The following is a 144,179-nucleotide window of genomic DNA, read 5'->3' as shown; positions in this document are numbered from 1 at the left end:
ATTGTTCCAGCAGTGAGGGTGTTTGGTTAGCTCTGTTAGCTAGATGGCTCATTTGTCATGCACAGGGATGCCAACAGTGTGGGTTCAATTCCTGCACTGGCTGACGTTACCAGGAAGGACTCACCTTCTCAACCACTCCCTGCACCTAAGGTTGGTGATCCTGTGGTTAAACTCATCTCCAATCCTCTCTGAGAGGACAGTCCTTATGGTCTGGTAAGACCACAGCAACTAAATCAGCAGAGGCTCACAAAAATAACTCAGTTGGGAGAATGTCAGACTGAAGATCTAGAAGTTGAGAGTGTGGTGCTGGAAAAGCAGGTCAGGCAGCATCCAAGGAGCAAGAGGATTGATGTTTAACGCATTAGCCCTTCATCAGGAAGTCCTTGTTTCCATCTGGGGTTTCAGTGGAATAAGCAAGGTGTTTCCATTCCAGAGTCTCATTAAGTAGGGGTCTTGTGGTGCAGTGGTTATGGTCCCACCTCTGAGCCAGGAGACCCCTGCTGTCCCAGAATTGTGTAAAAACATCCTGGTAGATTGGAAAATATCTGACTCAGCCATGAAGATACACATCACATGGAGAATGTAATGACAGGCTCGCAAACCAGTGTACAAAGTCACTGCCATCGTGATTATGTTCAGCCCATTTTGTGTAAAAGGGTGGAGATGCAAGGAATTAATCTAAACAAAAGTAGTGAAACATTCACTTGGCAGTAGCCAGAAGTGGCATCAGTGAATTGGTCGTTTCCCTGGATGAAATCTCAGCCACTGTGTAAACTCGGCTATACCTCTGCCAACACCCATTTAACAGCATTGCCAAGTGTCAAGTATCAGATACAAATTGAATACCCCAGACTGAGCTGAGATTTAGTGAAATAGTCTGAAAAACACTCTGAAAGTATAAGAAAAAAAGGATCATGTATCACGCCCTCTGTCTGCTGTTATACAGAGGCACTAATCTGTTTCAAATCCCAGTTAATACTTGCATTAAAATACCAGTTAGATGAGCCCAGTATGAAAGCATTAGCCTTTGCAATCTGGAACCCTTTGAACCAGGCCAACCTACCGATATATTTTTCTTTTATTCCTTGAATTGCCTTTAATGTATCCCTTCCAGTTTTAGAAGTGACCACTGGCCATTACAGGTTAACACAATGACAGATCTTTCACACAAAGTTGCCTGTGAATATTAAAACAGTGTGTATGAAAATGCTATCAGAATCAAAGAGCTGAAGGCGTGAAGTGGGCAGTGAATTAGAACCCTGACTACAATTTTAACTCTCAGTGTGACTCTGTCGGAACAGACAGTAGTGAATCCGTGGAACTTTCTTTTTATTAATTCACGGATGTGGGCATCTCTGGCCAGGTCAGCATTTATCGTCCTTCCCTAATTGCCCAGAGGTCAACTAAGGATCAACCAAATTGCTGTGGATCTGGAGTCACATGTCGACCAGACCAGGTAAGGATGCGGTTTCCTTCTCTAAAGGACATTAGTGAACTGGATGGGTTTTTCCAACAACTGATGATGGATTCATGGTCATCACTGGACTCTTGATTCCAAATTTTTATTGTATTCAAATTCCAACATCTGCTGTGATGGGATTCGAACCCTGGTTCCCAAAGCATTACCAGGGTTTCTGGATTAACAGTCCAGCAATAATACTGCTGAGCCGCTGCCTCCCCTAAAACAGAGGGCTATTAAGGCTGGGTCAATGAATATATTCAAAGCTGATGTTGACAGATGCTTAATCAGTAAGGGAATCAATAGGTATGGGAAAAATGTAAGAAAGTGAATTTGAGGATTATCAAATCAGCTGGGATCTCATTGAATGGTGCAGCAGATACAATGGGTTGAATAGCTGCTCCTACTCCTATAGGTTATAACCTTGAGGTAAAGTCGATGTACTACAACTCAAGTGGGTCCCATTTTTGGTCAGGCCTAATCCCTAATCAGAAAATCAAGCTTCTTGCATTGTAACTACTTTTATAGTATTTCTCAATAAATCTTTGAAACACTTGTACTCTCACAAGATGTAAAATACTGTGCTTCATGTCATGTGACTTTGTTCAAAGAGCTCCCAACTTTGTTAGTATCCTTCAAGCAGAGGTGTCGTCAATGGTTTGGCATATCTGCAGAAAGGAGATGGTTAAATAAATGTTAGGATTATTGTATGATGAGCTGGAGCTAGAGAAACAGTGAGACAGCCTACGCTCTGCTTGCAAACATGACATGGAGGACTCAAGCATCAATGACTGTACTGGGGAATCCCTAGCTGACAACAGAGGAAGATGGCAATAGCTCCTTGAGCTGGTGTGCATTCCCCATGATGACCATTCACCACACCAGCTTGGCAACAGATGCCAAAGACAAAAACAACCCACAACTGCACTTGATAGCTTCACTTGTGACAGAATCTGCCTCTCAAGATGTAACTTCTTCAACCATCCAAAAGATGCAGTAGCCACTGCATTTGAAATGGGTTTTGTTTCTCTGTTGATGGCAGAATCCTAAATATTTGTGTGTTTTGCTAAGTGTAACTAAACCAGCCTTGCTAAAAGTGCATCTACTTTCCCAATGATCTAAATTGAGAGGAGACCAGTCTTTGCTCTTCTCTGTGCAAATAACTTCTTTCTGTTGCTGATACTCCTTGCGAGAAGTGTGTCTGCATATTATTCCTGCTTGTGTGAATGTGTGCTTATTACAAATAAATGTGACGTGAGAAGGACAATGGTTCAAAAGCAATAAATGTGTTGTAGTTCCTAGCTGTAAATAATTACTGAATTTAAGGCCAAAACTAAACCCAATTTCAAAGAAGACTGGATCTGTTACCCAACAGATATTTCAGACAATGGAGCTCTCTGGGGAATGAGGAGTTCCATGTGCCTCTCAGAAAGGCTAAACACTCAGTCCAAAATGACTGAACTGTGTTCATGCCTTGTAAATTCTCAAGCGATGAACATTGAGTCTGTGAGCTAAGAATCCTGTTTCCCGTGACAACCGTACACACCAAACTGAAAAGCATCTTCCAAACCATCACTTCAGTCCCTTTCCCAACTTATGAAGCTTTCAAGTACCAGATTTGAAGGGTGAAGTTGCAGAGTCATTTTCCCAATAGGTGTTCTGCCATGTAAATACACAGCAAGAAACTATTTTCAATAAATGATCTGCAAACTATACAGCATTTTCCACTGAAAGGAATTATTAGACAATTCTCATGGTGTTTCCATGTGGAATTGATTACAACTTCATTACGGGACTGGCTAGAGTCCATCTGCTTGGCCTGTGTTTTCTGCTGTGTTTCTGAAGGAGGAAATCATTAAATATAATATCATGTTGGATACAAATGATATGTAAAGGTTGTGTTTGTGTGAGGCAATAAGAGACAACAATTAGCATTCACTATTTATGCAGCAAATCCTGACAGTGTGAATAAGACATTGGACTGCTGGCAATTTCCTGCCGGTCACAACGCTTTAATTCTATTGCTGTGTCCACCACAAGATGGACCTGAAGCAGCTGTAAAATACTTATTTTCATGAAACACCGAATGTCACCATGACAATCGAACTGGGATAGGTGGCTGTGTGGGCTCAACATCTTTAAATCTGACTGGTCAAATAAAAAAGTGTAAGGTTGTTTTATGTGTGCTCCTTCCTCCACAACCTCCATGTTCCAATGGCAGCACAATATAATTTGGTGTCACAGTTTTTGAACGTTTCACTTTATTGTTGCTTGCTTGCTAATATGCTGTTAATTCATGAACAATGACTTGTTAATTCAATCAGTGTAACAACAGTTCTATTTTACTTCTTTCCCCAATTTTTTAGCTCCATCTCCTGAAATTTCTGATTCGTGTGATCACTGTCAATTGATGCCTCATCCTTCATCCAAGTGTGTGCACAGAATCTGGAAACCAACAGACCATTCAGCCAAACTGAATATGTCCTCATCCACAATCCCACTCAATGGTATGACGTAACATCTCAAGGAGAATCTCTAAAGTCTCCTCGACCTCTTCACTTTTATGAGGGACTTCACAACACGTCACTCGGATATCCAGATGGAAGACTTAAGAGCTCCCTAACCCCAGTTCCTTGTGATTAGATTGCTTACAGTGTGGAAACAGGCCCTTCGGCCCAGCAATTCCACACCGACCCTCCCAAGAGACCCTAACACTATGGGAAATTTAGCATGGCCAATTCACCTAACCTGCATATTTTTGGACTGTGGGAGCAAACCGGAGCACCCAGAGCAAACCTCTGCAGACACAGGGAGAATGTGCAAACTCCACACAGACAGTTGCCTGAGGTGCTGTGAGGCAGCAGTGCTAGCCATTGTGCCACCGTGCCGCCCAAAGTCCTTGGATGATCCTAGTTCATTCTCAGGCTGTTCATTTTTCCTCCTGATGGTCAGTCCAATCTATAATGTGTAGATAAATCAACAGGAAAGCTCATGGATTACAACAATAACAAGGTCCACATGTCCTTTTTACTAAATAGGGGCTGTCCTTCAGACCATGAAAGAAATTGACATTGATGTCTGCAGATGCAGGATCTTAACATCCTCCTGCACAACTTCCAAGAGTTTTACTTCACTGGTGAAGAAAAAGGCAGGAACTTACTCCAGCTTCTTGGCACAAGTGCCAAGCGTTTTACTGTATTGACTTTCGAGTTGACACAGCAAGGTTCTGACTTTATGTTCTTGTGAGTGAGTTGTAGGCTTTGTCCAAGACTCAAGATTATCCCCCACGGTCCCAGTTATGAACTTTTACCCACCACCACTCCCCATTTTCGACTGAGCTCCTTTACATAATTAATAATGGCCTCCTTTTACCCCCACAGCCCATGGCTTTGCAAATGCCCATGACCTGGATGATCCTACACATTCCTCATGAACAGAGCAGGACCCCACCCCTGCCTCCACCAATAGCTCCCAATCCCCTCCTGTGGTCTGGGGTCTTGCCCCCTTTCACTCTCACCATTCCTTCAGCAAACCAGTGCCATGAACCCCAGCCCCAGGTGTGATTTGCCCTCTGTCCTCAAGATTTCATGGATTGCTCCCTAATAAGCCCGCAGACCATTATTGAGCAAACTCCCAGGACTGACCGAACCTAACCCCCAAACTGACTGGCAGTACAGCCCCCACTGAGTGTAGTCCAAGCCTCCTCAGCACCAGACTCACCAACCTGTAGTTGCTAGACTAGTCGTACTCAATGTTCTGGAATATGATTGTGATTGGTCCTCAGACTCTGGAAGGACGTGAATGACTGTGGCCAATGCCAGACAGGAATCAGATGAGCCCTTGTAAAGGTAATCTTGGATAGACTGTAGTCCCCTTTACCTCAGTAAGGACAGTGAGGTAGCATTCATTTGTCTTTCAGACATGGTCATTTGTTTGAAACCGATGCGGCAAACATGGTGTATGCTGCAGGGTGATGGTGAAATAGCACACTGCCATGTTAATGATGGTCTGTTAAGGTTTGGCGGTTGATTGAAGGGAAGAATCGGAGGTGTTAGGGATGATCTTGGTGAGATGCTCATTGTCATTGGTGACATGTTGAAGGCTGCGAAGACCATAACATAGTCTCTCCGCTCTGGAAGTACTAGATGACAAAGGGTACTCTATCGGCCGTATCCTGTGTCTGTCTACTGAGGAGGTTGTTGCTGTTTTTCGTTGTTGCATGTTGGAACTGGTGATCGATGAGTTGAGCACCATATCCTGTTCTTATGAGGGCGTCCTTCAAAATCTTTAGGAGGCCTCAGATGGACACAGACTCCACTCACACCAATTGTATGATTTGTTGAGCTCTCTGCATATAAATTCTGTCCTGTGTGCTTCCCTTTCACTTCACCTCATGAAGGGGTAATGCTTCAAAAGCTTGTGATTTTGAATAAGCCTGTTAGACTATAACCTGGTGTCGTGTGACTTTTGACTTTCTGCACTAGAAATAAAATGTAAACCATAGAGGCTGGCTGTCTCCAAGCACAAACAAAGTGACTGGCATTAAGAGCCATGAACAAAAGTATATTAAACTTAGAAGGATTAGAATTAGGTTTTATTGTGGAAGAAGAAGGCTTATGTTAGGATGAGATGCGAAGGCTCAGTCTGGGTGCTTAAGAGTTACAGGTTAGCCAGGCAAGGCCTAAAGAGAGCTAAGAAGAGGAAGGAGAGGACATGAGAAATCATTGACAGATAGGATCAAAGAAAACCCTAAAGCTTTCTATAGGTATATCAGGAATAAAAAAATGACTCGAGGAAGATTAGGGCCAGTCAAGGACAATAGTGGGAAGTGTGCATGGAGTCCGAGGAGATAGGGGAAGCATAAATGAATATTTTTCATCACTATTCGCACTGGAAAAAGACAATGTTGTTGAGGAGAATACTGAGATTCAGATTACTAGACTAGACGGGATTGAGATTCACAAGGATGAGGTGTTAGCAATTTTGGAAAGTGTGAAAGTATATAAGTCTCCTGGGCCAGTTGGGACCTATCCTAGGATTCTCTGGGAAGCCAGGGAGAAGATTGCAGGCCCTTAGCTTTGATCTTTATGTGGTCATTGTCTACAGGAATAGTGCCAGAAGACTGGAGGACAGCAAGTGTTGTTCTCTTTGTTCAAGAAGGGGAGTAGAGACAACCCTGGTAATTACATACACTGAGCCTTACTTCGGTTATGGGTAAAATGTTGGAAAAAGTTATAACAGATAGGATTTCTAATCATCTAGAAAGGAATAAGTTGATTAGGGATAGTCAAGACGGCTTTATGAAGGGTAAGTTGTGCCTCAAAAACCTTATTGAGTTCTTTGAGATGGTGACCAAACAGGTGGATGAGGGTAAAGCGGTTTAAGTGGTGTATATGGGTTTTGGTAAGGCATTTGATAAGATTCCCTATGGTAGGCTATTACACAAAATACGGAGGCATGGGATTGAGGGTGATTTAGCAATTTAGAACAAATTGGCTCGCTGAAAGGAGACAGAGGGTGGTGGTTGATGGGAATTGTTCATCCTGGAATTCAGTTACTAGTGTGTACCGCAAGAATCTGTTTTGAGGCCACTGCTGTTTGTCATTTTAATAAATGACCTGGATGAGGCTTGGAAGGATGGGGAGTAAATTTGCAGATAACACTAAGGTCGGTGGAGTTGTGGATAGTGGTGAAGGATGTTGCCGGTTACAGAGCGAGACATAGATAAGCTGCAGTGCTGGGCCAAGAGGTGGCAAATGGAATTTAATGCAGAAAAATGTGAGGTGATTCACTTTGGAAGGAGTAACAGGAATAAAGAAAGCAACAAGAATAGTGGGTTAATGATAAGATTCTTGGTAGTGTAGATGAGCAGCGAGATCTCGGTGTCCATGTACATAGATCCCTGAAAGTTGCCACCCAGGTTGATAGGGTTGTTCAGAAGGCATACAGTGTATTAGCTTTTATTGGTAGAGGGATTGAATTTCGGAACCATGAGGTCATGCTACACCTATACAAAATTCTAGTGCAGCCACACTTGGAGTATTGCGTACAGTCACCGCTTTGGAAAGTGTGTAGAGGAGATTTACTTGGATGTTGCCTAGTAGGGAGGGAAGGTCTTATGAGGAAAGGCTGAGGGGCTTGAGGCTGTTTCCGTTAGAAAAGGTGACATAATTGAGACATATAAGATAATCAGAGGGTTAGATAGGGTGGACAGTGAGAGCCTTTTTGTTCAGATGGTGATGGCTAGCACAAGGGGACATAGCTTTAAATTGAGGGCTGATAGATATAGGACAGATGTCAAAGGTAGTTTTTTTACTCAGAGAGTAGTAGGGGTGTGGAACACGCTGCCTCCAACTGTGGTAGGCTTGCCAAATTTAAGGGCATTTAAATGATCATCGGATAAACATATGGATGAAAATGGAATAGTGCGGGTTAGATGGGCTTCAGATTGGTTCCACATGTTAGCGTAACATCGAGGGCCAAAGGGCCTGTACTGCGCTGTAATGTTCTACATTCTATGTTCTATGTTCTATTGTCATTGTGTACTCAAGTACTGAAGTATGAGTACAGTGAAAAGTTACAATGTTGTCATTCCTGGTGCTATCTTAGGTATAAAAGTACCTAGGTACAAAGTCTTAGGTATCAGTCTGTTCTTCTGTAACAAGATGGTTGTTTTCTTGTGCAACCTCGTGTTATAGAAACAGCGCTTAAAGTGTTGCCGATATAATCACGTTACAGCCAACACACGTTTTAAAAGTTCGCACTTTAGAAACAGTGTCCCCAATTTGTCAATTGCATTACAGCAAATTTGCTTTGACAAAACGTGCGTTTCAGCAAAATGACCTGTACGACGTACAAAAAATAAAGAAACAAAGTTAAAAGTTAAACATTTCAGTAATTTTTAATATAAAGTTAAAAAAAAGTAATTAAGTTAAAATTTCAACAGTCTTTCTTAAGTGCTTAGCCGTGCTGGGCTCACACTCCCTATAAAGACTTGATCTCCTCTGCTTTTTCCTCTCTCCAAGAGACCTCTGGCTGCCTGCTTTCACTGCCATCGCAGATGCAGATATATCTTAGAGTCAAAGAGTCATAGAGATGTACAGCATGGAAACAGACCCTTCGGTCCAACCCGTCCATGCCGACCAGATATCCCAACCCAATCTAGTCCCACTTGCCAGCACCTGGCCCATATCCCTCCAAACCCTTCCTATTCATATACCTATCCAAATGCCTTTTAAATGTTGCAATTGTACTAGCCTCCACCACTTCCTCTGGCAGTTCATTCCATACACGTACCACCTTCTGTGTGAAAAAGTTGCCCCGTAGGTCTCTTTTATATCTTTCCCCTCTCACCCTAAACCTATGCTCTCTAGTTCTGGACTCCCCGACCCCAGGGAAAAGACTTTGCCTATTTACCCTATCCATGCCCCTCATAATTTTGTAAACCTCTATAATGTCACCCTGCATGATGTACATGGCTGTATTGGCACGTAAAGCAATCTGACAAGCAAGTCGTAGGTGTCCCTTAGCTCCAAATAAAATGCTGATGCTCATCACCAAGTTGTGAAGGCCAATTCGGGATGAGTAATAAATGCTAGCCCAGCCAGTGAAACCCACATCCCCAAATGAATGAAAAACCACATGGTATATGAGTTGGTCTGAAAGCAGGCATGTTCGCGTAGTGAGGCTGGTGGTTTGCTGTTCCTGACTTGTGTAGATGAAGAATAAAGGAGGAGTGTGGCCATGGAACATGCTGAGATGTTCTGGTGAAGACACGTTTGGATGATTGCTGGGATCAGTAATCAGTGAGCTGAAACTGCCAGGAACCTCCTCTGACTTACACATCAGGAATTTGCAGCTTCGACTTTCTTGGAGAACATGAGGTGATTTGGAAATGGTGTATCAATAAGGTGACTTAGGGCATTAATGATTCATTCTATGATGCATATACACCATTCACTCCATGGAAACTATAACTGAGGTCCAAAGATAAATGTTTTAACATTTACAAAGTCCAGGTTTGAAAATACTTTACATTTATGGCAGTAAAAACAAAGGATTTTCATCATTAATATAAATCTCCACTGAGGGTTAGCATTATGGCAACCGACCAATTGTTGCAGAGAAAAGCGAAGAATATAGTTTTCAGTATGGAGCTCAACCAGTGGAGGTTAGTCCAATCAAATAAATATTCATTGCAATTTCATTTTGGAAGAGTTTGGAAGTCGCGATCTTCAGAGTAAAGCATTTATAAATCATTTTACCAGAATTATACAAGAGAGGTGAGCTAAGAAGTTAAGGATTGCGCAGAGATTTAGCACTGGGTCCCAAAGCAATCAGAGGATACTGAGCAGAGCTAGAAATTGGGCGTGATCAACAAACCACAGAACACACAGAACCATTAAAAAAAGAAAATTAATGTAAAGCAGCAAGTAATTATAAGAGTAAAAGGTATGAGTTACTGAGTGTGAGAGAAGGAGCAAATGATAGGGACTGTTAATCTGGTCCAAACAGAGAGCCCCGGTTGACAGATAACGGCTCAGATTTAAAGAAATAAACAGGAGTGTCAGAGGCTCTTAAAAAAAAAGGCTCAGATTTGGTCATAGAAATAATTGTCAATCCAACAGTGCTCACCATTATTAAAGTGTCACTCAGCCAGCAGATTTTGGTGACTAAGGGACAATCAGGAAGTTTCCTCTGCAAAACCCTGCTCCTCCAGAACCTGTGCTATCATGGTGCTTCACTGAGAGAACTACTATTGAAAAGTACAGAATCCTTTATCTATGGGTGGAGAAAAAATTCATCACACTGGATTAGTCTGGATTCAGATAGATCCCAGTGCTGATAGGAGAGTGTCAATACACTATGAGTCATCCTTGTCCATTCAAGTATAAGTGAATATTTGATATTTCTTTCCATCATAAGGTCAAAAATGGGGATGTTTTCTGATGTTTGTAACTTTTCAGATACTGAAGCAGTCCATGTCCAAATGCAGAAAGAGCAGGCCAATATCCAGGTTTGGACTGACAAGTGGCAAGTAACGTTCATGCCACACAAGTGCCAGGCAATAACCATCTCCAAGAAGAGAGAATCTAACCATTGCTCCTTGATTCTCAATAGCATTACCATCACTGAATCACTCTCAGCATCCTGGAGGTTACCATTTATCTGATACTTGACTGGACTCGCCATATGAACACCGTGGCTACATGAGTAGGTCAGAGACTAGGAATCCTACAGTGAGTAAATTACTTCTTGGCTCCTCAAACCCTGTCCACCATTTTCAAGGTACAGGTTAGGAGTGTGAATGGAATATTTCCCACTTGCCTGGGTGAATGAAGCTCCAACAGCATCCAAGAAAGTTGACGTCAGATGAAATAACTCCACCAATGCTCATACCCCGTCACCAAGTCACCCTTTATTTACACATGGAAAGTTATTGGCACTGGTTCGGCGACCTCAGAGCCAGCTGTAAGAGTGTCAGATTGTCTAATACTCCTCTTTTTATCTGTCAATCGGTGGGGGGTGGGGGGAGCTCTCTGATTGGACCAGATTAACAGTCCCTATCATGAAACTCATATACTAATATATCCACCTGCTGGACATTACAAACACTACACCTGGCCAAAGCAGCCTGCTTGATTCACCACACGACACCACATTCACAAACACCCACTCTCGCCATCACCTATGTTCAGGTTTCTTGCAAACCAATAAACTTCACAGTTATGCTTGTTACTCAGGCATGTAATCTGTCACACGACCAAAAATAACATGAGACAATTACAATATTGATGTCTCATTAGAAAGCTAGACCAGTACCTCGGTGGGATGCAGGCTTTCCATTGTGAGGTGAATCAATCTTCATCTTTGCCCATGTCCTGTGATTATGTCCCTTGTCAATACAAACATACTCCCCTTTGCAGCAATGATCCCTCTGTGATATTTAGCAAGTTTGGTTTACCACATTATTGTGGTTAATTCTCTTTGTGTAATGAAAAGGTTCATGATTCCTGTAGGTTTTTGCAGTTCGGAATTAGGCTTAGATTCAATATGTCTCAGCAAAGAATCACCTCTACCCCAAGATCCTAACCTGCTTTATACCTCCAAGGCTTTTGCCAGCAGCCTAACTAAGTTATGTATTTATGAAAATGAACTTGAACAAGTGAAATCTCATTCTTTCAGATTTTAATTATGTTTGAGATATAAAAATAATTCCTAAAGTTGATACTTTGTATTTCTGTCTCTTTACTTTTCTGGGGACTTTCTGTTTCTAAGTGTTGCTTTTCTTTTCCACTCTTTATTTGGCTTTTTGTACTTCATTAATGAAGACCGTGTGGCACAGTGGGTGGCCTCACTGCTACTGAGCCAAATTCTCCAGGTTCCATTCCCACCTCAGGACTTGACAGCTAAAAGAGAGCACCGTAAAAGTGGGAAAGATGCCAGCTCAGGCAGACAATGGAAAGAAATTGGAACCTCTACCATCACTATTCATAGCTCACAACACATGTAAAGGTCTATGCTGTCACAGCAGTGTGGAGTTGGTCGGCCAGTGTGGATCAGATTGATGTCAACAGCATGAGCTTTAAGCTGGAAATGTGTTGCTTTTCCAGCAACACATTTCCAGCTCTGATCTCCAGCATCTGCAGACCTCACTTTCTCCTCCAGCATGAGCTTTAATCCTTGGGATTGGCATTTGACCCTTTAACCTGCCCATGGTGGAGGCAGTAGCTCTGTGGGCCAGATCTGCCTTCAGGTACAGAACTGAAGAACTACTTAATTTGAAATTAACTTTACTAATTTGCATTCATCGACTATAAAAAGCATTCCTCAATCGGATTGGTTAGGGAGGTGTATTTGCTTGTCCTGTGCACACAGTTCCCAGGTTCCCCATGGAGAGACATGATGTGGAGGTGCCAGTGTTGGACTGGAGTGGGCAAAGTTAAAAATCATACAATACCAGATTTATTTGGAATTACATGCTTTTGGAGCACTGCTCCTTCGTCAAGTCACTGGAGATTCTGGCTCAGAAGCAGTGATGCCACTAACTACCTGATAAAGGAGCAGCACTCTGAAAGCTTGTACTTCCAAATAAACCTGTTGGACTATAACCTGATGTTGTGTGATTTTTAATGTTCCACATGGAGAGAGCAATGATATTTTAGATTTTTGAACAAAGTCACAAGTCATAGTGCAAAAACAGCTTCAGAAAGCTTGTGGGTGGATACCATCTTGTTTTTGATGACTCATTTGCTTCGTCTCCTACGCTGGTTACAGCTCACTGACTAGAAAGGTGAGATGCTGAGAATTTTGCATAATTTCAAAGCTCTTCATTCACTAATGATGTCCTCTGATTTGTATTTGGGAGAAAATAATGCATATTCAAAACCCAAAGCCACGCCAAATGCTGCCAAGTCCCTACCTGAAGCTTGTACAGACCACTGAGTATGAGACTTCACTGCATGAGAAGCTAGTTTCTGAGTGAACATGAGAATTGTAAACTGAAAATAGCATTGGTGCTTTAATATCTTTTAAAATTATTTAGATTGTTTACTTTCATGTTACCTATCTTTTATTAGCTTATAAACTATTCTTATCTTACATACTTGTCATAAATGGATTAAAAACCATACTGTTTTGCTGTTTAATAGAGGATTAAAAATAAATCATTAAGTCAACCAGCAATGATGGGGACTGTAGTCACATAATGGGACTTTGCATTGACCTTCCAGAAGCTTCTCAGAAGTCAATCTCAGTTGGGCAATCAATCTTTATGTACCTTCTGCTGGGACTGGAAAGCTAACATTGTGTTGTAAGCTGCCACAGAGACTGATTGCTCCCAGAAATCCTGCACAAGTTAGAATTGCAAGTTACCCCTATTCTGTGAGAAGGTTTGTTGATGACTTTCTGATCTTGGCCATAGGCAGTTCGTCATCTGCAATGCGAGCCTATGTCTCAACAGTAACAGTTTCCATTTTCCTTCCCCAAAGAACCCAAACCTGATTCGCACAGTTCTGAACGCCTGACCCTTTCCACTCCTCCACTACCGACTCTGCCTACGTCCCAAGCCCAGGCTGACTCAGCCCTGCAGTAAGAGACAGACCCTGATTCTGGCTGCTAATAGCCTGGATGCATCCTGGTCCCATAAGATCAAACACTGTTTCCCTTTCGAGCACTGCAAACCACTTAACCCAGCCTAACCCTGCTTGAGCGAACAACTCAAGCTTCATGCTCCCTTCCCCTGACCAGACTGGTACAGACAAACCTCTGCCCCTGCTCCCTGCCCTGCATCACCACCCAGGCTCAGTTTGACCTGATCATGTTAGAACCAAGACCTGTACCCTTCTCCCCCGACTAGACCTTCCCTAAGCACTTAGCCAACTCCATGGCACCTTACCCACTCATGCCCTAGCCCCCTCATCCACTTGGCACCCTATCCACCTGGCACACCAAGCCATTACCTACCCACCTACCATAATACCTCCTCAATTATCTTACATACGCACCTTTCCCCAGTTGCTGTGAAAGTGCTTTTGGGACGTTTAATTCCTGAAAGACAGCAGCAAGTGTGGCTGTCCTGGCCTGCAATGCTAAACCTGTGCCTAGTGGATTTCTCACTGCCCAGCTCTGATTGACACAGATGGAACAGTCCTGACTTGGAATCTTGGCTAGAAAAATCACTAAAAGGAAAGTGGAAATTTTAAATCGAATTACCATTGATTGATTCTGTTCCAATGGAAATTGGAATATCTGGCCCATTATCTATTAAAATGTCAGGGTATCACTCCAACCCTTTCCATGGGATCCTTGCAAGACAAATGAACAGCTAGGAAATGCATGAGAATGATTTTTTCCTTGATGAAAATTCAAATATTTGTCATACTGCAAAAATCTCACAAGTTACCAAGATTAAAACACTGCAAGAAAGTGTGGATATTATTAGTCCCAATGATATTTGTAATTTACATCGCATTGGCCTTCTGCTACATTCCTCTATGTGCTATGTGAATGGATTTCTCTTTTTACTTTAACTTGACTGACATAAGTGTTAACATAATGCTCACATGAAAGACTCACATGAAAGTGATGAACGACTTGTTACCAATGTGAAGATAATTTCACCCTGTTTATGTTTAAAAGCAGATGATCATAAAAATAAAAGTTTTGCCAACATGACCATGGAACTTGAATTGAAGACGGAACCTCTAATACTCCCCATTCTGGATTAGTGATGCTGGAAGAGCACAGCAGTTCAGGCAGCATCCAAAGAGCTTCGAAATCGATGTTTTGGGCAAAAGCCCTTCATCTATTCCTGATAAAGGGCTTTTGCCCGAAACGTCGATTTCGAAGCTCCTTAGATGCTGCCTGAATTGCTGTGCTCTTCCAGCATCACTAATCCAGAATCTGGTTTCCAGAATCTGCAGTCATTGTTTTTACCTCTAACACTCCTCAGTCTAGTTTTTGAGGTAACTTCATTGGACAGTGTTTTCAAACATAAAAAGCAATAGGACCAACAAAGAAGCAGAAAGTAAGGGCCATCATGTTCATAATATTTTAACAATATTCCTAAGGATAGGTGAAGTGACAAAACTTCTCTGGAGTATCCAGGAATTGAAGATTAGTCTCTTGCGCGTTGCTGAGAACAACCTCTGAGAAAACTAAGATTTTAAACATTTCTTTGACTGTTTAATTTGTTAGTCATAAAGTTATTGCCATTGTGAAAGTTCTAGGTGGGCAATTGGAGGAAAGAATCAACATGGAATATGTATCTCTTGGGAATATATATCGCTTCAGAGTTGGTAACACTGTACGTGAGCTAGCTGGATCTAGGAACACAGACACGATTGCTCCATTGGTCTTTATATTTGTTACTTTACTCTATTTGAATTGGAGCAACTTGGAGATAGTGAGGACTGCAGATGCTGGACAGTCAGAGATGATAAAGTGTGGCATTCGAAAAACTGCAGAAGGTCAGGCCGGAAACACCCACTCTACTGCTCCTTGGATGCTGACTGATCTGCTGTGCTTTCTTCCAGCACCACACTTTGTCGACTCAATTTGAGTTGCAGACTTTTTAAAAAGTCAATCTGTCCGGATAAGTTATAGCACATCTCTGGAGCAGGTGGCAGTTGAAACTTGGTCTCCTGGATTAGAGATAAGGACACTGCACAGCCCTATGAAACTAGTGATTCCAGCAGGGACTATAACCTACAATCTCCTGCTAACATCACGACTCACACAAGAGTCAGACACCTGTGCACCTGGAACTTCAGCGTGGGTTAGGGCATAGTTTACCCTGCTGCTGCTTGTAGCTACTCCTGCGAAGAGATGCCCTGGCATGCCACACTCATCTGTCTTGTGCCATGCTCACACATCTAACAGAGCTCCTCTGCTGGCTTGTTCATATTTAAATCCTAAACTGTATGACATAATGCCAAGGTCTGTGGATTACAACGACTTGAGACATGTGCAAATGAATGTAAGAACAGATTAGAAATTTGCATAGTATGCAGTAATGAAATAGAAAAACATCTCTGATCAAGGCAATAAAACAAGTAAACAAGAAGACAGCTTGGATTTCCAGATCCGTTTAACCTTAGTTGACCTCTGCCTGTTTAACTGGATCAGTTGTCTATCATTCTCCAGTTAATTGTGGAAGTAAAGTCTGTAGCATGGATGAACACTTTCAGATCCACTCCAGATATTTTTTTTACAGGCATGGATTTGAAGTTCCTGGCAAACTCAATGGACTCTTTAAAAGATGTCTGACTGGAAGTGATTATGGCTCTGCTGGAGTTTGGACTGAGGGCACATCACACATTTCGGTGTTTTTAACGTTTTTGCCCACTGCTGCGCCAAACTGTAACAGACATTGTTTGCAATACAAATGGCTTTAGAGTTTTTTTTTGTATTGCCACCTTTCTCTGTGAAGATGAATACAATTTGGTGTCCAATGATTCACCCACAGGTGTGTTACTATTCTTTATATCTGAATGAAGATAGTGAATGTTCATTCTTGGAGTTGTTATAGCTGAGCCTGAAAGTGGCCCCATGCACTATCCACATTAATGGATTTTTCAGCATGGAACTGTGGTTAATCAGGAATACTGAAGCCAATTCCTGCACGACAATCTTCCTGTACTGTATCATTTTGAAGAATGTCAGACAGGGCAAATAATGCGAAATTGTAAGAGGATCTATTGCTCTTATATTATAGCTTCATGCTGCTACAATGTTACTTGATGTATATTACTGCTAAAGAATTAAAGGTCATGTATTTAAATAGCATCATTTCGCAAACTGTGAGGAGGATAATGTAGAACTTCAAAAAGACATTGGTGAGTTGGTAAAATGGTCAGATAAGTGGCACGTGAACTTGCTGAACAAAGCGATCTTGGAGTCCAGGTTCATAGCTCCTTGAAAGTAGAGTTGCAGGTAGATAGAATAGTGAAGAAGGAGTTTAGTATGCTTTCATTTATTGGTTAGAGTATTGAGTACAGGAGTTGGGAGGTCATGTTGCAGCTGTACAGGATGTTGGTTCGGCCACTGTTGGAATATTGTGTGCAATTCTGGTCTCCCTCCTATTGGAAGGACGTTGTGAAACTTGAAAGGGTTCAGAAAAGATTTACAAGGATGTTGCCAGAGTTGGTGGATTTGGGCTACAGGGAGAGGCTGAATAGGCTGGGGCTGTTTTCCCTGGAGTGTCGGAGGCTGAGATGTGACGTTATGGAGATTTATAAAAGCATGGATAGGGTAAATAGGTCTTTTTCCCTGGAGTGGGGGAGTCCAGAACTAAGGGCATAGGTTTAGGGTGAGGGGGAAAGATATAAAAGGGACCTAAGGGGCAACATTTTCACACAGAGGGTGGTACGTGTATGGAATGTGCTGCCAGAGGAAGTGGCGACGACTGGTACAATTACAGCATTTAAAAGGCTTCTGGATGGATATATAAATAGGAAGGGTTTAGAGGGATACCAGCCAAGTGATGGCAAATGGGACTAGATTAGGTTAGGATATCTGGTCGGCATGGATGAGTTGGACCGAAGTGTCTGTTACCATGCTGTACATCTCTATGACTGACTCTAAGTGTGAGGTGATTCACTTTGAAAGGAGGACACAGAGAGACAATATAAGATAAGAGTTATGTGGTGATTGAACAAGGTCAGCCCAGTGGACCTTATAGAATATGAGTTCCCTGATTGAGGCTGTTAATTTGGTCCAATCAGGGAGCCCTGGCTGACAGACAAGAACAGGAGTGTCAGGGGTTATGTTCATACTGAGAGCTGGCTGTGAGGAAGCTGGGTCAATGTCCAGGACACTGCACATGTAAAGAAAGTGTGAGTTGGTGACGGGATACAGTCTGTTCTGATATAGCGTGATAGTTCCATCCTATGAGATCCCACTTTGTAGGAAAATCACGTAATAGCAGCACCATTTAAACCAATGGGACCGGAGTTGCATTACAGCCAATACAGATAGGGAAAGTTCATATTCTACAAATAATAGTCTAAATTCTTCAATCACATTATAGCCAATTCACGTCGAATAAATGCACATTATAGCAAACTGACGGTACTGGCCTCTGTGGAGTTATTTCAAGGTACAACACAAAAGGGGGTTCAGGAACAAAGACACCTAGGTATATATTATCTTGTTAAAAGTGGCAGCACAAATGAAGGCAGAGATCCATTCATAAAGCAGATGGTATCCTAAGCTTCATCAATAGGAGCACAGAATACAAAAACAAAGTGATTCTGTTTGTAGTTGATTCATTCTGCATTCCATGGAGTACTGTGTCCAGTTCTGGGAGCTAAACTTTATAAAGATATGAAAGTATTGGAAAGAGTGCGGAGAATATTTGAGAATGAGAAACCTCTGTTACAATGCTAGTTTGGAGAAATTGTGACTATTCTCCCTGGAGGAGACAAGGCTGAAGGGGAAATCTGATTGAAGTACTCAAAATTATGAAGGTTCTGAACAGAGAAAATAGGGACACATGATTATCACAGCTGAAAGGATTGAAAATGAAACAATGCCGATTTAGCATTATTGAAATGGACATAATTTAAAGTGATAGGCAAATAAAGCAAGAGCGATATGAAAAATTTCACACAGCAAGTTATTGAGGTCTGGATCATCTCAATGGTGTCGATCCCACTTTCCCTTTTACTGATGCCAGTAGCCCATGAACCAGGACTCATTTCCCCTACACTGTTCTTTCAGCCATGCACTCATTTCTCTAATCTTATTTGCCCTATGCCAATTTGCTTGTGTCAGGTAATACTCCAGAGATTGTTATCCTTGACATTCAGATTTTGAATCTGGAGCCTAGCTCCTCATACTAACAAATAAGATAAAAGATTAGATTTCTGTTGTTGGTGAACAAGAGAATAAATATGGAACAGGAACTTTCCGATGATTTTCTCTGAATCTTATTGGGCTCTAGCCTGTAAAAATGATGGCTGCAGTGGTATTTCTTTCTCATTCTCTCATGGTATGGAGGTGTCGGTGACTAGACCAATGTTCTTACCCAGCCCTAATTACCTTGAGAATAGTTAAGAGCCAAGAGTTGTTGAGGTTTGAAGTCACATGTAAAATGTTGTATTAGCAGTTTTCCAATCTTCTGGAAGATTACAGTGCATCTTATATCTAGCTAGTTATTTCCTTTTATTTTATTCATTCACAGGCTGAGGGCATTGCCTATCCTAGGAGGCAGTTAAGAGTCAACCACATTGTTATGGGTCTGGAGTCACATGTAGTCCAGGCCAAGTGAGGATGGCAGTTTCTTTCCCGAAAGGTCATTATTACCCTGAGATGGAATATAGGAGGCTGGGACTTATTAGCCTTTAGCCCATAAATCTCCCTTGTACGTTTTGTACTAGACTGTGACTAGCCTCCATGTTGCGCAGCACCAAATAGCATATTAAGGCATGATTCCTGGCACTCGTCACATGCAGTCATTGTGCATGCACTTTGGCATCTGATGTTTGCCAATCCTTCACAACCATCTCTCCAATACACTTGCAGTTCACTTAGGAAGCAGAGATTTACATTGCAGGATAACCGATAACCAGCATTGAAAGAATGCAGCAAAGACCCTTTACATGCAGGGACAGGCACTAGTTAACAGATTACACTAGACTGCATTTCAGGGTTGTTCACTTGCTTACTTAATGCCTGCTCACATAGAGCCTACTTGCATGCTCATAGCACCCATGTCATGCCTTGGCTTGCCATGCTTTGCCTTACCATGCCTGTATGCACATAGGTGTTTCAACCAGAGCCAAACGCTCTCAGTGTTATTATATTGACATATTCTTTGTGCAGTCATGCAGATGAACTGATTGTCAGTCAGGACCTGTCTATGGTGGAAAGAACACTTTAAGGTATGGCACATCAAAGCGTCAATCTAACACCTCAACTGGCATCTAGTGCAGCAAACACAGTGCACGTTTATTTCACCAAATGGCCATATTAGAAAGTGGATGGGGACTAGCCCTGAGCACAGTGAAGTGGAGGCTGCTGTCGGTCAAGGGTTCATGGTACCTGTCATTCAGGGGTGCACTCTGCACACGACCCAGGGCCTTGGCTACAATAACTTATCCCCTGAAGGTGCGTGCCCCAAGCTGTGGGAAAGTGAGTACCAGTCTATCCTGTAGGCCAGCAGCAGTCGTCAGGGGAATTGTTTACTCTCAGTCCAGGAGCTGCGAAGACAGCAGTCAGGGCTCTGGCCAGACGCGTTTCAGGGTTGGTTGTCGAAGTTGGTCAATGGCCTGGGATGAATGTGGTACAGGAGCCTGTTCATTAATCATTAAGGATTATGCAAGGCAGAGTCTGTTGGGCCAATGGGCAGGTCATTGTCAGGACAGGTGGGAGAATCAAGGCTGGGATTGGGGAAAGCAGAGGCATTCGTGAAGGTGGTTGGTGACGAGGGAAATCTCACATCTTCTTGTGGTGAATATGTGATGGGTATACAACACTGGAAGACAGCGTAGGCTGCAGGAGGGGGTTATTGGCAGTGACTATCATATATGTGATGGGAATCATTAACATGTTCATGTTAGGATTCATGGGGCAGGGAGGACAGTTCATTGTGGTGAGTCTCCACTTGGGGGGGGTTTGGATTGAAATGGGCTGCTTGGACAATGCAAGGCAAAAAGAGACATGGAATCTCTGTGGTGGAGGAGAACCTGCTGACCAAGCTGGCAGGGGCTTGCTGTGCCCACCATGAACTATGTTCCCTGCTATCACTTGCTATTCATGAGACGCGAAATACAACAGGAAAGTGGCTTGGGCAATGCCCAGTGTGGGTGGAATCAGGTTCATTTTGAATGGTGAAAGTATGGGATCTATGTCGGCTGGGTGCTGGGGCATTGAAGGGGAAAATACGTGAAGCAGGCATTTGCAAACTCCAGCTGCATTTCATTGGCAAATTTTTTTTCACATAAATACAATGCAAATGAAGTGAATGTGCTGATGGATTAAATATTATCCAAAGGTGGATTATACATGTCATTGCAACTAACATTACTATCTCAGTGATGCATAAGTTTGGGCCAATAGCTTACTTGGAGGCAAATGCTGGCCCATCATTTGTGGAAGGACATTAGGAACCAGATGAGTTTTTCCAACAATTGGCTTCATGGTTATCATTAGACTCTTAATTCCAGATTTACCTTCACGATTGAGATTAGGCTGACCTGTATTTTCTGCTTTATCCCTTCCTCCATTTTCAAAATAGTGGAAAAATATTAGCGTTATTGATGCTGCAGTGATTTCTCCAAAGACTTGGGTGATGCCCAGCCATTGTCCAACCTCCAGGCAGGAAGCAACAGTGTGGCCACAGGGACTAAAGTACATAACATTCAATTCCATATAGTGCTTTCACAGCTTCCCATTGATGCTGGCTGCTGAGTCAATTCCCATTCTCATCTCCTGGATGTAGCATCATTCCTACTGGCTTCCTGCAAGGTACCAATACTTCTGATTGTTCAAATGTGTCACATCAGTTAATCACAATCAAACTAATTTCCTTCATAATGTCCATGCATATATCCTGTGAAAAAAAGCGATGGTGAGGCGTGTTCTCTCGGACAGGTCTCCTCAAGATATAACAATACCATAAAAAGAAAATGCTCACTGTGGAAAATACTGAAATTGGGCAATATTTAAGTTCATAACTGTGGAAGGCAGAAAAGATACAAATGGATTTCCATGGATATAGCTTATATCCATATGCATGGTTTAAGGCATGCAAGAATATTTTTGACAACAGAATTCCTGTTATATTGAATTGCTTTTCCATTTTACTGCTGAGCAGCTTATTGCTTTAACAGGAATGAATAGTAAAGTTCAACTGTGAAATTAATTTCTCTGTTTCCCCCATCTACTGAACTCCCAAAAGTTTGATGTAATTCAACAACTTGAAATATATTCTTCATACGCATTCTTTATGTCCAAACTTTCCAATAAAAATGTCAGTTTCCTGATTCAGGATTGGCTGTCTAATTGCTGTAGTTTGAAAGAGAGTTGCATCTTTTTAGTGTGTAGGAGAGTCACACATATTGTTATTTCCCTTTGCCCATACACAGAGTATTTGCATATATTTATGCACAGTGTAACACCCACAAGTTGTCAGCTTACCCATTGGCAGTACAACTTCTCTATCTGAAGTTTATGGGTGCAAGCTGTACTTCAAAAGCTCAGCTGAATTGAGTAAATTTGTCGATAAAGTCTTGGTTGTAAAGGAAGGTAGGGAGGTATGAAATCTGTAGCAGACCATGTCAGCAGCAGCACCAGGTATTCCTAAAAATGAGGTGTCAAGCTGATGATGTTGTAACACAGGACTACATGCACACACACACACACACACACAAAATGCAGGAATACAAGAAATAAAATCTAAAATCCCTGGCAAATGTAATAATTACAAACGTTTCCTGGGGTTTCTGGGAAAAAAATGTTTAAACTGCAGAACCTTTCCAACAGCAACACATTTCTTTGAATAGCAATTGTCAAAATACCAAGAACCATAAGGTGATGAGGTGGTTGGGAATTGAGTTTATTAGTGGTTTGCTGTCAAAAAACAAGCGCTCATGTTTATACAGTGCCTTTGATGGAGAAATTCTGAAGCATGTGTTGTATAAGGTATTGGTTCTGAAGGGCTTAAAGTTCATGTTACATTGGTTTCACACATTCTACTGATGTCACACACTCGGAGGGAGGAGGTAATGAGTTATACTTGAGCTTTCATAGAGAGTATACATATAATGTACTAGCTCTTCAATGTCTGCTAATTAACCATGATTAAATATAGTTCTAAACATTGTTATCATGCAGCTAACCTGCTTGTTATCTGAGAACATGCCTCTCCTGTCCATATTCTATGGTAGTGTAACCTCTACCACTAATAACTAGATAGACCCAAGGCAGTAAAGACAAAGGAGGATGAATGGCAATGGACTATCTCAAATGACTCTTACCCACTATGACCTACTGGTAGAGATGGAAAGTACTTCAAGGTGCCAGCCATAGTTATCTAAAAATGTACCACAGCAGGCCGTGAACAATCCACCTGATGGAACTCCTACTTAATCAATCTCTCCGTCACAGATACATCTTTTTTTTAGATTACTTACAGACTACTGCGACCCTTAGGACTCATAACGGCACACAAACCAACAGCCACGCTCAGACAACAACTCACCAGAACGAAGGACCCGATACCCAACATGAGCAAAACGAATGTAGTGTACAAAATACCATGCAAGGACTGCACAAAACACTATATAGGACAAACAGGAAGACAGCTAACAATCCGCATACATGAACATCAACTAGCCACGAAACGACACGACCAGCTATCCTTAGTAGCCACACACGCAGACAACAAGCAACATGAATTCGACTGGGACAACACTACTATCATAGGGCAAGCCAGACAGAGAACAGCCAGGGAATTCCTAGAGGCATGGCATTCATCCACAAACTCCATCAACAAACACATCGACCTGGACCCAATTATACCAACCACTACAGCGGACAGCTGAAACTGACAACCGGAAGCGGCAGGGACAGACCACTATAAACACCGGAGGAAACATCAAAGAAGCGCTTCGCAGGAGGCTCCCAAGCACTGATGATGTCGCCTAGCCAGGGGACGAAACGTTTGCAACAAAAACTTCCAGCTCGGCGAACAGAACCACAACAATGAAACAGATTGTTGAACCATCAGCAGTAACAGAATTGCATTCCATCATCTTCTGAAACTTCTTGGGTTGGTATATCTTCCATTCTACCATTCCCATCAAGCCAAGGGATTAAACTGGTTCAATGAACTCTTGAGGAGATCACGTCAGGAACGGCATAGGCTGCACCTAAAAATGATGTGCTAAGCTGATGATGTCAAAACATACGACCACACACAGGCTAAACACAAGATTCAAGAGGAGAACACCATTCAGCCTATTGACTCTCCTCAGTCTTTCAAGGCAATCGGGGGTGTTCTCAGGCCTTGACTCCACTTTCTCACCCACTCCCCATATCCCCTGATTTTTCTGGGACAGCAACAGGTAACTTGCTGGAGATTAAGTCAGCCTGTAGTCAGGTCAAATCAAACCTCTTCAGTCCTGATCCATCATAACTCAATATTGATCCTTGGAATTTCATGCATTAGAAACATACATTACAATTACATGCATTACACTTGATTCCCAGCCAAATGATACTGCCTTAGTGGATGTAATTGGTAATGTGCTCACACCATTACTGTGTTGCACCATTACTTTCAAAAAGGGAGGAACAAGTAATGATCTAACTAATGCATTCAGGCTCAGAAGTAACACACTGCTCCCTTTTCGGCAAATGAGGGGCTGTTTTTGCCAACATTATTGCAGTTTCTCTGAATCAAAGCATTCTGCCACCAAGAGGTCAATCCTTGTTTAACTCGCTTGCAAACTGGCTTAATGTCTGAGTGAATGCAGTGAAGTTAAACATCCAACATTATTATAATGCTGCATTACATATCAGCCCACATAGCAGGGGAAGACTTTTATTTTTGAGCAGGAGTAAAGGAAGCCTAAGACATAAGGTGAAAGGGCACCCAACCCTTGCACAGTTAAAACTAGTCATGCAGACAGCATATTGAAAAGAAGCTCCTAATTATCTGTGTACAGATTTACAGGAGTCATTACAAAATGTGCCTTCAAAGTCCATTAAGTCTATGTTATATACCACCTCATATAAGCATTGCTTTAATTCAACAGAGTGCCCATTGAGTACCAATCAAATTACAAGGAATGTAATGTTGCTTCGTGTGGACATTTAGGCCAATCCACTTTGAACTCTGACTTTTTCTGAAGATAAACAAAATGGGAAGGGAGCAGAAATAGCACTGGGCTTTTACAGTTACTGCCCTTGAGCCATGCAAAGAGCTGGGTTTTTTTTATGAGGTACACAGAGCACTAAAGTCTTGCAAAATCTTCATCCGGTTTTGATTATACAATGTCTAGCCTTAGAAAACATTGTTAATATGTATTATGTTTTAAAGATTGATTGTTTTTAGTTTATTTCCCCCTTCCTGCCAGCACCCTACAGGCACAGACGCAGCTGCTATTCAGTGCACATGGAATCTAATCTTCGAACTCACTCCAACGCATTTTCTCTCTGACTTGGTAGTTACCTGGTGCCTAAGATTTATTTACTCTGCATTCATCTGCTGAAAAATAATCGAGTTAAATCTTACTAATTTACAATATGTTAGAGTGCCACATCTCTTCAAACTTGTTGTTACCAAAACAACAGCTACATGCTGTCCACTAATCTTTAGTTAAAGATTGATACATTGTTTCCACAAACTATAGACATGGCCACCTTCAGAGGAACATACAATATGATGCTACTTATATCCATGATTTGTTTAATACCACTTCCCTATACTATCACGATTACCTGGAGTTAGCCACTAGTTTCCAGTTTAGAAATCAAAATATAAGAGACAATAACATGTGTTCCTATTCAATATCTCCCTAGTCACTTACCTGTGAAGTGTGCAACTTTTGTATCCTTTCCTCAATATGACAGTCCGCCAAATCATGTGCAACGCCTCCTTTACCTCATTGTCAATGGTTGCGCTATTCAGTCTTTAAATCCCTCAGTTCACCACTTGTCATTTAAAAACTATCTAAAATAAAATTTTAGTCACCTCTCCTAACTTACCTTTTTGATAAATATCCATTCTGCTTGCGAATACTTTATTAAATAGCTTGAAAACATTACATATTTTAAAAGTGCTACAGAAATGCTTGTCTTCATCTCATCTCATCTTCTGGATTACAACCAGCGGAATCAAATGGTCCCAGACACTGGCTCAATGAGGCTATCTTGGCAAGGCACACTATCACTGGTTTTGATCTGAAATCAATATCTCGGCTCACCTACAACTCTAACTAAAGAAGAAAGAAATAACGTTCATTAATATAGTGACTTTCATGATCTCAGGATGTCCTCTATAGTCAATGAGATACTTTTGAAATGTGGTTACTGTCAGAAGAACTCAATTATTACAAAATTACATGATGCACCATAAACAATTTAACATAGCAAATCCTGAATATATAGATTGTAATGTAATGGTCAGCATCAATTCTCTTTCAGATACGGACAGGTCTCCCATGTATTTCCCACTCTTATGTGTATCAACTGCATTCAAGTAAAATCAGTACTTGGAGAAAATGCCTTTGATGCCATTTTATTCAATTGTGGTCTGAAATATCACTATCCCAAGTAAAAAGATAATTTTGATTTTAGAATCAAGAGATATATAAAAGGCAGCTGAATCAAGATTGCCAGTTTTATGTCTTTACCCAAGGTGAAAATTATTCCAATAATTTCAATTTCTAAATCCATTTAGGAAGATAATTTGTTCATAGCTGTGGCATACATTTTTCAATGCTATTTGATTTTATGCATATGTTCTTGGTTTGTAAGGTATGGAAGGCTCAAATTGTTTCTTTCAAATGTTTATGTGTTCTAAAAAGTAAAAGATCCAATAATTAAGTAAAGCAAGTGAAAGTTTTACAGATTTTTGCATTTTTTTCATGTTATTAACGCTTTGATTATTTTTCAGCAAATGTATCAGACCTCAACTCTCTACAAGCATTTCCATTATGTCAATGCGTCACATTGAAGATATGTTGTTATTTTCAAATAGAGGCACCTATCTAAAGTAAAGCACTTGTCAAAATATCTTATTTAAAGAAGAAGAAAAACCTATTCAGCACAAAGATTTGTTTCTAGAAAAAAAATGTTGAAAATTGTAACATTGCACATTGAAATTTCTCCATCTAACCTATTTGGCATCAATTCCTTATATGTTTTTTTATTTCCTTAAAAATCTTACTTCCCAAATAAGAATCCTTTCTCTTTGAACACATAAATTGACTTTGCCTCTGTTTCCTTGTGAAATTTGATGTAAACCCAAACTAAGTTGATGAGGTTTTAGGCTTGGCTTATTAGCAACATTGGTGAGGTTTTAGGCTTGGCTTATTAGCGAAGTTGACATCTTGATTCACATGTTTGTTCTGGTTACCTGTACTCATACCTAGCCACAACATAATGATGCAATTGAAAGGAGATAACAAGAGGGTTCTTTTCACCCTCAGGGATATAGTGCCACTGAAACTCATACTTAGGATAAAACTATGTAGTTCACTCCTATTATTCCTTCCTTATTTAAAAAAGATAGAGTGTCAGCACTTTCTTTCCCTAGAAAGTTTGTAGACTAGCCCTGATTCTTTAAATAGGTTCTTCTGCAGTATCTGTTGTAATTCTGTAATTTCCAGCATTTCGATGTTTGCTCAGATTTGATGGTTGAGGGATTGGTGGAGGCTCAGTGATAATACCCTTAAGCTGAAAATGTGTTGCTGGAAAAGCGCAGCAGGTCAGGCAGCATCCAAGGAGTAGGAGAATCGACGTTTTGGGCATGAGCCCTTCCTGAAGAAGGGCTCATGCCCGAAACGTCGATTCTCCTGTTCCTTGGATGCTGCCTGACCTGCTGCACTTTTCCAGCAACACATTTTCAGCTCTGATCTCCAGCATCTGCAGTCCTCACTTTCTCCTAGAAGATAATACCCCTAAGCTTGCTATCGAGAGCCACAGGCTAATGTTCTGAGAACATGGCTTCAAATTCCACTATGACTGATAGTGAAATTTCTGTTTAATTAAAAGTTGGCTTAGTAATGATTAGGTAACCACTTTAAACTGTAAAAAATAAACCATCTGATTCACTATTATCCTTTAGGGATGGAAATTTGCCATCTTGGTAGTATAGAACATAAATACTGCTGAAAGGAAACTAGAAATTGAAACCTTTCAACTTGCTCTCATCAGAAGTAGAGTCAAAGTTGAAAACAGAAACTGCATTTCACATAGTATGAGAGGAGGGTCCTTATTGGTTGAGCTATAATTGGTATGGAGATGCAGCAAGGACAGTCAACTGTCAATTTTAATTCTCATACCAGGCTCCTTTTAAGGGCACCATGTATATATCAATTCTTTTTGCTTACATAAAACAGGGCTCTGAGTATTTATTTTTGTAGATAATGGAATTGCATTACACTGTAAGTCCGCCTAATGATCCTATGTAAGTCTGTAGGTGAATCACCTCAGACCTTGAGCAGACCTCTACCACAGTTAACCTTGTGTCACTGAGGTAACATTCTACTGAGGTAAAAGACCAGGAGCGAGTGCAACAATATTTGTGGGTCCATAAGGCAAACATAGTGAGAAGTAATTGTGGAAATGGTGTATGGATTTGCTGACATACTTAGGTGAATGTCACTTTAGAAAGTAAACAGGCTCTGACCATAAACATCAGAGTTCTTTTCTGTATATCCTAGCAATTATGATGTGTAAAATTTATGTTTCTGTCCCATAAAATAAACAGGCAGCAAGGCTTGACAATGGGACATTTTGTGAGGGTGGGTGAGAGAAAAGGCAAGCAATAAATGATTTTACAACACAATACTGACTACACTTCAGAAACAGTTTTTGATTGTAAAGTTTTGTGGCGTATCATGCGGTAGTGACAGGTGCCTCATAGATACCCATCAGATTCTTTTATTCCTTGGTGTCAATCATAGGAGTTAAGGTAAGTTTCTGAAGAGAGAAATTATTTTTAATTTTGTGCAAACCCTTCAAAAGGTATCCTCTGCAGTGTCCATCGCTTCTTCATTACGTTGCTTTGATTATTGAAAGGTTGGAAACCATGGGTCATGTAGAACATGTAGAACAGGGCAGTAGGACACACATCTACCTTAGCTGTTCTGTTACCATTCTTCTGAGCAATATGCCAATCATCTAGACAACCGAGTCCCTGTCAATGCTGCTTTGTGAAACCAATTATACATCCAATCTGCTCACTAAGGTATTCTTTGACAGTAAGTCTTTCAGTCAGGATCGTGATTGTCTGTTTCTATGGGCGACAGCTTTACTCTCAGGTCACCATGCCCTTCTCATTCCAGTCCCTGTGGTGACTCTGTAAACGAAAAATAAAACTTCATGTCTAAGAGCTCTGTAAATAAGCAAAATATCTCACATTGATTGTTTTTTCTCTTTAGTGTGTTCCTAATTTGTAGTTAACAGTCTGAACCACATCATCTGTGAGTGCATTTGTCCTCCTGCAGTGTGAAGAACTGGGGAACAGGAGAGGGCCCCTGTCTATGCAGTGAATTAATTAGTCACACAGGTTTTTGTTCAACCCCTGGGCAAGGCTAAGGATTGCAGACACCAGATGTGGTCACTTCCATCCACCTGCAGCTAAGAATTCATAGGTTTTAGCACTTCATTTGCATCAATGATCTGCTCCTCATCATCACACCTCCAGGTGTACAGTGCTTCATGGAGAATTATTCTGTGATTCATCCATTTACACCATCTTGCAGCCTTATTTCTCACACTGGGAATTCTATAGTCCCTAATTTTGTTCTACATAACACAGGATGCTTCACGTGGCGGTGTTGTTGTATGTGCGTTCGTCCTGCAGGGTGAATTTTCCAATGTGCACACAGCACAGCAGGAACAAATGAACAAAGTAAAGGGGGATTACTTTGCACCTCTGCTTCCCTTATCCATTCCTTCCACAGTTTCCAATCTGAGTGTAATTATTCATCTTCTTTTAATAGTCACTTCATACGATTGGTGTTCAAAAGCAATGTGTGCAGAGTGAGAGATAGAAATTCCAGAGTGCCTACAATTAATTAAATAGTTGCCGCAGCTGTTAAAAAGCAAGTGTAGATCTGTCAAGGAAAACTTACCTTCAGTCGGAGAAAGTTCTCCAGCCAGTCGGTGCAGCTCGAGGACAGCACTCCTGCCTTTTGTCAAGGAAGCATCATTGGCCAAACTATCTTAAGAAACCTTTCATGCCCATGTCCTTTCCTCATGCCATGATTCCAAAGTGTTTGTCTTCATTCACAACTCTTCTAATAATGAAGCAGCCAACTTTGACTAACAGTAGGGCATGAACAATAGTTGCAACTGGAATGTTTCCATTTTCAGATGTGTCTGGGTATGTAGGGAATGGAAGAATTGTTATCTGTAACTATCTGACATTGATACTCTTCAAAAACAAATGTTTGGAACTGGGTATGACTGACATGATACTGCTGTAGTGACCTATCTCCTTGAACTACAGTGATCTATGTGATATGGCTACAGCTTGATGCAACTAAGTAATTTCTGAAAAAGGATGTATTTTGTCAAAGCTATCCATCTTGCACCATGCCTGACCAAATAAGTGGAACTGCTGTGTGCTGCTATGTCCAGTGCTCATAAAGATCTTTGTTAGATTCCATGAGAATTGTGTCTTCAGAGGACTGACACCTAACCTTCCATCCTTTGCTTATTTTGGAAGTAGATGTGTAGAGAATATGCTTGCGATCTTTGAACATGCAGCTGCATGGAAGTATTTCCTCAGATGTCCTAATGGGATCCATCCTGCATTTAAATTCACTTTTGAAATACATTCCACAATGTCCAAGATGAGAAATCATCTTTGGGTTTTGCTACTTCTCTCGACATACATGTTGGGATTCTTATTGTTTCATGCATTGTGAGATTGGCTTTATTGCAACTATGTACATAGATCCCAAACCATTTGTTCACTGTGCAAGCTTAATGTTAAAATAGGTGCATCGGAGCATCCTGTGGGATAACAGCTACCCTGGTTAAATCATTTCTCATTGAACGTCATGCAAACACATGAATGGCCCTAAGGTGGTAACTCTTGATCTGGAAAAATTCCCAGTCCCTCAGCTTATCCTGTCTATTTCAAACATTTGAGTAAAGGGTGAAAGTAGCTGCTTCATGATGCCACTATGCAGTAGTAACAGGAGAGGTGTTCACCTCTAACAGAGTGCTGCTGTCAAGTGAAAAAAGGTATTCTGCCCATCACACAAAGGACAAACGCAGATATGAAACTTATTGTTGGTGTGACCATACATGTCAGCTGTACACTCCAAAGACTGGAGGTTCCTATCAAACAGCACATCTCCTCAGCTGTTAGCAACAGGCAAGGCACTGCACCAAACCAGCCTGCACTTGAAAAAATCACAGCAATGACCAACCGTTAGTGTGATTCTGAAACTGGATGATATTTACAATATCATCCTGAGTGTGTGAAGAATATAGGATTGTCAGATGGGCACACAGGTGGGTGCTCCTGCAGATACTGGAAGCTACACATATCAGTATGCAGGGCACTGTTCTTTGTATTCAGAAAGGACATGCACAAACACTGCACGTGTTTCAAATCAACAACATAGGTGGTAGTCAATCACTGGTTAACTTCTTAAAGCAATCCCCTGACTAATTATCGTCAACCTACCTGGTTTAAATATTCAAACAAAACATTGCTGTCAATCATCATTTATTGATGATTTAGTAGTATCAACACTTCTATTAATGAGAGTCTACTAATCAGCACTCTCCTGTCATGCAGGCTAAATGTTGGTTTTAAGATAATATTTTTGTAAAATGTCCTGATGAGTACAAAATGTCTTTCTTTTCTTAAGCACCTCACAACAATTGAGCAACTTGCTCAGTCATTTCAAAGGCCATTTATAAGTCAACCACTTTGCTGTGGGCCTGGAGTCAGGTGTAGAGCAGAATGAGTGAGCACAGCAAACTTCCTTCTTTGAAGGTCATTAGTGAACCAGATGGATATTTATAACAATCCAGTAGTTTCAAAATTATAGAGAGAAAGTGAGGGCTGCAGATGCTGGAGATCAGAGCTGAAAATGTTTTGCTGGAAAAGCGCAGCAGGTCAGGCAGCATCCAAGGAACAGGAGAATCGACGTTTCGGGCATAAGCCCTTCTTCAGGAATGGCTTCAGGAATTCCTGAAGAAGGGCTTATGCCCGAAACATCGATTCTCCTGTTCCTTGGATGCTGCCTGACCTGCTGCGCTTTTCCAGCAACACATTTTCAGCGGTTTCAAAATTATAATCTCATTAGTTGTATTTTAGACACTTTGATCTGGTTATGTATTAAAACATTTTTCCCGAGTATTCTTGTTGGTAGACAAAGGGATTCTGTTTACAGATTAGCTCAGTTCTGTTAACAAAGTATCCCTTATTAAAAAAGGGAACATTTCTCAAATTCCTACAAAGTTTACTCTCCATCTAGCTCTATCCGTCGGATTGGGGATATAACCCATGTGTTTGAGCTCGGCTGTTAAATTCTCCTTCTTCCCCTATGTAGGGTTTGCTCACTTCCACGAAACTTGGTGTCAGGTCAGGGCAGATCTTCTCCTGGGTCTTCTTGGGTTACTGCTTGATCCTTTACCATGAATCTTGCTATGAGACTTTTGTTGAGAGGGTTGCTTCCAGCTGTGCACTTTCATTCCCCTTGCCCCAGACTTACAGAAAGTGCCATGGTCTTTGGTCATGGGATCATAAGTTGAGTTCAAAGCATCTAACAAAACCACAGAAACACTCTTCACTGTTACCATTCTGGGCAGGTGTAAAGTCCATGTCCTTAGGCACTGGCTGGAAATCAAGGTGTCAGAAAGTCTGAATGATGCTTCAATATACAACCCTCAGTCTGGTTGTAACTGGCTCACCCAAACCTTTGTCACCTCTGTGACTTCGGTTTCTCCTGTTCTCTGTAGCCAATAGCTTGACATCTTTTTACAGATCTACTCCCTTTCACTTTTGTGTCCCTACCTTTTGACTCCTGACAGCATCCTTAAGTTCATTAACAGCCTGAAACAAGGAGTTCCAAACTGCTTCAAGATAAAAGGTGTTCATACAATAAATGTATGAAACAAACACAGACAGCTGGGGAAATGCAGCACTTCTGCCAGCATCTACAGAGAGAAAAACAGCATTAAGGTTTCAAGTCCAGTATGACTTCATCTGAACTCTCTACTACTCTTGACTGAACTCATTGCTAGAGTTAATTTCATCTGGTCCATTCCAATAATTAAATTACAGTTACAAGAAATATCTCCAGAAGATCTATAAGGTAAAACCCACTTTTGTAAGAGATTTACACGTCTAATGATGTTAAAATTACAATGACAAGCAACTCTTGATATCTAAGTAGCTTTGTTAGCACACAGGGACAGGAGAATGCCATTCTCTTTCTCAAGCTTTCTGAAAATACAGTGTAGAGGCTGATATCCTAGCACCAAGTCATCCTTTAGTTACACATGGACTCTGACCTGCTAGCTCATCTCACTCCCTAGAGTGAGGAGAATTCCTGAGACTCCTATTTATTTTTTCTTATCTTTTTTAGTCCTTGACACTGGTCTGGCTTTCTCAAAGCCAGCTCTCAGATTGAACAGGATGTCTGACACTCCTGTTTATTTCTTTTTTCTTTTTTCTTTTGTGTGTGTGCAGATGTGAGACAGAGTGAAAGACACAAGGTGCACAAATCTTTATTCAGTTTCCACCACCAGGAAGAAAGGAAACACCCGAGTGGCCAGTGACAAGCAGTGCCCTTGACATCAAAGGACAATGCTGTGTGATCAAACAGTGAAGGGGAGGGCAGGGATTAAATCAAAATAGAGTTGGAGGGGGAAGTAATGCACTCCACTCCCTGCAGTGCCCACCTCTCCCTGAACAACTCCAGGCTGTTGGTGGACACCGCGTGCTCCTTCTCCAAGGACACCCGGGCCCTAACGTAACCGCGGAAGAGGGGCAGGCAGTCGGCCCTAACGACCCCCTCCATGGCCCGCTGCCTGGACCTGTCGATGGCCAGTTTGGCCAGGCCCAGGAGCAGACCCACGAGGAAGTCTTCAGACCTGCCCTCTCTCCTCCGTGCTGGGTGCCTGAAGATCAGGAGCGTGGGACTGAAGTGCAACCAAGACTCCTATTTTTTTTTCTAACTGAAGCTGCCATCCCATTAGGAACTCATCCTTTATTTAACGTGCACAGTAATTGACACCTTCAGCTTTCTCAGAGCCAGCTTTCACTGTGAGTAGGGTCTCGGGCACGCCTTTTTTTTGCTTCTTTTTTTTAATTTTATTTTATTTTTTAACCCGACACTACCGCCTAACTGCGGTAGTGCTTATTTTTCCCCAGCACCCATGGTGTGTGTGTGTGCAGGTGTAAGACACAGTGAAAGACACAAGGTGTACGAATCTTTATTCAGTTTCCACCACCAGGAAGACAGGAAACACCCAAGTGGCCAGTGACAAGCTGTGTCCTTCACATCAAAGGACAATGCTGTGAGGTCAAACAGTGAAGGGGAGGGCAGGGATTAAATCAAAATAGAGTTGGAGGGGGAAATGATGCACTCCACTCCCTGCGGCGCCCACCTCTCCCTGAACAACTCCAGGGTGTTGGTGGACACCGCGTGCTCCTTCTCCAAGGACACCCGGGCCCTAACGTAACCGCGGAAGAGGGGCAGGCAGTCAGCCCTAACGACCTCCTCCACGGCCCGCTGCCTGGACCGGTTTATGGCCAGTTTGGACAGGCCCAGGAGCAGACCCACGTGGAGGTCTTAAGACCTGCCCTCCCTCCTCCATACCGGGTGCCCGAAGATCAGGAGCGTGGGACTGAAGTGCAACCAAGACTCCTATTTATTTTTTTTAAAATTTTATTTTTTTCCCACACTACCGCCTAACTGCAGTAGTGCTTATTTTTTCCCCAGCACCCATGTTGTGTGTGTGTGCAGATGTGGGACACAGTGAGAGACACAAGGTGCATGAATCTTTATTCAGTTTCCACCACCAGGAAGATAGGAAAACACCCGAGTGGCCAGTGACAAGCTGTGCCCCTCACATCAAAGGGCAGTGCTGTGTGATCAAACAGTGAAGGGGAGGGCAGGGATTAAGTCAAAATAGAGTTGGAGGGGGAAATAATGCACACCACTCCCTGCGGCGCCCACCTCTCCCTGAACAACTCCAGGGTGTTGGTGGACACTGCATGCTCCTTCTCCAAGGACACCCGGGCCCTAACGTAATCGCGGAAGAGGGGCAGGCAGTCGGCCCTAATGACCCCCTCCATGGCTCGCTGCCTGGACATGTTTATGGCCAACTTGGCCAGGCCCAGGAGCAGACTCAGGAGGGGGTCTTCAGACCTGCCCTCTCTCCTCTGTACTGGGTACCCGAAGATCAGAAGCGTGGGACTGAAGTGCAACCAAGACTCCTATTATTTTTATTTTATTCTTTTTTTAACAGAACCTCTGACACCCCTGTTTCTTTTTTTTATTTAACTCTCACACTACCGCCTAACCAAAGATCAGGAGCGTGAGACTGAAGTCCAACCAAGACTCCTATTTATATCTGTCAGCCAGGACTCTCTGATTGGCTCAGGTTAGCAGCATCCAAGGAGCAGCGAAATCGACGTTTCGGGCAAAAGCCCTTCATCAGAATGATGAAGGTCTTTTGCCTGAAATGTCAATTTCGCTGCTCCTTGGATGCTGCCTGAACTGCTGTGCTCTTCCAGTACCACTAATCCAGAATCTGGTTCCAGCATCTGCAGACATTGTATTTACCAGGTTAGCAGCCCCAATCAGGAAACTCATAATGAATGAGATCCACCTGGTTAACCTTGTTCCGATCACTACACTATCCAATTAATGTCCCTAGACAATATGTCCTTTGGTCATATTGATAGAACCAGCAAGATTTAAACCCAGTGCTAGCTCCTGCTTCTCCAACTCTGCAAGTTTCTCATGCTCTCCTTTTGCAAATAATATAAAGATTAACAGTAAAAGATGGATATAGTGATGGTGTTGTGGTAGTATCACTGGATTAGTGTTTTTTAAAATTTAAGAGGAGAAAGTGAGGTCTGCAGATGCTGGAGATCCAAGTTGAAACTTTATTGCTGGAACAGCACAGCAGGTCAGGCAGCATCCAGGGAACAGGAGATTCGACGTTTCGGGCACAGGCCCTTCTTCAGGAATCAGGAGATTCGACGTTTCGGGCACAGGCCCTTCTTCAGGATTCCTGAAGAAGGGCCTGTGCCCGAAACGTCGAATCTCCTGTTCCCTGGATGCTGCCTGACCTGCTGTGCTGTTCCAGCAATAAAGTTTCAACTTTTTAAAAATTTAACCTACTTTTCTAATCAGAGATGCTAGTACACACCTCTGGAGCAAGTGGAATTTGAACCCAGGCCTCCCAGTACAGGGGGCAGGGACACTACCATTGCACCAGAAGAGGGCCCTAACGTACAGAGTACATTGTCTCTGGGTGGTATCCAGAAACCTAACCAAATGTTCTCGGGACATGGGTTCATATCCCACCATGCCAGCTAGTTGAATTTAAATTGAATTTATAAAGGTGGTCTGGATGAAATGAAATTATCATTGATTATCTTATAAACCCATTGATTCACATATGATCTTTAAGGAAGAAAATTACCCTCCTTATTAGTCTAGCCCATGTGTGATTTCAGTTAACTCCTTACTGTTGTCTGAAAATAGCCTAAGCTACTCAAGGACAATCAAGGATAGACAACAAATACTGACATTGCTGGCAAGCTGATGAAAGATTTTACAAAGACTTAAGATTAAGAGAGCAAGGTGAAGAGATATCCCAGTCTTTTAAAGACAGATACCAATGATATGATAAAAGATATCAAGATAAACATAAAATCATAGAAAATAGGAGCAGGAGTAGGCCATTTGGCCCATCGACCCAGCCCCAGCATTCAACATGTTCATGGCTGATCATCTAAGATAATGTCCTGTTCTGGCTTTTTCTACCTCATATCTTTTGATCCCATTCATCCCAAGTGCTATATCCAAATCTTTCTTGAAATCATATCACAATTTAGCCTTAACTGCTTTCAGTTGTTTCAAATTCTACAGGCTCACCTGTACTCCTGGCTGAAGAAGTTTCCCCTCACCTCAGTTGTAAACAGCCTACTCTGCATCTTTCAACTGTGACATCTGGTTCTAGACTTCCTGGTAACGTAAAAGCGGATTTATGGAACAATTTTCTATCTCAGTAGATGAGCATAAAATATTCCTGAAAGAGAAAGTAAATCTTGGGTAGGTGATCTGGGATAATATCACCTTATGCAGCATTATAAGTCTCCCATAATGTACTGTCATTATGTTGAAGGGTCTATATGAATGAAAGTTGTTGCAAACGATTCTTCGTTGTTCCAGGCAAAAAATGATAAACAGCATTTCAGGATTAAGCAGACTTTTCTCATCTTGAGCCAAAGTTTCAAACTCTACTGAGTTGGAATTAGAACTCTGCTTGACTCAAAATTATAACGATTTTTCACTGTGCCTACTGAGAGGAAAATCATAGTACGCTCCATTTAATAAAAATAGCAGTTGATGTAGAGTTAATTATTGAACTGTTGAGCAAAACAATAGTCGTGTATGATATTCCAGTGGGATAAAATCTCATCTAATTTGCATCTCAGCCAGACTTTGCAGCTGCAACTCCAGAAACATGTTTTCCCGTGTTAAACAATCTTTGAAATTTTCCGTTCGGGACGCGACTTTGACTTTTTTTCTCCACCCTTTCTCTTTTCTCACTCCCCCTGTTTTTTGCGCTAAACGAACCCACCTGATTCCATCACAACAGCTCGAAAATGAAGTGCTAACTGGTGTAGTTTTATTGAAGGGAAACAGAGTGGAACAGCATACCTTTTTGTCAGGATGTAAAAGGCCTTTAGTCATGTGGTGATCCTTGGGGTGATTTTTTTTATTATGAGTTACAACCTGCTCACTGATGAGCTGTTAATAAAAAAAAAGTGACCCTGCTGTGGTACTCGGTTTCTTTCCACACAGAATGTGGAGGCATTATTTTTTGAAGGAGGGGGTAGTAGTGGAGGGTGTGTGTGTGTGTGAGAACGTTTATTGTTAATGCTTTGAGTGTGAATAAATCTGCTTTTAATTTGTATGCAGCATTTCTGGTTCATTCAGCGACTGAAACACAATTGCCACACTTCAAACATCCTGCTGCTGTGTAATAATAACATACAGGCTGAAGATTTTTCTTTAGTTAAAAAGAGAACAAAGAGTAATATGTCTTGAATGGAGGAAAAACAAATGCACTGGATGGATGACAAAACAGATGAAGAAAAATATGCAGTTAACAAAACAACTGAACGACAGACGTTGCCAGACAGCACTCACCTGCTGGTGGTTGTGCACAAATCCTTCTCCTCACACTCCCCCTTCCTATAAAATATCTGGTGATTAGCCACAAAGTAAATGGAGAGGAAAACCAACAGGTCTTAAGTCTCAACTCATTTTAGCTGCCAGCTGGTGTTGAATATGTTCAGCAAGATGGGATAAGGGAATTGTTGGGGAGAAAAACAAGAAACAGATGGAATCTTCTGTCACTCTGCAGTTTTATTTAGAGCTGCAATTTTTTGTACATTGGCATCTGTTCACACAGGGGAGTCTATACATTTTCTCATTATTACAGTTAGACCCCGGCAACTGCACCTCTTATTTGCCAAAGAAAATTACTCAATTAACAGAGTTGTGTGTTTAAATGGAATCTGTGGGTTGTACAATTAGATTTAAGAATCTAATACTTCTGCAAAGCATGGTGTTAAAGAGGCACTGTCATTATCGAAATCAAAGCATTTGTCTAAATGCTTTTCTGCTGTAATAAAAGAGGGAAAAAAACTAGACTGAAAATCTGAAATGAAATACGTTAGAAACACACAGCACCTGAAACAGGAGAAGTGTAGATATGTTGAGCTTACTTCTGTAAGTTAATGGCAATGAAATTGGGGAATAAGTAATCTAATAATTTACCTTTGGAGGCCTTTTAGACTTCCAGTTTGACCTTCATTTAGTTCTCCTGCTGGAGACAGTCACAGGGCCTCATCAATAGATGGCAATATGGGGTCAAGTGACATTGCCTGGAGCCCAAGCTCATTTTCAAGTCAATCAGAACAATCACTTTGACCCGCCCACAGACAATGAACAGGTTAGCACGACACATACACGACAGGGAGCAGGGAACCTATGCTTCTCCAGGCGTATTGCCCCAGAGTTGCATCACCTCCTGCAAAAAGACATGTAACATTTTATCACCAGAATTGCATTGCCTTTGTGATTGTAGCCATGAATTCTTTGCATCAGGCCCCATCCAGATTGCAACAAAGTAAAGCAGTAATTTCATTCAAGTAAAATTTGTATCAGACAATGTCTATCTCCAACAACTTAGCCATCTTCTCTCGACCTTCACATTGCTGAATTCCCACCGTCAATATCCCATGGATCACCACTGATCAAAAACGTAGTTGAGACAAATGTATCAATGTGGTGGCTATAGGAGGAGGTCAAGAGCTAGGATGTCTGTGGTGGGTATTAATTCTAACAATTTGGTAAATGAAAGGAGACAGCATTGATAGGATGGTCACTTGAGTGCATATAAATAGATGCTAACTGACAAAGGGGTAGAGTGGAGTAGGGAGACGGTTAGAAATTCAATTTTATTACCAAATGTTGCACAAAAAGCCAAATCCATGCTATTATCTTTTACACTTCTTGGTAGGTGATGGATCCTCTAGCCCAGATGAGTTGAAAGTTCATACTAGCTGTCTCGTCTTCATAACTAACACTGGCTCCAGTTAAACTTTTGCCCTTCTTCTCATGTCTCCCATACAGTACAAGACTTTGTGCAACTACTAATGGAGTGGTTAGCTCCTTTCCACAGACATAAACAATTTGTAATGGGAAAGGACAACAGGAAGATCACAAGAAAGGCCATTGAGGCCATTATTTTCCGTAAGTTAATGCTAGATAACCGTATGGCGCCATACAAACTCAACTAATGATCCTGTGTTTATTGAAATTAAAAATTTGTTCCAAAAGGAGTGAAAACCAGCTTTCAGTTAAAGGTTTAGATTTTAGATTTTATTGTCACATGCACTCAAGTACAGAAGGACAGGAGTGCAGTGAAAAGTCTCTAATGTCGCCACACATGGCACCACTAATGTCCCTAGCTACAACAAAAACTTAGGTATAAAGTAGTAAAAGAAACAAAGTCATAGAATAAGTAGAAAAATAAAGAAATAAGGTAATAGTAAACATTAAAGTTCTTCCTTGTACAAACAAGGAAAATAAAGGAATAAAATTACAAGCCTCCACCTAGCTCACTCTCCGGGAAACTTCAGCTGCCTGTTCCCAACGTCACCACCAGAGGATCTCCCACAGTACCCTCTCTTCCAGTGTTGGGCCACCATGCCATCACTGCTGCTGCTGAAGCAGCTGTCTCGCCAGCATCCTGCATGCCTGGGCAGGATCCACTCACACGCTGAGATTCCGTCTCACGGGGCAGAGACACAGCCAAAAGACCACCTCGGACCAGGCCAGGTCAGGCTGAAAGCACACCTCACCGGGTTCATACTGAGGCCAAGAGTGAAGAAATGAAATACGGAAAGAGTAAAAAAAGAGAAAAAGCAAAGAAAGAAATGGATGGAGTGGATGAGGTTCGGCTGAAGCATCCTACACCACCGCCATCTTGATCTTTGATGTGAAACGAACAACGGGTATTCTGAGGTTATGAGTCCTTGTCGCATGCTCATTGGCTAGAAGGCTCAAGACAAGTGATCGGCACAGTGTGGATATCTGACCTCCAAAACAGGGTTTATCAACAGGGTCAGAGATCAAGCAATTGTCAAGCAATTGTCCACGTTAGGGGAGCAATCCCTTCAGATGAATGTTAGACCAGGAGGAAGACTCAAGGAAGAGTTCCCTAAAACTTTGGCTGGAGGGAAGGATGCTGCCTTCATGACTTTAATGAAAACTAAACACTCCTTGCCAAATGGGACTTTGTCCTCTGGTATCAGTTACCATGAGTCAGATGCATCTCCTGGTCCTAACCAGATATACCCAAGAACACTGCAAGAGGCTAGAGAAGAAGTTATGGGGACCTGGCTGATACTTTTGCATCATGGTTAGCCATGGGTGAGGTCCTGGAAGACTAGAGAGTAGCAAATGCTGTGCCCTAATTCAGGAAGAGCTGCAAAGAAAAGCCTGGGAACTATAGACCAATAAGCCTAACCTCTGTGACTGTTAAGTTACTTGAGAAGATTCTGAGAGATAAGAAATACATGCATTTGGAAACATAGGGTTTGATTAGGAATAGTCAGCACAGCTTTGTGCTTGGGAGATCATGTCTCACAAACTTGTCAGAGTTTATTGATGAGGGCAAGATTGGATTAGGATACCTGGTTGGCATGGATGAGTTGGACTGAAGGGTCTGTTCCTATGCTGTACATCTCTATGACTCTAAGTGACTATGAAGGTTGATGAGGGTAGGGCGATAAATATAGTCTATATGGATTTCAATTAGGTCTTTAGTAAGGTTCCACATGGTAGGCTGCTCTGGAAGCTAGATCACATGGTATCCGGGGGAGCTGGCAAATTGGATACGCAATTGTCTTGATGACAGGAAGCAGAGGATAATAGTGGAAGGATGCTTATTGGACAGGAAGCCTGTGATTAGTGGTGTGCCTCCGGGGTCAGTGCTGGGCCCATTGCTGGTTGCTATCTACTTCAATGATTTGGATGAGAATATACAAGGCATAATTAGTAAGTTTGCAGATGACACTAAATTAGGCGGTATCATGAACCGTGAGGCAGGTTATCAGAAATTGCAGCCGGACCTTGATCAGCTAAACTGATCTAGTCTCAATTTGACCCATACCTCTCTAAACGCTTCCTAATCATATACCAGATGCCTTTTAAATGTTGTAATTGTACCAGTCTCCACCATTTCTTCTGGCAGCATGTTCCATATATGCACCACTCTCTACATGAAAATTGTTGCCCCTCGGGTGTATTTTAGATCTTTTCATCTCAACTTGAACCTGTGCCCTCCAATTTTTGACCCCGTCCCCCCCATTCAAGATTAACAACATCCTTTCTCTACCTGATAGACCAGAATTGAATGTAGTATTCCAAAAGTGGGCTCACCGATGTCCTGTACAGCTGCAACATGACATCCCAAATTCAAACTCAATGCACTGGCCAAATGCCTTCTTCACCATCTTGTCTACATGTGACTCTACTTTCAAGGAACTATAAACCTGCACCTATAGGTTTCCTTGTTTGGCAACACACCCCAGAGCCCTATCATTAACTGTATAAGCCCTGCCCTGATTTGCCTTTCCAAAATGTAACACCTCACAGTTAACATAATTAAATTCCATCTGCCACTCCTCACCCTATTGGCCCATCTGATCAAAGTCCCACTATACTCTGAGATAATCTTCTTCACTGCCCACTACACCACCAATTTTGGTGTCACCTACAATCTTACTACCCATTCCTGCTATTTTGAAGACAAAGAGAATGATCATCCAGCATTATTGACTGAGTTTCTTAATTGTTTTTCAATTTCTTTATTGTTAGTTTTGAAGCACAGTAGTCCTTCAAAACCCATGGGGAATACATTCCTAAACCTACTGGGGAAGCCCGAAACCACAGATAGGAGTGAACCCATTCAGCTGAGTGGGAAATTTACCTTCCCAGCAGCCCCCGGTCCCTGATACCGGAAGGTTCCCTATAGTATGTGCTGGTCTCAGTAAGCCGTGGATAACTGAAACCGAGGAAAATGATACAGGGGTTACCAAAGGTAGTAGCTCCCCCTTTGAGATAAAATATTCAGAATCTCCACTTCTCTTCACCAATATTCAAAAGAAGAATTTTCTTGGTTTTATGGCTCAGCTCTTTCTTCTTACTACATTCTCAGGAAACATTACCTTTGCAGTACTGTTACAGTTTCCATATCTATTTTCTTTCCTAATTCCCACTTTCTGAACATGCCTTAGACGTTCTGCCAACTGCAAAGTAATCTCACAATTAACTTACAGCAATTGGTTTTGATATGCCTTGTCTTAATACAATGGAAGCATCTTAACCTCTTTATCTCACACAGGCAAACTTGTGTTTTTTCATTGATACTAAAACCTCTTCCATTCACAGATTTTCTATTACTCTGATTGTCATATGGCCAAAACCCCACCCATAATTCTCTGTGCAAGATGTCTTAAGTATTTTCCAGATGCTTATTTGATCCTTAATACTTGATACTCAACTAAAGAAGCTTTTTAAGTTTGCAGGAAAGCTACTTTTAAATTCTTCCATGGCCAGAATTTCACTTACATTCTCAATTGTACTCAAGCTTTAGTAAACTGAACATAGAACATAGAATAATATAGTGCAGAACAGGCCATTCGGCCCTCGATGTTGCGCCCATCTGTGAACTAATCTAAGCCCATCCCCCTACACTATCCCTTCATCATCCATATGCTTATCCAAGGATTGTTTAAATGCCCCTAATGTGGCTGAGTTAACTACATTGGCAGGCAGGGAATTCCACACCATTACCATTCTCCGAGTAAAGAACCAGCCTCTGAAATCCATCTTAAATCTATTATCTCTCAACTTGCAGCTATGCTCCCTTCTCTCCAATGAGAACAGATCCAAGTCCCTCAGCCTTTCCTCATAAGACCTTCGCTCCAGACCAGGCAACATCCTGGTAAATCTCCTCTGCACCTTTTCCAATGCTTCCACATCCTTCCTGTAATGTGGCAACCAGAACTGTACACAATTGTCTAAGTGAGGCTGCACTAGCGTTTTGTAGAGTTGCAGCATGACATCACGGCTCTGGTACTCAATCCCTCTACCAATAAAACCTAACACACCGTATGCCTTTTTAACACCACTATCGACCTGGGTGGTAACTTTCAGGTATCTACGTACATGGACACCAAGATCCCTCTGCACATCCACATACCAAGAATCTTTCCATTGACCCAGTATTCTGCCTTCCTGTTATTCTTCCCAAAGTGAATTACCTCACATTTATCTGCATTGAACTCCATTTGCCACCTTTCTGCCCGGTTCTGCAGTTTATCCAAGTTCCCCTGCAACCTGCAACATTCTTCCACACTGTCCAGCATTCCATTGACTATAGTGTCATCTGCAAATTTACTAACCCATCCACCTATGCCTGCGTCTAAGTCATTTATAAAAATGACAAACAGCAGTGGTCCCAAAACAGATCTATGTGGCACATGACTAGTAACCGTACTCAAGGCTGAATATTTTCCATCAACCACCATTCGGTGCCTTCTTACAGAATACCAGTTTCTAATCCAAACTGCGAAGTCACCTTCATTTCCATGCCTCTGCATTTTCTCCAAATACCTACCATGTGGAACCTTATCAAAGGCTTTACTAAAGTCCATGTACACCACATTAACTGCCCTACCCTCATCCACATGCTTGGTCACCTTCTCACAAAACTCAATGGGGTTTGTGAGACATGATCTGCTCTTGATGAAACCATGTTGACTATCTGCAATCAAATTGTTGCTTGCAAGAAGCTTATAAATCCTATCTCTTATAATCCTTTCCAAAACTCTTCCTACAACAAACGTAAGGCTCACTAGTCTATAATTAACTGAGTCATCTCTACTGCCCTTCTTGAACAAGGGTGCTACATTTGCAATCCTCCAGTCCTCTGATACTAAACCTGTAGACAATGACAACTCAAAGATCAAGGCCAAAGGCTCTGCCATCTCCTCCCTAGCTTCCCAGAGAACCCTCAGATAAATCCCATCTGGCCCAGGGGGCTTATCTACTTTCACTCCTTCTAGAATTGATTACACCTCCTTCTTACTAACCCCGATCCTTTCTAGTCTAACAGCCTGTATCTCAGTCTTCTCCTCTACAATATTCTCTTTTTCCTGAGTGAAAACAGATGATAAATATTCATTTAGCACCTCTCCGATCTCCACAGGGTCCACATACAACCTCCCACTTCTGTCTTTGACTGGCCCTATTCCTACCCTAGTTATCCTTTCATTCCTCACATACCTACAGAAAGCTTTAGGGTTTTCCTTTATACTGCCTGCTAAAGACTGCTCAAGTCCCTTCCTTGGTCTTCTTAACCCTCCCTTTAAATCCTTCCAGCTACTCTGCAATTCTCCATCCCCTCATTTGAACCATCTCACCTCAACGTCACATAAGCCTCCCTCTTCCGCTTAACAAGAGATACAATTTATTTAGTAAACCATGATTACCTTACCTTATCACTTCCTCCCTGTCTGACAAGGACATACCTATTAAGGATATACAATATCTGTTCCTTAAATCAGCTCTACATTTTAATTGTCCCCATCCCCTGCATTTTGCTATCCCATTCTATGCCTCCTAAGTCTTGCCTGATTGCATTATAATTGCCCCTCCCCATCCATAACTCTTGCCCTATGGCATGTACCGATCCCTTTACATCGCTGAACTAAACGTAACCGAATTATGGTCACTCTCTCCAAACTACTCACTACCACTAAATCAAACATCTGGCCTGGTTCATTACCAAGTACCAGATCCAGTGTGGCCTCCCCTTTTGTCAGCCCTTCGACATACTGTGTCAGGAAACCCTCCTGCACACATTGGACAAAAACTGATCCATCCAATGTCCTTGAGTTATAGCATTTCCAGTCAATGTTGGAGAAGTTAAAGTCCCCCATAATGACTACCCTGTTCCTTTCATTCCTACCCAGTATTTTGCTAATCCTCTCCTCCACATCCCTGGAACTTTGCGGAGGCCTATAGAAAACTCTCAGCAGCGTGACCTCTCCGCTCCTGTTTCTAACCTCAGCCCTTACTACCTCAGTAGACGGGTCCTTGTCAGAAGTTCTTTCAGCCACCATTATACTGTCCTTAACTAACAAAGCCATACCTCCCCCTCTTCTACCTCCTTCCCTGATCTTAATGAAAGATCTAAACCCTGGAACCTGCAACATTCTTTCCTGACACTGCACTATCCATTCTCCGAAATGGCCACAATATCAAAGTCCCGGGTATCTATCCATGCTGCAAGCTCACCTACCTTATTTTGGATACTTCTGCGTTGAAGAAGACATACTTCAAACCAGCTTGCTATCTGCCAGCACACTCCTGTGACTGAAATCCTGTCCATGTCCTCCCTACTCTCATCCTTTTCTGTACTGGAATTACACCACAGGTTCCCTTCCCCTGCTAAGTTAGTTTAAACCCACCCAAATTGCACTAGCAAATTTCCCAACCAGGATATTAATACCCCTCTGGTTCAAGTGAAGACTGTCCTGTTTGTAGAGGTCCCACCTTCCCCAGAATGAGACACAATTATCCATATAACTGAAACCCTCCCTCCTGCACCATCCCTGCAGCCACATGTTCAGCTGATATCTCTCCCTGTTCTTCACCTCACTATCACATGGCATGGGCAACAATCCAAAGAAAGCAACTCTGTTTGTTCTAGGTCTCAGCTTCCACCCTAGCTCCCTGAAATTCTGCCTTACATCCCTATCCCTCTTTCTACCGTTGTTGTTGGTACCTATGTGGACCATGACTTGGGGCTGGTCACCCTCTTCCTTCAGGACCCCAAGACACAATCTGAGACATCACCAACCCTGGCACCTGGGAGGCAACACACCAACAATGAGTCTCTTTCGTTCCCAACAAACCTTCGATCTGACCCTCTAACTATTGAGTCCTGAATGACTAACACTCTCCTCCTTTCCCTCCTTCCCTTCTGTGCCAGAGACTTGCACTCCTGGTAAGTCATCCCCCCAACAGTATATAAAAAGGTACATTTGTTTTCAGGGGAACGACCACAGGGGATCACTGCACAGACTGTTTTCCCCCCTTTTAACAGTTACCCAGCTTTCTTTGTGCCTAAGAGTAACTACTCCCCTGTAACTCTTCCCTATCACAGACTGTGCCGCCTGAATGATCCGAAGTCCTTAGAGCTCCTGCTCCTGTTCCCTAACATCGTCTTGGAGGAGCAAGAGTTGGGTGCACTTTTTGCAGATGGGACGCTACTGGCATCTCTCACCTCAAACATCATGCAGGAAGAAGCACTGATTAATACAACATTTTTTCCTCCCTTGCAGATTCCACAAATGTCTGATTAGGTTTTTTTCTAAATTTTAATTGATCATCTTCAGTTATGAGTTTGTGGGCATTAGGTACCTAATGCCTTTTCAACAGTTTTGTACTCCAGACATTGTTCCGACAAACTGATGCACATAATCACACAACTCCAGGTTATTGTCCAGCAGGTTTATTTGGAAGTGCAAGCTTTCGGAGCACTGCTCCTTCATCAGGTAGCTAGTCTAGTAGGATCATAGGACACAGAATTTATACCAAAAGATTGTAGTGTCATATACTGACGCAATATATTGAACAAATCTAGATTGCTGTTAAGTATTTCAGGGTATGTTGTCGAGACCGAGCAGACACTATGACAAGGGATGAATAGACACCACACAACAATTGCCAGACAGGGATGTTCCCTCCCGGTTGGGGAACACTTCAGCAGCCCGGGAAATTCGGCCTCGGATCCTTAGGTGACCGTCCTCCAAGGCAGACTTTGGGATATATAACACCACAGAGTGGCTGAGCAGAGGCTGATAGCCAAGTTTGGTACCCATGAGGATGGCCTCAACTAGGACCTTAGGTTCATGTCACACACTAGGTGACCCCACTACATTGTATTCTCTCTCTCTCTCGCACACACACGCACACACTCATGTGCAGACCCTCTTTCAGGCTTATACTCCATCACACCCGTGCACACACTCTATCAAGCACCCACACAGACACTCTCACAAGCACACACACAGTCTCCCCCCAACACATACACATATACACACACACTCTCACTCTCTCCCTCACATGCACTGACAGAAACATATGAATCAATGGGGTGAATTTGCATCTGCGGAATTGTACTTGCTGATACGTTCTATTTTGTTCAAAAAGCACATAATCTGGAAGCAGTCAATATTTTTATAATCCATGTGACATTTTATATACTCCGACTTTGTAAAAAACAGAACAAGTCTGACTCAAGTTCGGAATACATACAGACTCTAACCTCACACCTTTAATACATTGTCTAAGCTGAGATATCACCATTTTTTAAAAAAACCTTGTATTCTTGGGAATGTGACTTGAAAGAAGTTCTGGGATTTACATATTAATAAAGTTGAAACCTGCAACCCATTCTAAAAGATGAAAGAGTTAACAGCAATCTAGGTTTGTTCATTATATTGCATCAGTGTATGACACTATGATCTTTTGCTATAAATTCTGTGCCCTATGATCCTACCACACTAGCTACCTGATGAAGGAGCAGTGCTCCGAAAGCTAGTGCTTCCATATAAACCTGTTGGACTATAATCTGCTCAAGATTAGAGTGGTGTTGGAAAAGCACAGCAGGTCAGGCAGCATCTGAGGAGCAGGAAAATCGATGTTTCGGGCAGGATCCCTTCTCCTGGACTCGTAAAACACAATCGTTATGGCTATAAAGAAGCCCTTGTTAGTGTGGCAGATAAATCTGTATCAAAGTATTCCAAAAAGGGATGCTATGTCTCATAAAAATTCTTAGTTTTGTGGTGTACCATACTTGAGAAAATCCAGGGGAATATGCTCCGTAACAATCTTCTGCCAACCCGATAATCCTTGGGGTTTTTCAGATATCCAACCTAGCAAGATATTCTTCCTTGCACAGAGTGTGAGAATATTGAAAAGTTTTTTTCTTATGCATGTCTGCAGGAAATACAGTGGGCAAGTCCAAAAGGAGAGAGATAGGGTCCTTCTCCACCCTTACACCCAAAATCCTGTCCATTGCGCCCGCCACAGCAGTCCAATATGTTTGAAGCCTATCGCAAGACCAGAGACAATGGATAAGAGTACCCGTACAGACCCTGCACTTGGGACATGATGAAGATACCCTTGGTTTAAATTTTGACAAACAATCCGGAGCCAAGTGGACCCTGTGGAGAATTTTCAACTGTAAATCATGGGTGTATTGCAAATTGATATCTTCCTTGCATTCTCCCAAATATCCTCCCATGCCTCTGAAGAAACTTCAACACCCAGATCTCTCTCCCACATCCTGCAGAGTCGATCAAACCCATCTGAGGGGGGCACCCCCCTAATCATTACATTACATTACATTACAGTGTGGAAACAGGCCCTTCGGCCCAACAAGTCCACACCGACCCGCCGAAGCGAAACCCACCCATATCCCTACATTTACCCCTTACCTAACACTACGGGCAATTTAGCATGGCCAATTCACCTGACCCTGCACATCTTTGGACTGTGGGAGGAAACCGGAGCACCCGGAGGAAACCCACGCAGACACGGGGAGAACGTGCAAACTCCACACAGTCAGTCGCCTGAGGCGGGAATTGAACCCAGGTCTCAGGCGCTATGAAGCAGCAGTGCTAACCACTGTGCCACCGTGCCGCCCACAATCGATGATATAAAGTACTGACAGAGAGTGTACTCTTAGCCTTTAGCATCCCCCTCTCTATGTCACATTTGCAGGGATCAGTCAAAAGTATGGTCTTTTTTTGAATAAAATCCCTAACTTGAAAAAAACAGAAGAGGTCTCTATTAGATAACTCACACTTCCGTACTAACTGATCGAAGGACATCATTACGTCTCCCTCAAATAAATCGCCCATGCAAGACACACCCCTAGCTGCCCAACCTTTAAATCCTGAACCTATTATTTCCAGTTGAAAACCCGGCATATCCACTAAAGGTGTAAACAAAGATGTTTTGCCAATATTGCCTTCCCTCTGCCAAATTGCCCTCCATCCTTTAACAAATTGATAACTACTGTAATGGGTTATGGCAATATTCCCTAACTGTCCTCATTTTTTCCAAAAACAGCAAACTGGTAAGGGGGCACCTTGCTTGGGAGGCCTCGATATCTAACCTCATTAAAAGATGATCTCCACATACCCTATCACTCATGTTGGACAAAAGCGAGACATCCACCAACCCTAATTCCCCGCACACACCCATTAACTGTTTAGTTTGTACAGAGGGTATCGAGGGACCTTTGGGCAACCTGTCTATTGTGGGATCCATGAGATAGTTAAAATCTCCCCCTATAATGATGTGTCGGGACTCGAGACTTATCAGTTTAGAAAAAGCATCTACCAAAATTTAAGGGAATGAGCTGGAGGGCAATGAACATTTAAAACACCATATTCTTCCCCATTTATCAAGGCTTTAAGAATTATAAACCTCCTGTGTGTCTTTAATACACTCTAATAACTTAAGTGGGAGGTTCTTCCTAACCAATATAGCCACTCCCCTAATTCTGGTATTAAATGATGAAAAATAAACCCGGTCAAATCTATTCTGCTGTAATTTCAGATGCTCCTTGTCATCCAAGTGTGTCTCCTGTAACAAGGCAATATCCACCTTCTCCCTTCTAAGACTCAAAAGTACCTTCTTCCTCTTAATTGGTGAGTGACTTCCCTTGATGTTCCAGGCACACCACTTAATAAAGTCATTAGCCATAACATTCTGCAATAACATTTAAATTCCAGAAGGGAGAAACCCGAACCACAAACTGTTGAGTCTTAATGTCACATGATCCACCAAGTATAGAAATTACACAAACTAAAACCATTACATTTAACAAACCTACAAAACTATTGAAAATTAAAAACAACAAAAACCAAAAAAAACCAGACCAACATATAAAGCACCAACAGCGTTGATTAGGGGAACTCCCCACTGCCTAGAGGAGGCAACTACCCATCCCAAACTGCCCATACGTAGGTATCTAACCATCTCAACCACCTTCACTTCTCCCAGTTAGAGCCGCATCGCAAGCACAAGCAGAAAAGAGTAAACACCCCATAGAATGCCAATATGAATAAAACATTTTTGTTTAAAAAAGGGGGTGAATAAATACCCCACCCATCCTTTGGTATATCCTAACTTAGAAATTGAAAATGTACATCTCAAGCACCGCCAGACATAGTTTAAACCAAATTATTATCAATAGTGGGAAAAAAAAAGAAAACTATAGCTTCAACCGGACTTCCTCCGTTTCTTTTACAAAACGATAAAGACACACCCAAACAAAACTATTTATACATACTACAATTGTTTAAATTAGATTAGTTTGTCTACAAAATCTCTTGCCTTCTCCGATGTGTCAAAGAGATGTATGGATCCATCTAAGGTAAAATCGTAGCACCGTTTGATACCTCAGGGAGTACAGAATCCCAAGTTCTCTCAGTCTTCTCTTGACACCATCATCAGATTTTCATTTCAGGATCACTGCCACTGAAAAGTCCTGAAAGAACATGATCTTAGAGCCCTCGTAGGGCCTTTGGATCCTTCCCTTAGACTCTGGAAGCCTCATGACTCTCTCCTTATCCCGGTAATGATGGAACCTCACCAGGAGAGGACGAGGACGTTGACCCAGACCCGATCTCTGCGCTCCGACCTGGTGAGCCCTGTCTGCCTTCAATCCTCTCCTATCCAAGTCAAGGAATTTCAGCAGTCAGTCCTCAACAAATTCCCCAGGCTGCTCACCTTCCTTACCCTCAGGCAGACCGATGATCCAAATGTTTTTTCTCCTGCCCCGTTCTCAGAATCATCCACTTGATCGCATAAACTATGGACCTGCGTCTCCAAGACTTGGATCCTATCTTTGGATGAACTGGCATCAGCTTCCACCACTGTGACCTGGTGCTCCACTTCATCCATCCTCTTCTCCAGGTCCTCCAGCTGCTGTTCATTCTTCTGCAGCATGAGAGGGATTGGAGCCAGCCTCTCTTCAATCTGCTTCCCCAGCATCTCGCGAGATTTCATGGGCTCGTTCACCAGGGCCTGGAAAATAGTCGACTCCAAGGCTACTGCTGGCTGAACTGCAAACCCAGCCTCGGAGGCTCCACCTCCCTTTTTGGATGGCTGAAAATGCAGGTAAGTAAATTTTTAAAAGTTTCTTGGGACTTCACAAGCTTTCTGGAGTCCCAAGATATTGCAATAGTCTGGGTTGGGCAGGTTAAAGGTTCATCTTGCTTGTGTTGCGATGCGGAGCTCTGCAATGCGATCTTCTCAGATCGCCGCCATCTTGGATCCCCTCCTCCAGCAACATTCTAATCTTGACTCTGATCTCCAGCATCTGCAGTCCTCACTTTCGCCCCGGACTATAATCTGGTGCTGTGTGGTTTTTAACTTTGTCCACAGCCGTGCAACACCTGCACCTCCACATCATGCTATATAATCAGAGCTGTTCTTGTCAAAACACTTTTCAATGTGGAGGTCAAGGCATCTTTTGGCACTTCATCAGTTAAGCCAGCTTCACAGATGAGGCAAACTACCTTTTGACTCTATCTTTAGTAAATTTAAATACAGAGAAAATAAGAATATAAGAACGAGGAGCAGGAGAAGGTCATCGAGTCTGCTTTGCCATTTAACAAGATCTTGGCTGATCTTCCTGTGAACTCAGCTCCACTTACTGGCCCGATCACTATAATGCTTAATTCCTTTATATAAAACATAGAGCGTAGAACTGTAGAGCCCAGGAATGGGCCTTTTTAGCCCACAATATTGTGCCAAACATGTCAACAAATTAAACTAATTTCTTCTGTCTGCCCTTGGTCCATATCCCTCTATTCCTTGCATATTCATGTGTTTATCTAAAGGTCCCTTAAACGCCCTGTTACATCTGACTCCATCACCAACCCTGGTAGCACATTCCAGATTCTTACCACTCTCTGTGTAAAAACCTTGCCCTTCACATCTCCTTTGAACTGTCCCCCTCTCACCTTAAATGCATGCCCTTTCGTATTAGACATTTCAACTCCAGGAAAAAAGATTCAGATCAACAATACTATCTATGCATCTCATAATTTCATAGACTTCTATCAAGTCTTTTCTCAGCCTCCACCATTGAAGAGAAAACACCCCAAGTTTTTCCAGCCCAGCCTCTCTTTATAGTGCATACCCCCTTATCCAGGGAGCATCCTGGTAAACCTCTTCTGCACACTCTCCAAAACCTCCACATCCTTCCTGTAATGTGGTGACCAGAATTGAATGCAATACTCTAAGTGTGGCATAAAAAAGTTTTATAAAACTGCAACAATACATCCTGACTCTTGCATGGCCACTTTCAGGGAGCTATGGACCTTAACCCCAAGATCCCTCTGTAGAGGGATGCTGCTCAGGATCCTGCTATTACCTGTATACTTTGCCTTAACATTTGATCTCCCAAAGTGCAGCATTTCACACTTACACGGATTAAACTCCATCTGCCATTTATCTGTCCATATCTGCAACTGCTGCAACTGATCTATATCCCACTGTATCCTTTGACAATCTTCTACACTATCCACAACTCCGTGAATCTTTGTGTCATCTGCAAACTTACTAACCCACCCATCGACAAACAGCAAAGGTGCCAGTACGGATCCCCGTGGAACACTACTAATCATGGACCTCCAACCTGAAAAACACCCTTCCACCACTACCTTCTTCCTTCTCTGGGGAAGCTAAATCTGAATCCCCGCAGCCAAGTCACCATGGATCCCATGCATCTTAATCTTCTGGATGAGTCAACCTTGACAAAAGCCTTACTAAAATCCATGTAAACAACATCCACTGCTCTATCCTCTGCAATCACCTTCATTACCTCCTTGAAAAGTTCAATCAGTTTAGTGAGACATGACCTGCCCCGCCCAAAACCATGCTGACTGTCTCTAATTAGGCCATGCTTTTCCAAATACACGTAAATCCGATCCCAAGAATTCTCTCTAATAGCTTCCTAACCATCGATGTGAAGCTCATTGGCCTGTAGTTTCCTGGATTATTCCTATTTCCCTTCTTGAACAGAGGAATAGTATTACTTTTTGAAAATCTATCTTTGCCTTAAAAACATTCAATAAGGCATCCTCAACTGCTTCACTGGGCAGGGGATTCCACAGAGTCATAACCCTTTGGGTAAAGAAGATGCTCCTCAACTCAGCCCTAAATCTGCTCCCCCTTATTTTGAGGTTATGGTCTCTGGTTTTAGATTCCCCCAACAGTGGAATCAACCTCACTGCTTCTATCTTAGCTATTCCCATCATAATTTTATGTTTCCGTAAGATCCCCACTCATTCTTCTAAATTCCTATGAGTAAACTCCCAGTCAACTCAATCTCTCCTCATAAGCCAACCCTCTCAATTCTGGAATCAGCTTAGTGATTTGTAATTCAAAGGAGCAGCTCTCCAAAAGCTTGTTAGTTTAAATAAACCTGGTGTTGTCTGACTTCCGACTTTGTCCATTCCAGTCCAACACCAGCATCTCCACATCATGATGACAGAATGCAGTAAACAATTGAAAGTTGTTTTATCAGTAAGAGCTTGACTAGTTTGCACTGACATATATTCAATTTTTGCATCTAATTTAATATTGTAGCAATATATCAACAAAAGCTTCAGAAATGACTTTTATTCATGATATGATAAAATCCATCACACCTTGAAACATGAAAAAGGATTGTGAAGTCATACCTGATATGAAATGTTAACTCTGTTTTTCTCTCTCTAGGTGCTGCCAGACCTGCTGAATTTCTCCAAGATTCTCTGTGTTTGTTTCAGATGACCAGCACTTGCAGTGCATTGTCTTTATTGTTTTAAGGAAAGGAATGTTTGAAATACACTGCAGGTCAGCCAATATTTGTACATTTATATTGCTGGTATACATTAAATAAATGGATGAAGCATTTTTCCTTCTCAATGTCTCCCATTGCCTTAGATGTGGTAAGCCTCAGGTTAAACCACCACTAGTCATCTCTCTCCCTCTCTTTAATGAGAGAGCACCCCAATGATATACTTGTACAATCTCTTTGGATTATTGTCAACATCATCTGTCAAGGCTATCTCATGTCCCCTTTTTGCCCTTCTGATTTCCTTCTTAAGTTTGTCTCTATACTCTTTATTTGACAGATTCATTTGATCCCATTTGTCTTTATCTTACATATGATTCTTTCGATTCTTGACCTTAATATCTTTATTCATCCATGGTTCACCAGTCGTATCGTTCACTGTAACAGCACCATAATGCCTTTGAATTCTTGTTATCACACTTTGAAAGCTTCCCACTTGTCAGTCATCCCTTTACATGCAGTCTACTCCAATTAACTTTTGAAAGTTCTTGTCTCATACTCTATCCATGCCCCTCATAATTTTGTAAACCTCTATAAAGTCACCCCTCAGCCTCCGACACTCCAGGGAAAATAGCCCCAGCCTGTTCAGCCTCTCACTATAGCTCAAATCCTCCAACCCTGGCAACATCCTTGTAAATCTTTTCTGAACCCTTTCAAAGTTTCACAACATCTTGTAGGTAGTGCTCACTGCTGCTACTGAGCATTGGTGGTGGAGGGAGTGGGTATTTATGGATGTGATACCAGTCAAGTTGGCTGTTTTGCTTTGAATGGTATCAAACTTCTTGAGTGTTGTTGGATCTACACCCATCTAGGCAAGTGGGAAGTATTCCATCACACTCCTGACTCGTAACATGTAGATGATGGACAGAGGGAATGGTCTCTGCAGAATGCTGATAAGGGTGGGGACGGAAATATGTCTCTGGCCATGGGGTTTGATTGTAGGTGGCAGAAATGGTGGAAGATGGCTGTATCCAGAGATTAGTGGGGTGGAAGGTGAAGACCGGGGGGTTCTATCCGTGTTGTAGTTCGAGGGGTGAGGTTCAAGGGCAGAGATGCTGGAAGTGGAGGAGATGTGCTGTAGGGCATTGTTGACCACATGGGAGAGGAAATGGCGGTCTTTAAAATAGGAGGCCATTTGGGATGTTCTGGAGTGGATTTGCTCCTCCTGGAAGCAGATACAGTGGAGGCGGAGGAATTATGAGTAAGTACCTGAGGAGTCACGAATGGTGCTGAATGTTGTGTCATTATCAATGAAGATCCCCACTTCTGACCTGAGGATGGAGGGAAGATCATTGATGAAGCACTAAAGATAACGAGCCTGGGACACCGCCCTGAGGCACTCCTGCAGAGATGTCCTGGAGCTGAGATGACTTACCTCCAACAATCATGACCAAGTTCCTATGTACCAGCTATGACCCCATCCAGCAGAGGATTTGTGCCCTGATTCCCATTGATTCCAGCTTTGCTAGGGCTCCTTGATGCCAAACTCGGTCAAATGCGGCCTTGATGTCAACAGACTAAAAATACTGCAGATGCTGGAATCCAAAGTAGACAGACAAGAGGCTGGAAGAACAGAGCAGGCCAGACACCATCAGGAGGTGGAGGAATCAATGTTTCGGGTGTAATCCTTCTTCAGGACTGAGGGTGGGTATGGGGGAGCTGCAGATAAAGGGGATGGCAGGGTCAGGGTGGTGCTCTGCGGTTGGCCCCTGCAAGCCCGGCTGCGATGCTTGGCGAACCATTCCCTAAGTTTACGTATGGTCTCTCCGATGTAGAGAAGAACACATTGGGAGCAGTAATGATGCAGTAAACGTGGTTGGAGGAGAGGCAGGTGAACCTCTGTTTCACCTGGAAGGACTGTTTGGGTCCTGGATGGAGGTGAAAGGGGTGGTGTACCAGCAGATTTTGCATCTATTCCGGTTGCAGGGGAAGGTACCTGGGGGTTCGACAGGGTTGGTGGAGACAGTGGTGCAATCCAAGGACTGTTGAAGGCAACGGCCCTTGTGGAAGGCAGAGAGGAGTGGGGAGGGGAAGATGTTCTTGGTGGTGGGATCTAGTTGGAGTTGGTGGGAGTGTTTAAGGATGATGCTTTGGATGCGGAGATTGGTGGGATGGTAGGTGAGGACAAGGGGGCCTCTGTCTTTATTGGGTTTGGAGGGGGGGATTTGGAGCAATGGAACAGGGAATGGTGGTGGTGAGATGGAGAACTGTCTGGATGACAGAGGGAAGAAAAGCACGTTGTTTGAAATAGGTGGACATTTGGGATGCCTGGGAGTGAAATGTCTCCTCGTCTGAGCAGATGTGGTGGAGGCAGAGGAATTGGCAGAACAGGATGAAGTTCTTGCAGGATACTGGGTGGGAGGATGTGTAGGCAAGGTAGCTATGGCAGTTTGTGGCTTTGTAGTAAATGTCCATCTGGAGATTGTCGCCGGAAATGGAAATGGAGAGATCAAGAAAGGGGAGGGAGGTGTCTGAGATGGACCAAGTGAATTTGAGGGCAGCGTGGAAGTTGTGGGTGAATTTGATTAACTGTTCCATCGATGCAGCCATCAATGTAATGGCAGAAGAGATGGGGCATAGTCTTTGTGTAGGTATAGAAGAGGAATTGTTTGATGTAGCCGACAATGAGGCAGGCATTGCCAGGGCCTATATGGGTGCCCATGGCTACCCCCTTGATATGGAGGAAAGGGAGAAGTTAAATGAAAAGTTATTGAGGGTGAGGACCAGTTTGGTGAGGTGGAGGAGGGTATTGGTGGAGGGGGACTGGATGGGTCTGTTGGAGAGGAAGAAGCAGAGGACCTGGAGGCCATCCTTGTGGGATATGGACATATATAAGGACTGCGCATCCATAGTGAAGATGAAGTGCTGGGGGCCGGGGAACCGAAGGTTACTGAAGAGATGGAGGGTGTGATTGGTGTCACAGATAGAGGTGGGAAGTGCCTGATCCAAGGGGGAGAGGATGGAGTCGAGGTAGGACAAAATGAGTTCAGTGGGGCAGGAGCATGCCGAGACGATGGGTCGGCCGGGGTAGTTAGGCTTGTGGATCTTGGGGAGCAGGTAGAACCAGGCAGTGTGGGGCTGGAGGACCATGAGTTTGGAGGCAGTGGATGGAAGATCACTGGAGGCAATGAGGGCACAGACAGTGAGTGATTTTGGCCTGATGGGTCGTGGTAGGGTTGTGGGCAAGGGGGAGGTAGGACATGGTGTCAGAGATATCATCTTCCCCTCCACTCATACCCCAATCCCTGATATCAAGGGCAGTCACTCTCATCTCACCTCTGGAATTCAGCTGTTTTGTATATGTTTTCAACCAAGGCTGTAATGAGGTCAGGATCTGAGTGGAACCCAGACTGGGTGTCACTGAGCAGGTTGTTGCTGAGTAGGGCTGCTTGATAGCACTGTTTGTAACATCTTCCATCATTTTACGGATGATCAAGAATAGACTGATAGAGTGGTAATTAGCTGTGTTGGATTTGTCCTGCTTTAAAATAAGGAAATGTCTGGAAAGGTTTTTGCATTGTCTGCTAGATTCCAGTGTTGTATCTGTACTAGCAGAGTTTAGCTAGGGGAGCAGCAAGTTCTGGAGCACAGGTCTTCAGTAATATTACCAGAATGTGGTCAGGGCCCATAGTCTTTGGTGCATCCAGTGCCTCTATCCATTCCTTGATGGAAAGAATCGATAGGCTGAAGACTGGTTTCTGTAATGCTGGGGACCACTGGAAAAGGCCAAGGTAGATCATCCACTCGACACTTCTGGATGAAGATTGCTGTGAAAGCTTCAGCCTTATCTTTACATAATTGAGGATGAGGATATTTATGGAGCCTCTTCCTACAGTGAGTTGTTTAAATGTTGACCACCATTCAGGATTAGTTGCGACAGGACTGCAGAGCTTAGATCTGATGTATTGGTTATGGCATTTATTAGCTCTGTCTTTCACTTGTTGCTTATGCTGTTTGACATGCCAGTAGTCCTGTTTGGTGGCTTCACCAGGTTAACACCTCATTTTTAGGTGTACTTGGTTGCTGCTCCTGGTAAACCATCCTGCACTCTCCATTGAACCAGAGTTGATCCCTGGCTTGACTGTAATGGTTGAATGGAGAATATACCTGGCCATTAGGTTACAGATTGTGCTGGAGAACAATTCTGTTGCTGTTGGTGGCCCACAGCATCTCATGGATGCCCAGTCATGAGTTGCTAGATCTACTCAAAGTCTGACTGTCATGATCAGTTGCATCTGCACCCGGCTGATTGCTAAGAATGAGGTCAAGTATGTTTTTCCTTCATTAATTCCCTCACCACCGGCTGCAGATCCAGTCCAGTAGATATGTCCTTTAGGACCTGACCAGAAAATCAGTAGCACTGGTGCTGATCCACCCTTGATGGTAGACATTATCCACTCCAGGTAATGTTCTGGGAACCTTGTTTCAAGTCCCACAATGGCAGATGGTGAATTTGAATTCATTAAAAATCTGGAATTAAGAGTCTACTGATGATCATGAAACAATTATTGATAATTGGAAAAGCATGTCTGGTTCACTAATATCCTTTAGGGAAGGACGCTGTCATCTTTAGTTGGTCTGGCCTATACGTGACTCCAGACCCACAGCAATATGGTTTACTCTTAATTGCCCTCTTGGCAATTAGAGATGGATAATAAATACAGGGCAAGCCAATGATGTCCACAATATGAATAAAAGAAAACAAGTATTTTATTTTTCTTTTCTTTCAAACAAGTGGATAGCCACATATTTTCCACATTAGACTCCATGTTCCAAATGTTTCCCTGTTCATTTTAACTATCTATATCCTATTGTAGACTCTTTCTATCATCCTCACAATTGCTTTCCTACCAATCTGAATGTCAGCGGGAAATTTGACTACAATATACTCTGTACCTTCATCCAAATCATTTAAGTAGATTGTATAGTTTGTGCCCTAGCAATGATCCCTGAGGTAGCTCACTTGTGCAATTCTCTTGCTATAGTTGCAACCTGATAATGACGATTTATTCCAACTCCCTGTTTTTCTGTTGATTTTCCAATCCTCCATTCATGCTAACATACAATCCTCAACACACCCTGGGACAGATAACTGAATGCCTTTTGGAAAGCCAAATTTATTATATCTTTGGTCCCCTTTATCCATCCTTTGAGTTATATCATCAAAAGCCTGCAATGAATTTGTCAGATAAGGTTTTCCTCTCTCAAAACTACACTGACTCTACTTGTTCTAAATGTCCTGGTACCATTTCCTTAATTGATTCTAGGGTATTCCCAAAGATTGATGGTAGAATAACTCGCCTATGGTTCCTTACTTTCCCTCCTTTCTTTCACATTTTTATTTAACAATCTGTTGCATTGCTTTTCAAATCAATGATGATTTTGGAAGATTGTAATCCATCCACTATCTCTGCAGCCACTATCTTCAAGATTATGAGATACATGCCATCAGATCAAGGAGACCTGTCAGCCTTTAGTGCCAAAGATTTACATGGATTGGTTTGAGTTCCTACTTTCTTTTAGCTTCCCTAATTTTCTACTTTATTGGGGCACTGTTAGTGTCTTGATACAAGATGAATATAACTTCACAGAGTTTCGATTCTATCTTTCTGGAAGTGAATAGCAGTGCTGGATTTACCCCCATGCCCCTCTTCCTTGCTGAAAAAATGGTTTCTGCCCAGAATGGAGGCAGGACCTCTGGAACTGGGGTCTGTCCAACTTTGTAGCAGTTTGATACAATCGAGTGGATTGCTGGACCATTTCAGAGGGCAGCTAAGAGTCAATCACATTACTGTAGATGAGCAATCGCATGTAGGTCAGATCAGGTAAGCATAATTGATTTCCTTCTCAGAACAACTTTAGTGAACTGGATGGTGTTACATGAAAGTGGTTATATGATTACCTTCAACTTTTAATTTCAGATATTCATTAAATTCAAATTTCACCATCTGACATGGCGGGATTTAGACCTGGGGTTCTGGTTTACTAGTCAAATGACATTACCCATGATACCACTGCCTCCCCTTGTTATTGACTTTGCCAATTGCTATCGTGCAATATATGACACCTAGTTAGGTAACACAAATGCCTCCATAGAGGTCTGTCCTCTACCATTGATAAATAGGTAAGACCTTAGAGTTAGCACAAAAAGGGGGATTTCTGTTGCTATGCTTCAAGCTGGTTGTAACCATTAGGCAGGAAGTAAGAACTGTTTGAATCAGTGTTATTACAAATATCAGCAGTAAAGATTCAATGATAAGTTTACAGATATACCAGTATATGTGAAGAGTCACCCTGTTTCTACTTTAAAATTGCTTGTTCAATGAGCATGTATATGAGGAAGGGTCACCGGACCTAAAACATTAACTCTGAGTTCTCTTCACAGATGCTGCCAGACCTGCTGAGCTTTTCCAGCAATTTCTGTATTTGTTTCTGATTTACCGTACCCACAGTTTTTATTTAGCATGTGTATACTTGGTTTCTTTTGGACAAACATTTGCATTCACTTGATTCTGGCTTCATTAGTTAATATCTCATCATGAGACCCTTAAACAAAACTGCTAATATACCTCAATTGCTTCTTAATGTGTGTTTCTTCAATGCATGCATCCAACAACCTTATAGGATGCTTTCCTTCCTGACTGGCCTATGAGGTCTGAACAAGGATGTTGGGATGATATTCTCTCGAGTATAAAAGCATGAGAAATGATCTCATTGAAACTTACAGAATCCTGAAAGGACTCAATAAAGTAGTTGTAGAAAGGATCTTTTAACTGGCTGGGAATCTAGGACTGGGGGCCACCATCTTGTAACGATAGACAAGCCATTTAAAGCTGCTTTAAGGAGGACTGTCTTCACCAGAGGCCTGTGGAAGCTCAGCCTGTGAGTATGTTAAAGAAGAAGTTGATAGGTTTCTGGATATGAATGATATTGAAGCATAAGGGTTAGTACCAAGAAATGGCACTGGAGTAAAGGGGCAGTCATGATCTAGAATGACAGAAACAGCTTGAAGGGCTGAATAGCCTGCTCTTGCTGCTGTGTTTCTGTTTCTCAATAAAATTCTGAGGGGACTTGACCAGCATGGATATGAGATGGTGAGGGGGAGTCGAGAACAAGGGAACCCAATTTAAAAATTACAGGTGTCACATTTAAGACTAAAACAAGGAGTATTATTTTTCTCTTACTCATGAATCTATGGAATTTCATTTCCCAAAGAGCACTGGAGGCTGAGTCATTGAATATATTCAAGGCCGCATTAGATAGTCTTTTACTGACAGGGATTCAAGGGTTATGGTGAGCCTAGACACAAAAGTGGAGTTTAGGTCACAGATCAGCAATGATCTTACCAAGTGGTAAAGGAGTTCAGGGTGCCTAGTTCCTATTCCTGCTGCTAAATCTTGTGTTCTTCTGGAATGGAACCTTTCTTTCCTTCATTATCACTGCACCTCCCTTCCTTACAGCACAATGAGCTTACCTACACCACATGGACTGCAGTCTTTAAGAGGTTGGCTGTTTGCCATCTTGGCAGAAGTGGGTACTGCAGATGCTGGAGATTAGAGTCAAGCTTAGACGGAAAAACTCAGCAGGTCAGGCAGCATCTGAGCAGCAGGGAAATCGACATTTTGGGCAAAAGTCCTTCATCAGGAAGTCTGCTGTCTTGTCAATGGTAAATAAGAAAGATCAATAAATCCGGGCCTAATCAGTGACACAAACTATTCTATGAAAGAATAAAAAAAGCAATTGCTGAAAGGATTTGCTCAAATGACATAACTGTTACTTACTTATAATAAATATTGTAAAAAACAGCATAAATCTACTGCTAATATTGCAGCCATGAAATTTGAGGCAAAGTCAATGAGCCCTTCAACTTTTATTAGCACCTGCAAATGATCTCTTGTTTATATTGCACTTTCTACCTTGGCAGTGTTAGTCAATAATCTAAACTTCTTCCCTAGTGTCTCTCTCACCATGTTGGGTAGAAAATAAATGGACAGGAAGACGGAGAGCTTGGGTGCAGTTTCCTAGTATTATTCTTAGAAATACCTGGGATAAACATGATAGTCATAATAGCCTCTTCCTGCTCTATAAATCTGTATGTGTGTTATGAAAGAACTGCTTGAGGATACTAAGTTGATGAAGCATTTGGATTTCTTAAATCTAGAAGAGCCGAATAACCACTGACGAGGTCCTCGGCATATCAGCATCTTGCATCATGCTCAGGATAAATCCAACTAATCCTGCATTCGTAAAGTTAGGGTATTAAATTTGAGGAGGTAGCAGCATGGATGAATCACAGTAGCCCATTAAGGCAGAGCAAACCATGCTGGCGGTTGAAGAGCACCACCTGTAGACCGGAGGACCAACACAATGTCCACCTCTCCCACCATATAATAGAACTATGCTGTGAAATTCTTTTATACTTTCTAACACATTGGGCATTGCTAGTTCCATTATTTTTCTTTTATTAACCAACTAGTAATTTTCTTGCTGTATGACAAAACTATAGATTTAGATAGGATGCAGAATGATGAAATTATTTTGGGGGATGTGCCCAAGGCGGTTTTTAAACATACACATTGTATCCTGCTACTGAGTGCAGTCTACAGCCAAGAACCAAATAAACTCACTACAGCTGTGGGAAGTAGGTCTGTTAAAATTCCAATTAAACCCCAGGTACATTACAGTTGACTATATTTATACCACCAGTGAAGCAGTACAAAGAAATGAATAGTTGTAGACTGTGAAAAATCAATTTTCCTCTGGAGCTATGTTCTCTATCTCATTAATTGTCTGATGGCAGATTGTTGATTACTCAGTGACTTTTGCCAAAAATGTAAGCTTTCACAGTTATTCAGTACTAAATCTGACCATGAATTTAAGAGTTCTCCCTATTTTCCTGATCACTAAACTCCCTTTAGGATAGATAATTTACAAGTCACAAATCATATTTCATATGTACAAAATATCACTCAACATTTGGCAGTAGTGCACGTCAGTGGATAACTAATTTAAAGAACCTCTGAAGACTCCATTGGGAGATATGCACCAGACTTCAAAATCTGACCAGCACAGATAAGTTCCAGACATTATGTCGTTCATCTGAAAGATATCCAAGCTTATGAGTCATGACTCTTTAACATCTGGGACAGATCTCACTGTCCTGGAAAACGATGCTTGAGATTATTGCACTATAGTGGAACAATACTGCCAACACTTGCTTAAGTACTCCTCATTTGTACATCTGATGTAATAATAGCTATCTCATGACTGATGGAGGTAAATATTCTCAATATTATATTCTCAGAGAGTTGGTATATTTTCTGTGCCACTGCTTAAGATGAAAATTAGCTGAACTTTTTTTTAAGAATACTTTGCGATGCAATTTATTGTCCACCATCAGAACAGAGACTGTTGGCATTAGATTGTAGAGCCAACTGTTTGATTACTATAACTGTTTACAGACTTGGATATTTAAAAGGAGCACCCAGCAATCCCAGTGAATGTCAGTAAGAAAAGCATTAACTATTCAAGTACTCGACCTTAAATAACATTGGCCACACTAAAATGCACTCCTTCTCCCTCAAAGCAGGCTGAGAGGCAAAGGAGCATTAAATCAGGCTGGGATGGTGGGTAGCATGTCACTTTGGGGGTTATTTTACTGGCAGTAAGGGAGGTGATGTTTGGTCCACACACCCTTAGCTGGAGGAGATACTTTGGCCACGTATTGGCCTCTTCCTGATTTGGCATTGGATACCATCAGTATTGGGGCAGAGGTGAGGGGAGCATTTTACTATCTGACGAGGCCATTCAGTGAAAGTCGGGGGTGTCCCTTTTGACATGGCACCTCACAGCTCAAGCAGTAACTCCGGACACACACCCCAACCTCCACCACCCTTGTAGCATCAATTATCACATGGAAAAATACCACTTTAACCTCACAAGTGTCCATTCCCCAATCCCTAACTCATGACCTTCAACCCAGACCTGCTCCAGGGTTGCTGATTTGGCACTACTGCAGTCCCAGCAATTGCCACTGCTCCTGGTGGCGCCACAACCAATCAGAGGTTGAAGAGCTAATGGCCCTCTGATTGGCACAGTAAACAGAGACATTACTTCCATGATCAGTGGAACTAGATTCAGTTCTGACATTCTAGCGGGTGGGCATGGAGTCAATTACTATGTGTGAAATCCAGGCTGTTGTTTCCATGGAGTGCCTGCATGTTGCATTTTTATATTTGTAATCCCATCAATGGGCTAAAATACAATTAATTATGGGTTACTCCGAACTCAGATGAAATAACTTGCAATAAAGTTTGTATATACTCTTGGAAGAATTACTGATTTAGGATGGCACGATAGCTCAATGGTTAGCATGCTGCCTGACCTGCTCTTGGGAGGGTCAGTCTGGACTTGGTGGACCGCATGGCCTTTCTGCATTGTAGGGATTCTATGATAATTCTGCTTTAGTACAAAGATTGAAAAAAAATACAAACAAGTATAAGCAGATATAGTTTATCTGTTTCCTTTCCTGAGATTATGCAATTAAAACGATTGTAGGAGCAGCACATACCCCGTACAGGTGTTATAGTTAGTCTACCGAGAGGCTGCTGTACAATGGTGTTGAGATATGGAAACCAGCAGAGTTGAAATGCATGTAGGAAAGGTAATGGTTATAAAGTTGAAAATTGATTTTGCTGTCGAGCTGTACAGGTGTAGGGAGATGGGAAGCACAAAGTCTGGCCAATTGGTTGGGTTCACAGAGAGAGAGAGGGGACAAACATTCCTGCCGGGTATAAGGAGGATAGATTTAGAGCTGAGTTAGGAATGAATAGTGAGGGCTTGTAGTGTTGGCATCTGGTTCTGGTTATTTTACACATTCTCCAATCGACCTCTTCAGAGATGTTCTTACATGCCTCTGGAGCAGATGGGACTTGAATTCAGGCCTCCTAACATAAAGGTAGGAACACTACCACTGTACCATGAGGACCCTCGCTGGTTATGTTCAGATAGGGTAACAGAATAGTTGTCATGTGTGTGTTAATAATGAATTACTCAATGAATTAACAAGATATACAGGATGTTATTATAGTTCTAACCTGAATGGCGGACAAATGACGATATGAGATTAGCTGCTCACTTCTTACTCTGCCCAATTTCACATTGAATTGAAAACATTTGCATAATAAATTCAGGGAGCACAATAATATTTAGGATAATGCGTTCTGTGCCTGCTGGTGTAACTGGACATGTGAATGTGACACAAGGGAGACAAGATCTGTCAGTCTCAGAGTCAAGGAAAACATTGGGAATGTAAGTAAAATCTTTACAAAGGCAAGCTCCTTTTGAAGTGAGCGTCTCAGAGTTTCATTTGGGTGTATTGTAATGTAATGTACACATTTCACAATTCAGCAGCATATTGGAAAACTGATTAATAGTCTGTTCCACATCACCCAGTCAACCAGCCTGAGCTAAGGATCAAATGCAGATTGTTTCTGTGGTAGAAGACACCAGAAAATGTCAGAACTCCTATAAAAGTTGAATCCTACCCTGACAAGATATGCAGGTCAAAAATGTAGAATGGGAGAGACAGAAAAAGCTGGAGAGAGAGAAAGAGAGAGAAAGAAAGAAAGAAAGAGAGAGAGAGTGAAAGAGATGCAGTTTCTATTTAAAAGAGTAGAAAACAAAGTCACAATTTTGCTGAGGCAATGGCTGGTGTCAACAGTGACTAGGGAGTTGGCTGGTGTTCCTTGGCACCAATACAATGACTGGGGCCAAAATAGGGTCTAAGTAGCTAACATTTTCACAACACAACCTTTATTGTTTCCCAGAAATAGTCTCTGAACATGTGGAGTTTGTGCACCAGTCTGGGAATCCAAATGGCTGGTCGTAAAAACGAAAATTGGGAGAAGATTGCAAGCACATTTTTTGAAGGAGTGCTAATGTGCTAATCTGCAAAATTACATGATCCAGGTGCAACTCACTTTGAGATTTCATCTTCTGCTAGTCAAAGTTTTCATTTAATAACACCAGACTGTACATTTATAATTACCACTTTAATTGACCATGTTTTGATATCATTGATCTCAATTCATTTATAATAACATAAGTCAGTACCATTTACACTAACTATACTGTCTCACATCTCACAACCAATGGAATTCAGTGCATTAATCAGCAGGTTCAGATTTATATCTGTTCCTGCATTTGTGCTAGAATAGGACAAACATGCACTTACATTGGGAATTAAGACATCATCATGATGTGTCACAGTATGGGCAATTGTAGCTTGGTAATTAATATTATGTTAACACCAATTATTGCTCCACCAAGTCACGCAAAAAAACAAATCAATGAATGCTATGTATTGGATTTTGCAATGGTTGATCAATTTTGATGAATTGTGTTAAATGTTAGAATGCATTTGGTGACAACACCAAAAGAACTGGGTTTAGCTCCCACATATAAACTGAAGAGACCAAGGACTACTGCTCCATCGCATCCCTCCAAACACCCCTCAATGTCTGCATTATCAGCCTATTTGACCATCATCTCGCCCTAAATGGACACCAATTCCCTCCAGTTAAACTGCAGGGTGATAACAGCCATTAGGCTCAAAGTTCTAAGTCCCATGGCACCAGGCTGAGATGTGGTGTCTCAGTTGAATGCAGTACTCCATATAGGGTTGAGTGATGGCTCTACACAATCAGCCTTGTCACTTTGAATTCCACACCCATTTTGAGATAAAGGCCTTGAGCTACAGTGAACTTGTTTCTGTTGCTGAGCTGGTGTTCCAGAGGCCTGCAAGAGTGATCTAAAGACGTGAGTTCAATTCCCAGTACAGCAGTTGGAGTATTTAAATTCAATAAAATAAGCAACATCGGGAATAGGAAGCAAATACCAGTAATGGTGATCATGAAACTACCAGACAGTTATAAAAATACTGAGCAGTTCATTAGGGAAGTAAAAATGCCACCTTTAGTTGGTCTGGCCTATATGTGATCCTAGATCCTCAGCAATGTGATTGCCTCTTAACTGCTTCTGAAATGACCCACTCAGTTATATCTAAGGAGATGGTTCACCACTGTCTTCTCAGGGGCAATTATGGATGGGCAACAAATATGCATCTTACAAGCCATGCCTACAGGTTGTGTCAATCTATGAGTGGCAGTCATTCTGATTCCGCTGTTGTATTGAGCCTTCCACTAATGGCTCCAATACAGATTGTGATTTCTTACCAAGTCTGTTCACCGCAAGCATCACCACTGCTGTATCTCTAAGATCCACCTGCGCAGTGCCCGCATGGATGATCAGTGCTGGAAGTGACATTTATCCAAGTTCCCTACACCACCCACCTCACAGACCATAATCATGTTCCATTTGTTCTCATGAGGAAAGGGTCTAACTTACTAAACTTGACTTTTTAAAAAAAAAAGTTGTATACATTTGATGCCTGGATCAATTGCCTGATTCAAACATTTCTATTTAGCCCGAGTTCAGAATTTTGGCCTCCACTCAAACATTCGTTGAGGTAGAAGCTTGGAAATTCGTTCCCCTGGCTTTTTCTGATATAGCCATCATTTTTTGTGCCAGGCATGAATGAAAGCTTCTCCTTTCCTGCAGCTTTAGTGATATCTCATCAGAATTACAGTACAACGTTAGCAGCACCCTTGGGGCCATTTTTCTTCCAAATGTCCTGGCTACAAGGAGAGAGGTAAACGTAGGCTGGATCAGATTTCAGAAATAACAGGGTAATGAGCCTACCCAGTATGAGTCTGGAGTTCAAATGACGAATAAATTTGTGTTTTAATCTCTGCATAACACATTAATATTTTCTATTTGAAACAGCATTGCTTCTGTTAGGACTCTGCTTTAATTCATCTTATTCAATAGAACATAGAACATAGAACATAGAAGAATACAGCGCAGTACAGGCCCTTTGGCCCTCGATGTTGCGCCGATCCAAGCCCACCTAACCTATACTAACCCACTATCCTCCATATACCTATCCAATGCCCGCTTAAATGCCCATAAAGAGGGAGAGTCCACCACTGCTACTGGCAGGGCATTCCATGAACTTACGACTCGCTGAGTGAAGAACCTACCCCTAACTTCAGTCCTATATCTACCCCCCCTTAATTTAAAGCTATGCCCCCTTGTAATACCCGACTCCATACGCGGGAAAAGGTTCACACTGTCAACCCTATCTAACCCCCTAATCATCTTGTACACCTCAATCAAGTCACCCCTAAACCTTCTTTTCTCTAATGAAAACAGCCCCAAGTGTCTCAGTCTTTCCTCATACGATCTTCCTTCCATACCAGGCAACATCCTGGTAAACCTCCTCTGCACCCGTTCCAGTGCCTCCACACTGGAGTGATACTTTTTATTTCTGGTAGGTCACAAGTTCAAATCTCAGCCTCAGATTGCATTTCATTTCCCCTCCCACTCAACCACCTCATAGTTGAAACTATCCTATTGTCAGCTAGGCCACTAGATGGACTAGGCAAATGTGAGGACTGCAGATGCTGGAGATTAGAGTCGAGAGTGTAGTGCTGAAAAAGCACAGCCGGTCAGGCAGCATCCAAGGAGCAGTAAAATCGATGTTTTGGGTAAAAGCCCTTCATCAATTCTGACGAAGGGCTTTTGCCTGAAATGTCGATTTTCCTGCTCCTCGGATGCTGCCTGACCCACTAGATGAACTATTCTATCATACCTATCACAACCTGTGCTGAATCAACTGCCAGTTGATCTAATTTGACAGGGCTTCCATGGTCCTTATACATAGCTGTACATGCCATAAGGTCACACCCCAAGACAGACTAGCGATAGTCAGAAAGGCAGAAATATGCTGGAAGCACTTGATGAGGTAGTCAGCAATCAGAGAGCCATTCTAATGTTTCCAATGCTATATTTGCATCCATTTTCCTTTTTATTGGTGCTGTTCAAAAATTGAGAGCTGGATCTCTTACTCAGGTCAATAGATCATAAGGAAGAAATACTACTTTCCTTTCCTAATCTCTCCTTTCTAGCATTCTCCATTACAACATAAGTGAGTTTAACTTTTCTGTTACAATCTTGTGACAGTGATTTTAATGAAAACTGCATGGAATGTTTAACCTGAACATGATTGTCTCCATTCGACTGACTGCAATATGGTTTTGAGCAGATACTGTTATTAAAGGTTTTTTTTATTAGCGACTGAAACATGTCGTAGTCTTCAAAAGATTTTTCTTAAACAGGATGTGATTTTATTAGTCATAATACTGAGGAAGTTCCATACTAGTTGCATCATTAAGTTACATTATTGTTCCGGTTATGTAATCTGTACTATGCGCATTTTGAAATGAATTTAATCATGTCCTACCTTCAAAAAATGATACTGAATACTGAATGTTACTGAGTGAACTTGTGGTCAATAAAATAATAAACTCCTGAACAAAAATAATTTTAGTTTGAAAACAGAGCATAACAGGACTTAGGGATTCTATTTTCTCCCATTTTGTGTAATTTACGTTCATGCTTGAAAACATTTCCTGAACCAGACATTCAAGTCAGCACGTGGAGTTCCTCATTCAGATATTACACAGCCAGCTGCAATATAAAACTGATTTTACCTTGTCTCGTCAATGTGCCTTAACCAATCTCTGCAGAGCACCCTCTACTACAACAATAGGCTTTATCATTCCTCCAATAACCATCCACTTGGAGATTGTTCAGTTCAGGAACAGTTTTCCGACTTCTATGCTCCCAGCAGGAAATCTTGCCTCCTGTTAGAATAAATCAGGAATTCAACTACAAATGATTTTCCCACAGTGTTAAAATGAATTGTGTAAGTTCAAACTTTTGATGTGCCCTCCCTGTGGGCAAGGTTCCCCACCTGGAGAACAAAGTCAGATCATGGTCCATTCAGTGCTGATTTCCATGTAGTTTGTGCTGTGGGTTAATGTTCAAGAATAATTGACTCGTGACTCATCAAACTCATTTCACAGAGCATCGAAGTCAATGAAACGTATCTTGTATTCCATCAATCTCGATCCATTTGTTCTGCATTATCTGCTCTATCCAATAAAGCCATGCATTTCTGTCTGCAGATCCAATCGAGGTGACATCCTGTTCCAATCTCACCTCTGACTTTGACTGTAGTGAGTCCTAAATTACAATCCAGAGACTTTAGCGCATAGTCCATGCTGACTCCTCATTGCTTCTGTGAAGGAGTGCTGCAGTGTCAGAAGGGCCATCCTTCAGATAAGCCCTTAACTAGGATATAACATATCCACTGAAATCTGCAAAGAACAGCAAGGCTGTTCCCTGCTCTTCGAATGATATTTAGTCATCAACCTTTCATTTTGATAAAATAGTGTACATAAGCAGAAAATTCCCTGACTTTATTCCTGGTTTCCATCATTTTCTCCTCCAAATCATTTAGATATTTATCAAACAACAGGGGTCCCTCAGAACACCACTGGTCATAAATTTCTATTCAAATAAATGCCCTTCCACCACCACTGCCCTCTATCTTCTATGACCAAGTCAGTTCTGTGTCCATCTTACTAGCTCACCATAGATCCCATGTGACTTCACCTTCTGTATCAGCCTTCCATGAGGGACCTTGTCAAAGGCCATGCTAAAGTCAGTGTAGACGACGTCCACCACCCTGACCTCATTAATCATCTTTGTCACTTGCTCAAATAAACTCAATCAAGTTTGTGAGACACTAACTCCCCCATACAAAGCTATGCTACCTGTTGCTAATTAGCTCATATTTTTCCAAATGTGAATAAATCCTGTCCCTAAAGAATTTGATCCAGTAATGTCCCTGCCACTGATGTTAAACTCCCCGGCCTGTAATTTACCAGATTATTCCTGTTGTCCTTCTTAAACAAAGCAATAACTTTGGCTATTCTCCAGTCCTCTGGAACTTCTCCTGTGATGAAAGAGGATACAAATATTTTGTACAAGGTCCCAGCAATTTTCTCATTTGCCTCCCTCAGTATTCTGAGACAGATTGAATCAGGTTCTAGGGACTTGTCTACCTTAATGCTTTTCAAAACACCCAACATCTCTCTTTTTTTATATCAGCATACCCTCAAATATCAACATACCCTTCTCCAGACTCACCATCACCATGTTCTTCTTTGTGAATACTGATGCAAAGCATTCATTAAGGACTTCACCCACATCCTGTGGCTCCAAGCATAAATTTTCTCATTTGTCCTTGAATGAATATACTCTGTCCCTAGCTACCCTCTTGCTCTTTATGTTCCTAAAAAATGTTTTGGGACTTCCCTTAATCCTGTTTGCCAGCATCATTTCATGGCCACTTTTAGCCCTCCTGATTCCTTGCTTAAGTTCTTTCTTGTTTTCTTTATATTCCTCAAGGAAGACTGTCTGTCTTTGATTTCCAAAACCTTCATATGCTTCCTTTTCCTTTCTGACTAAGCTGACAATTTCTCTTGTCATCCAACTCTTGCCATTCTTACAGGAAAATGCTGGTCCTGAACTCTAATAACTTCAAAACATTCCCACAAATGGATTTACCCTCAAACACCTGCCCCCAATCTACATTCCCCAATTCCTGCCTAATACTGTGTCAGTTCGCCTCCCATCGATTTACCCGAGGGCTATTCTTATTCTTATCCATAATAAACTTAAAGCTGACAGAATCATGGCACTGATCCAGCAATGCTCCCTCACTGAAACTTCATTCACCTGGCCAAGCTCATTCACCAATACCTGGTCTAATATGTCCCCTTCCGTAGTTGGACTATTTACATATTCCTTCAAGAAACCCTTTTGGATGCACCTAACAAACTCATCTCCCCTTTCCAGCCCCTGGCACTAAGGGAGTCCCAGTCATGGAAGAAGTTAACATCACCCACCACAACAACCCTGTTGTTATTATGTTTTTCCATAATCTGACCACATGTCTGATCCTCTACCTCCCACTGACTACTGGGAGGCCTATAGTATAAGCCAATCAAAGTGATTGCACCTTTCCTATTCCTGAGCTCGACTCATATGGCCTCGCTGGATGAACTCTCCAAAGTTTCCGTTCCTCATTTCAGCTATGATATTCTCCCTTCTCAGTCACACAACTCCCTCCACCTCTTTTCACCCCCCCTCTATCTCACCGGAAATATCTAAATCCTGATATGTTAAGCTGCTAGTCTTGTTCCTCTCACAGCCAAGTCTCTGTAATACTTGAACATCATGGTTGTGTATACTAATCCAAGCTCTAAGTTCATCTGTCTGGCCTGTCATCCACCACCCTTTAAAACAAATACACTTCAGACCAACAGTCCCACCATGTTCAGTAAGCTTTCCCTGTCTGTTTTTCTCGTAGCCCTACTGGCTTTGGTCTCTAATTCCTCCTCAGTAGGTTCACTTGCTTTCCTACTGTTCTAGTTCCCGTGCACACTGCCACACCATCTTAAACTCTCTCAAGTGACGTGAACAATCCTCCCTACCAGGATATTGGTGCCACTGCAGTTTAGGTGCAATCCATCCTTCTTGTACAGGTTCAACCTGCTCTGGAAGACATCCCAATGATCCACATTTTGGAAGTCCTCCCTCCTACACCAGCTCTTTAAACACAGATTTAACTGTACTATTTCTCTATTATTTTTGTCTCATTGGCTAATGCTGGAAAAAGGAATCCTGAGATTACAAACCTAGGGATCCTGCTTTTCAACTTACTACCTAGAAGGCCAATGGTGGGTGGGTTGAGTACTTAGGTAGACATGGAAGCCTGAATCTTGGAAGTAGATGAGGAGTATATCTTGGTGTGGTGAAATAAGGAGGGTTGGGGTGGTTTAGGGATGTTCCTTGGCTTGGAGAGTGTGAAGGACAATGGGGGTAGATGGGTGGGATGGGTAATATGTAGAGGTGTGAACAGAATGAGGGTTAGGGCTGGAGAGATGTCTCATGCTTTATGCTTTACTTCTAAATGTTGGGCACAGTGCCCAAAACCAGAGGCAGGCTTTTCATCCAGGACATTACCATATGCAACAGTTCCCTCAGTTTTTCCCAACTTACATACACAGAGTCATAGATAACAGAAGAGGTCCTTTGGCCCATTAGGTCTACACTAACATATCTACACTAATCCTATTTTTCACCATTTGAGTAATTGTGTTCAATGCTATGACATTTCAAGTGCTTATCTGAATACCTTTTAAAGGTTGTGAGTTTTCGCATCTCAGTTATCATTCCATGCGGTGTATTCTAGACAGCCACCACTCTCTGGTGAAAAAACATTTCTCAAATTCACCTTAAAATGATGCCCCCTGTTAGGGACCCTTCCACTATTGACCCTTCAGCTTTTCGCATCAGAGAGCGGCGGGAGCTGGGCAGAAGTGAAATCAGAGTGCAAAGCCGGTCGGGAAGGTAAGTGATTGTTATTTGAGAGGATGTGTTCTAGACCCCAGGTCCTACAAAGTAGGGCCTCCCTCCCTCCCTCCTCCTCTAACCTAAATTAAAAGTCCACAGACTTGCCCCAAAAAGAGGGTCCAAAGGAGTTCCTGTGGATTGAAGAGTGAGGTTTTAGCTCAGGAGTCTTTGACAAGGAGGTTGAGTGAAGTGATTACACCACAGTTGAAGAGGGTGAAGGCATGACTGCCTAGCTGGTTCAGTGCGCTACGTGCTTGATGTGGGAGGTCAACGACTCTGGTGTGTCTGGCTCGTATGAGTGTGGAAAGTGTGTGCATGTTCAGCTACTGACAGAGCATATTGCAGCATTGATGAAAGAACTCGAGGACCTTAGGCTCATCCAAGAGAACGAGATCTTTCTGGACAAGACCTTCAGCGAGGTTATTACACCAATCGTACCAGAAGAGAGCAGAAGAAAGCAGACGATGAAGAAGGCAGAGGGGAGACAGGTGCAAGAGACCCCGGGGGAAGTACCTGTCAGGAACAAGTTGAATCTTTTGGAAACAGTAGAAACAGATGACACTGCCAGTCCGTGAGGCAGCCAGGTCTGTCAATCAAAAGTGGAGGGAGAGCGGAAGAGTCGGACATCGCACAGAGCCGTGGTTATAGGGGACTCCATAGTGAGAGGAACTGACCGGGGTTTTTGTGGCAGCAGACGGGACTTAAGGATGGTGTGTTGCCTTCCTGGTGCCAGGGTTAAAGACACCACAGACACAGTGCAGGAAATCCTCAAGGACGAAGGTGAAGAGCCAAGGTGGTGGTACATGTCGACACAAATGATGTCGGGAAGAAGAGGAGGAACATACTACAGCAGGACTTCGGAGAACTAGGAAGAAGGCTGAAAAGCAGGACGTCCAGGGTGGTTATCTCCGGTTTGCTTCCAGTTCCTCGGGCTGGTGAGGCCAGAAACAGGGAAATAATAGACTTGAATGTGTGGCTGGGGAACTGGTGCAGGAAGCAAGGATTTAAATTCTTGGATCACTGGGGTATGTTTTGTGGTAAGCATAAATTCTACAAGAGAGACGGTCTGCACCTTAATAGGTTAGGGACCAGCATTCTGGCAGGCAGGTTTGCTACTGCAACACAGCTACGTTTAAACTAAGTAGCCGGGGGGGAGGGCACAAACTGGATGTTTAAGAAGAAAATTGGAGGGAAAGTTAGAACAAGGGAAGTCAAGAAAGTCAACTGTATCAATGAGGCAGAAAACTCAGAAAGGGATCATGCTGTAAGGTTGAGTGAAAAAGGAGTGGATGGGAAGGATGAGGGCAGTAACACATTAAAAATACTATACATGAATGCACGAAGCATTAGAAATAAGATGGATGAGCTTGAGGCTCTTTTGGAAATTGGCAAAATCGATATTGTGGGGATAACTGAGACGTGGCTTCAAGTGGACAGGGCCTGGGAAATGAATATTTAAGGCTACACGTGCTATCGTAAGGACAGACTGACGGGCAGAGGGGGTGGGGTGGCCATGTTGGTAAGGGATGATATTCAGTCCCTTGCGCGGGGGGACCTAGAACCAGGGCATGTAGAGTCAGTGAGGATAGAGCTGAGAAATACTAAGGGTAAAAAGACCCTCTTGGGAGTTATCTATAGGCGCCCAAACAGTAGTCTGGATGTCGGATGTAAGTTAAATCAGGAGCTGAAATTGGCCTGTCGCAAAGATGTCACTACAGTTGTTATGGGGGATTTCAACATGCAGGCAGACTGGGAGAATCAGGATGGTATTGGACCTCAAGAAAGAGACTTTGTGGAGTGCCTCCGAGATGGATTCTTAGAACAGCTGGTGCTGGAGCCGACCAGGGAGAAGGCAATTCTGGATCTGGTATTGTGCAACGAACCAGAATTGGTCAGGGACCTCGAAGTGAAGGAGCCATTGGGAAGTAGTGACCATAATACAATAAGCTTCAATCTGCAATTTGAGAGGAAGAGGGTACAATTGGAAGTGACAATATTTCTGTTGAATAAAGGGAACTATGGAGCTATGAGGTAGGAGCTGGCCAAAGTTCAATGGTGCAATACCTTAGCAGGGATGACAGTGGAGGAACAATGGCGGATATTTCCGTGTATAATGCAGAAGTTGCAGGATCAGTTCATTCCAAAATGGAAGAAAGATCCTAGGAGGAGGCATGGCTTCAAGGGGTGGGGTATGTTTTGTGGTAAGCATAAATTCTACAAGAGAGACGGTCTGCACCTTAATAGGTTAGGGACCAGCATTCTGGCAGGCAGGTTTGCTACTGCAACACAGCTACGTTTAAACTAAGTAGCCGGGGGGGAGGGCACAAACTGGATGTTTAAGAAGAAAATTGGAGGGAAAGTTAGAACAAGGGAAGTCAAGAAAGTCAACTGTATCAATGAGGCAGAAAACTCAGAAAGGGATCATGCTGTAAGGTTGAGTGAAAAAGGAGTGGATGGGAAGGATGAGGGCAGTAACACATTAAAAATACTATACATGAATGCACGAAGCATTAGAAATAAGATGGATGAGCTTGAGGCTCTTTTGGAAATTGGCAAAATCGATATTGTGGGTGGCCATGGCTGACGAGGGAAGTTAAAAAACATATAAAGTTAAAAGAGAAAAAGTATAACATAGCAAAGATAAGTGGGAAAACGGAGGACTGGGAAGCTTTTAAAGAACAACAGAGGATTACTAAGAAGGAAATACGCAGAGAAAAAATGAGGTACGAAGGTAAACTGGCCAATAATATAAAGGAGGACAGTAAACTTTTTTTAGGCATGTGAAAGGCAAAAAAATGGTTAAGACTAAAATTGGGCCCTTGAAGACAGAAACGGGAATATATTACGGGGAACAAAGAAATGGCAGAAGAATTGAATTGGTACTTCAGATCTGTGTTCACTGGGGATGACACAAGCAATCTCCCCGAGGTAACAGTGGCTGAAGGACCTGAACTTAAGGGAATTTATATTTGCCAGGAATTGGTGTTGGAGAGACTGTTAGGTCTGAAGGTTGATAAGTCCCCGGGGCCTGATGGTCTACATCCCAGGGTACGGAAGGAGGTGGCTCGAGAAATCGTGGATGCGTTGGTGATTATTTTCCAGAGTTCAATAGATTCAGGATCAGTTCCTGCGAATTGGAGGATGGCTAATGTTGTACCACTTTTTAAGAAAGGTGGGAGAGAGAAAGCAGGAAATTATAGACCAGTTAGTCTGACCTCAGTGGTGGGAAAGATGCTGGAGTTTATTATAAAGGATGAAATCACGACACATCTGGATAGTAGTAACAGGATAGGTCAGAGTCAGCATGGATTTATGAAGGGGAAATCATGCTTGACTAATCTTCTGGAATTCTTTGAGGATGTAACTCTGAAGATGGACGAGGGAGATCCAGTAGATGTAGTGTACCTGGACTTTCAGAAAGCTTTTGATAAAATCCCACATAGGAGGTTAGTGAAAAAACTTAGGGCGCATGGTACTGGGGGAAAAGTACTAACTTGGATTGAAAGTTGGTTGACTGATAGGAAACAAAGTGTAGTGATAAACGGCTCCATTTCGGAATGGTAGGCAGTGACCAGTGGGGTACCGCAGGGATCAGTACTGGGACCGCAGCTTTTTACAATATATGTTAATGATATAGAAGATGGTATTAGCAATAACATTAGCAAATTTGCTGATGATACTAAGCTGGTGGCAAGGTGAAATGTGATGAGGATGTTAGGACATTACAGGGTGATCTGGACAGGTTAGGTGAGTGGTCAGATGCATGGCAGATGCAGTTTAATGTGGATAAATGTATGGTTACCCACTTTGGTGGCAAGAACAGGAAGGCAGATTACTACCTCAATGGAATCAATTTAGGTAAAGGGGCAGTACAGAGAGATCTGGGTGTTCTTGTAAGTCAATGAAGGTAAGCATGCAGGTACAGCAGGTAGTGAAGAAGGCTAATAGCATGCTGGCCTTCATAACAAGAGGGATTGAGTATAGAAGCAAAGAGGTTCTTCTGCAGCTGTACAGGGCCCTGGTGAGACCACACCTGGAGTACTGTGTGCAGTTCTGGTCTCCAAATTTGAGGAAAGACATTCTGGCTATTGAGGGAGTATAGCGTAGGTTCACGAGGTCAATTCGTGGAATGGCAGGACTACCTTACACTGAAAGACTGGAGCGACTGGGCTTGTATATCCTTGAGTTTAGAAGACTGTGAGGGGATCTGATTGAAACATATAAGATTATTAAAGGATTGGACATTCTGGAGGCAGGAAACATGTTTCTGCTGATGGAAGAGTGCCGAACCAGAGGACATAGCTTAAAAATACGGGGTAGACCATTTAGGACAGAGATGAGGAGAAACTTCTTCACCCAGAGAGTGGTGGCTGTGTGGAATGCTCTGCCCCAGAGGGCAGTGGAGGCCCAATCTCTGGATTCATTTAAGAAAGAGTTGGATAGAGCTCTCAAGGATTGTGGAATCAAGGATTATGTAGATAAGGCAGGAACAGGATACTGATTAAGGATGATCAGGCATGATCATATTGAATGGTGGTGCAGGCTCGAAGGGCAGAATGGCCTACTCCTGCACCTATTGTCTATTGTCTATTGTCTAACTAGGGGAACACTTGCTTTCTATTCATCCTGTCCATGCTCCTCATAATTTTATGCACCTCAATCAGGTCCCCTTTCCTGACCAGAGGATCATCTTGCCTCTCTTCATAGTTAAAATGCTCCAAAACCAGCCAACATCCTCAGGAATTTCCTCAGTGATCTTCTATTGCAATGATATCCTGCATTTAGTGCAGGATTATTTTGTATAGCATCAACGTAACTTGAAGGAACATTAGCCACCATTTCTGCCACCTCCAGTGAGATGCCACCAACAGTCACATATTCCCTTCCCCTCCCTTGTCAGCCTCCCACAGGGACCATTCCCTCTGGGACACCCTGGTCCACTCTTCCTTCACTCCCAACACCACCGCTGCCATAGTCCCACAACATCATCCCCTGTAATTGAAGGAGGTGTAACTTCTGCCCATTTACTTCCTCCCTCCTCAGTATCTAAGGACACAAACATGACTTCCATGTGAAATGGACTTCACACAATCTAGTCTACCGTATTCACTGCTCACAACGTGGTCTCCTCGACATTGGGGAAATGAAACATAGACTGGGTAAGCGCATTGCAGAACACCTACACTCTGCCTGCAAAAATGGTCCTGAGCTTCCAATTGCCTGTCACTTCAACATGCCCTGGTCAACATCTCTGTCTCGGGTTTGCTACAGTGCTCCAGCAAAGCTCAGCCCAAGGTGAAAGAACAGCACCTCATTTCCCACTTGGGAACTCCACAGCCTTTTGGACTTCATATTGAGTTCAACAACTTCAGGTCTTGAGGCAACTTCTCCCATGTGCTTACCCCAACCCCCATACACAGCAGGCCTTGTTATCGCATGGTCTGCTATCATACATGACCCATCGTTAGTCTCTAAGTTTCCCCATTAGCAGCCATTCATTCTACTAGGCTAACTGTTACCCATTCCTTTGTCTATCTGACTTTCTTTTCTCTCTTTGGACTCTATGTCCATCTATTGTCTACTCCTTACCCTCTCCTTCACTCTATCTCCTGCATAAAAACCAACATTGTCCTCACTATTATCAATTCTAAAGAAAGGTCCCTGGACTGTTAACTCTGATTTCACTTGACAGATGTTGCCAGACTTACTGAGATTTTCCAACAATTTCTGTTTTTGATTCTGATTTCCAGCCTTCACAGTTTCTTTCAGCTCTTTATCCAACAGAACGTTCCTGCTCTTATAAATCCACGTCTCTACTGATAAAGGCAAGTATCCTATATGCTTTTCTTAACAACACTATTAACCAGTCCTGTTATCTTCAGGGATCTATTGACAAACATCCCTCGATCCCTCTGTTCCTCTAAGCTTCCTAGTGTACTGTCATTCATTGATAACTCCCTCATATTGTTACTTCCTTCCATAGTGTATCACCTCAAATGTTTCAGTGTTAAATCCATCTCCCACTGATCTGCCATCTGTACGGTCTGTCTATATCTGTCTGCAACTTCTTCCCCACTATTAACCCTCTTGCCAATCTTTGTGTCATTCACAAACTCACATATCACGCATCCCCCTCTCCCCCAACACACTCTCATCTACATCATATCAATATCACAAACAATAAAGGGCCCAGCACTGATTCTTGCAGAACGCCACTGGACACTTGCCTCCAGGCACACCACAGTCTCCAATCACTAAGCCAATTCTGGATCCAACTTGCCAAGTTTCCCTAATGCCATGTGCTTTGACCTTCTTTGTCAGTCTCTCACTTGGAACCTTGTCAAAGGCTGTGCTGAAATCTACGTCAGCTACAGTGATTGCACTACCCTCATCTATACACCTGATCACCATCTCAAATGGTTCAGTTGACATTGTTTGGAATGACCTGCTTCTGACAAAGCTGTTGGAGTTGCCCATGTTTGAATAGAACTGTTAATTGAGGCAGCAGTTTCCACAGTCAAAATCATGGCCTTAATGCTCATGGCAACCAGGTCAGATAATGAAGAGTCTCTTAGAAATTTTAGTGGGAAACAGAAAACATGTTATATAGTAAAGTGTCAAAGGAAAGTCTGATTTCACCAAATTCAAAAGCTTTTTAAGTAATTGCCATGACATATTATACATGTAGGTATACTGAACAGCACTCACTCAGTCTGATGCAGCTGGCAAATATTTCAGGAGGGGCATAATATAACTGTTGTAACATGAAATGTAAAAAAATCCTGTGCTATATTGGAAAAGATTAGATACCCTACAGTGTAGAAACAGGCCCTTTGGCCCAACCAGTCCACACCGACCCTCCAAAGAGTAACCCACCCAAACCTATTCCCCTCTGACTAACGCACCTAACACTATTGGCAATTTAGCATAGCCAATTTACCTGGCCTGCGTAAGGAAACCCATGCAGACACGGCGAGAATGCGTAAACTCTACACAGACAGTTGGCCAAGGCTGGAATTGAACCTAGGACCCTGGAGCTATGAGGCAGCAGTGCTAACCACTAAGCCACCGTGCCACCCAGGGCAGAGTGTCCTCGAGACCTCTGCCATGCTGCATGGTACAGGAGTTCCAAATAACGTGCTACAGAATACTGGACTGAAGTTCCTCTTTAAAATCCCTCTCAACACTATCTCTGAACAATTCCTGCCTCTCCAAGTGGTGATTAATTCTCTCCTTCGGAATTTTCTCCAATAGTTTCCTTACAACTACTGGGAGACTCACTGGTCTGTAATTCTTTGGTTTGTTTCTAACATCCATCTTGAAAAGTGGAACCAAATTAGCTGTCCTCCAGTCCTCTGACACCTCTCCTGTTCAAAGTTTGGGTGAAGATTTGTAGCTCGGGTGCTCGTTGTTGAGGTTCTGTTCGCCGAGCTGGAAATTTTTGTTGCAAACGTTTCGTCCCCTGTATAGGTGACATCCTCAGTGCTTGGGAGCCTCCTGTGAAGCGCTTCTGTGGTGTTTCCTCCGGCATTTATAGTGGCCTGTCCCTGCCGCTTCCAGTTGTCAGTTCCAGCTGTCCGCTGTAGTGGCCGGTATATTGGGTCCAGGTCGATGTGTTTGTTGATGGAGTTTGTGGATGAGTGCCATGCTTCTAGGAATTCCCTGGCTGTTCTTTGTTTGGCTTGCCCTATAATGGTAGTGTTGTCCCAGTCGAATTCATGTTGCTTGTCGTCTGCGTGTGTGGCTACTAAGGATAGCTGGTCGTGGCGTTTCGTGGCTAGTTGATGTTCATGGATGCGGATCGTTAGCTGTCTTCCTGTTTGTCCTGTATAGTGTTTTGTGCAGTCCTTGCATGGGATTTTGTACACTACATTAGTTTTGCTCGTGCTGGGTATCGGGTCCTTCGTTCTGGTGAGTTGTTGTCTGAGGGTGGCTGTTGGTTTGTGTGCTGTTATAAGTCCTAGTGGTCGCAGTAGTCTGGCTGTCAGTTCAGAAATGCTCCTGATGTATGGTAGTGTGGCTAGTCCTTTGGGTTGCGGCATGTCCTCGTTCCGTTGTCTTTCTCTTAGGCATCTGTTGATGAAATTGCACGGGTATCCGTTTTTGGAGAATACCTTGTATAGGTGTTCCTCTTCCTCTTTTTGCAAAACAAAGAACAGCCAGAGAATTCCTAGAAGCATGGCACTCATCCACAAACTCCATCAACAAACACATCGACCTGTACCCAATATACCAACCACTACAGTGGACAGCTGAAACTGACAACCGGAAGCGGTAGGGACAGGCCACTATAAATGCCGGAGGAAACACCACAGAAGCGCTTCACAGGAGGCTCCCAAGCACTGAGGATGTCACCTAGACAGGGGACGAAACGTTTGCAACAAAAATTTCCAGCTCGGTGAACAGAACCACAACACCTCTCCTGTGGCCAGAGAGGAATTCAAAGTTTGGGTCTGAACCTTTGTTATTTCCTCCCTTTCCACCCACAGCAGTATGGGATACAATTCACCTGGACCTGGAGATTTATCTAATTTTGAGCCCACTAAAATGTCCAATTACTTCCTTACCTCCCGCATCAAGCTGCTCAAAAACCTTACAGTCCCTCATTCCAAGCAGTGGGCAGCACGGTGGCTCAGTGGTTAGCACTGCTGCCTCACAGCACCAGGATTCCAGGTTTGATTCCAGCCTCGGGTGACTATCTATGTGGAGTTTGAACATTCTCCCAGTGTATGCGTGGGTTTCCTCCGGGTGCTCCGGTTTCCTCCCACATATGTGCAGGTTAGGTGAATTGGCCATGCTAAATTGCCCATAGTGTTAGTCAGAGGGAAATGGGTCTGGGTGGGCTACTCTTCGGAGGGTCAGTGTGGGCAGAAGGGCTTCTGTAGGTAATCTAATCAAATTCTGTACTGACATCCTCCTTCTCCTGAATGGAGGCAGATGTGATTTATTCACCTAACATTCTGCTAATGTCCTCTGGCTCTACGCATCTTGCCACCTTGATCCTGGTCATCCACTTCCCCTGAATGTAAGTAGAGAATAATTTGAGAGTCTTCCTAAATTTCCCCACCAGTGTTTCTCATGTCCTCTCTTTGCTTTCTTAACTGCTTTCTTACATTCTCTCCCTTGCAGTTTCTACACCCGATTAGGGCCTCTCTTGGATTGCTCACTTTGCACTTGTTAAAAAAAAAACTTTCTTTTCCTTATTTGGAGGTGTCGATGTTGGACTGGGGTGTAGAAAGTTAAAAAGTCGCACAACACCAAGTTATAGTCCAACAGGTTTATTTAGAAGCACTAGCTTTTAGAGCGCTGCTCTTTCATCAACCACCTGATAAAGGAGAAGCTCTCTGAAAGCTAGTGCTTCCAAATAAACCTGTTGGACTATAACCTGGTGTTGTGTGATTTATTTAACTTTCTTTTCCTTCTAATTCAATCCTGAATATTCCTGAACATTTGCAGGGTTGCCTGGACTTGTTGCTTCTACATTTCACTCCAAAGGGAACATATTGTGCCTGTACTCTTCCCACTCCTTTTTGAAAGCCTCCCACCGTTCTCCTGTAGATTTACTCTCAAATCAATGTTCCCAGTCAACTTTGGCAAGGTCCTGGCTTATCTTAATAAAATCTGCCTTCTTCCAATCCAAGATCATTACTTGAAGAACACATTTTTCCTTTACCATAACAAACTTAAATTGTACTGTGTTGTGTTCACTATCACTAATATAATCCCCCAACTCGACTCCCTGTCCAGCTTTGCTCTGGAATATTGAGATGCCATCCCTCAACCATGAGTCTGTGATGGCAACATTATCACAAAATCACGTGTCAGTCCATGCCTTTAACTCATCTGTCTTACGTATAATACCGCTAGCATTATAGAGATTATCCAGCCTTGTTTTACTCCCCTAAAATGTAATATGGCTGAACACTTTCTATCTTGGTTCTTTTACTATATTGTGCTGTGTTCCTATTGTATGAATGCATGTGTCCCCTTGCCCATGAAACTGGTTTAAACTGCCTCCCAACAGCATTAGCCTGCATCAGTACAGCCCACCACCAACATGCTACACCTCTGCACCTGGCCCAAAAATACAACGTGTGAGAACTCTCCGGTGTGTGTATCTGAGAGAAAATCCTGGCCTATTTCTGACCTATTACATGCTCCTCTGCATTTGTTGAACTGGCAAGGGCTGATATTGCAATTCATGTTCACTTTGATTATTTTGAAGGTTATGTATTTCTCTAATGCTACAGTTGACATTGTAAGGTTTTATGGCACAGTGACTATGTCTAAGCTAGATGCTCTGCATTTACCCAAGTTTACAGGGCTGGATGGCCGTGGAAAGCATGTTCATAACCTAACCAAAGAGGTTGGTATCAACTAACAAAAATGCTCTAACCAAAGCCAATGGTAGATAATGGCAGATTGGAGAGCTTCCTGATCAATCATGTGATGACAATAAAAGTATTCAATCAACCCTCATTATGCATAACTTCAGACTACAACATGCATGTAAACGTTGTTTCCACAACTATTGGGGTTTCTGAGCAAACTATAAAACCTCACTGGCACATTTCTCTTTCATTTGAATGTACAGTACAGGACAGGACCATCCCCTTTGGCCCATGGTGTTGTGCCAAACATGACTCCAAATTTAGCTAATCCCTTCTGCCTGCCCATGGTCCATATCCCCCCATTCCTTGCTTATTCATGTGCCTATCTAAAAGCTCCTTATCGTATCTGCCTTCACCACAATCCCTGGCAGTATATTCTAAGCACCTACCACTCTGTAAAAAACTTGCCTCTCACATCTCCTTTGAACTTATCCCATCTTACTTCAAATAGGTGACCTCCAGTAATAGCCATTTCAACTCTGAGAACAAGGTCCTGACTGTCAACCCAAACTACACCTCTCATAATTTTATAAACTTGAGATCGCAGATCTCCACTTAGCCTGCACTGCTCCAGGGATAACAATCCTAGTTTGTTCAGTCTCTCCTTATAGCTCATACCCTCTAATCCAGGCAGCATCCTGGTCAACCCATTCTGCACCCTCTCCAAAGTCTCCTGTAATGTGGCGACCAGAATTGAATGTAATTGAGTGCCGCCAAACTCGGGTTTGTGTTGTCTGCAAACTTACTAACCAATCCATCTATGTTTTAATTCAAGTCATTTATATACATCACAAACAGCAGAGGTCCCCATATGGCTCCCTGCAGAACATCACTTGTCACGAACTCTCAGCCAGAAAAAAATACCCTTCCATCACTACCTTCTGTTTTCTATGGACAAGCTAAATAGCTACGTTACTATGGGTCCCATGCATCTTAATCTTCTGAATGAACCCTCCATGAGGGACCTTGTTGAAAGCCTTACTAACGTTCATGTAAACAACATCCACTGCTCTACCCTCATCGATCATCCACGTCACCTCCTCAAAGAAATCAATCAAGTTAGTAAGACATGACCTGCCCTGCACAAAGCAATGCTGACTGTCTCTAATTAGGCCATGCTTTTCCAAATGCATGTAAATCCTATCCGTAAGAATCCTCCCCAACAGCATCCTAACCACCGATGTGAGACTCACCAGTCTATAATTTCCTGGATTATTACTATTTCCTCCTTGAACAGAGTAACAAGATTAGTTACTTGCCAATCCTCAGGGACCTCTCCAGTAGTTAGTGAGGATATAAAGATCTTGGTCAAGGCCTCAGCAATCTCTCTTGCCTCTCTCAATAATGTGGGGGTAGATACCATTGGGCCCCAGGAACTTATCCTCTTTAATGCTCTTCAAAACACCCAACACCACTTCTTTCTTGATCTGAAATTGCCCTGGCATATTAACTGATCTCACAATCCTCCATGTCCTTCTCCTTGGTGAAAACAATGCATAGTACTCAATTAGGATCTCATCCATATCATCTGCCTCCAAGCAGAAGGTCCTCTCTTTACTCTTGAATGGTCCTACCCTCTCCCTGGTTATTCTCTGGCTTTTAACATATGTATGGCATGCCTTAGAATTCTCTTGAACCCATTTCATGGCACCTTCTTGCTCTCCAAATTTCCTGCCTGAGTTCTATCCTGGTTTCTTTATATTCCTCATAGACCCTGTCTGATTTTAACTATCTAAACCCTATATGCTTCCTTTCTCTTTTTGACTAAATTCACAAATTCTCTCGACATCCAAGGTTTCCGTATCTTGCTATCCTTATCCTTCCTCCTTACAAGAACCTGCCAATCAGGAGGCCTTTAAACAACTCACATTATGTTAAATGTGGACTTACCTGATATCAGCTGCACCCTTTTCAGTGGAACCCTTTTCCGAACTCGACAGACTGTGAGTGTAACGGACCCATTCCTCAGGATATTTGCTACATTCCAATTAACTTCAAACCTCAAACAATTAATACTAAAATTAGGAATATATGGAACATTATGAAAGTTACAATCAGGAGATTCCTGATCATCTTTATGGATGTTCTGCTTTCAAACAATATGATATAGATAAGTGGATGTGCTGCTTTTTGGAAAGTCAAATCAGGGTTAGACTTATACACTTAATGGTAAGGTCCTGGGGAGTGTTGCTGAACAAAGAGACCATAGTTCATAGTTCCTAAAATGTTAACTCCCAGGTAGACAGGATAGTGAAGAAGATGTTTGGTATGCTTGCCTTTATTGATTAGTGCATTGAGTTATAGGAGTTGGGAGGTCATGTTGCAGCTGTACAGGACATTGGTTAGGCCACTTTTGGGTACTGTCTGCAATTCTGGTCTCCCTGCTATATGAAAGATGTTGTGAAACTTGGAAGGGTTCAGAAAAGATTTACAAGGATGTTGCCAGGGTTAGAAGGTTTGAGAAGGAGAGGCTGAATAGGCTGGGGTTGTTTTCCCTGGAGCGTCGGAGGCTGAGGGGTGACCTCATAGAGGTTGATAAAATCATGAGGGACATGGATAGGATAAATAGACAAAGTCTTTTCTCTGGGATGGGGGAAGTCAAAAACTAGAGAGTATAGGTTAAGGGTGAAAGGGGAATGATTTAAAAGGGATATTCAGGGCAACATACAGGGGCATGGTGGTCTGTCTATGGAATGAACTGCCAGAGTAAATGGTGGAGAGTGGTACAATTACAACATTTAAAAGACATATGGATGGGTATATGAATAGGAAGAGTTTAAAGGGATATGGGTCAAATGCTGGTAAATGGGACGAGATTAACTTAGGGTATCCGGTCAGCATTCATGAGTTGGACCAAAGGGTCTGCTTCCATGTTGTACATCTCTATGACTCTATGACTCGATATGATGGAAGAAGTAAATAAACTTGTTAACTGGAACAGCATTGAATATTTCAGTTATGCCAAGTTAAATAAAAACAATGACTGAGTGCAGTTCCCTCACCTTGGCTATAGTACAACCTTCTGATCAGTGGGAAACAGCGCATTATATATTAATGTATGTAACATGGGGAGTCCGAAACATGAGGAGAAATGAAGTGCACCAATGTTTTGTCCATTCAATTAAATTAATTGAAAGTAAGAAACAGAGCAGCGCACAGCTTTACAATTCAATACCCAATCTTTATCCCCAAACCTGTCTGTGCCCTTAAAAATTTTGATCCATATGTTTAACTCAATTGATCTAATTTGCCCGAGCTTTATGAGCCCATACAATATAAGATGTATTACAAGGAATAAATATCAAAAAGTATAATACTGAAATTAGAACAGAAAATGATAGAGAGGTTGAGCAGGTTTGATGGTGTCTGTGGACAGAGAAACAGAATTAACATTCTAAGTCCTAATCGATACCCAGAAAAGCTCAGTCCTCCTAATTCCATCATCCTTACCCTTCTCCATTCATTTTCAGTATAGTACCTTGTTACAGACTTTCTGGAAGTCCAGATACACCTCATCTACTGTATTTCACTCTCTAGCATATCTACCATCTCACATAACAAATTGTCCTTCCCATCAGGCAACTACCTGATGAAGGAGCAGAACTCTGAAAGCTAGTGCTTCCAAATAAACCTGTTGGACTTTAACCTGGTGTTGTGTGATTTTTAACTTTGTACACCCCAGTCTAAAACCGGCACCTCCAAATCATCCCTTCCTTTGTTAGTGTCAATGATAAGCTATTCCAAACATTTATTAAACTACCATCATTCTTACCAGCACTTAGCAGTAGATTTTTCATGACAATCCCCATTAAGTTTACGTCTGGAGTCAGCTCTGGTCAGAGCCAAAAAACCCCAATGAACTTCCACCCTTGAATACTCAGTTCTTTATTCTATTATTTCTCTCATTCAAACAGGGAGAATGATACCCATCCCACATTTACTTGACTAAAATTTATGTCTTAATGGATTTAAGAATTTAAAAATCACACAACACCAGGTTATAGTCCAACAGGTTTAATTGGAAGCACACTAGCTTTTGGAGCGCCACTCCTTCATCAGGTGGCTATGTTCATCTGGTAACCACCTGATGAAGGAGCAGCGCTCCGAAAGCTTGTGGGCTTCCAATTAAGCCTGTTGGACTATAACCTGGTGTTGTGATTTTTAACTTTGTACACCCCAGTCCAACACCGACATCTCCAAATCATGGATTTCTGAAGTAATTGATTTTAATAGTGGAAGTATTATCGACTTGGACATTCTTCTCACTACATGAACTATAGCCTAGTGATGAATGTAAAAGCAGAGAAATGGAGTTGCCCAGGCTATGAGATTTTCACAAGGTTGTGACTGTCACAGAAGTAATACTAGTGATTATCTCAGAATTTTGGATTTGTAACAGCAAGACAAAAGTCACCGCAGATGAATCAGAATTCACAGGCAATTCTGTCTCTGACAATGTTATTGCTGGATCTTCATCATATGCATGCAAAAGTTCAAATGGTATGTTAAGCCATATTTGGAGGAGCAAATTTCCAGTATTTGTATTAGGCAACGGAAAATCTGTAATCTGTTAATGTGTCCCTATTATTTCAGCATCTGCTCTGCTAATTTGGCTCCACATGACAGACTGTCTGCTTGAATGCTGGAATAGTGGAAATCCAGTTTTGAGCTCACTTGTGTGAGAATGAAGGTTCATGGGCGACCAAGAATTGTGTACCTCATTCTGTATACAGCAGCCACTTAAGGGAAATGGACATATAACAGATATAAAGTTTGTACAGCGAAGAAGTTTCTTTGCAGCAGCTTATAAAGCACTTTGGATTCCATAGTTAGGATAAAGCTGGAAAGATGACCAGAAAGGAAGTGACCCTGTTCAGCTCATCAGCGTTATCTATCCAATGAAGCAAAGATGGAGTGCCCAAGAGAAAGTGGCAGCAATGATGAATGTCAAAACAGAGAGTGCAAAAGCAGATACATGAAAAGTTCTGTCGCAAGAAAATCTGCCGAAGGAATGCAAGCCACCTTTTCTCCATATCAAACTCACCGATGAATATATATGGCACAGTGTTTCCTCTCAACCATTACTCTCTGACAGTACTGTAAGCATTGAACTCAAGATAGAACTTAAATATTGCTAAAAGGAGAGAAATTGAAGGCTTGCATTTTGCAATCATCAGGACTAGGACACAAAGAAAAACAGACCTGAAAAATGGGACAACCATTTATAGAGCATGAGGAGAGAATGCTGATTGTTTGGGCCAATAATGACACGGAAATTCATCATGGACAGTTTGACTGTCAATCTTAGATCTCAGACCAGGCAGATAGATTAATTTTTTGGGTGTTGCTTAGGGAATCAGAGACGTCTCCGTGTTAGTCTCCATGACTGCTTTTCTCTAAATGAAAAAGCTACAATGTATGCATGAATTTCTTTTGCTTATATAAAACAGGGCGCTGAATGTTTTTGAATTTAGCTTCTTGTACATGTAACTGCAATATGCTACAAGCATAGTCCAGATTATTTAATAAATGCTGTCCAATAGTAGAATTATATCTAACATTGGGCATTGTGTTTGGGGTTTGCTCACACATGTTGATGGAGAATGATCATGACATTGCCTGCTGTGGGTAGTCTACAAGTGTGTTGTTTGTTATTGATGTCCAACACTCATTGGATGTCTGGCCTACATATCTGGCATCACATCAGCACTGAAACCCATACCACATTACTCATTTTTGTGGTAAGTAAAATATCCTTTTGGATTGGAGACTGTGTTCTATTAGTAGTGAACCCCTCATGGGTTCACTATAAATTGGCAGCATGGGACAGCTAGCTTTACTTGGTATTTAATGTTTTGAGACATCTTAAGCTTCCTAGACCCTTTTAGGAGTTCACATTATGCAGATGCTGACGTGGAGAATGGAGGCTGAATGTTCTTGACTGCTGAAGTGTTCCCCGAACTAGGAGGGAACCATCACACATGTGATCACCACTCACCACGTACACGGCAGATATTCATGTGACTCACCAAGGCAAGGATGCCCCGAGGCATGGTAGATTGGTGAGACCATGCAAACGCTACAATAATGGACGAATGGACACCATGCAACAATCGCCAGACAGGGATGTTTCCTCCCAGTTGGGGGAACACTTCAGCGGTCAGGGCCATTCAGCCTCTGATGTTCGGGTAAGTGTCCTCCAAGGCAACCTTCGAGATACATAACAGTACAGAATCGCTGGGCCAAAACTGATCGCCAGGTTCCATATCTATGAAGACGGCCTCAACCGTAATCTTAGGTTCATGTCAGGCTACATGTCACCCCACCACACTCTTTGTATCTGTGAAATCTCCCTTACTGTCCTGTTTTGATACCATCACCTTGATCTCTCTATCTTCATTAATTTGTACAATTTTGGATTACTTATTACCTTGGTTAGGCCCTCAGCTTGCGACTCTTATGCCTGTCATGTTATTCCAGTCATTTGGTTGATCCATGAACCTTATTTTTAATTTTTTGTAATTATCTTTCTGCTTCATTTAATTGGATTATAAGTCATCCCTTCACTTGTTGACACTTTACTTACACCATTTGTACGCTCTTTTGATCTCTCTCCCTTGACTTCTCTGCCTCTAAATTCTGTGTTTTATGTTTCTCTCTCACTTCACTCCAAAAGCTTGTGATTTCAAATAAAAGTATTGGACTATAACCTGGTGTCATGTGATTTTTGACTTTTGTCCACCTTTAAGGTGTCTACTCAGCAATAGGTCAGGGATTGACATGGAGTTGGTAACCTATTTTCAAAATACACTTCTCAACAGTGAATAAAGAACACTTTTATTTTTAAACTCTTGTTGATGTGATTCAGGACTATAGAAGATGGATTCATGGATTCAGAATCTGGTTTTGTCACTTCATTAATGAATTTTATTTGAAAAACAACCTTCTGTCTCATTCAGAACATGACTGCCAGATATAAAAGAATAGGACTTATCAGGAAATTATGGGGTGATAGTTTGACACTGAGATTTTTAAAAAATTATTATATTTGTACCATGTAAAATAAACAATTAATTTAGTTCCACAGTGAAACAAAGCCGGAATATATTAAGCCAAAAATCTCATTTCATGCAGAATATGTTACAGACTGTGACCGATATTTTACTTTCACTTGTATCTTTTATTATTTCAACTTTAGTAAGAGATTCCAGTCTGATGGCTAAACACTGGGGAACAGCATCTGTGTCAGTTTGTTAATATAATAAAGTTGTCTTTCTGAATCCCTTAATTGTTCTCAATCACGTTTTGCTGATGTCACTCTTTGGACAAGACTCTACTGCAGGTGCAATGACCACACACTGATCCAGTGGATTATTTGTACAGTGTTCTTGGGGTCATTTAGGTCCTGCACAACTTTAAATTGGAAACAGGTCTGTTTCTTCAGCAGATGAGAAGAAAACGTTTGAAATTGAAGATATTATTCTAACATGTAAAGTAACAGATAATCTGGGAGTGTCTTGTCTACTGTAACCTAACTGGGCATTTGAGGCGAGTCATAAACCATGACACTGAAACGTATTTACTTTGGATACAATGGAACCCTCAGGGTATGTTAGAGCTTTTAACTCACTCCAGATATCTATTATTTGTATAAACCGCTTTTATTTAATGAGTATGCACTGTGTGAGAGACCATTGAAAAATATGTTTTTCCAGTAACTCACCCAGCCACAGAATGGGAAAATTTAAGTTCTGTCTTTGCTAATGGAATTTCAATCTCAACAGAACTGGCACACTTGAAGGGGCTAATAGAAATCACAAGGCACTTGCCCACCAAAGAAGGAAAATAGGCAAACATGAAAGAATCTCTCAGTCCTGGACAACATAGATAGAGAGAATTTGTTTTCATTGGTGGAAGGCTGCAGAACAAGAGGATGCAGTTAATTGGCAAAAGAACAATTAGTGGCATGAGCAAAAGTGTGGTTAGACTTGTCAGTTTATTGTGGAAACTACTGCTTGAGCAGATGGCGGAGATTGGTTCAATTTTGAAAAGGAATTGGATATGCACCTGAAATGAAAATACTTACAGGACCGCAGGGAAGTGAGACTAGGTGAGTTGCTCTTGCAGACAATCAAGAAGAATCTGATGGGTTGAATGGCCTTACTGTGTGCTGTAATAACTCAATGTGTTGATAATTAGCAACAGGATTCTCCAGTGAGGGCCAAATACAGTGGACTAAATTACTGACAGTTATCAAGGAGATCCATGAGTATGTGTTTAGGCACACACACCACATTTTACTCCATTGTTAATATTTATTATATTTAAGAGAATACTGGGAGGCATTCATTGTTTCCGAATATTAAAACTGTGCAAAGAAATTCAATGACTTACGCAGGTGCTCCTAAGGACTGAAAGCACTTAGTTTCAATGTAGCATCAAAATGAAGCCTCAATGGAATGGCCCAACATTTCAATAATTTCAGCATAAGCAAAACATGGATCAATATCGTATGAAAGATTGCAAATGCAAGCATCATTCATTTCTTAAAGATGCTATCATTATTGTATACAGTGGAATCTTTTAGAAACACACACCATAAATCCAGTTGTGCAAACCCCCTACCATGTGTAACATCACCACTAACTTGAATATTTGTATCAGTAAAATTAAAAGCAATGACAAAGATCTGACAATGCAATGAATTCTGGTGGGTATTGTGAGGCCAACACCAGGAGGCAGTCTCACACCATTTCAGCTCCAGCTATTGCAATGATTGGGACTAGTGTGAAGTCAATTTTAACTCGTTCTTGTATATTCTAGCAGCCCATTTGCAATATTTTCAAAATTTATTCTCATTATAAAAGGATTCCCATGTAAGTATTAAGTTGCACCCTGGTGAAGCTGGTTTTAAAAAGAAGAAGCAGTATAATCTTTGAAATGCATTGGTTAAAATTGGTCTATAATTTTAGATGCTGTCAATCAGGAATGCTCAGTTTATGCTTTTAGAAACCTTGGATAAAGCTTTTGCTCATCTTTCCTAAAATCCCCTAAAGTGGTTCAGTGTCAAACTTTGTTTGATAAGATTCCTGTGAAGTGACTTGGAATGATTAACTAATTGCTATTTAAATTTGAGTGCTCTTTTTGGGACCATCAGTTTATCTACATGTTTTCTGCTGTTTTACCTCCTTACGCTCCTGAACCTAATTCTGTTGTTACAATGGTTACACTTACCTTGAGGCAGTTGCCACAATCGCTGTCAACTCTGGTGCCTTCTTCACCACCCACGTTTTAATGCATTGACACCTTTTTGAGGAGCACAAAGTAGATAGTGATGACTCAGGCTAGAAATTATCTTACAAATCAATATAATTGCTATATGAAGAGGTTGAACCTCTGACTGCATTCACCAACAATGATTGAGGCACTGTTCTTTGGAAACCCAAACTGTACTTCACTGTCTCCCAATTGGACTCATGCATGTGACACGTCTGTGGAAAGACAGAGACATTCCAACATTTGGCAGATGGATCATGACTTCTTGAGATCATCTGTGTTGAACACATTGATCAATAGTGTCAGTTATTCCACAAGAACCTACATTGTGCAGTCAAGAAGCAGAATCAAACAATTGAATATGTACTCCCTTTCCGTAAAAGAAGAAAATCCCTTTTACGATGTCACTAGAAAACTCTTCAGTCCCACACCCAATATTTTTATTGACACTGTTTCTTTGTCACAACCATGCAAAAGTAAATGTGTGATAGATTAAGCTGGAAAGACACCTTTTCACTAATAAAATACAGAAAAAATTGACTATTAGACAGGCCAATTTCTTAATTTATAAAACTCATAAATAGCATATAAATAGATTAATAGATTCAACCCGACAACATCTGATATATCAACTTTAACACAAAATGCTAAAAGCATTGAGCACTTGTTTCCATATTATAAATGCAAGAGACCTGAATTATGCAACATAGTTTAAGTACTTGTTTAGCAAAATGTTCTTAATTGTGCAACAGTTTTATTATTTTATATTTATTTTAATGATTGTGCTTCTGTTTTGTATTATGATTATTTATTTTATTTGTGCCATAATTACAATTTAGCTCCTGTTGCCTTGATGACTTTTTCAGTAAATCAGCAAACTAACACTAATATCAATGATTTCTCTGAGGTTTCTCAGCAGACATTAATGTACGACACTATTAGAAGAGGGCTATTGTTTTATCCGGCTGTGATTGTTACTGAGAGATAAAACCCATTAAAAATATTTTCTCTCATCAAAATCAAGGCATGTAAACTCTGCCAAACCTGGTATTGTACTCAGTCTAAGGTTCATAATTCTTTTTTCAGATAAGGCTACTCTAACTTGAAAGTACATTTCTTGTTGTAACACATCAATGGCCAATTTACAATATTTCTAACAGAAAGGATAGTTTGCACCATGAACGGATCCATTCCAGTAACGAGAATGTTATTCAATGCAGTCTGGACTTAGCTTATTCTTGATGGTTCAAATTTGCTGAATTATTCCCACTGGAAAGTACACACACAGCAAAGGGAGTGTTGTGATAATGCATGTGTATGAGTCCAAAACTCCATTGCTCACAATACTGCAAGTTTCATTGGGGCCCACTGCAGTTTGCACAATCTGTGGGATTGTATAGAGGTGCCTGGATCACTTTGATGCCTGCCTGCAGAACATAGCTGCAAAAAGGCCATGTCTATCTGGAGCTATTACTTCATCTTTGGTCTTGTGAGGAATCAAATAATTGAGAATTCATTGCAATCTCTAGACATGATATTTAATCATGAAATGGAGGGATTGAGTTAGGGTTACAATAAATATCCAACCAGCTGAATAATATTTCTGGATCCTGGAGCAGAGATAGCAATGAAGCTACAGAAAAGCTGAAAGGGAAGGGGACCCTCAGGAAGGGAGATTTTCTTTGATTACAGCATTGCAGAGTGTTCAATAACTGCATTGCATTTCTTGTGCACTGTCTCAAGTCTTGATCTCCATCAGTACTTTGCACCCACATCTGGTGTACAGGGAGAGGTATCTGGAAGCAATCGAAACAATCTGAGGAATGGTAACAAATTAGTTTTGGCATTGACCAGTCCAGAGGAAAACAAAGTTTATTTTTCAGATTGATGCCCTTTAATTGGAAAGATTAGCTCAGTTGCCCCCCTCCACCTGCTATACCTGCAGTATTTGCTGTTTTAATTTCTGAATATTCAGAATCCATGGTATTTTTTGCTGTTTTTGCATTGATTGAGAAGCTTGTACCAATAATCTGGAAGTATGAACGCAAATCCCAGCACGCCATTTGGAGCACTTAAATTAGCTCAGTTTAATAATTCTGAAGTTAACATGGTGACAATGTAGTTACTGGATTGTCATTAAACCCCACTCGGTTTATGTGTGTCCTTCAGGGAAGGTAATCCTTACGCAGTCTGCCTTCCAGACCAGCAGAAATATGGCTGATCATTAATTGTCTTCTGAAAGGACAGAGCAAATCATTCACATTTGCCAAAGGATTTTCGTCCATGACTAAAGTTGAAAGAATTTCCAGCTTCACAAGCCCCACTTATAAAAATGGACACCCTGGCATCAGTGTAAGTAAGTGGTGGTAGGGATCCCTGGGTGTCAGGCTTGTTAACCCTGGGACAAGAGCAGAGGCTGTTGGACCTGGAGCTGACCTGGGTGGTAGGTCTGCTTCAGTGCTCAGGCACTCTACATAAGTGTGTCAAAGAAAAATCCCTCTAGCTCTCACTCCTCATTCTACCATCTGCCATGATAGGATTTGAACTTGGGTCCCCAGACATTAGCTGAGTTTGTGGATTATTAGTGTAATGTTCTGAAGGTGTACTGTACCTTTAAGTGAGACTGGAAGCTGGCACAGACTTAGAGAGACACAGAGAGTACTGAAAGAATTTAAAATATAACATTTGACTGAGAAACCAATAGTGCAGATGAGTTGCCATCATATAAAAGCAAATTCACATTTGGTCAATCAGTTCAAAATATGCCTAAGATACCAAAATCCAATAAAATTTGAATTTTGTATTTTGGTAATATTAAAACCAATGAAACGATCCTATGTTTTGGGGTATAAAACTGGACATTTTGAACAGTTAAAAGGGAGACCTGACAAGTCACCAACAAGCACAGACTGCGAGCAGAACAGCTCTCCAAAAGGTACCTGTCTATAAGATGTTTGCGCAGCAGAATATCAAAAAGACGACAGAGGAAAATCTGCAGAGGAAGATACAAAGAGAAAATTTGACAGCTGACTGGTTTTGAAAGTTGCATTTTTTTTGTAAATCTTATTGGGATTTTTTATTGGACTAATTTGTAGAGTGGGAGTTAAAAGTTAGGTTTAAGAGAAATGAGTTGTAAATAGTTGGTGGTTTTAATATTCTCTGTTGGACTTAAAGAATAAAGTTGTTTTTACTTTAAATAGTGACCTCTGGGATAGTTCTTTGCCTCTTGAATTTTAACAGATTACAGCATGGGGGTGAATCTTTTCTGTGTGGCTGGTTTAAATTAACTGAGGGGTTTATCCTGTGTTGTAACAGTAGTAATAATACCACAGGAGGCAGCTGATGACTAAAATGGCCAGCTGAGTCCATGAATTGTCCATTTATGAAATGAGATCTAATACTGTTCCTGTCCCTGCAACAATAGGAAGTACCACATTTGCAATTTTTGAGCTTCTCTATATTTTTCACCAGGATGGAGAGACTTTCCATTGGTGCAAAATGTCAGACCCTATGCCTTCAATCCAAAAATCTCAACACACCTTTTGCAATTCTACTTTTTTTCCAACCAAAGGCTTTTCCTATACTTCCAGGTTCTTGAGAAATAATGCACTACTCCTGGGAGTAAACAGTAGCGTGCCAAAGCTCACACAAGTTCTCTTTGATTTTACACAGTTCTCTGTTTCTCCATTCTCCTGATGTGATTTCATGGGATTTTCCGAACAGCATCCTGATAGGCAGACACTCCTATTCTCATTTTATACCTTATCATTATGAACACCCCAGCCCAGTCAAACAGGAGCTTCAATGTATTTTTGTTTTGTGACTTCAAGTCAGGAAAAATAACTTCTTTTCTGATTACCGACAAATCGTGGTCCATAGTTCTTTACAGTTCCTGCAAGATTTTCTCTCTCTCTCTGCCTCAAAGCTGCTCTCAAGCTTACTGTTTTCATGAGAAAAGACCAGATAAAATCCAAAACAAAATGAGAAATTTCCCCGAAATCTCAACTCACATCACTGTAGCACATCTGAAATCTCCCAGATATAACTTTATAGTAACTAACTTTATCTTTAAATCATTCCTTTGATTCTCAGGCCCAACAGATGAATTTATATCCAGGGTCAAGATTAGAGTGATGCTGGAAAAGCACAGCAAGGTCAGGCAGCAGCTGAGGAGCAGGAAAATCGATGTTTCGGGCAAAAGCTCTTCATCAGGAAAGGGCTGATGAAGGGCTCCTGCCTGAAAGGTCGATTTTCCTGCTCCTCGGATGCTGCCTGATCTGCTGTACCTTTCCAGCACTACTCTAATCTTGCCTCTGATCTCCAGCATTGCAGTCCTCACTTTCGCCTAGATGAATTTATATCTCCCCTGAGGGCTACTGCAATCTTACTAATCTCACTGGCTTCATTACAAACCTGAGAAGCATCTATTGTTCACTCTTTTCATCCCTCTTACTCTGATGTCTTTAAATAAATATTGATATCTTCTGGATTGTAATTATCTAAAGTTTTACCAGTTTCTGAAACCCATTTTTATTTCCACTCATCTTACGTATAAAAATTAAATCTTTTGCTTAAAAGCTATATTATTAAGGTGTGTGTATCATAATATTAGATAGAGCTAACAATGCAAACGATTTCCCTCATGGCTAATATCCAGTATTCTGTATATCTATAAAGAAAGGAAGTTGGAATTTTAGAATATACTTCATAGTCAAAGACCATGCATCGCTAAAATCGTATTTTTAATTATGCTTATACATATTGCCATTTATATTTCTGTCTTTCCCATTAGGGCTTGATTTTTTTTAACAATATTATCTTACTTAACCTCCTTTAATCATTCAACCTCCTTGTCCCTTTAAAGTGTCCAGTTTACCTCATCTTTTAAATTGCCCATTCTATGCTCTACAGTTTCTCCCTCCATCTTCCATATTAGTTTATACCCTTTTGCACAATTAAAGTTAATCCCCTTCGTGATTGTAAGCCTGAGCTGTATTCAAGTATAGCACATCTCTTTCTCCAACGGACCCGGGAATCAGACTTCTCCCCTCCTATGTCATTGTGAGATTGTGTAACATGGTTAATAGTGAGTTGCCAGCCTGTTTTGCTTTTCTCCCAAATTTTATTTGAATTGGAGTCAATGAAGAACTGCCACCATCTCTGTCTTGTTTAATGCTATTGTACAGAAAGAAAGAGCAAGACTTTGTGCGCATGACCATGATACATTTGGTAGCATGGCCATTTAATTCGATAGGAGGGGCAGGCAAGGATCCTGCCAGCTTTCTGCCTCCTCCCTAGAAGGAAAGCCCCATCACCATATCAGGTCCTTAAGTCAAAATTACTAGGCAATTGACCAGATGAGAAGAGATAAACATCCCTCATTTTCGTAAAAACACCTAAAAGAACAGCGGATGCTGTAAATCAGGAGCAAAAGCAGAAATTGCTTGAAAAGCTCAATTGCTATTCTGAGGGAGAGTCACTGGACCCAAACCATTAACTCTGATTTTTCTTCATAGATGCTGCCAGTTCTACTGAGCTGTTACAGCAACTTCTGTTTTTATCCCTCATTCTTCTTTGCCAGTCCCAACAAAGTTTTATGTTCTTTTTAGCACAAGACCACAATTTCCTTCAATTGTTCAATCCGCTAAAAGTTTGTTAACTAATTTACTGGAGCTCCAAGGAGTGAATCACAAGATTGTTCTGAATTTTTAAAGAAAGATGTTTATTACCTGCTAATATCTAGAAAAACATTAAATACCCAGCATCAAGCATAGAGTCTGCATGCAATACACACACACACGTACAGACACACGGATAGACACACACAGACACACACGTATACACACACACAGACACACAGACACGCACACACACGTACAGACACACATACAGACACACACACGTACAGACACGCGTACAGACACACACACATAGATACACAGACACACACACACATACAGACACGCAGACACACACAGACACAGACAAGCAGACACACACACATACAGACACACATACACACACACAGACACACACACATGCAGAAACACACATACACTCACACACCATCAGCAATCGTGGACATTGTCGTTACCTTTTGATTATTGATTTCCCGCTGTTTCTTTCCAGTCACTGTGAATAAACCTTCCCCAGCCTGTGCTCATTTCTGCAGTCTAAAAATCACCTCCTCTCCCCTGCAATAAAGCAGTGGTTTAGTCATGTAATCTATCTGCTGAATGTTAATTTGCCCAGGCTTGATAATTGTAGATGATGCCTGATAAACATTCTGATGATAGTGTAAATCAAATAGTACACAAGGACCTTTGCACCCCTGTCAGGAGTTTGGGGAGATAACTGGTTTGGGTAAAGTGTTAATTTCAGCTCAGATCAGTTTTTGTTTAATTCACATTGGATTCATGAAACATGGCTGACCTCCGTGGACATTTTTACATTAGTGTTGTGATCCCCTTTTAAACCAGTTTCAGTCCATGAGAAGTTCAAGCGTTAAGTCAGTCAATGGAATCCAAAGCTCAGTAGTCCATATTTTGTATCATTGTGACAATGCCCATTGAATGGACTTACAGAATTCTTCAATTGCTGCTGAAAACAATAACGGGAGATCACAGCAGGTCAGACAGCATCCATGGAGAGAGAGAGAGCAAGCTAGGTTCAGGGCTGAAGTAAAGTGTGGAGGGGGCAACATTTATGCTGTAGTTTGGGTGTAGGGTTGGGTGGGGGGAGGGTAGTGGGCATAAGGTGCCGGTGAAGAAAAGGTGCTGATAGTTCAGTGATCAGAATGTGAGAATGGCACAACTATGGTGTGTCTCCTGCCAGACTTGAAAGGACTGTAAGTAGGATGGGGGAGGGGTGGACATGCCAATTGATTTTTCAATTTGTGATCAAGGCCCAGTCACATGAGATTCCTCTTAAGGTCTGTCCTCCCCTCACTGATCTGGGTCTGACTTTTATTATTTAGGAAAGTGTGAATCCTGTCGTTAGTACTGCAAAACAGTATGACTGTATATTTTGATGTGGAGGTGCCAGTGTTGGACTGGGGTAGATAAAATTCAAAATCACACAACACCAGGTTATAGTCCAACAGGTTTATTTGGAAGTACAGTACTGGCTTTCGGAACACTGCTCCTTCATCAGGTAGCTGTGGAGCAGGATCATAAGAGAGAGAATTTATAGCAAAAGATCACAGTATCATGCAACTGATATCATATTGAACAAACCAGATTGCAGTTACGTTTTTCATCTTTTAGCAAGTTTCGCTTCATTAATATATAAATTCCAGAACTTCTTTTTCATTGAGAGAATTTATAAATTCTAAATGCAAATTTACAATTGTAAAACATTTGCCTTTCCAAATTGTCATTATTTATGATTTACCGTCATTTAGTTTTAATCGGTCATTTAGTTTTAATCAATGCAACTACTTCATGATGAGTAAGTCAAATTATATATTTTATTATAGTTATGCTTAAATTCATATTATTTTCACTTCTCAGATTTCCGTCCAATTGCAATTTAACCAGTTTTAAACAAACGTACAAGGAATAGCAAGTCATACATTGATGTCATCAAAGTTTTCTCTACAGCTTCATTGAGAGAATTTATAAATTCTAAATGTAAATTTACAATTATAAAACATTTGCTTTTCCAAATTGTCATTATTGTGATTGCCCCTCTCTAAGAAAACAATCATTTAGTTTTAATCTATGCAACTAATTCATAATGAGTAAGACAAATGATTACATGGTGGCTCAGTGGTTAGCACTGTTGCCTCACAGCACCCGGGTTCGATTCCAACCTCTGGCAACTGTCTGTGTGGAGCTTGCACATTCTCCCTGTGTCTGCGTGGGTTTCCTCCGGGTGCTCCGGTTTCCTCCCACAGTCCAAAAATGTGCAGGTCAGGTGAATTGGCCATGCTTAAATTGTCAATTAGGTGCATTACTCAGAGGGAAAAGGGGTTTGGGTGGGTTACTCTTCGGAGGGCTGGTTTGGGCCGAAGGGCCTGTTTTCACACTGTAGGGAATCTGATTCGCCTTTTATACCAGTTCTGGAAAAGGTGCTATGTACCTTAGAATCTGCATTCTGCCTGTCACTCTATGTGCAGCCTGAAACATATAATGTGAAATTCATTAGTAAGAACTGAGCTTTTCTTTGTTGAATTGTTTGCTGTCTTTGTTTCTAGGAATGGCGCCATTCTGCCAGCATGAAGTCTTTTGGCATCCATAGCTCAGTGCACTCTGCCAGCACGGTGATTATTAAAGACATAAAGACACAGAGCTGTCTAAGTTCATTTGAGTCAGATGTTTGAACTTTTAATTTACTCCAGTCCACATTACGGACACAATCTGTGCAAAAGAAAATTAAACTCAAATCTTCACAGAATTTGAACACTGTGTACCTGCTTGTTAAGTGAAGCTGTGAGGATTCCTTCAAAGGACTCATTTGTGGTTTCCTCTTTATTTAAAAAAAAGAAATTGCTGTTCAAAAAAACAAAGCACAATTGTCTATGACTGAGAAGGTTTCACTGCTGTGCCACATTTTGCATGGTGACGTGGAAAAGGAAGGAGGAGAGTTGAGGTCCGGCAATGATTGTTTATGGACTGGGGGTCAAAGGTTAAAAAGCAGGACCTCCATGATCGAAAACCTCTGGATTACATCCAATGCTGTGTACCAGCTAGGATAGAAACATGATGAACTGGTAGGTCTATGCGTGATCAGAAATATAATGCAGGAGGGAGGGTTTTTGATTCCTGGGACACCAGCACCAATTTCATTGCAGAAATGATGTTTTTTAATCGACTTGTTCAGTTATGCTGTGACACACCTCTGGAGTGAGTGGGACATGAACTCAGACTTTCTGCCCAAATGTAGGGACAGAGGCAGAAAAGACCAGATCAAGATGGATGGGCGACACCTAACATAGCTGTGGTCAATAACTGTTTGGATGGTTAATTAGTCCCAAGGGAAGATGCGGGGAAACTCAATCTAACTTGGCAAGTGTGGCACTGGAGGGGTTGGTATTAAATTATAGGAACCAGATTCATGGAAGATGAGTAAAGACTCTTTGAGTCAGAAGAAATATAGATTTGCATGGGTTCAATGAAATTAATGGAAATCTTTTTAGGGATGATATTAAAATTGGTCAGATGAGGGCAGGTTTGGGTGCTTCATATGCAAGGGTAAAAAAAAAGGAAAGAGAAAGGGGAGCAGATTGAATTAAATATTTAATTAGAAAGAGAAAATTCCTTGAGATGTCAAACACAGAATCTATTTGGTGACAGTCAAAAAATAATAAAGGAACTTTTATGTTAGAGCGTTTTGAGAAGATTTGTAGCTCAGGTTGAGGTTCTGGATGTGGGTTTGCTCACTGAGCTGGAAGGTTTATTTTCAGCTCTTCAGCTCAGGTCAGCAAGCAAACCTTCCAGCTCAGCAAGCAAACCTACATCCAGAACTTTTATGTTACTTCTTATATTGTACAAGCTAACAATCAAAATGAGAGGGAGGTAGGGCAACGGATGTGCAAAGACATTACTGAGTGATAAAAAGACTAGAAAGTGGTGATAATGAGAGAATCTAACCATAACAAAATTGAATTGGGTGGTAGTTGTGTTTTTGAAAGAGAAGAGGGAAGAATCTTTTAGTATTGTCTGAGATAAAAGTAATGAGGATGAGGTAACAGGAAGACTGGTTGTACTTAAAGTGGATGAGTCATCCAGATATGATAGATTGAATTTGCTTAAGGAAGGAAGGAAGGAAGGGTAGAATTGTCAAGGTGTTGGTCACAATCATCTCCATAAATAGGAGTTGTGCAAAGGACTTAAGGATGGAACCAATTACAACATTGCTCAAAGATGAGAAAAGAATAAACCTGGTAATATCCGGCCAATCAGTTAACCATTGATAAAGGAGTTCTTTGAAACAATATTCAGGGAAAATTAATCATCACCGGGATAACGTAATAAGTGCCAACATAAAGTTATGAAGGACATATTATCTTGATTATTTTGTTTGCTTTTCAGGATTGAATGAGTGTAGTGCTGTTATTGTAATGTATACAGATCTTCAAAAAGTCTCTCAGAAGTAAGCTCCTATGAGTATTGTTCACAAGACTGAGTCCCATAAGCTGAAAGAGGTCATAGAAACATTAATTCAAAATTGTATAAAAAGTATTAAACAGAGTTTGTGTGCTCTGTTTACTGTGTACTGATAGCAAGAGGTAACAACATGGGTCAACAAAGTAGACAATAAAGGATCTGAAATCCTGGAATTTATAAATAGAGGTTTAAAACATAAAAGCGAAAAAATACTGCAATATCGATATCAAGCACTTTTTAAACCCCAGAAGTAACAGTATGTCTAATTCTGGCAACTCAACTTAGGAATTTAGAATGTGAGGGCACAGAAGTGGTTGAAGCAGATAGTTCCAGGTTTGAGGAATTTCAGTTACATGTAGAGACAGGAGTATAGCTTTCTTTTTTGAGTAAATGATGCTCGGAAAACATTTGTAGAATAATTTAAAATTATGAAGTGTTTAGATAAAGTAGATAAAAAGAAACTGTTTCCAGTGGCGGAAATGTCCAAAGTCAAAAAACAATTCTTTCCATGTGGATTGACCAGAGTCTCCCCAAAGCAGCCATGCTGTCCCTGTAAGGATCCTGGAACAGACTCTATCCATGATGGGAGACAGAGAGACCATTGAGAGAGCTGGGGCTAGCTGGAATTGAGGGAGCTCAGTCGTGGAGGCAGTGGCAGCATTGGCATTGCAGCTTTGGCTAGATCGGGACTTTGACTCTCTCTCAGAGAGCAAGACCAATGCAAGAAGAGCAAGTCCAACATAACAGTGAGGGAGCTCCCCTGGCTTCTGCAACAGTGCTGAGAGCAGGCAGCCTGAGGTTTCCCAACATCTGTGGCAAGCAAACGCCCGTAGACCAGGCTAAAATGGAGGAGATTGAGTCCTTATAGGGAGTGCAAGCCGAGCATTGTTAAGCATTTACGAAAGTGGGCAGTTTTGAACTTTTAACTTTGCTTCGTTATTTTTCTACTTAATATTAAGTACGACTGAAATGTTAAACTTTTAACTTTAGTTTTTATTTGACTTTGTATCTAAGATTTTGCACCAAGGTACATTTGTACCTATGATGGCACCAGGGAATGGCGACATTGTACACTTTTCACTGTACTCCTTTACTTGAGTACTCATGACAATAAAATTTGATTCTCAATTCCAAGTGTTAAGATGATCAGCAAAAGATACAAACATGGCATGAAGAAAATGTTGTTCACCCAACCAATGGCTGCGAGTTGCAAGCATGGCACAGCAGTGTATACTGAATCAATCAGGATTCCTCATGTAGAGCTTTTGCCTGAAAGGTTGATTCTCCTGCTTCTTGGATGCTGCCTGACCTGCTGTGCTTTTCCAGCACCACACTCTCGACTCCAATCTCCAGCATCTGTAGTCCACACTTTTGCCTGTACAGAGTCAATAGTCTACCTTCAAAAGGGAGCCTGATGAATTTTCAATTGCATAATTATGAAGAAACAGCAACCAAGTGGGACTAAATGAATTTATTTGGAAAGAGTTGATGCAGATTCAATGAAGCAAATAGATAGCTTTGGACTGTGATATTCCTTTTACAAGTCTAATGCTTACAGAGGATGTCTGGTTTTCTTTGACCTTCATTGTGGCTGGAGCTTTAACCATCAGCTACACATGAAAAAGTCACAATCATAATTCTTCATTCATCTAATTCATAAATGGAAAATGACAGGCAGTCCATACACTAAGTTGCCCTAGTGAGAGCAGCTAATTCAATTTTCTGTCCTATTGTACACTAGACAATTTAACTCCAGAATTTATTTTTGTAAGAATCACCAATACTAACAACAAGCCAGTCAGTCTGTGGTATCTATGCACTGGCCCATTGGATACCTGCATTGTATGGAGTAACATAGGGTCATACTGATTAAGAATTTATCAAATGTGATCCCTGCACTGTGCTGAATTGGTTTGCTTCTACCAGAGATGCTGTCAGATCATTAAAACCATTATCTATTGCATCCTCAGAGCAGTTTTGCAGCTCTTAATCATTATTGCTGGAAAATCACTCCCTCAATTGGGCAGGAGAGGTGCAAAAGTATTAAGAGAAAGTATCCACTGAGCTTCTGCTAACCTCCTGCTAATGTTAATGGTGGCCAATCAGGAGAATCCCTGAGAAAATTACCTGAACTGGCTGCGAGTTGCAATGCATGGCACAGCAGTGTATACTGAATCAGTCAGGATTCCTCATGTAGAGCTTTTGCCTGAAAGGTTGATTCTCCTGCTTCTTGGATGCTGCCTGACCTGCTGTGCTTTTCTTTGGTGTTTTGTGAGGAAAGACCTGAATTGGTCACTTACTGACAACTCATGTGTTACGTTCATGCACATAGACTAATCAAAGTGATGTGTCCAAAGCTTTTGTGAGACAATATGGAATGGGAGTCATGACTATAAGTGAAGCGAAATCTCAGTTCTTCTTTACAGAAATAAGACAAAATTACTGCAGCTTTTGAAACTCTAATGGTTTGATTGCTTGTGCAACCTGGTACATCCTCTTAGCCTGTCTCTTGGCTCAAACCTTTCTAACTGCTCTGCTGTGCCCTGCCTCAGCTCTGCTTTCACTGCCAAAGCTGTACGGTGTTCCATGCACTCGTAGAGTCATCCAGCCATGCACTCATGCAGCATGAAAACAGAGCCTCCCATCCAACCCGACAGCGCTGACCACACATCCCAATCTGACTGAGTCCCATTTGCCAGCATTTGACCCACATTCCTCTAAACCCTTCCTATTCATGTGCCCATCCAGATGCCTTTTAAATCTTACAATTGTATCCGCCTCCACCACTTGCTCTGGCAGCTTGTTCCATGCACACAGCACCCTCTGCGTAAACAAGTTATCCCTCGGGCCCTTTTTAAATCTTCCCCCTCTCACCTTAAACTTATGCCCTCTAGTTTTAGACTCCCCTACCCTCGGAAAAATACCTTGTCTATTTATCTTATCCATGCCCCTCATGATTATGTAAACCTTTATGAAGTCACCCCTCAGCCTCCGACACTCCAGGGAAAAAGCCCTAGCCTATTCAGCCTCTCCCAAGAGCACAAACCCTCCCCCCCACCACCGCCCCCCCGGCCCCAATCCTGGCAACATCCTTGTAAATCTTTTCTGCAACCTCTCAAGTTTAACAACATCCTTCCGATAGAAGAATGACCAGAATTGTATGCTGTATTCTCAAAATGGCTTCCTCAATGTGTTGTAGAGCTGCAACCTGACATCCCAACTCTTACACTTGATGTTCTGACCAATGAAGGCACCACCCTATCCACCTGAGACTCCACTTTCAAAGAAATATGAACCTGCACCCTAAGTCCCCTCCCTCAGAACAGGGAGGAAGGGTCATTTGACCAAAGTGCTAACTCTGATGTCTCTCCACAGATGCTGCCAGTCCTGTTGTGCTTTTCCAGCAATTTTGGTTTTTGTTCCATATAGACAACGTCTATCGCTTTGCCTTCACCAATCCTCTTTGTCACCTCTTCAAAAAACTCAATCAAGTTAATGAGAAATGATTTCCCACACACAAAGCTGTGCTGACTATCCCTAATCAGTCCTTGATTTTCCAAGTTCATAGAAAAGCTAAGATATTTGGATGCAAAAATGTAAATGCTTTGAACTGTGAATTTTTGCTGAGGTAAATTGGGTAAGTAACTGATTGTAAAGGTTATTCATTATGCAGTTTACATAGGAACATGCACATTAGGAGCAGGAGTCAGCTTTTAGCCCCACAAGCCAACTCTGCAATTCAATAAGAACATGACTGATATTCAACATTCCTGCTGATCCACTTTCAATCCTGTGCTTATCAAGAATCTATCTACCTCTACCATGGGAATATTTAAAGCTTCTACTTCCATTGTCTTTTGAGGAAGACAGTTCTGAAGATTCATGACCCTCAGTGAGAAAAGCCTTCTATTCATCTCTGTCTCAAATGGACAACCCTGTATTGAGAAACAGTGTCCCCCTATCTCATTAAAGGAAATATCCTTTCCACATCTACCCTATAAAAACCCTTCAGGATATTACATGTTTCAAATGAGTTTCCTCTTCATCTTCTAAACTCCAGCAGACAAAAGCCTTCCATCAGAAATTCAATCTTGCATTGGAAGACAAACAGTGGTCAGCACTGCTGCCTCACAGCACCAGGGACCCGGGTTCGATTCCAGTCTCAGGTGACTGTCTGTGTGGAGTTTGCACATTCTCCCCGTGTTCCTAGCAACCTCATTCTGAATATGAATCATCACTCCCCCAGTACCATACCTCACTCTGAATGGTGAACCATCACTCCCTCAGTGCCAAATAATGTAAAGGGAATTTCAGAAAAATAAACAAAACCCCTCAGTATCCACCTTTTGTTTATTTGGTCAAAAGAATGTGTTTGTGTCACTGGCTTGACCAACATTTATTGCCCATCATTAATTACACCTAGTGAAAGTTTATTGAACTGTTGCGGTACTGGAGAGGTCAGGAACACTACAATGCTGTTAAAAGAAGGGAAGTCCAGAATTTTGGCCAGTTCCAAGTCAGGATGGTGTGTGACTTACAGAGAAGCCTGCACAGAGTGGTCTTTCCATGTACTTACTGCCTTTGTCCTTCAATGTGAATTGAATTGAATTTATTGTCACGTGTACAGAGGGACAGTGAAAAGCTTTGTCTTCAGAGCAATACAGGTGGATCACATAGTTAAATAGCATAGATAGATAAATAATAGGTAAACAGCAGCAAAAGCAAAAGCACAGGTACAGGCAAATGTTAAGAGTTTTTAAGCCCATTCAGTATTCTAACAACAGTAGGGTAGAAAATGATTCGAAACCGGCTGGCGCATGTGTTCAGGCTTCTGTACCTTGTCTCCGATGGTAGAGGTTATAGAAAAGCATTACCAGGGTGGGATGGATCTTTGAGAATGCTGGCAGCTTCTCCCTGATAGTGGGCCTGGTAGATAGATTCTATAGATGGGAGGTTGGCCTTTGTGATCGTCCGGGCCGAGTTCACCACTCTCTGTAACCGCCCTGATCTTGAATGGTGCAGTTGCTGTATCAGGTAGTGACACATCCAGACAGAATGCTCTCGATGGCGCACCTATAAAAGTTGGCAAAGGTATTCGCCGTCATGCCAAAATTCCTCAGCTGCCTGAGGAAGAAGAGATAAGGTGGTAGAGTGGGTTTGAAAGGTACTGTCAAAGTAGCTTTGGCGAGTTGCTGCAGTGCATTTTCTAAATGGCATTTGCAATGAGGATAGTAAATGTTGAAGATGATGAGTGTAGTGCCAATGCAGAGGGCTTCTTCAGTCCTTTTGGAGCTATGTTCATCAAAGCAAGTGGAGACAATTCTATGCCAATCCTGACTTGTACCTTATGATTGATGAAAATGCATTGGCGAGACAGGAGGTGAGTTACTTACAGCAGAGTGCCTAGCCCCTGACCTGCTTCTGTAACCATAGTTTAAGCGGAAAATCCATATTCTGGTCAATAGAAACCTCTGGGATGGTGAAAGTCAGGGATTGAGAGATGGTAATTCCATTTAACTTCAAGTGCTATAGTTTGATTATCTCTTGTTGGGGATGATCATTGCTTGGCATTTGTGTGATGTGGGGAATGTTACTTACCATTCATCAGTCTGGATATTGTCCAGGGTTTGCTGCATTTGAACATGGACTGTTTCAGTATCTGAGGAGTTATGAATGGTGCTGAATGTTATGCAAACATCGGTGAACATCCCCACTTCTGACCTTCTGATGGAAGGAAGGTCATTGATGTTACAGTCAAACATGTTTACCTCCCATAACATAAGAAAATGGGAATTGATATCAAGCAGTTGAAGAATCCAACAAATATTTATTGCATCAATTATGTACAATCATTACATTCCTCAGGCAAATAAGTCTCTGGGCAATTATGAACCTATTATGCTTCAACAGAATAAACATATTTCCATTAAATGTCATGCTTCAAGCAATCCAAGGTAGGGTGGATTATGAGATCTTTATATCATCAGGTCACATGTTAAGATGCAGTGTTCATGCGCCTATCCGTTAAATGTATCCTGGATGTGAGATATAATACAAATCCAAGTGCATACATTCTGGTTTTGAAACCTATTTTAACCTGTTATTGTTTTCAGTCAGATTAGTTTCCAAACAATAAGCGTGACCTCTTACTTTGTTAACAATTTAAGAAAACTTGCCTGTCTGGCTCATTCCTTGCAACCAGCATATAAACAGTTAAGAATATTCACTGGATTGGCATGCCCATCTTTTTGAATTTTAAATGTAACTGTTCCAAACAAACAAGGAAAAAACATTTCCCCCTTCTCATCTGCTCATAACTGTTACAATATCAGGCATGGATTCAATTTATATATCACTTATGACATCAGTATTATTGGTTACTGTCCATTGAACAATTTGAAGCTGTTTTGTGTAAATGAAATGTAAATCCCTAGCATTAATATCACTTGTGTCTTTCTCTGCACATGTCAGTCATAGTTGTGTTCAGCAGCAGAGTGACATTTATGATAATAAAAAATATGTGCCTGACATAAAAGAGAGATTAAGCAGATGTGAAATGTAGGAGTAGATTCAACATGGAACAAATCTTCCAAGTGAGAGCTGTTTAAAACTGGTTGCAGTTTGGCTGATTTCTGCAGTGGTACTTAACAAAAAAATACATTAAAAGAACAGACGAAACCAGAACCGCCAACGTTTTATTTTGTTTTCTCAGACTAATGGTAAAATAATTATGATACAGAAGCGTGCTGGTTCAGCATTTATAGAAATATCTATACCGTTCATAAACGCTGATGACTTTACCAGATCTGATGTTTCTGTCCTCCATTACTAGATTGTATCTTGGAAACTAACCCAAATGGATGTGAATGTGAATCAGGAATGATTTTGATCAAAACAAAGAATTGCTTGCAATAAATATATTTATTTGTTGTCTCTACGCAAAACTCTTATTCAGACAGTGAAGATAACAGGAAAGGAGGAAACCTGTACCAGGCAGTATACAGTGAAGCACTAATGAGCAGTTCTGTAGAAAGAACGAAAAAACATATAACCATTTGCAACCCAGTCCAGCTGGTGTTCTTTGACTAGACTTCAATGATTTTCTGTTAGACAACCATTTTTATTTTGGATAGTCTATGACATGAATTTTCTTCCTTCTTGATTTGATTATTTTGAATGGTACACATCCCAAATAATGCATCGTCTTCTTTCTTTTAGTCAGACTTGCCAATTTTTGTTCGAATTTCAGCTCTACTACAAGGAATAGTTGAAGAGAAACTAGCAAGAATCATTTAGTAGGAAGTTAGATAAGAGAGGAAGGAATAGAAGGTTAGGCTAATACATTCAATTGAAATAAAACAGTAAGAGGGGTATGTGACAAATACAGGGATGGAATAGTCACAAACAAACATCCAACGTAACAGCAGGAGTAAGCCATTCTGGCCCGGCCTTTCACCCCCCTGTTTATTGAACATTTATCCATCTCTTCCTGAAATATATTCAAAGAGTCTGCTTCCGGCATCTTTTGAGGAAAAGAGTTTCAAAGTTTCACTGTGAGATTAAAACAAAACAACTCCTATCAAGACCCCTCTTACATGTTTCAATCAAGTTGCCTCTTATTCTTCTAAACTCCAAGATACAAGCCTGGCCTGACACAAACACCCTCAGAAGACAAGCCACCCATTCTAGGCATTAATTTGCTCAAATTTCCCTAAACTGTTTCCAATACATTTTACATTTTTCTTTAAATAAAGAGACCAGTGCTGTACACATTACTCCAAGTGTCTTCTCATTACTGTCCTGCATAACATCAGAAGTCACATGACACTGGATTATTGTCCAACAGGTTTATTTAAAATCTCAAGTTTTCAGAACGTGCTCCTTCATCAGATGGAATCTTACCTAACGAAGGAGCTGCCCTCCAAAAGCTTGTGATTTTAACTAAACCTGTTGGATTATAACCTGGTGTCTTGTGATGTCTGCCTTTGTCCATCCTAGTCCAACATCAACATGTCCACATCATGCCCGATATAACTGTGGCTAAAATGGCAGCAACAAAGCACAGGGAGGGAAGTCAGACATGTTCCCACCTCCACAGGATATTACCAAAAATGTGGGAATAGCAGTTCCTTAGCCTTCTTTTGGCCAGAGATAGGCAGCTAAATAGAGTGGTGGTGGAAAAGCACAGCAGGTCAGGCAGCATCCGAAGAGCAGGAAAATCGACGTTTCGGGCAAAAGTCCTTCATCAGGAATCTAATTCTGCCCGAAATGTCGATTTTCCTGCTCCTTGGATGCTGCTAGACCTGCTGTACTTTTCCAGAACCGATCTAATCTTGACTCTAATCTCCAGCATCTGCAGTCCCCACTTCCACCTAAGGCCATTAATTAGCCCATTCATGGTGATTTTACGACCCTAACCAACAGTGTCAGAATGCCCCACCTGCTTGGCACCAGGAGCACACCAGCCTTCCCAGAGGCTTCTTGGTGTTTAAAAAAACATTTTGCATGGATTTTGGGCATTGCTGTCAAAGTCCAGTACTTGTTGCTTGTCTTTAACTGATTGGCTTCTGAGGCCACTTATGATGCAGTTAAAAGGTGATCAATATCCTATACATTTGGAGTCCTCTATATATCCTGAGTCCATGTGGGAGAACAGCAAGCCCCTGGCAGCAGTTTCATTGGCAGCAGCCAACACTAAGGCTGTTGTCAAATTAAGGAGATCGACTGGCTCTCTGAATTGCTGGCCCAATCAGAGGGCTGATAGCTATGCAGCTGTCATGAAGTTGAAGGCATATACTGTACTTTTAAGAGAGAGTGAATGCTGTTCTGAACTGAGAGATTACAAGAATCTGAGTATATGACTAGATGGCAGTCTCAGAGGGTACTGGAAAATTTAAAATATATAGCATTTGGCTGTGAAATGGATACCTGAGTTTTGGTTGCTGTTTTAACAATAATTTGAATTTAACCAGTTTAAATTTTGCCCCAGGATACTAAAACCCAATCGAGTTTGAATTTATTGTTTAGCCAACATCAAACCAATGAGACAATCCAATGTTGCGGATATAAAAGTGCAGGCATTTTGAATATTGTAGAGAGACCAACTGCTATCAAGACTGATGTAAGAAATTCAGAAAACTTCTCTATCAAAGGTACTTTTTCATATGAAAATTATTTGCAGTAAGAAAGAAAGACAACAACTCTGAGAGATCTACAGCCAGAAGAAGAAAGATACCAACGACGACAGCCACTATGTGGTTTTAAAATTATGTTGATGTAATTTTAATAAGTGTCTTATTGGAACAGCATATTGTTATCGAGTTGGAGGCAGATAATAAGGAGTTAGGAGAAAGGGAGACTTAGAGTTGTAAATAGTTGCTGTTTAATGTTCACTTTTAGAGTTAAAAATTAAATTGGTATTACTTTTTTTAAATAGTGGAGCTTGGGAGTTCTCTGTCACTCACATTTTAACAGATTATGAGGTGAGGTGAGCTTTTCCAGGTTTTAATTAACAGAAGGGTCCACCTCCCTGTTGTAACACAGCCTTAGCAGGGCCATTGATAGAAATGGCTGCTGCTGAAGTTACAAAGGCAGAAGAGAGAATCTCCATGATTGCATTGCTCTTTGAAGGGCTGGCAGATATACCATAGTCAGGTAGGCCCACATGAGTGGAGAGAGAGAAAAGAAGTGCCAACCCCACCTGGTTCATCAGTGTGCTTTAGTGAAGGAAATTTGCCATCCTTATCTGGCTTACATACATCTTTGTTTTTTTTATTCATGGGACATGGGCATCACTGACTAGGCCAACATTTAGTGACCATTTGGCATTGTTATTAAGACTCAACCATGTTGCTGGTAAAAGTGGCACATTTCTTTCCCTTTAGTGAACCTGCTGAGTATTTACAACAATTTAATCCAATCTTTAATTCCAGGCTTTTCATTGATTTGCATTGTCATTCCAAGGTACACCGTGCCTGAAGGATTATTCAACAGTTGGTTCTGAAATTTCATGGCCCTTGTCCTGGGCTGAATATCTTATTCCTGCTCCAAAAGTGACTTCTGTCATGCAATCTTCCACTCTTTATTAACTGTTCATTATTCCACTTATCTCTGTGGTGCATGTCTTCACTGCTGCTGGGACTTTGCAAGATTTTGCCCTTGACACATGTTTAAACCTAAGCTCCAAATGCTGCAGACAATGCAAGGCAGAATGGCCCCTCCCAGTGTAATCTTGTAGCATTATTCTGAAAGAAATGGCTGTCAAATGCAAGTTCTCTTTTCAGTTTGCTGGCAGAGAGCAGGAGGTGCTGGTGGTGGAAAGGAAAGGGAGTGCTGTATCCTGCTGACAAACAAAGGGGGCCATCCAGCTTTGCACCAAGACAACAGGCCAGGTCAATGTCTGCCCCAGGTGAAACCAATATACAGCAAGCAGGCAGAATGGTAAATATCTTCTGAACTCCAGAAGGTTAAGCGCCTTCAACTTCTCTCCTCACACTGATAGGGCCACCACTCAGTCTAATTCTGCCACAGCAGTACACACCTCTTACCAGTGCTTCTTCACTACAGCGCTCATCATTGCATGTCCATTCAGCAGTTCCTGCCCACCTTAACCTGCCAAACTATTACCTTTCCTGCTATCTGTACTTCCTACCCACACTGGAGACACCTCACCATGAACTAGCCTTCCATCCACTTCCATCATATTCAGTCCCTCCCTTTAACTCATTATAGGAACGATTGGCCCACCGAAGCCTGAAATCTCGACGGTACCGTGATTGGTCGACCTGTAATCTCAGGGCCGCATACATATGACCTACAGGAAAGACTATGTTCCAATCCCCCAACAAGGCCATGGAACCCTGGACTCTGGCAGGCTCAAGTGCTTGCCTGAGTGACCATGGCAAACCATCCCTCTGGAATGAAATTAGGCATGCCCATTGACTGATTAATCAAAGTCTTGAACTCACTAAGGACTGGTCTCTTTTCACATTTGGATATGGCCCTACGATTGAAGTACTTACAATGTTTAAGCCATGTAAATGGCTGACCCTTGTAAATGTAACCTGGGCATAGCATGGAGCTGCACAGTGAGGTGCTCAACTCTTTGACTATTCAGTGTCAACCTCATCAAGCTGCCTGACTCTCCCTCTATACTGAAAAGCAACATGAACCACAGAGGCTAACAGCCTCCAAGCGAACAGTAAGAAAAGAAGCCAAGAACCACACAATGCAAACTGCATGAATGAGATGCCCATACGTCCTTGCACACAAAGTGACCTGGCAAAAGCATGGAAGTTGTGGGTGTCTCTGAGCTCCAAGGTGAAGTCCTGAAGGACTGAAATGGTTTGTGAGTTGATCCAAAAGCAAATACGATGAGCTGCTGAGGCTGGTGTTTTAGCAATATTGATATTAAGCGATAAAGGAAAGAGCTGGTGTTGAGATGTTTTGGTAAAGACAGAGCTGGATGATTACCTGGAGAAGCAAGCAATGAATTGCTGTCCCTGGTTAACTTCTCCACCTTTCATGTTGGGGACTGGCACTGTTTACTTTTCCATGGAAGGAGAGCAGAATTGGACGCCACAAAGTAATGAGGTGAGTTGGGCTCATAATGAGATGCAAATACATAGAAATAACATTGTTTGTGTTTATTAGTGAGAGTCTGAACTCACCATTTAACCAGAATGGGAAAATGAGAAATCATTTTCTCCAAAATTCTGATATTTTTCATTTCCTTCAAGTTTTCTCACATTTCTCACCATTGCCCCCACAACTCAGTGGAATCAAAATTCTACTCATGATGTTCTTTTGGATTTATAAGTCTTTCATTGCAACTTTTAGACTAATATGGCTTGAATATTTCACCAGCTAGCTTGTGAATATATTACACAGTATGAGTGCTTAACTAGAGACACTGGGCATGGACCCAGGTTCTATGTTGATTTGGAGATGGGAGCAGGGAAATCTACTAACTTCAGAGGCCCTAAGTTAGACAAGAGAAAATTTACCCTGACCTTTCCTTCAACCACTATCATATAATATGAGCAGCGTCATTTGGGGGGCAATGGTGGCTCAGTGGTTAGCACTGTTGCCTCATAGCACTAGGGACCTGCGTTCGATTTCAGCCTCAGGTGACTCTCTGTTTGGAGTTTACACATTCTCCCTGTGTCTGTGTGGGTTTGCTCTGGTTTCCTCTCACAGTCCAAAAGTGTCATGTTTAGGTGAATTGACCATGCTAAATTGCCTGTAGTGTTCAGGGATGTGTAGGATAGGTGCATTAGACAGGGGTAAATATAGGACAATAAGGTAGGGAAATGGATCTGGGTGGGTTACTCTTAAGAGGGTCGGTGTGGACTTGTTGGATTGAAAGGCCTGTTTCCACACAGTAGGGATTCTTTTCTATCAAAAATGAGAAAAAGAGATTAATTGACATGCTTCCTAGAGTCAAATATCTCACTAAATTTATAAGCTAATCTTAACACACAAACAATGGCTGCTTGAACAAGGAAATGGAGCAGTAAAACCAGTATGAACCTGTGCTTACAGCCAAACATTTCCATTATTCAACTTTTTACTATTTGTTATTTTACTGGGACAAATTGACCAACTGACCATTAGCAACACTGTGATAAGTCATCAAAATTAATGACTTGGACTGCCGTCAGAATATCCTGATATTATCTGAGCCTGTCACAATAAGAGAGACAATTACATGTCAAAACTAAATACATCACTTATCATTAAAAGTGGTTTCTACAGTTCCATTTGGACAAAACAGTTGGATTTACAGTGAGAATATCCTGTGTTCACCAGTGATTTATAGGAGCATAATGCAGTGTCATCTAAACACATAAAAACTGAAGAAGCAGAGCAGGATCAGAGCATACTTTAGGGAGGTCATTGATGTAAGCTTAAAATAACAGAATATTACTATAGAGCCTTAGGGAATCACTAAAGATCCACAGCTACTAACAAAGACATCAATAACATTCGGAGCTGCATATTGAATCAGCTCACAGTCCTAGAGGTCTCCTTCTCCCTGGCAAGAGTTTCCTCCTTATCTAGTCATATCTTGTAGGTATTAGGAACAGCATATCAGTAGCAGTTGGATTAAATGACCTGTTGCAGTGTTGCAAATATTTTATATTTTTATTAATGCAATGTTTTAAAAAATAGGAAGCATGGCTTGTAAAAATGTAAATGCAATTTCCTTCCAAAAGCCAGGCTCAATGTTTTTTGAACCATCTAATGCGGCAATTAGAGTCTCTCATGCTGAAACTTGTCATTGCTTGGCACTTGTGTGGTGTGAATGTCACTTGATAATTATCAACCCAAACATCAATGCTGTTTGGGTGTGGCTGCATGTATGAAAACACTTTGAACATTCACGGGATGAGGGCATTGCTGACTAGGCCATGATTTGGTTAGGGCCATCCCTGATTTCCCAGAGGGCAACCACATTGCTGTGGGTCTGGAGTCACATGTAGGCCAGACCAGGTAAGGTGGCAGTTTCCCTCCCAAAAGGACACTAGTGAACCAGACGGATTTTTTCAACAATCAACAATGGATTCATAGACATCGTTAGACTCTTAATTTCAGTTATTTTTTTCATGAATTCAAATTTCACCATCTGCCAAGGCAGGATTGGAACCCCGGTCCCCAGAAACTTATCTGGGCTTTTGGATGAACAGTCCAGCAATAATGCCACTAAGCCATTGCTTCCGCCTAAGAGACTGCTTCAGGGTCAGAGAGCTCTATATGATGCTATACTGCATTGTATTACTGAATTATCCCACTTCTGAGATGATGGTCATAGCGGGGTCATTGATGAAGAAGCTGAAGATGGCACGGCTGAGGAGCCTGCCCTGAAGAACTGTTACATCCAGGATCTGGGGCTGAAGTGTTTGGTCTCCAACAATCACAAACATTTTCTTTTGCACTCAGCAAGTCACAAGCCAGCAGGAGATTTTAATCCTGATCTCGATTGACTTGAAGTCAGACAGGACTCCTTAGTGTCACCCTCAGTTTAACACCGTCTTTATGCAATCTGGGGCCCTCCCTGAACAAGGTTGCCACTTTACTGCAAGTCAAAAATGATTCGGCCTCTAATTCCATGTCTATGAACAGCTAAGCCGTGAATGTATAAACTCATTTCAAAATAACATGCTTGCAGCATTGAACTGTCAAGTGACATTCACACCAGAATCTAACCACCACACTACAGGATGAAAGCAGGCCATTTGGTCTATCAAGTCCACACTGACCCTTTGAAGAGCATTCCATCCATACCAGCCCCTGCCCTATCACCCTGCATTTTCCAAAGTTAATCCACCCAGCCACCCTGCACGTCCCTGGACACAATGGGCAATTTAGCCTGGCCAATTCACCTAAACTGCACATCTTTGGACTGTGGGAAGAAACCGGATCACCCAGAGGAAACCCACACAGACAGGGAAAGAATGTGCAAACTCTGCATTGATAGTCATTCAAAGCTAGAATCAAGGCCAGGTCCCTAGCACTGTGATGGAGCTGTGCTAACCATTGAGCACCATGTCACTCAGACCTTTATTTTCAAAAGAACCTTTAGGCAGTTGGATTTCCTCTCTGGGGTAGGGCAGGTTTTCCTTCATGATTTCCTTCTCAGCTCATTACTCATGTGCAGGCAAAGTACCAAATTCTATGGGCAGGCAGGTACAAAAAGTACTTGGATGACCTTCACTCTTTTCAATCTAAGAGTATCACTCAATCTCCGCTCATCATCCCTCACTCATCCCTTTTGGTATCGGAGACTTGCCAAAATTCAGCTATGTTCTTCACTGATGCATCCTTAGAGATTGTCCTGCAAGTCAACTGAGAGAGAAGAGATGCACTGTTTCCAAGGGATCGCACCAAGAGATGGCCCTGAGTGACCAAGGTGCCTGAGACCAGCATCTGTGGTGGATCCATCAGACAGACTGAGCACAGTACCACAAATGGATGAATGATCTGCTGCACAGCAACATGTTAAATGCCACTGCCTGCTCAATGCTTCATAGCCCAAAGTGTAGAAGCTAACATTGCGTATTTGCTAACGCACAAGACTTCCGCACACAACATTAGGATGACAGGGATCTCTGTGAAATGTTTCATGTGTAATAAATGTCTGTAACTTTGATGCAGCTTATCAAACAGTGCTACTACCTTTCACACACTTGCCAAACGTATATGAGTGACAATGCTCTGCAGGTGATGCGCCACAACTCACTGCCTTCTCATCATAACTGGGAGAACTGACCCTGTACTTCACCAAAGGCTTGCCTGGGACAAGGACAAATCCACAAGGTAAATCCAGAGTACTACACATACCAGAGATTGGAAATAAAACCAGAGAGTGCTGGAGAAACTCAGCAGGTCTGGCAGCAACTGTGGAGAGAGAAACAAATCTGGTGGCCCAGATTTTTCGAAGTTCACTTATTTTCCTCGTGGTCTCATGCACATGGATACTGCAGAATCGTCATTGCAGCAGACTCCAAAGGAATAGCCTGGGAAACTGAATTTTCCACTGGGCTTCAAACCCCATGAAAGTCTCCATTTAAGTCAGAGATGTCAGAGGCTTCCACTGAAATGAAGTGAAATAGTTACTCAGGTAAAGTTAAACCATTAAATACACAGTTTAACTCCTGCGTAACTGTTTAACAGACTCCATAGCCACCTCACACACTCACAATGATACGTCCCCCAGACCATTTACACCCTCCAGACCCATCAATGTGGCCAGGGAACTGACACCCTCACCCACCACTGGACCAGAGCCCTAACAGCATTCCGTCAGAATTGCTGGATTCAGCTTCTGATCTCTGCCGGTCCTGTTGTTCCAGCCAAACCCGCCTACTCTGACTGACCCAAACACTGCATTACTGAGGATGGATGGAAGGTCATTGCTGAAGCAGCTGAAGATGCTTGGGCATAACTCACTACTCTGAGAAACTACATCTGAGATGTCCTGGAGCTGAGTTGACTGACCTCCAAAAAACACCACCTTCCTCTATGTATCAGGTATAACTCCAACCAGCAGAGTTTGCCCCTGATACCCATTGATTCCAGTATTGTCCTGGCTCCTTGATGCTAGACTCGATCGAATGCAACCTTGATCTCTAGGGCTGTCACTCTCACCTCACCTCTGGAACTCAGCTCTTTTGACCAGGTTTCTCCCCACTGCACCCCCCACCCTGATTCATCCTAAACACTGCATATCTGCTACTCAGCTGCACTTTATCCTCTTTCTATCAGCTATCATAGCCCCTGGCAACCTATCACTACCCAGTTGTTAAGCTACTTACTTGGCTCTCTACCACCTGGCACCATACTTTACTTGGCACCATACCACATATCCATAAGACCACAAGATTTAGGAGCAGAGTAGGCCATTTGGCCCATCAGGTCTGCTTGACCTTTTAATGAGATCATGGCTGTTGGCATAATCCTCAACTCCACTTTTCTGTCTTTGTCCTCAAACCCTTGCTTTGTTTACTGATTTATTTTGATGCACAACCTCATCTTTTCCCACATTGCATTCCATCTGCTTTTTTTTTTGCCACTTACTTAAGCTGTCTACATCTTTTCTATTCACTCACTTGTGGGACATGGCTGTCACTCGCTCACCAGCATTAATGCTTGGCCCTGGCTGCTCTTGAGAAGGCGGCGGTGGTGAATGCCTGGTTGAACTGTTGCAGTCCCTGTACTGTAGCTTGACCAACAATGCCCTTAGTGAAGGAATCCAGAATTTTAACTCAAAGAAAATGGAGGAGCAACAATATATTTCCAAGTCAGGATGGTGAGTGGCTTGGAGGGAAAATTGCAGGTGGTGGGGTACCCATGTATCTGCTGCCCTTGTCCTTCTAGATGGACGTGGGTGTGGGCTTGGAAGGTGCTGTTTAAGGATCTTTGGTGAATTTCTGCAGTGTATCTTGTAGATAGTACACACTGCTGCTACTGGGTGCTGGTGGTGGAGGAATTAGATATTTGTTGATGTGGTGCCAAAGTAGCGGGCTGCTTTGTCCTGATTGGTGTCAAACTTCTTGAGTGTTGCTGGATCTGCACCCATCTAGGCAAGTGGAAAGTATTTCATCACACTCCTGACGTTGGCCTTTAGATGATGGATAGGCGTTGGGGAGTCAGAAAATGAGTTACTCGCTGCAGGACTCCTCGCCTCTGACCTATTCTTATTGCCATTGAATTTATATGGTGAGTCCAGTTAGTTTTCTGATCAATGGTAATCCTCTTGAATGTTGATAGTGAGGTATTCAGTGATGGTAACACCACCGAAAGTCAAGGAGCAGTGGTTAGATTCTCTCTTATTGGAGATAGCTATTGCCTGGCATTTGTATGAGACATGAATGCTATTTGTCACTTGTCAGCCCAAGCCTGGACATTATCCAGGTTTAGTTGCATTTGAATATGAACTTCTTCAGTATCTGAGGAGTCACAAATAAAGCTGAACATTGTGCAATCATTGGCAAACATCCCCACTTCTGACTCATGCTGGAGAGGGGGTCATTGATGAAGGAATTGAAGATGGTTGGGCCTAGGACACTCCCTGAGGAAGTCCTGCAGAGGTGTCCTGGAGCTGAGTTGACTGACCTCCAACAATCACAACCATCTTCCTGTGTGCCAGGTCTGACTTCAACTAGCAGAGAGTTTGCCCTGGATACCCATTAATTCCAGTTTTGCGAGGGGTCCTTGATGCCAACTTTGTCAAATACAACCTTGATGTCAAGGGCTGTTCACCAGAGTATTGAAGATGCTGTCTTTACTGCCAGGTGCACACACATATGTAAAATGGATATTATATGCATGTGTGTGTATGTGTATGTGTGTGTATATAATATATATATCATTTATTATATATATAAAATCCTCATATAAACACGTGCTTCCAAATTTGGCAAACAATTTGGTGCCTGTGAAATAATTCCAGTTAGCTAGGATGTACTGTCATGACATCTTATTGAATGCAGAATCTGACCTGGCATCTCTACAGTGTGGAAAGAGGCCATTTAGCTCATGAAGTCTACAGTAACCCTTCAAAGAGCATCCCACAAGACTCAGCTCACTACCCTATCGCCATAATCCCACATATACTATGACTAATCCATTCAGCCTACACAACTCTGAACACTACGGGAAATTTAGCATGGCCAATCCACCTGAACTGCACATCTTTGGACTGTGGGAGGAAACGGAGCACCCGGTGGAAACCCACGCAGACATGGGGAGAATGTGTAAACTACACCCAGTCACCCAAGGCTGGAATCGAACCTGGGTCTCTGACTGTGAAGAAGCAGTGCTAACCACCAAGCCACCATGCCCCCTGTCCTGCCTGAACTTACTGACGAAAGTTTAAACCATCTTCAGCAAGCTGAGCTTTTTCCTTTCCACCAAATCGAGTTCTCCCATTGTCCCACCCATTCTTCTAAAAGCTCCGAGTGGGCCCAGAAAATTCTGCCCTTTGACTGTACAGAGTGATGTGTGGCAGTCAAGTCAGCACTTTTCCATTGGGTCATAGTTTCATTGAAGGGAAAATGCACTCTTTTTCAGTCACGCAGCGTGGTCTTACTCTCAGTTGGGAAGCATCATTTTAACAAAGGTAAAAACCTCTTCTTGATCTAGATGACATTTCATATACTTTTAAGATGCAGCCTTTAATTCAAACGTTTGGACCGATGACACTGCAGGCTCTTGTTGGCTACACACTGGGTTATACAGGAAAAGACAGACTCAGTGATCGAGGGAACAAATGAAAAACAAACAGGAAAGAAATGCAGCAATGTTGGGAAAAGCTGAGGGCAGGATAAGCCATTGGGGACACAGCTTATGTTTCCAAGTTTCAAACCAGAAGAAAAAAACTCAACTAACATACTTTTGGCAAATTAATTCCACACTTAAAGCTTGGAATTACTTTTTAAAAATTATTTTGTAATACTGAGCCAAAGTCAGGAACAACCAAAAATAGGCAGTAATGTGGCAGCTAGGAAATCGTGGTAAACCAAATTATTATCTTAATACACTTTCATATACAGATCTAATGTTTCAGTTTCTTTCTTTATTCCACTTTGTGAAAAGCATTTCACTTCCTTCCTAATCTGTCATCTTTTATTAATCAGTGTATCTACTACCAAGTGTGGAAAAGAAAATGCTTGCAATGGATAAAGGTTCATTTCTAAAGTTTCATGCAAAGACAGTGAGTCATATTTAAATAGAAAAACAGCTCCTTAAAGGATCTATGAAAAGCATGATTAATTTTCTACAAATCTGTATAAAAAGGCAGACATGTTACTGATATAAAAGAAACCATTTCTTTTTAATTGCCCTCTTTAGGCTGTATTTCAAAACTAACAAAAATCAAACCTGCTTAACATCCTTTCCTTTAATATACTTTGGCACAAACTTCATCGGAGCTCCTTTAAAACTCCCGTTTTAAAGATGGAAAGGAATTTTCATGGACCTGTAAATGAAGGTAATTGCCAGTGTTGGCTGTGCAGTCCCACTTCTGTTAAGTGTATGGTTTTCCGTTAGCTTTTTAATGCACTAATCCATGGGTATAGAATTAATAAGAGTCTGCATAAGATATGCAACAGTGCAAGTTTCTAAAAGACTCCATTGTTGGGGGTTTCAATCTGATTTTTGGGAGGGGTACAGAATGTAACATTTGTGCTGTCTAATATTTAGTAGGCTGTTGAACTGATGTAATTTTTAGGCAAACAAGAAAAGAATTTGAGTTTGCAGATATGAAAATAAAAGGTTGTTAATTGACTGACAAAGTGTGCCCTGTGTGTTTGGAAGTTGGCTGCTCTATAAATGCAAATCATTCCTACGAAACATTTACAATGTTATTGTGTCAGGTTGAAGCTGCAATGGCAGTTTTCATTAATTGTGGAGAAACGGGATGAAGAGTCAGTTCTGTGGTGCAGGATATCATTAAGTCAGATGAAAACTTGGACTGATGGCAAGGTAAATTAGAGAATACCAGTTTATGGTTCCAGGCTTTGGAACAGAACCATTTCAGTTTCAAGGTGGCAGTTGATCTGCCATCACTTCTTTCTTGGTGATGTCAGATTGATGCAATCAATCCATTATTGCAGAGTTTAAACATTGTTAGATTGCTATCTGACAGTGGTAAATTGAGCATTCTATTGATTTTTTCCAGTACTGTCATGCTTTCTGCTGAATGCATAGTCTGTGCAAACAAGTTCAATGTCCAAATTACATTCCTTAGTCTAATGAAAGGTATTCACCTGTACCACCAAACTTTGCTCCTCCGTGTCCCCTACAAATACCATCACAATCCATGCACTGCTAATGTTGAAGCATAATCAGGGAAAGGACAGGATCAAAATATTGGTTATAACATCTTCAGGAAGTTAGACATTTATAGTTACAGTTTTAACTAGCATACAGGCTTAATACAAACTCACAAAGTAGCTTGTCCAATGATATCCTCTTTCATTTTCCAATTAGAATGAGTGGAATGAGTGGAACAATAATTAAATCTTTTGAAGGTAATTTAGTTGTAGTATATACTTTGTGGGCATTTCAACCTTGTATGATAATGTAATATTGATGAGATTGGATCAGTTGTCCTGACTTGCTTCCCTCAAATTTCATTTTTCTAGCCATTCACATGAAAGTTGGGATTCTCATGAAGGGCGAAATATGCATTTTCTTTGAGGAGTTTGTAAAGCACTCCTGCTCCTCTGGTTCAATAAGGAAACAGTGACTAAATACTGAACTACTAAATACTCCTGTTGCTGTATTCTTAAAACCAGTAACCTTTTTGATGTCTTCTGGAGCTGAACATCTTTAGTCCCAAGATGACTTGAACAAATTAATTAAAGTTGAAGTTAGGCCTTGATTTTATTATTGAGCATTAATTTCTCTAATTAATATTAGAGAAAGACTGGTCAGTTTAGTATAGTGTCTTTACTGCCTGCCCAGGATGGTCATGAATGACTAGGATGTGAGGAAGTAAGCAATTTGGAATGTTTTAATTTTCTACTATTTTCCATCTGTGAAGTTAATATCAACACCATAATTTCATACAGATATTGATGGTGTACCAACATAGCTGTTTGGAGTGTTGACAGCAATGAATCTCCATTGAAATGATACGTTATACACTTGCCTCAGTCTGCAATTCTGATCTTTGATGGTATTCTTCAATTGGATTGATTTCTCTTTGTTTTCTTTCATTTCTTGGGCATGATGACTTACTTAATTATGCTTCATTAACCTCTCGAGTCCATGTAGATGATAACTTTTGTAGTTTTGATGAGGTGGTAGATCATTTCAGAGGTCAATTTTGTGGGTCTAGAATCACATGTCATCCACACCACATAACAATGGCACATTTCCTTCTGTAAAGGCCTTAATGAATGAGTTGGAGTTACCTTTTAGTGACCATTACTAATATGAGCTTTTTGTTTGATATACCTCACTGGGGCAGCATGCTTCCTGGAGTTATCACAAAAGTTAAAGATTCCATAAAAGTACACAGAATTCTCCAATTCTCCTGTTTTTTAGATCCAGGTTGAGAGAGGCATGGACCAAGTTTCTGTACTTGACAAGAATCACTATGTCTTCTGAAGAATTTGATTCTAGCTATAGATAAACAATAATGAACCATCGACAAATAACTATACTGGTTAAAACTTTAACCTCCTTATGAAACTCATCCAATACTTGCATTTGAAAGACACAAAAAAATGTGGGAGTTATGGGCAGAGGGAAAGAATGTGAAGTTAGTTCAATTGTCCCTGCACAGTGTTTACCAAGCTGGTCCTTGTGACTTGTCAGGACTTGTAGTTCCTTGATCATCCTTCTCCAGGTATTTTCATTTGCTTTCAGGAGCCACAGGACAACTGGTTCACACTCAGAACATTTCTGACTTACTGGTTCAATGCCACAGTTTACAGCAACTGATGAGGGGAAATAAATTGTCTTTCTTCAGGCTTGAGATGATTTTTACTGCAGTGAAAAGATAGTTCCTTCCTTTTCAGAGATTCTGTCCAAACATTTGCACCCACATGTTGTTCAGCTACCTGACAGCAAATCACATTGTTGTTGGCAAGCAGAAAATCTTTCTCATTGACAACTGATCACTAGTCCACAGACCAATCATTTACTTGTTGCTGGCTGAATCTCCCTTCATAGAAACCCCCTGGCTCCAGCTTGACTGTAGTAATCTCCCCTGCTGCTTAACTAAACAGCAGTGTAAACAGTACTTGCAATGAGTGTCAGTTAAATTGTTTTTGAAAAGTGCAGTGATCTTTTCTACAATTCTTGATTTTTTCATAGAATCCCTTGTGTGACAGCAGGCCATTTGGCTCATCAAGTCTACATTGACCCTCCAAACATCATCCCACCCAATCCTAACCCCTACCCTATCACCCTGCATTTCCCATGGCTAGCCTGGACACCATGGGCAATTTAGCACTGCCTATCAAACTAACCTGCACATCATTGGACTGTGGGAGGAAACTGGAGCAACAGGAGGAAACTCACACAAACACGGGCAATATGCAAACTCCACATAGACAGTTGCCCAAGGTTGGAATTAAACTCAGGTCCCTGGCGCTATGAAGCAGCAGTGCCAATCACTGAGCCACCCTGATCAGGTCAGATTCCCTACAGTGTGGAAATAGGCTCTTCAGCCCAACCAGTCCATACCAACCCTCCAAAGAGTAACCCACCCAGACCCATTTTCCTTTGACTAATGCACCTAACACTATGGGCAATTTAGCATGGCCAATTCACTTAACCTGCACTTCTTTGGACTGTGGGAGGAAACTGGAGCACCCAGAGGAAACCCACACAGACACAGGGAGAATGTGCACACTCCACACAGACAAGGCTGGAATTGAACCTGGGACCCTGGTGCTGTGAGGCAGCAGTGCTAAGCACTGAGCCACCGTGCACCATATTAAGCAGTTCTTTTTCCAATTCAGTTCACAATTAAAAATACAAAGAAAAATTACAGATTGTGTATGTTCCAAACAAATAATAAGTTGAATTTCAATTTCCAAATTACCATAGCTGGATTTAAACTGAATATTAGTCCAGACCTTGAAACTATTTGGGCATTTTAGGTCCCAATTGTTCCATTTGTACTGCAGAAATTTTCAAAATAAGTGGCCTTTTCTGTAACAATGCTTCACGTACCTTAGCTTTATATCTGTCCAATAAATGGGAGATAATTGCTGAAAGTTAGGAAAAATATTAAACATTAGAAATGCACAACAGATCAAATGATATATGAAAGGGAACAAGAGATTCAGTTGTCTGTTTGGCACACTCCCTTATTAGATGGTTGAATTTTCAAGATCTACACTAGAGAATTGATCATCCAAGCAGAGAATTCAGTGGTGCAACTGAGCTAAGGCTGTATTGGCACACCTTCTGAATTACCGACTTACAAATGGGTTCTGGGAGGGCAGCTCAAAGATTCTTTCTTTCGTGGATCTCTTGTTGTTATTGTCAATTCATTTTTTGACTAAGGTGTAATCTATTAATGTCAAACTCTTGTACAGTCCAGTGCTGTGACAATGAAACTTTCTTCCAGGATTGAGATAAATGTTGCTTTATAATCAGTTCTGCTATAAAACGCATTTCTTCAGGGCGAATTAACTATGAAATGATTGAAGAATTTTGACCATTGTTTGTAGAATGTGAACTTTCCTTACCTATACTGGCTGTAATGCAATTCCGGTGCTGCTATTACACCATTTTTTAATAATGCGGGATTGCACAGGAAGGGAACTATCGCGTTAGATTAGAACAGACTGTACTAGAAATAGTTGTAGTTAAGATTAATTATCTAATTTCATAATGCTATAATTGATATAGTGAAATAACATAAGTATTTGCCAAAGATTTATAACAAAAGTGTTGAAACTTGAGTTACTTTTCTATAGGCAGTCATTCTAAACTATTTGGTGTATTAGTTCATTTTCGATTTTGATAGTTGTAGGAAAACAAACAAAACTTCCCACTAAACACATGGCTTTGCATAATAGAGTCAGATGAGATCTGTAAGAAAGTAATGTATAATGGGAGATTTATATCCAGAGACAACGATAACTGTGCTGTAAACATGGTGAATTAAGTACAATGAGTGCTTTGTAACCTATTTAAAGGTAAATTTACACTCAGAATATAAAGTAATGAGAGACTTGTATTGACAGTGTGTTCAACACGAGGATTTTAACAACTGATGTTTGTGAATTTAGGATAGCTATACTTTGTCCAAATTGTAGAATTATAGAATGGTTCCAGCATAGAAGCAGGACATTCATCCATTGAACCCAAACAGATCTGTGCAACAGCAATTGAATTAGTCTTGCTCCTCCAACCTAATGAGAGCTCTACATTAAAAGATTGTTTTCATTAGAGATAAGCAGTTACCTAATTTATCATAAGGGCAGTCTTTCTAGTGTTAGTTTATTTTTATAATCCATGGTTTTTGACAATTAATTTTGACATTTAAAAATATTGATAAGATTTTATGATGATGAGTCATCCACACTGATTTTTATAATCGGGGCTTGTAATAAAAATGTCACAATGAAAGTTTTGCAAAGTTTCAACTGAAAAGGTTTGTTTTTAATCAAATATCAGTAACATTCTGCAATCTAAGCGTTTAATAATTGGGGTTGCTATAATGAGGGCTGTTCAATAAATAGCTTTGCTTTGACATGACTGAGCTGTTTAATATAATACCGATCACCTTCAGCTGCTTTCACGCTCTGCACTCATTCACATACAAAGTCCTTTACCCTTCATTGCTCCCAAAATAAATGATGACTTTAAGCTAATTTGAACCATGAGCAAAGTAAGTATGTTGCATTGGCTCAGATGCAAAATAAAAGTCAAAGTAAACCAGTCTAATCCAAGTCAATGTTTTGTCCCTGAGTATTTCAAAAATCTGACCCCTTAAGATTTTCAGTGACATTGGACTTCTGATGACAAGCTTATGTTTTTATATGAGCCAGATCCTGAGAGAGACTAAGAATATGCTGAAAGTGTGTGTTGGAAAATATCCAGTGTCCACAAACAGGTTTTGATTGTACTTTGATGCCAGTTACATTTGGAGAGCGGAAGATCTGTTGAGAAATCAGCTTGACTCTTCAATCATTTCTTCCTTTTCCAAGGAAGAAAGAAAGGTCTGTTTAAATCAACTTGCAATCTGAAAAGCTGTAGGTGTATGACTGTATTCTGGTGTACAGTAATCTGTTATTGCAGGTGGCCACGCTCATAACACTTCCGTATTTTGAGAAAAAAAGATCATGCTACATCTAATTAAGTTTGTGAATAACAGCAGAATCCCTTTATTTAAAACACATTTTGTTTTACATCAGACAAGATAAGAATGTTATGTCACTTGTGAGTTCATGCCACGTGTTAACAGGATAAGTAGAACAAACCACAAATGGTCTTACTGTAATGGAGTCAATGTGGCCCAAAATAGATATTGAACTGTATGTGGTAACCACAGGTCAATTGATTTAGAAGGCTTGAGCATCCTGTGATTGCCTGAAGTATTTTCAGTCCATTTAAAGCTAAGTGAAGAAATAGTAATTTGGAAGAAAGGCAGCAATTAAGCAACACTTGAAAATGTTCAGAGAGTTTGTGAAAACGCCCATTTGCTGTAAATCAGCTTGTGTTTTGCTGTTTAATGTGCATTTTTCCTTATATCTGAGTATCTAAATACCCACAAAATTACAAAAAAATGAGGTCAGGAAATACTGCAAAAGCCACACAACATTCCTCTCCCATGCCAATCTCCTCTAAGAGGATTCATTGCGCAAATCCTCCCACATGATAATTCAGTAAGTACAGCACCCACTGTCTTTTCTTTCTGGGGAGTCGAATATGAATCGGGTACAAACCAATGAGATGAAAATCTCTTCTCCTTCTTTATAGGACCATTTGAGATTTGACCATGGCCTGTCTTAATGGGATTTCATAACTTCTGAGATTAATGTAAGTAAGAGATCCTTGATGGAATGATTGGAATGAGGTCAGTCAGGTGGACCACATAGAATATGAGTTCCCTGATTGGGGCTGTTAATCTCATCCAATCAGGAAGCCCCGGCTGACAAATATGAGCAGAAGTGTCAGAGATTCAGTTCACTGTGAGAGGTGGCTCTGTGGTCAGTATCATGTACTATGTGTAAATAAAGGATGACTTGGTGATGGGATGCCGGCCTTTGTGGAATTACTTCAGTGGTGACAAGAGGAAATCATGCCCCTGAAGAGAATCACTCGCAACAGTTGTCTTTAAGTTGGGAAGCTTGATTTGATCCTGCCATTGAAGACTGGCCCCAGTATGGAGAAAGAATACATTATCTCTTACGGGCAAGTGACATTGGGGCAGATGAAAAGCAATGAGCAATTCTCCTGACAGCTTCTGAACCAAAGCTTTTTCAGTTATTAGGAGTCAACCTTTCCCTGAGGCACAAGATCCTAAAACCTTTCAAGAGTTGATATTTAGCTAAGGAATATTACGACCCTAGTTTTACCCAGCAGTTCAAAAAACCAGGCGAATCTGTATTAGGGTTTTTGACTAGGTTGGCATACTATTTGGCATGTGGGATGATGTGACCAGGCAGTAGTGTCTATTAGCTGAAGCCTAACTGGATTTTAAACAGGCACTACAGCTGGCTTTATCATGAGAAAATATGGCCAGTGGAGCTAATGACTTATAGAATATTCTGATGGAAGTGGACACCCTCACCAGTCCAACTGAATGTGGGGAACACCATTTGAGTGAAGGTAATTGCATAGCCTCACTCAGGACATCTCCTGATCAGAGGGAGTCTAGGTCGGCCCACAGCAAAACACCAAAACAAAGCCAAACCTCGGCCAAACGGTTAAAAGTTCCTTCAGGATCTGGATTTGCAGACCATTGTAGTTGCTGCTGGTACGCAGACTCAAGACAGCAAAAGGGTCCCACTAGGACTTGAACTGAGTCAGAGAACTCATAGGCCATTATCCAGGTGAATGCACATCCTGGAAGCCCACCTATACCTGGTTTGTAACAATTATATTGCTCAGCAACCTCCAAATCAGAACCAATCAGAATAGATATCTGATTAAATGGTCACCCAGTTCTAGAGGTCAATACCAGAGCAGCTCTATCAATGATTGTGGAACCAGTTTTTATCAACATTCTCTCTGGAATCCTACCCTTAGGTTTGTGTGTGACCTTGGCTTAGTTGAGAACCTATACCAAGGAACCGCTACCAATTAAGGGTACAACTTCAGTTCCAGTCTTTTATGATAAGCAGCTGGTTCAGGTACCACTGATTGTACTAAAAGGCTGGAGACTAAGCTTGATGGGGTGAAATTGGTTGAGAAAGATTCACTTTGATTGGGTGAAAGTTTTTTGATGAGAAAATGGCTGCCTGAGTGAAGTACTCATGAAAAAGCCCCAATTGTTTCACGACGGTCTAGGGACTATCAAAAGAGCCAAAGCCACTTTGCATGTTGACCAGGAAGTATTTCTACAAATCTGTTATTCCCACCCAGTGCCATCTGCCTTCCGTGCAAAATTGGAGTCCAAAATCAGAAGGCTGGAAAACGAAGGAATTATCAAACCATTATTGTTTGTGGAATGGGCAGCACCAGTCACACCAATTGTGAAGTTGATTCATTTTCATGGGGATCTCAAGCAAATGATAAACCATTTTTTGCAGCTGGATAAATACCCAATCCCTTCCATAGAGCAAAGCTGACTCCAAGGTCCAGGACTACGTGTTGAGGGACGCGCTGAAGCTTGGAGCAGCTGCTGCCAAGGCGCGGTGGGGAAAGACCACCGTGTAACATTTGCCTGTCAAAGAAGAACAGGGGTTGAAAAGTGTGGTGCTGGAAAAGCGCAGCAGGCCAGGTAGCATCCGAGGGGCAGGAGAATCGATGTTTGCGGCATAAGCCCTCTGCAGTCCTCACTTTCTCCTAAGAAGAATAGGGGGCCTACCAAAACATTTGGGCTCCGCTGACGCCTCAGCAGAAGAGCTGGATAGTAAATGTACAGACTTGTATATAGGAAAAATAAATTTTGATGTCTGTATGTAAAGCAATGTAATGTGTGCACAAGAATGGCATTGTATAGAGATCCAAATAATTTTATGAATAAAGTGTATTTTTGAAATAAAAAAGAAGCTGATGGGGGGGGGGGGGGGAGTGTCCTTCACAAAGCTGGACATGAAGCATACATACCTGGAACTGTGATTATATAAGGATTCTCAGAGGTATGCTACAATTAATAGCTCAGGATGTGGGTGAGGTAGCTGGTTAGTTCGCCAAGCTGTTGGGTTATCATGCAGATGCCTTGTTACCATGCTGGGTAACACTGTCAGGGTTCTGCCCCATTTGGTTTTTATGTGGGTCCGGTCTGTTGGAGTGAGTATCACTTCTTGGTCTTCTCTGCAGCGGTTTGTAAACTGCATCTATCTCTATGTGTTTGATGGTGGCCTTTCTGGTTGAAAACCAGGCTTACAGGAACTCTCTGGTGTGTCTCTGGTTAGCTTGTCCTCAAATGGTTACTTTGTCAAAGTGGAATTGATGGCCTTCTTGGTCTGTGTGTACTGAGATGAGGGAGAGTGGATCAAGTTGTTTAATTGCCAGATGGTGTTCGTGAAGTCAGATGGTTGATTTTCTTCCTGTAGTCCAGGGTAGTGCTTGTTGCAGTTGTTGCAAGGACCACGTTGGTCCTACATGTTGTGGGTGTGAGGTCCTTTGACCTGGTAAGTAGTTGGCATTGTGTGGCTGTTGGTTGGTGTGCTATCATAATACCTATTGGTCTTAACAGTCTGGTAGTGAAATCTGATACATTCTGCACTTAGGGTAGGGTGTTATGATAATACCACTAGGTATTATGGTAGCATACCAAACAACAGCCACACTACGCCAACTACCTTTTGGACCCAGGGAGACCAGATCACAGTAGAGGATGACATATTATTATGGGGAACAGAAATGATTGTCACAAGCAAAGGTTGCTGCAAGATTCTAGCTGAAATCCGACAGGGTCATCCAGGGGTTTCCAAAATGAAGATATTAGCAAGAGGTTATGTCCAGTGGCCAATAATGGATGCTGACAGAGTCACATTGGTTGGGCAGTGCCCAGAGTGCCAATAAGGACAGAAATTACCACCAGCAGCTCCCCCACATTCGAGGGAATGGCTTGGGTAAATCCTGGACTTAGTTCCACGTCATCAATGCCGGTCCTTTCATGGGATGTGTGTTCTTAGTCATTGTGACCGCAAAGTGTTTGAACATACTTTGAGATCATTCATCAAATATGGGGACATTAATTGAAAAGCTACGAGTATCTTTTGCAATGATCGGACTCCCCGAGGTGTTGGTTACAGACAATGGTCTGATGGAAAGAGCGGTCCGAACATTGAAGGCAGCCTTAAACAACAGCTTCACTCAATACCAAACTGTCCCAGTACCTGTTTGATTGTAGGAAAATCCCTCAAACACGACACCTCTCTGCTGAACAACACCAGTAGAGATGCTAATGGGGAGAAGACTCTGCACCAGGTTAAACCTGATCTTCTGGACCTGGAGGGGAGGGTGAAATGGCATCAGGAATGCCAATGCCAGAAACAAGATTCCTGTAAGCAAGAGAGGCAGTTTACGTCAAGGGATGAAGTTTAGTGTCAAAACCATAGGAATAGCCCTGCATGGGTAAGAGGTATGGTCCACATGAGGTCAGGAAAGTTGAGATAGGTGAGGCGGTCCTGAACAAGTGCATGGCCCACATGAAAGCTGCAACCTCACAAACGAGGCAGGAGCGAAACATACCCAGCCCCTCAGATCATCCCGCAAGGCTGTCAGAGCCTGTGGGTTCTCCCCCTCCACCTAGCATTAAAGAAACCTCTGAGGATAAGATGGACATGGCAGATATCACAGCCTCAATGCCATTAACGTCTGAAGAAGATGAATTTCTTCCAAGATGCTCTGAGTGCAAGAGGTGGGCTATGATCTGGTACATGCCATCTGAGGCAGAGTCAGGGGGACCAGACCTGGTGTGAAAACGCCCCAGAAGAAGCTACAGGAGAAAGAACAAGCCTATATCCTAGGATTTGGAAGAAGAGAGGTGTACTGCTGTTAATCTTGTCCATTCAGGGAGCCCTGACTGACAGATATAAACAGGGGTATAGGGGTTCTATTCACTCTGGGATCCAGCTCTGTGCTAGCTGGGTCAGTATCATGTATTAAGTACTTGTAAATAAAGTGTGACTTGCTGATGGGATACCAGCCTTTGTGAAGTTATTTCACTTGCTAGGCAGTGTCTCCTATTCAGAATAAGCATTGAAGCCACACTCAGACAAACATTTGCTGCAGAAGCTCGAATGGCCAAAAGATCTACTCCTGCTGCTAATTCATGTTTTCTGATGTTATCTTAACTCTCTAAAATTATAAAATTATGTACCACTTTTAACATTGTAACTAGTCCCATAGTGCTACATAGTATCATAACTTTTAAAAAATAACATTGAGTCAAATATAGATAATTGGTGAAGTGATCAAATATTTAGTTCTCAATGAGCATCTTGACAATGGAGGGAGAAGTGGTAAGGGTTTGGCTGGAGTGCCCTGGACAGCACCTTTGACTGTCAATGACGGAGTGTAGGAAGAGGACAGAAATGGAGGAAAATGGAGTTCGTGGAGAGGCTGAAGGGCTGAGAGAGGTTGCAGAGATAGTGATGATGCTGGATGAAAGGGTAAGAATTGTACATTTGATGCATTTCTTGAGCAGAAGCCACTGTTGGCCAGTGAGCACAATAACGAAGTGTAAAAGAAATTTAGTGCAACTTAGATGGACAGCAGAGGTTTGAATCAGATTGTTCGATGCCCCATGAAGTCAATAAATCTTAACTTAATGCCATAGTAAATAGAAATCACATTCAAAGTCTAATCAATGACAAATCTTTATGTAAATGGTATCATTATAAGCAATAATAAAAACTGAAAATGCTTGAAATAGTCAGCAGGTCAGGCAGCATCTTTTACATTTCAAGTATGTGATCTTTTGGTGCCTTGAAATGTGAAGTCTGTTTTCTTTTCCACACATGCTGGTTGACCTGCTGGATGTTTCCTGTATTTTCTGTTTTTGTTTCAGATTTCCAGCAGTTGCAGTATTTTGTATTTGCCTTCATAAGCAATTTTGCCTGAGCCATGAACTGTGAAAGAAAAATATAGCGCCGCTTGCTCTATTATTCAAGGCAAATGTGTTGAAGTGTCAAAAATGCAACAAATCTCACATTTTGATTTATATGTAATGAGTAGAATGAACAATGTGTCCAACCCTTGCTAATCTATTGGCAAAAAAGAAAAGTCCAATACCTGGGAGATCAGTGGTATTAACTGAGAGTTCAAGATGAACAGATTTCAAGGGCTCTGCAAGTTACAGAACATCACAGCTCTGGAAATTCAATGAACTCTCACCATTTTAAATTAATCCATTTGCTTTGGATGTCTTTCATTCCATGCTGAAGTCAATAAAGCAAAATCACACGTAACATAGCAAAGGAATTCTAGAGGAGGTCTAAATTTGAATAGCTAATTTCTTTAATGATCATAATGTAAATTAGGAACTCTTGAAAATTCCCATTTTGTATTGGCCGACATTCAATCTTACAGGGATTTTAAAAGTGGGAGATCCAAGGTGGCGGCAATCCAGTAGGTCTGCCCTGCTTGCTCTGCCCAGAATCCAGCCAAAGTAGTGCATTCACCCTCCCTTTCTTACCCATTGTGGTAAAAATTGGTAGTTTTTGATCCCCGGAATTGCTGTATGTCCATTTAACTGAGTAAGGAAAACGATGAAGTAAAGAGGATCACGAGGATCGCAACCAGCAGGGCACTGTCCTGTAGTAACGGACACGCCCGTGGCTGGGGCGTCGGTCTCTGTGAACACCCCAGGGGACTTACCTGTGGAGCACAGGCTGGTCTTGGAACTCGTGAAACTCCAAGAGAAAAGTGATGGAGGAGACCTGGACCAGGCTGGAACCGATCGCGGTCATGCTGCAGAAGTATGACCAGAAGATCCAGCATCTCGGGCAGGCGCTTCGTGGAGGTGGAGCAGCGGACCGTAACCTCTGAAACCATGGTGAAATCCTCAGCGGGCCCAGTCCAGGCCTTGGAGGGCCTTGGAGGAACAGGTCCGCGACCTCAAAACTCGAGGCCATCGGAAGAACATCCATTTGGTGAGGCTTCCTGAATGGGAGGAAGAAGTCCAGCTCATCAGCTTCTTGGAGCAATGGATCCCACAGTTTCTGAAGCTGGAAGTTGAGGTAGGCTGAGTGCAGGTCGAGGGGACCCACTGGATCACAGTGCGCAGGCCCCGGATCGGACCAGCGCCCCCGCCCGCTCCTTGTGCGACTCCAGCATTATAGAGAGAAACAAATGATGCTGGAAGCCTGGAGAGCACTGGGGAAGGATCCTCAGGCTCTAATATATAAAGGATAATGAATTATGCTTTTCCAAGACTTCTCTGCAGCCGTGATCCACAAAGGAAGGCCTTCGATGAGGTAAAAAGCAGGCTGAAGGACTTGAATATTCAGCAGTCTGTAGGATATCTGGCAATATTACTTTTCAGCCAAGGAGGGGCGGTGTTTACTTTTGACTCACTGGAAAAGGCAAAGGACTTCCTGGACAACTTAAAATAAACTGGCTGGCTCAAATAAAATGGACGATAGTGTTCACTTTGCTTTCTCTGGAGTTTGCCTGGTTTACCTAGTTTGGTTTTATTTTCATATGTGGAGGTTCCTTTCTCTTGTTCTCTTTCCCTCTCTTCTCCCTTCTTCCTCCCCTCCCATTATCCTTTGTTTTTCTATAATTTCCTTTTCATTTCTGTCTCTTAATACGGAGTGGGGATGGGTGGGGTTGGGGAGGTGGGGGGTTACATATTTTTACCAGGATTGTGTGGGGTCAAAATATGGATGGGATGGGTTGAATGCCTGCTTTGAATTTTCTTGTTGTATGATGCATGTAACCTTTTTGTACTTCATTTTGTCTGGGATTGGGGCGTGACTCCAGCTAGCAGGAGTCATGGAGGGGTTAGTGGGTAGTATGAGTGCCCCCTGTGGGCAAGGGGGAAAGTCTCCTATTATTTGTGTTCTATGTTGATCCATTGTAGAAGTAGTTGTTAGAAGTTTTGATTTGGTAGCTTTTGTAGTTGTATTTTCAAGTTTATACAAACTGTTTACTGCTTTCACTCGGCGCACTATAAATGGGGCTCTTCCTCCCATGGGACAATGGGCTGCTTTGGATGGTTATGGCTAACCGTTCATTTAAATGGTGTACCTGGAAGATCAAGGGGAGTCATTCACCGATTAAGAGAAAAAGGACACTTTCAAACCTTAAAAATGAAAGGGTCGATGTAGCCTTGCTGGAAGAAACGCATCTGACCGATAAGAACAATTAAGGTTACAGCAGGGAGGGTTTGGCTGGTTGTTCTTTTCATCCTTTAATTCAAAAAGTGGAGGAGTGGCTATATTCATTCAGAAGAACCTTCCATTTCAGTAGTTAGACCAAATTAAGGATGAAGGTGGGCAGTTTCTGATCTTTAAAGCTTTAATACATGGAGAGGAATATGGGATCTCTTGAATGCATATTGTGCCCCGGGACACCCCCTCAAATTTTTAACAGATGCTCTCTGCAGGCTAATGACCCTTGGGATGTGTCATACAATTATAGGGGAAACTTTACCTGGCTTGTGGACCCTAAAATGGATAGGACGCATTGGGATCTCACGGTTATTTCCTCACCATTCAGGCAGCCAGTGGACCTGAACAGGGAGCTGAGGTTGGTGGATGTATGGAGGTGTCTTCACCCTGAGGGTAGGGACTTCACCTTTTTCTCTAACCTGCATAAGTGCCAGACTAGGATTGACATGGTTTTTGCCCCATCGACCTTTTTGAATTCAATGCTGTCCTGTAGAATTGGGAACATAGCCATTTCTGATCATGCAGCAGTGTACATGGACATTAAGGCCAGTGATGATGTGACAGGCTGAGGCACTGGCACATGGATCTTTTCCTCCTAAAAGATAGCAAGTTCATTGAATATTTTTCACGGGAATTTAAAATTTTTTGGAACATCAATTCGGGTATGGCCAGTAATCCGTCAGTGCTCAGGGAGACTGCCAAGGCCGATGCAAGGAATTTGATTATTTCTTACTCGGAGACCCGGAAGGAGCAGAGCGGAGAGCAGCAGTGCATGCTGGAGGCCTGGCTGAAGGCAGCTGAGACAGTATACTTTGACAGACTGTCTGTAACCAAGTTGCAGTGGATTACAGCCCTCAGGGCTACTCTGAATGCTATTCTCACCCAGACAGCAAAGAGGGAGATTTCCTTTGTGAAACAGAGGCTATTTGAGTGTGGTGAGAAACCAGGTAGGTATCTGGTGTACTTGGCCAGAAGGAAGAGTGTCTCCCAATCTATGCCATCCCAAAAAAGATTAATGCAGCATTCAGGAAGTTCTACTCTGGGTTGTACTGGTCGGAGGACTGTGAGGACAGATTGGCGAAGTTGGAGTCCTTTTTTAAGACCTTGGACTTGCCAGTGTAACTTCAGAGCAGGTGTCTCTTTTGAATGCCCCTCTGACAATCCAAAAGATATAGGAGGCAGTGAGGCAGCTTCAGAGCAGTAAGGCGCCTGGCCCAGATGGATTTCAGAATGAGTTTTATAAGGAGTTCATAGACTTGCTGGTCAGGCCAATGTTGGATATGTACAATTATTGGTACAGTCAGGACTGCCTCTCTGGGAGAAGCAAATATTTCTCTTATTCTTAAGAGAGGGAAAGTCCCAGAGGATTGCACTTTGTACAGGCCCATATCGTTATTAAACGTGGACTTTAAAATTTTGTTGAAAATGCTAGAGAAGGTCTTGCCTTTCATTGTAAAGGAGGACCAGGCAGGTTTTATTAAGGGTCGCAGGTCCTCAAATAATATTAGGAGAGAGCTAATATGGTTCAGGTGTGCCAGCAAGGGTCTATTCCGGGCTTGGTAGTCTCCCTGGATGCAGAGAAAGCTTTTAACGGGTGGAGTGGCCATACCTCTTTTATGTCCTGGAACGGTTCAAACTTGGAGGGGTCTTTGCCAAGTGGTGGCAATGATATATAGCAACCCTAAAGCAGTGGTTCTCACTAATGCTATAGAACATAGAACATAGAACAGTACAGCACAGAACAGGTCCTTCAGCCACAATGTTGTGCTGACCATTGATCCTCATGTATGCACCCTCAAATTTCTGTGACCATATGCATGTCCAGGAGTCTCTTAAATGTCCCCAATGACCCTGCCTCCACAACCGCTGCTGGCAACGCATTCCATGCTCTCACAACTCTCTGTGTAAAGAACCCGTCTCTGACATCCCCTCTATACTTTCCTCCAACCAGCTTAAAACTATGACCCCTCATGTTAGTTATTTCTGCCCTGGGAAATAGTCTCTGACTATCGACTCTATCTATGCCTCTCATTATCTTGTATACCTCAATTAGGTCCCCTCTTCTCCTCCTTTTCTCCAATGAAAAAAGTCCGAGCTCAGTCAACCTCTCCTCATAAGATAAGCCCTCCAGTCCAGGCAGTATCCTGGTAAACCTCCTCTGAACCCGCTCCAAAGCATCCACATCTTTCTTATAAGAGGGCGACCAGAACTGGTCGCAGTATTCCAAGTGCGGTCTAACCAAAAGTTTTATAGAGCTGCAACAAGATCTCACGACACTTAAACTCAATACCCCTGTTAATGAAAGCCAAAACACCATATGCTTTCTTAACAACCCTGTCCACTTGGGTGGCCATGTTAAGGGATCTATGTACCTGCACCCCAAGATCCCTCTGTTCCTCTACACTGCCAAGAATCCTATCCTTAATCCTGTACTCAGCTTTCAAATTCGACCTTCCAAAATGCATCACCTCGCATTTATCCAGGTTGAACTCCATCTGCCACCTCTCAGCCCATCTCTGCATCCTGTCAATGTCCCGCTGCAGCCTATAACAGCCCTCTATACTGTCAACGACACCTCCAACATTTGTGTCATCTGCAAACTTGCTGACCCATCCTTCAATCCCCTCATCCAAGTCATTAATAAAAATTACAAACAATAGAGGCCCAAGGACAGAGCCCTGTGGAACACCACTCACCACAGACTTCCAGGCAGAGTATTTTCCTTCTACTACCACTCGCTGTCTTCTGTTGGCCAGCCAATACTGTATGCAGACAGCTATGTTCCCCTGAATCCCATTCCTCCTGACCTTCTGAATGAGCCTACCATGGGGAACCTTATCAAATGCCTTGCTGAAGTCCATATACACCACATCCTCAGCTCGACCCTCATCAACTTTTCTAGTTACATCCTCAAAGAACTCAATAAGGTTTGTGAGGCATGACCTGCCCCTCACAAAGCCGTGCTGACTGCATTTAATCAAGCCATGCTCTTCTAGATGGTCATAAATCCTATCCCTCAGAATCCTTTCTAACACCTTGCAGACGACAGACGTGAGACTTATAAGGTCTGACAGTTTTAGTATTGGTATAGGCAGCTGACAAGGGTGCCCCCTCTCACTGTTGCTATTTACATTGGTGATTGAGCCGTTGGCAGAGGCCATCCCGAAGGACCCCAATACAATTGCCCCAGAGGTAGGATCAGGAGGGCATAAGATCACCCTTTATGCAGATGATGTTCTTCTCTTTCTAACTAACATGATGATATCTGTGCCCCGTTTAATATAAGTGATTAATTTATTCGGCTCTTTCTCAGGGTATAAAAATCAATTTTATGAAGTTGGAGGCCATGTCTGTTGGGGATCTTATTAGAGTACCTGACCGTGGGGGTGGAATCCAATTCCCTTTCAGGTGGTCACAGGACCATTTCTTGTATTTGGGCATTTTTATCACCCTGGTCTTCGACAAATTATATAAAGACAACTATGTGCAGTTGATAGAGAAGGTAAGGCAGGACCTTCCACGCTAGGAGGATCTTCCGATATCCTGGTTGTAGAATAGCTCTGATCAAAATTAATGTTCTTCCACGTTTATTATATCCCATGTGAATGCTCCCTTTGATGCTGCCCAGGCAGGTGCTATGGAGGCTTTACAGTTAGCTCGGCTCTTTTATCTGGCATCACAGGTGGTCTCTTACGAAGCTTGCCAAACTGCAGCTTCTGCCAGGGGATGGGGTGGGGGTGTTGGATTTTCCAGACTTTAAGAAATGCCAGCTAAGTTCCCGTTTATCTTAGTGGCTGATAGGGCTTGCCAGGACCTGCGGTCAATCTGGCTGGACATCGAGGCCTCCCAGGCAGAATGTCCCCTCATTAATCTGTTGTTCATGGACAAGACGAAGACTGTTATGGACCATTGCAAAAATCCAATTGTCCTTAACATGGTTAAAGCATAGAGAATGATGCGGCAAGGTGAGGAAAATTTCCAAAAAAACTTCCCTTTTTACTCCCATAGTAGGATTGGGAGGATTCCGGCTGGGATCGATGATTTCTGGCTTGAGGCTCTGGGAATCCAGAGGAGTTTCCTCTTTGGGAGACTTATTTGACGGGGAGATCATGAGGCATTTAAACAGCTGAGGCAGAAATATGAGGGACCTCTTTCGTTACTTTCAGGTTAGGGACTTTATATAGAAAAAGACTACACTGGTGGTTAGTCCCTATAAGTCGGATATGGAGAGGAGATTGCTTCGGTCCAAGGACACTCTCTTGGTCAGCACCCTCTATCATTTATTAGGAGGTAGTGTCTCAAAAGACATTGAGTAGCTGGCGGAATCTGGGCTCAGGAATTGGAGGTAGGAGATCTCACAAAAGGAGTGGGAGAATATTTGAGAGAACATAAGGAAGGTTTTGATTTGCAATATGACTCAGGCTATGCAACTGAAGGTACTCCACAGGGTTTATTTGGCACTGGAGCAGCTTGCGAAATTTAAGACAGGAGTGCCTCCAATATGCCCCAAATGTAAAATAGATGTAGGCACTCTTCCTCATTGCTTGCGGTCATGCCACAAGCTTCATAGGTATTGGGGTGTTATAGCGAGTGTTTTGGAAGGGGTCTTGGAAACTGAAGTCAAGGTAGATCCGCTGTCCTTCCTCTTGGGTTCTTTCAATTTGTACAAGGAAGAATGTTCTGATGAGCTGGGCAGCGGAAAGTCCCCCAGGACTCTCAGGGGTGTGTAGGTTAGTTATGGCGCACATCCCCCTGGACTTCCTTACAAGTATGGTGCACCAGAAAATGGAGATCTTTTGTAGGATGCAGAGGCCCTTTTTGAACCATATAGACCTGGACTTGTCGGCTATATTGGTTAGGGCCTTTGTGTAGCCACGAGAACTGTGTTTGGCGTCCTGGGATACCCTGGGAGAAAGAATCCTGAACAAACACAGGTATGCCTACTAACGCTCCCGATGATGGGGAGCTTTAGTGGGATTGCGCTGAGTGTTGTAATTTAACGTAATTTAATTTAATTTGCCTAGGTTCAACTTGGATTAATTTATTTTTTTATTTTGATTTAGTTATTTATTGAATTGTAGTTTGTGTAGAGTTTTTTTTTCTAAATTGTTTGTAGAGTAGAGTAGTAGTTTGTTTACTGTTCCTGTTGTTGTATTGCAGCATTGTACTATTATTTTTGTAAAAAATTCAAAATCTTCTTCCCAATAAAAATATTTATAAAAAACAAGCGATTGGTGTTTTCATGCATCAACTGTTTTCTTAATTGTGGATACTTCAGCAATGTGGAGAGTAATTGTCCAAAAAACACCACAATATGTTCAATATATTTACTAAATTGATAGATATATTTAGTTTTGAAAATACAGCTTTATTCTGTACAATGCTTTCAAGTGGATACAACTATAATTCATAACATGGTTGGCAGAAATTGAAGCTAGAGAGGGACACTTTGCAAACTTGGCATGTAAAGAAAACATCAAGATGGCATTGCATCTATATTTGGATTTTTTGCTCCATTGATTACATACATTTTCTATTATATAGAACAAAAGTCATTTGCATCAAGCATGGTCAGTGTCCAGGAAGATTTGTGGATTCAGTGTTGAATCCCATATACAAATCTTACACTTGTAAATAAAGGACAAATTGATTTTTTTTTCAAGAATAGAAAGATAGGATTGCAATATTATGCATGGGAGAAGATCCCGATAGATTTATAGATCTCATTGAGTCGTTTAGGAGATCTATTTTATCTCAGATTTAGGAGGTGCTCACACATATAAGTCTATGGAGTGAAATTGTAATTGCGGAATTTGAGATATATTCTATTTTGCTCAAAAAGCACATAGTCTATAGGCAGTCAGTCCATGTGACATTTTATAAATTCTTACTTTGGAAATAGAACCAGTCTGACTCAAGACTGGGATACAGACAGACTCTAACCTCACACCTTTAATGCATTGTCTGAGTAGAGATGTCACCTTTTTTTAGAAAACCTTAAGTTATCTCAGGAATGTGACTTGAAAGAAGTTCTGGGATTGACATATTAATGAACTGAAACTTGCAACCCATTCTAAACAAATGAAAGACTTAACAATAATCTAGGTTTGTTCAATATATTGAATCAGTTGCATGACATATGATCTTGGGCTATAAAGTCTGTGCATTATGATCCTGCCACACTAGCTACCTGACGAAGGAGCAGCGCTCCGAAAGTTAGTGCTTCCAAATAAACCTGTTGGACTATAACGATGTTGTGTGATTTTTAGCTTTATTTGAACTCAAACAGCTTTAATGTATTTTACATCAGAGAGCGGCGGCTATTCGCATCAGAGAGCAGCGGGAGCGGGCGGAAGTGAAGGCAGAGCGCAATGCCGGTCGGGAAGGTAAATGATTGTTATTTAAGAACTTACCTCGACGCCAACGGTCTTTTCACATCAGAGAGCGGCGGGAGCTGGGCAGAAGTGAAGGCAGAGCACAAAGCCGATCGGGAAGCTAAGTGATTGCTATTTGAGTGGATGTTATTCAGTCCCTTGCGCGGGGAGACCTAGAATCAGGGGATGTAGAGTCAGTGTGGATAGAGCTGAGAAATACTAAGGGTAAAAAGACCCTCTTGGGAGTTATCCACAGGGCCCCCAAACAGTAGTCTGGATGTCGGATGTAAGTTAAATCAGGAGCTGAAATTGGCCAGTCGCAAAGATGTTACTACAGTTGTTAAGGGGGATTTCAACATGCAGGTAGTCTGGGAGAATCAGGATGGTATTGGACCTCAAGAAAGAGACATTGTGGAGTGCCTCAGAGATGGATTCTTAGAACAGCTGGTGCTGGAGCCGACCAGGGAGAAGGCAATTCTGGATCTGGTATTGTGCAACGAACCAGAATTGGTCAGGGACCTCGAAGTGAAGGAGCCATTGGGAAGTAGTGACCATAATACAATAAGCTTCAATCTGCAATTTGAGAGGGAGAGGGTACAATTGGAAGTGACAATTTTTCAGTTGAATAAAGGGAACTATGGAGCTATGAGGGAGGAGCTGGCCAAAGTTCAATGGTGCAATACCTTAGCAGGGATGACAGTGGAGGAACATTGGCAGATATTTCTGTGTAT

The sequence above is a fragment of the Chiloscyllium plagiosum genome, unplaced genomic scaffold (assembly GCF_037043375.1).
Source record: "Chiloscyllium plagiosum isolate Xiang-an unplaced genomic scaffold, Cpla_swu_hap1 HiC_scaffold_3, whole genome shotgun sequence".
NCBI lineage: Eukaryota > Metazoa > Chordata > Chondrichthyes > Orectolobiformes > Hemiscylliidae > Chiloscyllium > Chiloscyllium plagiosum.
This window is presented reverse-complemented; position numbering follows the sequence as displayed.